The 141,765-nt window shown below is 45.2% G+C and overlaps 5 protein-coding genes and 1 long non-coding RNA gene across 13 annotated transcripts; 2 read left to right on the forward strand and 4 right to left on the reverse strand.

Moving 5' to 3' along the window:
* Window positions 1–4,420: 4,420 nt before the first annotated feature.
* Window positions 4,421–28,442, reverse strand: PGM1 (phosphoglucomutase 1). Of its 2 annotated transcripts, none has more exons than XM_079314460.1 (11): window positions 28,136–28,442; window positions 16,273–16,435; window positions 15,314–15,460; window positions 14,276–14,401; window positions 13,571–13,761; window positions 12,383–12,537; window positions 10,815–10,930; window positions 7,717–7,852; window positions 5,956–6,139; window positions 5,565–5,699; window positions 4,421–4,656 (listed from the first exon to the last, which is right to left on the reverse strand). In XM_079314460.1, the coding sequence occupies exons 1-11, from the start codon at window positions 28,379–28,381 to the stop codon at window positions 4,567–4,569; spliced, it is 1,689 nt and encodes a 562-aa protein (XP_079170586.1). In that variant the 5' UTR covers window positions 28,382–28,442; the 3' UTR covers window positions 4,421–4,566. The 2 variants fall into 2 exon arrangements, with proteins under 2 accessions (XP_079170586.1, XP_079170585.1); XM_079314459.1 differs by lacking the exon at window positions 28,136–28,442 and adding an exon at window positions 19,927–20,308.
* Window positions 28,443–29,541: 1,099 nt separating this feature from the next.
* Window positions 29,542–47,975, reverse strand: EFCAB7 (EF-hand calcium binding domain 7). 4 transcript variants are annotated; one of them, XM_079314456.1, is made up of 15 exons: window positions 47,389–47,564; window positions 47,202–47,305; window positions 45,264–45,433; window positions 42,561–42,772; window positions 42,101–42,187; window positions 41,480–41,669; window positions 40,708–40,829; window positions 37,750–37,891; window positions 37,179–37,288; window positions 36,464–36,621; window positions 36,135–36,268; window positions 34,610–34,758; window positions 32,784–32,993; window positions 31,474–31,581; window positions 29,542–30,430 (listed from the first exon to the last, which is right to left on the reverse strand). In XM_079314456.1, the coding sequence occupies exons 3-15, from the start codon at window positions 45,430–45,432 to the stop codon at window positions 30,356–30,358; spliced, it is 1,866 nt and encodes a 621-aa protein (XP_079170582.1). In that variant the 5' UTR covers window position 45,433; window positions 47,202–47,305; window positions 47,389–47,564; the 3' UTR covers window positions 29,542–30,355. The 4 variants fall into 4 exon arrangements, with proteins under 4 accessions (XP_079170582.1, XP_079170580.1, XP_079170579.1 ...); XM_079314454.1 differs by lacking the exon at window positions 47,202–47,305 and having other exon boundaries at window positions 47,389–47,975; XM_079314453.1 differs by lacking the exon at window positions 47,202–47,305 and having other exon boundaries at window positions 47,406–47,950.
* Window positions 47,652–72,250, forward strand: ITGB3BP (integrin subunit beta 3 binding protein). 4 transcript variants are annotated; one of them, XM_079314473.1, is made up of 8 exons: window positions 47,652–47,749; window positions 51,447–51,489; window positions 54,176–54,311; window positions 56,476–56,548; window positions 57,280–57,358; window positions 58,075–58,168; window positions 59,251–59,310; window positions 72,133–72,250. In XM_079314473.1, exons 1-8 carry the CDS (start codon window positions 47,745–47,747, stop codon window positions 72,189–72,191), a joined length of 549 nt encoding a protein of 182 aa, XP_079170599.1. In that variant the 5' UTR covers window positions 47,652–47,744; the 3' UTR covers window positions 72,192–72,250. The 4 variants fall into 4 exon arrangements, with proteins under 4 accessions (XP_079170599.1, XP_079170600.1, XP_079170601.1 ...); XM_079314474.1 differs by having other exon boundaries at window positions 56,479–56,548; window positions 72,133–72,246; XM_079314475.1 differs by lacking the exon at window positions 72,133–72,250 and adding an exon at window positions 65,902–67,080.
* Window positions 69,052–84,037, reverse strand: ALG6 (ALG6 alpha-1,3-glucosyltransferase). The gene is made up of 14 exons (XM_079314466.1): window positions 83,855–84,037; window positions 80,944–81,028; window positions 79,109–79,198; window positions 78,370–78,458; window positions 76,656–76,738; window positions 75,995–76,059; window positions 73,941–74,126; window positions 73,598–73,733; window positions 71,597–71,682; window positions 71,146–71,230; window positions 70,501–70,571; window positions 70,152–70,220; window positions 69,644–69,842; window positions 69,052–69,498 (listed from the first exon to the last, which is right to left on the reverse strand). Exons 1-14 carry the CDS (start codon window positions 83,934–83,936, stop codon window positions 69,304–69,306), a joined length of 1,521 nt encoding a protein of 506 aa, XP_079170592.1. The 5' UTR covers window positions 83,937–84,037; the 3' UTR covers window positions 69,052–69,303.
* Window positions 84,038–92,018: 7,981 nt separating this feature from the next.
* On the forward strand, window positions 92,019–93,080 carry LOC306805946. The gene is made up of 3 exons (XR_013775341.1): window positions 92,019–92,481; window positions 92,581–92,734; window positions 92,952–93,080. It is a non-coding gene; the product is annotated as an uncharacterized lncRNA (long non-coding RNA).
* A 407-nt stretch (window positions 93,081–93,487) lies between these two features.
* FOXD3 (forkhead box D3) lies at window positions 93,488–95,319 on the reverse strand. The gene has a single exon (XM_079314328.1). It carries the CDS (start codon window positions 95,175–95,177, stop codon window positions 93,975–93,977), a length of 1,203 nt encoding a protein of 400 aa, XP_079170454.1. The 5' UTR covers window positions 95,178–95,319; the 3' UTR covers window positions 93,488–93,974.
* Between the last annotated feature and the right edge of the window lie 46,446 nt (window positions 95,320–141,765).

Below are 141,765 nucleotides of genomic sequence, written 5' to 3' on the forward strand. Positions count from 1 at the left end.
AGCCGCCCCAGCGCTCCCTGCTGGAGCTGACCATCCCCGAGGGTCTCCCAGCCCACCCGGGAGGTTTGTGGCGTTCTGGAGGGACTCACAGGGCTGGGAACTCTGTGCCAGAAACAACACGAGCGCTCTGCTCCTGAACTCGCTCAGCTCTCCCCTGTCCCGGGAGCGCGGCACAAACACGGAGCCAGAGGATTCAAAGCTTTGCACACTCCCTCGCCCCGACACGGGGCTGCCTTGGCCTTTTATTCCCCCCAAAACTCACCTTTTTTCTCCTTCCTTTGTGCTCAGGATGCGAGGATGGACTGGAAATAGCAGAGGAAGGACTGTGGGGATTCCCCAGCAGCCCTGGGGCACCCAGAGGGGCACCTGCAGGGAGCAGGGCATGGAAGGTCCTTCCAGTGGCTTTCACAGAGGAGGGGAGGGAGCTGAATCGATGGAAAGTCTTTCTAAGCCATGTTATAATAGCAAATAAAGCCATGAAGTGCAGCCAAACTCCTCCAGTGTTCAGCTCGTCATGGCTGCTTCTAGAAAGGTCAAAATTATGGTAAATTAAAAGTGCCACAGGTAGGATTTTCACCAGCCTTTGCCTTGCTGTGATAAAAGGGACCTTAAAGCTCATCCAGCTCCATGGCAGGGACACCTTCCACTGTCCCAGGCTGCTCCCAGCCCCATCCAGCCTGGCCTTGGGCACTGCCAGGGATCCAGGGGCAGCCACAGCTTCTCTGGGCACCCTGTGCCAGGGCCTGCCACCCTCACAGCAATGAATTCCTCCCCACTATCCCATCCAGCCCTGCTCTCTGGCAGTGGGAAGCCATTCCCTGTGTCCTGTCCCTCCACCCCTTCTCCCTGTCCAGCTCTCTGAGGTCTCCCTGGATCCTTCCCCAGGTGAACCCCCCCAGGTCTGTCAGAGCAGCCCTGGCAGCATCTGATCTCCATCATCACTGAGATCCATCCCAACAGCTGCAGCCTTGGCTGCTCTCACACGCTGTCACACGAGGAGCCTGGATGCATTTCAGACCTGGACCTCACCAGAATTCCTCATCTTAATTAAAACTTAATTAGTTGCCTGGAATCAAGCTGTACGTGTGGAGCTGAGTTCAGCCCAGAGGAGAGTGGGAGTTCACAGAGCTGAAGTGCAGGTGGGTGCTGGAGCAGCAGGGTCAGCCCTGGCCTGTGAGGCCATTTCCCAGAATGGGGAATAGGGCTCTGATCCCTGTGGATTCTGGCTCATAATCACAGCCTGTGAAAGCAAAGGCAGTAAAACCAAATCCTCCTCTGCTTTGGAGATTTTATCCCTTTCACTCTCCATACATTCCACCCCACTGCTCCCACCTCCACCCCAGCACCACATCCTGATCCTGTCCCACCCTTACCACTCCCCCCTGACCTGGTCCTTCACCTGCACTCTGGCCCAGCCTGGTCCTGCTTTTTTCTGCTCCCAGCTCAGCATTCCTGGGATCTTCCCAGAGCCTCTCACAGCTGAGGAATGGGAGGGAATACCAAGGGAAAGGATGAGACAAACTCTTCTGTTGGTGGTAAAAAAGCAGAAACACTGGAATGTGCTGATGGTCCCACACCTCTGGTCAGTGCCTGAAAACTGAGGGAACAAATGGGATTTGATTTGATTTAATAATTGTTTTAGTTCATCTGCTGCCACTTTCTTCACCTGAGCCTGGGCACAGCTCAGGTAAAGAACACTTTTTTTCCAGTGGTGCCTGGAAATTTTGCCCAAAATTGTATGTGCTGAAGGTCTGGGGATTAGATTTTGGATTTTATCACATGGAATGGCCCCACCAATAATAGCACTGTGCAGTGTTTCCCTGAACTGTTTTAGGTAGTCTCAAACCTGTGGTTTGTGCCAATATTTCTGTGTGAGAGCCCATCCTTAGGGACCAGCTGGGCAGCCTGTGCACTCACCAGGGCTGCAGAACCACAGGAATTGTGGCTGAATCCCAGAATTATTGATGAAGTCACAACAGAGTGAGGTGTGGCAAGACCCTGCCTTGGCTGGAGGTGGCCCAGAGACTCTTTACCAATGCTGCAATCTAGAGAGAGACAATCCATCTCCAGGGTGGGAAATCCTCCAGAAAAGCAGGATTTCAGAGCTTCTGTGCCTCAGGAACAGGGGTTCAACCATCCCCCTTGTGCTGGGAGTCACCCTGGACACTGATTCCTGCCAGATCAACTCCTGGCCATGGCTCCTCTGCATGACCAGCCAGGCTGGGACAAGGAATTCCTGAGCCCAGTTTGGGGCTGGGCTGTCCTGCTCTTCCCAGGGAGTTCTTGGGATGTGTTTCCATCTCTGTGCAGTGCAAACTACACCCAGAAATGAGATCCTGCCTTACGTAAAGGTTCCAATGCTACATCTGAGACATCTGGATCTCATTGGGCTCCTCTGGGACAGGAGTGCTGAGCTTTGGCCTGGAGAGAGGCAGAGAAAGAGCAGGAGTCATTTGTCATTCAAGTCTCCATCTGCAGAGGGGCTGAGTCTCTGCAAACCCCTCTGTGGCCATGGCTTTGGCAAAGGCACCAAATGCTGCAGGATTGCCCGTGCTCCCCGTGTCCCTGACCTGGAAGGATCCTCCAGGACCCAGCCCAGGGGTAAAAGTGGATTTCCTGAGAAAATCACTGGAGTCTCCCATACCTGGAGCTGCACCAGCCATCCTGAGGCACAGCCACTTTCCCTGCATGTGCTGTGCAGTCAGGGCTGTGCTGGCACAAGAGCTGCATCCTGCCCAGTGACCCAGCAGGCAAATCCAGCCAGGCTTCCCCAAGAGGGATCTCTGGCCAGAAGCCACAGAACCACACAAGCACTGAGGCTGGAAAAGCCCTCTCAGACCATGGACTGCTCCCCAGCACTGCAAATCCCACCACTAAACCACATCCCCAAGTGCCACATCCACGTGTGACCTTTCAATCCCTCCAGGGATGGGGACTCACCACTGCCCTGGGCAGCTGTGCCAGGGCTGGACAACCCTTTTTCTGTCCAAATATCCAACCTACACCTCCCATGTGCAATTTCCTCTTGTTGAGTCACCAGTAGCAGAGAGGAGTCCAATCCCCACCTGGCTCCAGGGTCCTGCCAGGGAGCTGTAAGAACATTTCCCCATGGCACAAAGCTCCAAATCCCATGTGCCAGAGAGACAAGGGCTGCACAGGCACAAATTGTCACAGGGAGAACAGTTTGGGCTCAACTTTGCAGCTCCTGTAGGTGTGCTGGGAAGGAGCAGCTGGAGGAACTGAGCTCAGGTAAAGCCATGAGAGCACAGGAAACTTTGCCTCTATTCTGAAGGTGCTGAAAGAAGCTGGGAGCCCCAGGAGAGGAGAGCTGTGTGTCACCATCGAGCTGTTAGCACCAGGATGGGCAGGGAGCAGCTTTTAGCAGAGCTTGACTGAAAAACACTCACAGATCCATTAGGAGGAACCCAGGACTGACCTGCTTTAACAAGAGGCCAACCATAAACTCTGGGGTCACTTCTCCACACAATGCTTGAAAGGCAAATTAGAGCAGCCAAATTGCTTTTCCCCCACTAATCCCAGCTTCCTGGTTTAGTGCTCTGCAGGCAGCCCTGAGGGAAACCTCTGGAACAATCCTGCCCAGGGAAGCACTGGGCAGTCACAGGACACTGTGGAAAGCACAGCTCTGCCAGCCTCAGGCACAGGCTTTTTCTGGCTCCTACCTCAGCTTGTAGAAAGGTTTGCATCTGGTTTTTGAGGAGTTTTATCACCCCACAGCACAGCAGCTCCCCCAGCAGAACTGCCAGTGCAGATGGAGCAGCAGAGACCCCTCACCTGTGCACAGGTGACACAAAAAGCCTTTTGTCAGCACATCCAGTTTCCCTTGGTTGGGAGGAGGGTGGGATGTTCCACAGTCCTGGATAACAGAGCTGCTCCCTCAGGCCTGCCCAGGGACCCAGCCTAAGTTTCTGCCCTGGGCAGAAGGTGAGAAGGGACATGGGGGTTGCAGGATTTGGGTGACAATGGCAAGCAAACCAAGAGGGGACAGAACCTAAACTCATCCCTCTGATGTGAGTACTTCCAGGAAAAGAGCAGGAAGGTGCAGCTGCACAGCCCTAACATCAAGCCAAGCTACAGCTGTCTCCACAGTGACCCTCTCTGTGCCCTTGGATAAGATATTGCACATTAATGCCTGCAAATCTGATTATTCCAAGGCTCTGACTGTCCACATTCAAGCAAACAAGCTCATCCAAACTAGGATCAAGTATTTGTGCTTCTTTCCCAGGAAAGTTTCCAAGATAGTAAAAAAAGCCTGTGAATGATTGAAGAATTTAGTGTTTCTGTTATTCCTAGAATCTTTTGTTTAAGGAAAAGCCAGGAGTCCCCAAAGGTTGTGTAAGGAGCATCACACCCAACCCACCAGCAGTGCTGGGAACAAAGAGGCAACAAAGGGGACAAGAGGTGCTGAGGGCTGGGGTTTATTGGCTATCCTTAGCAGCAAAACAGTGTTCTTAAATACAGGGAGAGAATCACTATTCCTCTTTCAGTGACAATTTGACCCAGGGAGGGGCTGTGCCTGCCCCAGTGCAGCTCCAGCACAGGCTGGCTCTATGTGATGACGGTGGGCCCCGAGCGGCCGGTCCTCTCGTGGAGCTGGGAAAGTTTCAGTGCAATGGAAATGAGAGGAGCCAGCATCACCTGCAGGGAGAAAGAGAGGGCTCAGAACTGCACAGCAGCACATGCAGCCTTGCCACACTGCATCTCCCAGCATGCAGGTCAGCCCTGGCCAAAGGCTGCTTTAGGCTCACAGCCTGAGCTCTGGGACCAGTGACAGGGATGCAGGGATGCTCAGAGAGAATCCCAAATTCCAGTGGTGCTGCTGCCACCCTCCCTGTGCTGTGTCCCAAAATCCATGTCAGCACAGGACAGGTAAATCCTAAGTTACCCTTGCTCTCAGAGTGGGATATTTTCAGTCTTTTTGTGAATTATGGCACAGTAAGTTAGGCACAAAGAGTCCAGAGAGTATTTGCTGGGGAACAGAGAATATCCTGAGTTGGAAGGATCCCCAAGGATCATGGAATTCAACTGCTGACCCTGCACTGAACCCCAACAATCCTCCCCTGTCCCTGGGAGCATTGTCCAAACACTCCTGGAACTCTGGCTTGGGGCTGTGCCTGTTCCCTGGGGAGCCTGTTCAGTGTCCAACCATTTTCTGTGTGAAAAACTCCTTCCTGATATCCAGGTTAAACATAAATACAAGAGGAGGACTCTTTTCCTCCAGTGCCTACAAGAGCTCAGCAGCATTTTTAAATGATGTTGTAGAACATTTACTGAACTTGGTACAGAGCAGGGCAGCCTCACCTTAGCTACAGCTGCACCCTGGGATCCCATTGGTTCTTTTTAAAGCAGGCACAGAAAAACTGTGCAGTGGCAGAGGCAGCTGTGAGGGATTCCCAGGAATACTCACACCACACTGCGCTTTTTTTTAATAATCCTACTTATACTAGGATGAAAGACACCAAAATTCCCAGCACCTCCACACAGTTCCAAGCAAAGCAGGGCTAAGACAGAGCTCAGCTCTGGCAGCCCTGAGGTGCAGCACCCACCTGTGGGTCTTGGTTGATCTTCTGAGCATCCTTCTCGTAGCTGTCGATGTAGAGGCGCACGGTGGCCCCGGCGCTGCCGGTGCCGCTCAGCCGGAAGATGATGCGGGAGCCGTCGGAGAAGATGAGCCTCAAGCCCTGCCCAACACAGGAGGGAAAAGCCTCTCAGCTCTGGGCTCCTGGGTAGCCAAGGTGTTTTCCATGATTCCTGCACCATCCCTTCTCTTTAGGGAGCCACAGAAAGCTCCTGTGTTAAGCTCTTCCCACTCCTAAAGGGATTAATATCTGTCCTAACCCACTGGAGAACTTGAAACAACAACCAGGGACTGATGACAGCATTCCCAGCCCTTCATGGAAACAGGAGATGGGAGAGCCCTCCCAGCTCTGTGCCCACCTGGTTCCTGGAGACACTGCCATCCACAGGGTCGTTGTACTCGAAGTTGTCAGCTTTCTCCACCGTGTAGGACTTGTCCCCACTCGACAGCTGCTTCCCCACGAAGGAGCGGTCGAACATCACCGACTCCAAATCCTTCATCATTTTATTGGCAGCATCTGCATCCACCTCCTCATAGTCATACCTGCAGCCAGCACACACACAGGGTCAGGGAGAGGAGGATGCAGTGAGTTGTGATGGTTTGGGGTGCCCTTCTCCAGCTCTGGGGTGTTCTCTGCTCCCAGCCTGGAGGGGGACACAGGCAAACCAGGCACACACAAGCACCAGGACACTGCCCAGAGAAGCAAAGTCCAGGTTGGACAGGGTTTGGAGCAACCTGGGACAGTGGAAAACGTCCCTGCTCATGGCAGGGGGTGGGACTGGATGGTTTTAAGGTCTCCCCCAACCCAACCCAGTGTGGGATTCTGTGAGAAGAGAGGAGGATCTGTGTGCAGCACTACAGGCACATCCACACAGATCCTTGGGATACAGCACAGCTTCTCACAGGCATTTGGTGCCAGGAGATGAAAGCACCAAGTGCTGTCTCACAGTGAGTATCACAGACTGAGGGCCAGGGCCAGTATCCAACTGGCTGCCAAGAATTTCCTGCAGTTCTGCCCACAGCTCCCTCATGCTTACTGTGAACACCCTCAGTGCATCCCCACAGCAGTGACTGCACCAGGAAAACATCCAGTGCCAGCTTTGATTCCCTGCCTGGGTAGGAGAGGCAGCAGAGAGTGGCTGGAGCCCACTGCAGGATCCCAGATCCCTGTTCCTGCTGCCTGCAGGATTTGTGCTGCTCTGTTTGCTTCTGACCCTGTGCTCTGACACAACCCTCGAGTGCTAAAAGGCTCCTTTTTATCCTAGACTTTGGCATTTTCCCCCAGGTTTCCATGCCTCAGATGTCTGCTGGCTTTGCAGTGAGCAGGGGACAGGGAAGAAAAAAAAAAAAAAAACAACAAAGGAAAGGCAATTTCTTCCACTTGGCAATTTGAGATGGAATTTTCATGTAGACCTTCAAGCTGAAAGATTTTTGATTAATGGTTTCACAGTGTTCCCACCTCTGCTTGTGTGCAGACTGGTTCCCATTCCTTCCATACCCATATTCCATATCTACTGCAGCTGCACACCACAAAGGGTGAATCCCCTTTTCATGGTACCCCAAGTGCTCAGGGAGTTTTAAATTACTGCAGTTCAAATAGCAATGGCATGACAAAACAGCCCCAAGGTGACACAGCAGTGCCATCAGGGCTCTGCTCTGACCCAGGACAGGGAATGGTGATCCTGGAAAGGCTGAGCTGGGACAGACTGGGCAGAGCAAAAGGAATAAAATAGGAATTTATTGAAAGGATTCACCTTGGGCAGTGCAAGAGCCTGGCCAGGGCTGCACCCAAATCAAATCCAGGATGGATCCTGCTTATCATTTTTACACTTTTATAAGTTTGGGTTCATACTGGGGTCAATTATCCACGCACAGCCCCAGGCTATGAAGTCTCAGCCCCTGGTTTGCCCCTTCCCTTCACTGCTGTTTATGATTTTTGGGTTCCAGCTGTCCTTGATTCTCCAGCTGGGAAGGAATTGTTTTGTCACTCCCCTGTGAAAAGAACTCACTAACACCTAACATGAACTTTCAGAGTTCCACACCAAGCAGCAGAGAATCTAAAAAACATCAAAGCTAAAAGCCAAGGCATCAAAGGGAGGTGTGAGGAGCACTTTGCCCACCTGGTGAAGAAGTTCCTGCCATACTTCTGCCAGTGGTCCTTCATGATGTCCTCCACGCTCTGCTTGCGGGCGGCCAGGATGGAGAGCCAGGCCAGCACTGCCCACAGCCCGTCCTTCTCTCGGATGTGGTCAGAGCCTGGGGAGCCACAGCACACAAATCCCCACTCCTCTCACACCACAGCCCCACCTCAGCTCCTCTCCCCATCCCCTGGCACAGCTCACAAGGGGGAAGCATTTCCAGAGCTCCATCCCTGTTAAAATGGGTCAGGATCTCATCTGCTGCAGCTCCAGCCCAAATGAAAGGCTTGGCATCTTTTAACACACACACACTCATTGTTCACACATCCTTAACTCTGTTCTCAAGGAAGGAATGGGGAATGCACAGTAAAAAAGGCTTCAAATAAAAAACAAAAGGCAAATGTAAAGGAGTAACTTGGGAAGAACATCAATTCCTCAGCAGCTGTTGTGACCTGTCTGCCAAGGAGCACCCTGGGATCAGCTCCTGGCCAGCACCAAGGGGAAGGTCAGATCTCCTGGGGAACCCAACCCCAACAACCCCAAAATCACCCCAGAATGGGAGAGAGCAGCAGGGCAGGGAGCACCAGCCATGGGGCTGGCAACAGCAGGGCAAGGCGAGGCTCCATCCACCTGCAGAGACCAGGAGAGACTCCAGCCTGCTCTCACTGGGGGCTGGAAAAGCCCCTCTGGGCTAAAGGAGGATCCACAGAACCCCAGAATGGCTCAGCTTGGAAGGGAACACACTGGGCTGTCTGGTCCAAGCTCCCTGCTCAGGCAGGGCCATCCCTGGGCCCAGGACTCTATCCAGATGTTTGACTGTCTCCAGTGAGGGACACTGCACACCTCCCTGGGCTTTCTGTCCCACACATTCAGGAAGTTCTTCCTCGTGTTCTGGTGGAATTTCCTGGGCCTCAGTTTGTGCCTGTTGCCTCTCATTGTGGATTCCCCCAAAGCTGGCACTGCAAGGAGAGCATGAAGCAGCCAGGGCCAGCCCAGCCTTGCCCTGGAAGCACAGCACTGACCCCTTGGGAAACCTGAGAGGTGCTGGACCTTACACAGCCCCCAAATTTAATGGGATCAGATGGCCCAGAACACTCCCAGCCCCCCTCTGTGCCTCTGGCACACCAGTTTCATCCTGTAGCCCACAGATGCAATGTTTTCTCCTTCCCACTCTAGAAAACCTCCAAACAGGTATTAAAGAAATCCCAGGACACTGCAGAGCTGCCATGCCAGCTCCTGAAGGAGTGCCAGGCTGGGAATCCTCTGGGAAGGGCTGGGGGCAGGGCAGGGGTTACTTGGTGCTTTGCACAAATCCCACTGTTGTGGAGGTGGCCATAAATTATCCCCACAGTCCCTCAGGGCAGGGAGAGTGGGCAGAGGTGATGCAGAGGAATGCTAAATAAACACCAGTCCCATGTGATGTATCAACTTATTGCTGGAATAAAATACCCAGGGAAGCAAGCAGGAATTCTGTCATGTCACATTACTCTAATTGCTGCTGGACTCCAGTCCCACTGCCTCACAGTTTGTTTCAATTTTTACTGGGTCTTTTGGCTGCTCCTTCACCTCTCTCCCCTTCAACACCCCCATCCTGTCCAGCTCTAAACAACTCCTCATTAACTTCCTATCAACCAACCCTCCTCACCTTTCTTCATTCCTTTTTCCTTCCTAAGTGCATTTGCATTGTAGAGCAGTCCAACACTCCTGGGCCCTTTCCCAATCTGCTCCCCCAAACTGCTCCAGCTCCCTCCCACCACTGGGATGTGCTGCTGCCTGGCCAGAATCCCAAACCTCTCTCTCAGCCCCTGCTGCCACTGGGATCACTTTGGTTTGGGAGACAGTCCCTTCCCTGCTGGGGGATGGAGAGAAACTCAGCTTGGTGCTCATACAAAGGTGGAAACAGTTTTGGGGAGCTGCTCATTTGAGACCATCTCCCATCAACAGCTCCAGGAATTTGGTTTATTTATCTCCTGAAGCACCAGTGCCCTCTCATTAGACAAGGATATAAACTCAGCACATGCTGAAATCACTCAGGGCAGAACTCCAGAATCATTCTTTACTCATTATTTACTTCAAGTTTTCTCTACAGACATACCAGGTTCTCTGAAAATCACCTTTCCTTCCCAACCCCCAGCCAAATCCCAGTCCCACATATCACAGTAATATCTGACTGCAAAATTACTGTCTCTGGAGACTGCTCAGCCCCACAGCAAGCTGCTCTCCCCCAGAGCTGTGATCCCATTTCCTCAGCCCCAGCAAAGCTGGGCTAATCCTTTCCTGTCAAGCTGTGCATCCCAGCTCCTCAAAGCACTTCACTCCAGGTATTTGGGGGTTTAAGGCACCCACACACCAGCTAAAAGGTTTTTCTGGAGTGGTGGAATGAAAACACACAAGGTTTGAGTGAGAAATTCCCTCAGGACCTTGTGCCTTGCATATCCCACCAGAGATCCTTAGAGAACAGGAAAAACATCTCAGGGAGAATTCAGATAAAACTCAGCCTTTGTGCAGGAATCAGCTGCTGATTCAATGCCCTGCACACCCCCAGTAAATTCCTTGTGATGTTCACTTTGTTTCTCAGTAACTCAGTAACTCACTTAGACTGTTCAAAGGCAAGTGTTAATTTAAACTTTATAAATCATACCTTGTTTTCAGAACAGGAAAATGAGGGTCCTATTAAGCTCAGAGATTTAATAGTGACCTGAAACCTTCCCTAATAAAACTCCATGCTCCAAATCGTATTTCTTTCCAGAAATGAAAACATTGAGAAGGTTTTCCTGGCCACCAAGGGTTGAAAAATACATTTAGCATTGCATTAAATCCCCACAGACTCAGTGACCAGGCTACTAAAGAGGCCCCAAACTTCCTGCCTATCTCCACGTGCCTTCCTGGAGAACTGGAGGAGAAGGAGCTCCTGCCTCACAAAATCTTTAGCATTGTGTTCATCTCCACATTAATTCCTCTAAGGCTTTTTTTATATTTTAATATTTTATAATGAAAGATAAAATCCCAAGCTCTAAAAATAAACAACTAAGAGGAGGAACAGCACCTGATCGTGGGTGATTTTGGGAATGCTGACTTACCAGTCCCAAAGCTTTCCTCTCCACACAGAGACAGTTTGTTTGCATCCATCAGGTTTCCAAAGAACTTCCAGCCTGTTGGAGTCTCATACAAAGCAATCTTTGTAGCCTGGGCCACCCTGCCAAGGTAAGAAGCCAAGTCACATCCCTGGATTCTGAAATGGGATCAGCAGCTCCCCTGGGGGGCCACTGAAGGCACTGGAGGGAAGGGATTTACATTCCCCATTTCAAAGAGAGGCTTCTGCCTTTCTTAGCAGACACCTGTCCTTCAAACCAGGACAATCACTCAAATTTGGAAGCTTTCTCCAAGACCTCAAGTCAAAAGCAGTGTTCCCTTGTGGGCCAGTGACAGAAAGCTCCAAACTGCCAGGCTTTAGGATTCCAACATGTCACATCCCAGGTGGGGCTGAATCCATTGAACCTCACTGCTGCTCTGGCAGTGCTGTGTGCTCAGCAGACACAGGGACAGACTCAGTGACATCCCGGGGGAGGAAAGGGGCATTCCCTGGCTGGGCAGGGCTCCCTGCCTGTGCCCTCCCCAGGGCTGGTACCTGGGCAGGGCTCTGTGCCCTCCCCAGGCTGGGCAGGGCTCCCTGCCTGTGCCCTCCCCAGGGCTGGTACCTGGGCAGGGCTCTGTGCCCTCCCCAGGCTGGGCAGGGCTCTCTGCCTGTGCCCTCCCCAGGCTGTACCTGCCCAGTGCTCCTTTCCCTTCCCTCCAGGTGTACCTGCCCAGATCTCCCTTTCCCCTCCCCAGGTGTTCCTGCCCAGCTCTCCCTGCTCCCCCTGTACCTGCCCAGGTGTCCCTGCTCCCCTGTACCTGTCCAGAGCCCCGCTGGTGGGCATGCTGTACCTGCCCAGGTGTCCCCTCCCCCTGTACCTGCCCAGGTGTCCCCTCACCTGTCCAGGGCCCCGCTGGTGGGCATGCTGTACCTGCCCAGCTCTCCCTGCTCCCCTGTACCTGCCCAGGTGTCCCCTGTACCTGCCCAGGTGTCCCCTCCCCCTGTACCTGTCCAGGGCCCCGCTGGTGGGCATGCTGTACCTGCCCAGGTGTCCCCTGTACCTGCCCAGGTGTCCCCTCACCTGTCCAGGGCCCCGCTGGTGGGCATGCTGTACCTGCCCAGGTGTCCCCTGTACCTGCCCAGGTGTCCCCTGTACCTGTCCAGGGCCCCGCTGGTGGGCATGCTGTACCTGCCCAGGTGTCCCCTCCCCCTGTACCTGTCCAGGGCCCCGCTGGTGGGCATGCTGTACCTGCCCAGGTGTCCCCTGTACCTGCCCAGGTGTCCCCTCACCTGTCCAGGGCCCCGCTGGTGGGCATGATGTACCTGCCCAGGTGTCCCCTCACCTGTCCAGGGCCCCGCTGGTGGGCATGCTGTACCTGCCCAGGTGTCCCCTCACCTGTCCAGGGCCCCGCTGGTGGGCATGCTGTACCTGCCCAGGTGTCCCCTGTACCTGCCCAGGTGTCCCCTGTACCTGCCCAGGTGTCCCCTCCCCCTGTACCTGCCCAGGGCCCCGCTGGTGGGCATGCTGTACCTGCCCAGGTGTCCCCTGTACCTGCCCAGGTGTCCCCTCACCTGTCCAGGGCCCCGCTGGTGGGCATGCTGCGCGCGAAGCCGCGCACGCCGCTCTGTTGGAAGTAGGGGATGCTCAGGATGTTGGCGGCGATCACGGCCACCGAGTCCGAGGGGTTGACAAAGAATCCATGCTTGCCCAAAATCATGTTCCTGTCCTGGGGGACACAACAGGTGTTGGAAGGATAAGGACTGACAGCAAGGTGTCACAGGTGTGTGTGTGTGACAGAAAGATGTCTGCAGGTGGAGTTTGAAAAGGGATATGAATGAAAGAAAGTTTTGATATAGAAAAAAAAGAATTGCTGAGCCAGTTTTAGTGGATAATTAGAAGGTAAAGGTTGAGTGAGTTGGAAGGGGTTTTTATAGCTCAGAGCAAAGGATAAATGTCAACAAAATTCAAAACAAAATCTTAAACAAAAGATGTAAATCTACCTCAAACAAAAGATGTAAATTTAAGTAAAACAAAAGATGTATTTCTACCTCAAACAAAAGATGTAAATTTAAGTAAAACAAAAGATGTAAATCTACCTCAAACAAAAGATGTAAATTTAAGTAAAACAAAAGATGTAAATCTACCTCCAACAAAAGATGCAAATCTACCTTGAACAAAAGATGTAAAGCAAAAAGATTTTCACAGAACAGAAAGCCGATGTTGCAAGTAGAAAAAAAGAGATCAGAATGTTTCACTGCAAGAAAACTGAAAAACAACTTCTAGCTTAAACTGTGACATAGTAACTTTTTGTGGTTGGAGAATAGTAACATGGGTATGGTAATGTTAGTAGTTAAGATAGGCTATAGGTAATTGTAAAAGTATTGATTGGTTGTCATGTATTAGAATGTTCAGCAAAGAAAAGTAAATAATGCATTGTAACTTCTCAGCCCCCTGCTCAGCCCAGGGCCCAGCCCACAAACCCAACAATTCCCAGAGAATTTCTGAAATAAACACAGAGCTTTGCAGAAGTTACACACTCTGTAGTGTTTCACCTTCCTGCTGATTTTTTAAAAGTTATTTAAATACAGTTTGGGCTTATTGACACAGTATCCAATTATTTCTGAGGTAGAAAACTGTAGCAAGTTGTTCACTTATGATTACAGAGGATTTCACTCATGATTACAGAGGAGAGAGGGAGAGAAAAAGTGTCCCCAGAGTTGGTTAGAAGGTTAAAAGGGAATTCTGAGCAGTTCTTTTACCCCATCTCCATCAAAGGCAGCTCCAAAGTCATACTCTCCTGTCTTCATGGTCTGCACCAGGTCAGCAGCATAGGTCAGGTTGGGGTCAGGGTGGTGGCCCCCAAAATCCTCCAGGGGGGTGCAGTTCACAGCTGAATTTGCTGGGGCTCCCAGCTCCTCACACAGGATCTTCTTCACATAAGGGCCCACAACTGTCTCAGCAGAACAGAGAGAAGGAGATGGGTGAGACCTCAGGCACAACCACCATGGCACCACCCACATCAGGCTGCTCAGTTTGGGTCACTTTAGGTGCTTTGTGGTTTAGGAGCTCACATCAAAATCCTCCCCATCCCTGCAAGTGTCCCAGGCCAAGCTGGACAGAGCCTGGGGCAAGCTGGGCTAGTGGAAAGTATCCCTGCCCATGGCAGGAGTGGAACTGGATGAGCTTTAAGGTCCCTCCCAAACCATTTCAGGATTCATGAAACATTTCACAGAATCTAGAATGATTTGAAGGAACCTTCAAGATGAGCTCATTCCAACCCCTATAAGACAACACTTGACAAAACCACAAGACATAAAAAGTTTGCTCCCAAAGAGACAAATCAATATGCTACAAACCAAACCCCAAACTTGCAATATAAATTCTAGAGAACACCTTCCTGTGTGAAGCAGGTGGCAAATCCCCAAGGACACCTGAGGCCACCCCCCAAGCCCAGCCCCTTTTACCCCCGTGCATGGCATCGATGCGAATCTTGAGCTGGTTCTTCCCTGACAGCAGCTCCTTCAAGGCACTGAAGTCAAAGATACTCCTCAGCATGTTGGCATAGGCTTCCACAGAGTCCACAATTTCCACTGGAAAACAGAAGGGATCAACCCTGCCAGCCTGGAATTGTGATTACCAAGCCCTGTTGCTGTGCTCAGGGTCCTCAGAGCGAACAAAAGCACAAAAGCCCTTGAACAACCCAAAGAATTAAAATAGGAATAAATTTATTTACTGGCTTTCACTGCTAATCAGCTCACAATGGACCAACAAAATCCCTAAGGCAAACTCTGTTCCCAGTAAAGGCTTTCTTCAAGAGGGTTCAATCATGCTTCAATTAAATTTAAAAGTATGTATATCTTTAATTTCCACCAAAGTCAATGGGAAATGTGAGCTTAATAGTTCAAAAAGTTGCACCTTTGCAGCCAACATAAAAACAAAATACAGCATAAAAATTCTACTACAAAGAAATGGGGACTGAGAGAAACACCAATTTTTAGTATCTTTTAAGTTATCTCTTTGTTAATTACAAGCATCAGGAGATGGTAAAAAACTACTTGCAGTATTTTTAAAAAGTCTTTTTAAAATTTATTTTCATATTTCACTGCTGACTGACAAAAGTCACACGTGAAATGCAACAGTTTTTTCACTCACAGGGATAACTTTTATATGTGAAACCATGGAAAAATATCAGTTGAAAGATTCAACTCTGTAATTTTTAATTAGGAAAATGCACTGTAACTGCATTTTTCTGTTGTCAAGTACATGTTTGCCTTGCAGAATAAACAGCCTTTGATTTTAGGGAAGTTTGATGGATCAAGATTTTGCTACTGAAGTAGAAACTTCTGTAGGACAGAAAATTCTATAAATCAAAATCAACAAATAAATAAATGCCAGGAGCAATGTCCTCATTGGGATTATGGAACAAATGAGGAGGAGAGGTCAGAATGGCAACAGAAACACCACAATTCCTCACCTGGCCAAGAGGAAAAACATTTATTTACCTGTAAATGGCTTAAATTTGTTCTCCAAGTCAAACTGCTGCTTCCCAATGGTGCCCAAATCCACCTGGAGGTCTGGGCAGATTGCATATTCCTCAATTTTCTTGCTGATCTGGAAAATTTTATCAGTGATGGCTTCAGGAGCAGGACCTGTAAAATGAAATGGGCAAGGGGAAGGTGTTACAGAATCCAGCAAGGGGAGGGAATTTCAGGAATAAAACAAAGAGCTGGGCTGGGAGAGGAACAGCAGGGAATGAGGGGAGCAGAGCATCACCTGCTCCATTAGGGCACTGATTCCTGGGATATGGACAGGAGTTTGGATTCTGGCGTGGACACAATAAATAAATTAATAAATTAATAAATGATAGTAGTGTTGGAACCCTGGCCACTGAGAATTTTGTGATTTCTGTGCTGACAGGCACTGACCCCCAGGAGAACACTGCATTTGACCTGAGGCTGTGGAGAAAGTTTCCAAAATTGAATGATAGAACTGGGATTATGGGTGTGTAGTTTAAATAATAGTGTGTAATATCACATGGTGAAAAACTTAGATTTAAAGGGTTTAGAATATAGTAATATATATAAAGCAAGATAGAGGTTTTAGGGCAGAGGTTTCTTCACATTGTTTATGGATTTGGGTGTTATTTTTTCATTGCATAGAAAAGTTTGTATTGCAGATCAGGGGTGGTTGGTTATTAGGCTATAAGTAAAAATAATTTAGATGGCATTTCTTAATTGGATAATTTATCCTTAAAAGGCCTCGTAGAGAGAGACACACAACTCCATTTTTAGCTTGTTAGCTTGAAGTGCTGCAGAACTCACTGTTTGTAACAGAGATAAGAACGAACAAACACGAGTGCAAACAAGCAATAAACAAGCAATAGATGCATTTAGTCCTGAGCCTGGCAGAAAAGGACGAAGCTCGACAGGAACAGCAATAAAAGCAAAGCCCAGGTGCTGACCTCCGTTGGCGATGTTGAACTTGATGCCGAAGTCCCCGCTGGGCCCGCCCGGGTTGTGGCTGGCCGTGAGGATGATGCCGCCGATGGCTTTGATCTTGCGGATGATGCAGGACACGGCGGGCGTGGACAGGATCCCGTTCTGCCCAACCACCAAGCGCCCGATCTGAGGGGAGGGGCAGAGCACAGCCTGTCAGGCCAATCCCACACCCAAACCCAAACCCAGAGTGCCGACAAAGAGCTTCACAGCACGTGTGCATTAGGGGCAGAAGTGAGCCAGGACACAGACTCTCATCTAACAACGTGAAAAGGCTCCTGGTTTATTCTTCCTTACAGCTTTGCCACCCTGACTCACTACAGCAAGGGTCCAGCTGCAGGCTCTGGCTGCTGGCTGTTTCCTGCTGGACTCTGCATGCAAATGTTGGTTTGCAGACTCTGAACACAGCCTTCACCTGGCTCAGCTGTGACTGCAAACTCCAACTCCATCAGACCCACACTGACCTCACATCTTCTACTGCAGCAACTCCCTTTCCTTGTTTCATTCTTCTCTGCATCTCTCTGGATTGTTCCCTCACATCACATCTTTTACTGCAGCAACTCCCTTTCCTTGTTTCGTTCTTTGCATCTCTCTGGATTGTTCTTTCTTCCTCCCAGCTCCTCTACCTCCTCAAGGGTCTCTTCCTCAAGGGTCCTCTCTGAGCAGCCAACCTTTTATCACATTTATCTTTATTAGTCACAAGCCATTAAGGGCAAGGCCGTTTCTCCTCTTTGGTAATTAGTACAACTGTGATTTATCAGGTGAAATCTCTTCTTCTACACCTCCAGAGCACAGCCCTGTTCCTGCCAAAGCTCCCCATGGTGCACTGACCCCCTGTATAGCATTTTACTCCATCAGTGCTGCACATGGATGTACTGAAGGGCTGAGCTCTCCACAGGCATTAAACCACAAAAAACCAGCATTGCCTCTGGCTGTGGTCTCCAAATTTGCCTTCAAAACACACACTGGGGCAGAGAGAAGCCAAAAGAACACAGAACTTGAACATCCTGGGAGCAGCTGCAGATCATTCCTCAGAGCAGGCAGCTCACCTCCTTCCCATCAATTCAGGGATATCACTGAGACTGGATCCAGAACAGTGTGCTGAACAGCACACCAACATCAGAATCCAGGCAATAACCCAGGAGGTGGATAATTCCCTGGAAGAACACACTCCTTCCACAGCCCCCAAATGAGGTGACAGGATTTAAAACCACACCAGACTGCTCTGCAGCAGCTGAGGGGGTCAGACCCAGAACAGACTGGGAAAAGAGGAGGGATTTCATTCAATCAGGAGCTGAGGCAGGAATCAAGAGGAGCATTGCCAGGCTGTGGTGGGTGCTGAGCCAAGGGCACAGCATGGCTGTGATTCCTGGCCCCTGGCACTGCCAGGTGCTAAGCCCCAGCCTCGCTGCCCATCAGTTATTGCACTGTCCATCTGTCACAGCCCAGAGCTGCACCTCTAGCACAGAGCAGCAGAAATGTGAAAAAGCACTTTACAAACCCAAAGTGAGGCCCTGCCTTCAGCTACCCACACCAGCTCACACTGGAGCCCTGACTGTGCCCATGCACTGATCACTCATTTATTGCACTCCTCACATTTCCCATGCACTGATCACTCATTTATTACAGCTCATGTTTCCCATGCACTGATCAATCATTTATTGCACTTCTCACATTTCCCATGCACTGATCACTCATTTATTGCACACCTCACGTTTCCCATGCACCAATCACTCATTTATTGCCTCCACAGGGCTGGCTTTTCCCCCACTCTCAGACACACCTTGTCTTGTGCTTTATTCTGGCCTCCAAACCTTGCTCAGTTTCTCTGAGAATTCACAGGAGCTGCAAGAAGCTCCTCTCCAACACTTGCCCTCCTGCTCCCCAGTTTCCCTCTGAGGGTCATGTTCTGCAGCACCCCTGTGCATCAGTGCCCCAGAAATGCTGCAGAGGAAGGAAAACCAAGATATTTTCCCTGCCAAAGCAGGGAGCAGCTGCAGGAGAGCTGGATGAACACATCAATCCCCTGTCCTTGCCCACCTGAACTGCTGCTTTTCCCCACAGCAAGGAAGGAGAGGAAGAAACACTCATCTCCACGGGAGCTGCTCTGTGATTTGGCTGCTCCTTGGCTTCCAGAGGTTTTCTGGCCATTCAATTCCCCACTCAGCCAATGCTAAGTCTTTGTGGTAAGCACTGGGAAGGTTGCTCAGTGTAACAATGTGCTGAACCATTTACACTTAATCCTTCTGGAGTCTGTGGAATTCCTTATGAGCAAAACCTCAGGCTGCAATGCTGGAGAAACACCTTTCATGGAATTGTCAAAACAGACCCACTTTTGGGTTACAGCACTTCAAAACCATTCAGGCAATAATTCCACCTTGGTTTTACTGAAAGCCCCATTGGGATGCACACAGGGACCTCCTGCAGCCCCTCCTCCCCCAGGAACACTGGGAACAGCTTTTCCAGCCATGGAATTTGGTGGCTGCAGCTCCAGGGTGTCCCCAGCCCATCCCTTTCTGTGCAGGAGATGCAGCACAAGCCACCAGGAGCACAACACTGACAAGCACCAGCCAGACTGAGGAGAAAAATCCATGGAAAATATCCAAACCACCCCCTAAATCCCTAAATTTAGGCAGACCTGGGCCCAGTGCTGGAGAGAAAAGTCTGAGCTGGTGAAGAAGAGCCTGATCTCCCCCTCCCCAGCAGATCTCTCCTGGTGTCAGGCACTCCAAGCCTGGCTCTGTGCACATTTTCCAGCTCTTCTCCTCTGCCCATATACTGATTTCAAAGGAAAACATTATTTTTCAATGCCCGAAGATTCCCTTCCCCAAGATAGAAAATAAATCAATTTTTAAAATAAATGAATAAAATTCTCTCACCCTATTTTCCCATTCACTACTAATTACACTGTCCTAGTCTGGTTTTTTGTCAAACAAATTCCTAAAATCCAGGTCCCTTTGCACAAAGTTTGCTCTGCACTAAGAGATCCAGGACAGACAGCAGAGCCTTTTCTTCTTAAAAAGCAGAATTAAATAAAGACAAAAGCCTCTTGCATGAACCATGATCTACCACAAACACACAAACCTCTTGCTCTGCTTCCAAAACAGAGAATTCCAACACAACTGAGCTCCCTATAAAGGCTGTCACTCACTTGCTGACTCTCATATCAATTTTCAAAGGCTCTCTGAGCATTTATCCCACAGCCACAATTTACACCTGGTGAGAAATGCAAAACATGGTTGTTTCTTCTCCTTTGCCACTCCGGTGGCTCTCCCTGCCACTGCATTTCTGAACAATATCAGGGGTTTATATTCTCATGAAGAGTGAAAAATCCACATGTGCCAACAGCTTGGGGCATGTCAAAGCACAAAACAAGAACACACAAACCCCAGGCAGAATTTATTTTCCTTTCTCCACGTGTATTCTCTGCCCAACTGCAACACTTAGAGTGAAGAAACATTAACTTCTGTACTCCCCACCTGATCTGCCTTAAAAACATCACTATTAGCAGTTGAATAAAACCTTTGGGGAAATCAAATCTCCCAGTGCCTAATTCCTGATGGATTTCTGCATTTCTCAGCCACACCCCACAGGAATTCAGCCCTTCAACATTTACCAACCCCGTTGGCAGCAGCCATTTGGACAATCACTTCCACTGCCGACTTATTGAGGTACCTCCCATCACCTCCAACCACCAGAGAGGCTCCTTGGCGATCTCTTAGGTCTATGGAAAAAAATATACTCTGGATAAAATTCTGCAAATAGTTCAGCTTGGATTCAAAGTAGGAGGTTTTCCTCCGCAAGCCGCTGGTTCCCGGTCTCTGGTCGCTGTAAGGAGCTGTTGGCACCGTCAGCAGAGGCAGGGGAGAGTCTTCCATCTCCTTTTTGCACACAGATGCATTTAAAAAGTCAAATATGCCAAAAATTAACCCCCAGCTTTGACAGAGCAAAGCCCCACCTATGAGACAGGAGTTCAGGGGAGCTGCTGGACACCCCAGAATAGCTCCTTGCACCTTCTGTAACCGGAGCCGTGTCCTCGCGCTTGCGGCGGGGATCAGTGTCAGGGAGAAGGCACAATTCCACACTGCTGTCCCTCACTGCAGGGCTGGCAAAGGATTCCTGTCCTCTCTGTCACCTCCTGGTTGCCCCAGGCACTGCTCCCAGCCATCCCATGGAGCCCAGCAGTGTCAATCCGGGTGGATCTCCCTCGGGCAGGGAGGTGGGAGCAGCTCAGCCCCGTTGGGATGTGCTGCTCCCACGTTTTTCCCAGATCTGCAGGGCAGTGCCAGGCCCAGCCTCACTCTGGAGGCAAACTTCCAGCAGGATCCTGCTGCAGCTATTTTGCAAAGTCTGGTGAGTTAAAGGTCACTCTTAAAATGGAAGGGAACAGATCTGTTACCTCCCGTTTGCTCATGCGACTCCTGCCCTGACAACCTGACTTCCCACAGCTCCCTCAAACTCAGGGAGAATTTCCAGCAGGAACAGCTGGTCAGCCTTTGGCTGGGAAACCTCATCAGCCTCAGCTGAACACCCCCAGCAAGTCTCACCCAGATTAAAACCACAAAAAACTAACAAATGTTTGAGAAAACTGCATCTAGTAATGCTGTTCATTGTGAGACAGCTCAAAACACCAAGAAAAGAAATTCTCAGCAAGGAACTGCTGTGAAGCCACATCTCCCCAAGCATGGGGAAGGTAAATGAAGGAAGGAAAAGTTGTGGACTCCCCATCCCTGGAAGTGTCCAAGGCCAGGTTGGGGCTTGGAGCAGCCTGGGATAGTGAGAGATGTCCCTGCACATGGCAGGGGATGGGATAGGATGGGCTTTAGGGCCCCTTCCCACCCAAACCATTCCATGATCCTAAAATTTCCTCCAAGCCTCTCTAACAACACTCAGAGTTCTCTGCCTGAGCTGCTGGAAACAATTTGTAGATATTACTGGAGCAGTTAAAGAACAGGCACTTGGCAATGATTCTGTTTGTCCCACTATTTAAAGCAGGAAAAAGGAGATGTGTGCACCCAGCTGAATTGAGACAGCTCTAAAGGTGCTCAGGGACTGTGGTGCTGATTCTGTCATTGCACCAATAATTGAAATACTTCCTTCCAAAGGAGATCACAGAGCCATAAAGGTTGGAAAAACCCTCTGGGATAATCCAGATAAACCCATAACCCTACCAAAGCCACCACTGACCATGTCCCCAAGATCCTGATTTATCCAGCAGCACATTAAAATGGAGTTGGATAATTTGTGTCAACCAACACATCTGTTATCCCAACAGTGAGACTGCCTGGGATGCACAGCAGAGCTGGTTTGTGTTTTATCCACCCACACTATTCCAGCATCTTGCAACTCTCTTTATTCCCATACAAAGGCCCAGGTTTCCCTCTAGTGGCCCAGAACCCAAAATCCAGCTCCCAAAATTACACCTGGCAGGAAAAGGCCTTTCCCTTCTTGCTGCCCTGGGAAATGCCATGGCATTAAGTGACAGGAGGAGGGCACAGGACAGCCACCAGCTCCTGTGACTGCACGTGGGATGCACTTGGATTTACTGGCAGGGAAAATCCTATGGAGGGTTGGAATTTGTGTGTAATTCAGTGATGTGGAGTAGAGGAATCAAACTAAATTAAGCAGGGGAGGAGGGTCATTCATGCAATCTTTATGTGCATAAAATGAAGCATGTTCTATTAAATGAAATCTAAAATACAGTATAAAAGGCACAGGGAGAAGGACAGCTACACCAACCCCACTCCTGGGGTGCTCATCTGCTCCCAGGATTTTCCTGGAACATCTGCACCACAGTTTGGGACAAACTAAACCACCAGTAACTGGCCAGCCAAGACTGGTCAGGGGCTGGGGATCACACAGAGGATTCAGAGGTGCAGAATGTCACCAAAGGAGGGTGCTGAGCACCTTTGCACTGGGGCAGGGACTGGGGAAAGGTCATTTGATCTGTGATCTGGGAGGCTGTGCTGGGGTGATGATCATTACAACATCACAACTGCATCAGTGACACCCAGGTCTCCTCCTGGAATCTGATCTAAACTGGTTTTGGAATCTTTTTCTCCAGTTAAGCCCTGCCAGTGCATAATTAGCCTTGCAGCTGGAAGTGCTTCTCTACAATCTGCTGGATATCTCCCTTGCTGGCACAGCAAACAAAGGGTTCATAATCCTCTTCCTGGCAACTCCTCACTTTAAAAATCCTTTGGCATTAGGTTCTGAGTGCCCTCTCTGCTACAGCAGCCAGTCCCAATGCTCTGAGCTTTTCCCTGTGGTCCTGTTTCCTGGATCTCTAATTCCCCATGGCAGGTGAGGGAATCTCCCTCTCTCAACAGCCAACCTGGCACAGACAGGGATATTTCCTAAGCCAGGTCTCCTTTTGCTCACACAAGAGCAGTACAAACTATAAACTAATTTTGGACTTTAATGATAGAAAGAGAACCAAGATTGTTCTGAGAGGACTTAAAGTCATCAAACATTGCAGAGTCAGAGCTCTTCCCATGGTTTAATTTCATGGTTCCTACTCATTCCCTCTCCCTGAGAGAGCTGTGTCATGGTTTTTCTGGGAGATGGAGTTTTCTTCACCTGGAGTCTTCCCCAAGCCTGGAACAAGGGGTAGGGTTAGAGCCAGACTATCCTAGTTCCTCACCCTGACTTCCTCAGCCTTCCCTCAAACTACAATTTTATATTTAGGCATTCAGGCAAGAAAAATAATAGTGGGGGGAACCCACCAGGGAAAGGCCAAACTGAGCAGCAATTCCCTGTTCCCATCCCCTGCTGTACCCAAGGTCCAGGGTGCCTTCTCCTCCTCTTCTCCTTTCATTCCTCTCCCAGCTCTTTGTCCCCATTCAGAGGGCAGATAAAGCCAATGTCCCCTCTGTGGGGCTGTGTTTAGCTGCAAGTTTCCTTTTCCAGCTTTGCAGGAATTTTTAACAGCAAGCAGCTGGTGACAGGCATCTCCTTCTGCTCCTTTTCTGTGGTCAGTCGAGAAGATACTCAGCCTGCAACTCGGGCAACAAATGGAATAAAACCATTTTACACTTCATCTGTGGCTCTCCTTTAAGGCAGAATCCCATCCCTTTAAATGCTGCCAGCCTGTCCCTGCACATTGGCCATAAGAGGGTGCCAAGAGCCCTGGAAAACCCCACAGATCAGCTGCCAAAACCTGGCACAGAGGATGACTCTGGTGCAGGCAGCCACTGCTGGGAATGGCATTTGGTAATGCCAGGACAAATGGAGCCCAAGGAAAATAAATAGACTGCAAGTGTGATATTGGTCATATAAGGAGTGCTGCTCCCACTGCAAAATGCTTTGTTTCTATTAAGAATTAATTAAAAATCTGAGTCTGGAAGTCGTTTCCCAGAGGGGAAAAAAATTATATTTGGCAGCATCTCAACATCACAAGTGCACTCACATATGAATCACTCTAGAATGAAGTGATTGTTCTGTTCCCACCACAGCTGAAAAGAAAAGTTGGGTGGCAGTGACAGGGGCTGAATGAATCCCCAGCTCCAGCTCTGTCCCACTGGAGGGGCTGAGCCTTCCCTTCCAGTTAAGCACACAGCAGCCACCAGGATTGTGAAACTTTCTGTTCAATGGTCACCCCCTCAAAGCATGCCCAAATCTGCATTTTATCTCTGCTGGCCTGCACCAGGGAAAGGGGAGGGATTCCTGCAGGATTTCCTCAATGCTCCAGGATTTCTGCCACCAGCCTGCTGAGTTAGAGCCCCTGGCCCTGAGTGCTCTTGGAAATCTGCACCTGAACCAAAAAAACACCTTCCACTACCCCAGGTGGCTCCAAGCTCTCTCCAACCTTGCCTTGGACACTTCCAGGGATCCACAGCTCCCCTGGCAAACCTGTGCCAGGGTCCCAGCACCCTCACAGGGAGGAATTTCTTCCCTACAGAAGGAGCTCAGCCATTCCTGCTGGAATCTCCCACCCCCAGACCAGATCCTGTCTGAGGGATGCTGCCCCAGCTCAGGACTTGTGCTCCCAGTGAGGCTTTATTTCCTTTCACTTACAATAAATTTCTTTTAAAATCAAGAAATGTTGGTTTTGATCCTGCCAACTGTGTTTGCCCTCTACACCACATCTGCTGTTTATTTTGTAACTCTGCAACTTGTACTATGTACTATAAGTGTACATGTTACACTTTTATTACTTCAGAATTCTTTGAACTTACTGATATCTAAGCTCTATTTATTTCTAAAATAGGTTTCAGCTCCTCATCTGAAGCATTAATCAATATTTTGGCCAGCTCAGGATCATGTCAGGGTGCATTTCTCAATCTGGTGAGCCCAAATTTGGAATAACACATGGATAGAGCTCTCCAGCCCAGCTCCCTATCCCAAACTTTGCCCTGACAAAGGGAGGCATTTCTGCCCTGCCAGCCCAGCTCCAGCTGAGGTGTGTGCTCATGCACAGTCATTGTCCCAGGAGATTACAGCTAAATCCCTGGTAGGATGAATTTCAACTCTGCCTGCTGGATTTGCAGAGATTAACAGCAAAGCACCTTAGCTCTTGCTCTGAGCTGGAGTTTCATGAGTGCAGAGTTTAAAATTCCAAAGGGGCACTGAAACTGGACAACCTGACCACTTAATCACCTTCCTCTGCAAACTGACATAAGCCAATTAACTTTACAGGCAAAAAGAGTCTAAGCTGGTGTAAAACTGGCTGTGAGAGCTGCTGTCTTCTAAAATCCAAATCATCTGCAGCCAGGAAATACCTACAAGTGGTATTTATTTCCTCACTTTAGATATCACATCTCAATTTTCCCTTCTGCCTCTGAGAAAAACAGCAACATAAGAAAATCAGAAACTGAGGATTTTCCTACTGGCCTGGAGGATCCAGCATCACCACGTGTAACCCTGGTACACAGGGGTTGTTTTTTGGAAGAATTTTCTTTATGAGCACTTAATTTTGATGATTTTAATCCCAGGAGGTTTCAGTCAAAGGGAAGATTTCAGTGGGAACTGGTCTGGGAGCTGTGGCAGAACAGCACAAATCAAAATGGAGCTACCAAAGGAGAGCAGTGACAAATAAATGCAACAGGTTTGAACATTTGGCTTCCCTGAGTAACTGAGGTGAGAAAAAAGTTAAAGCAGCCAAGGCAGGAACCCAAACTTCCTGGGGGAGAGGGCAGCATTTCTAACAAAAGCCCTGTTTGTCCTGCAGCTACTAAACAAAAGCAGGCTCTATTTAACATGCAAGGCACAGCCTGGCACTCAAAACACCTTCCAGCAACGTGCCTGAGTGTGGCAACTTTGCACTTAGAGAAATGTTCAGCTAGGAAGGAACCAAGGGCACAGGAAATTTGGGGAACAGCAGGTGACAATGTCACTGAATCAGCCTTGTGCTGCCTGTATGACCACACCTGGATTTAGAGTTTCTGTCATTTTGGATATAGAATTATTGAACAGCCACAATTCTGCTGATCAGTGATGCTCCAACAGGACCTGTGAAGAATTGATTTGTGGTATTAAACTCACCATGTGGGAATAATATCAAAGAAAAACTGGCACACAGAGCAAAACAAAGCTGGTAGGGTATATTGGATGCCATCTGGAAATGGCAAACAACTTCAGTTTACTTACAGAAATGCAAACTTTAAAAGAAGATAAACACCCCTTAATCTCATAACTACAAACTGAGTAGTTGCTACTCAAAAATAAATATTTAGTTGCATATTAACCATTCCAGGTGGAGACAAAATTCAAGCTAATTTTAGCATCCTTCCCTTTTATGGTGTAAAACTAAAGATCATTGGTTGTGGTCCTCGGGTCTGAGGACATTTAACCAGATTTCACCACCACGTGATTTTAAAGCATTCATCCAACACCTTTTAATCCTCAGCACCTGAAATGCACTTTTCCAGCAGTTTTCTTTAGTATTACTCAGCTTTTCTCAGCATGAGGCCACTGAGATTTCTCCCCAGATCTGGCTGCTGGAATCAGGAGATGTTTGAGTTCCAGCACCTGGACAAACCCACAGCTGCAGGAACAAGTTTCCATGTGCTGGTCCCTGTTCTGCAGGGCACTTTCTTACCATGAATGAAGTTGTCCATCCTTCTCTTTGAAGGGCAGGGAATTTCCAGTCATTTCATATTTACTATGAATAAAAGAGGGTTTTAAGAGACTTACTTAACTACACTGTGGAAACCACCAGGGAACTGATATTTGCAATTACTCAACCAACCAAACATTCCTTGAGCACTCCAAAACAAGGCAAACATATCAATTTTTTTTTTTAAACCAGTGCTTTGCATAAGAAACTCTCTGGTTTTAGTCACTTCATTTCTTGGTACCAGAGAATTTTGTTACTATTGAGTTTAGCAATGCAGTTCCTGCTCTTATTTAGGCCAGAGCTGCTCAAATGTAGCAAATATCTGTAATCAAGTTTCCCATGGCTTTGTCCTCTGTAGCTCACCCCACTGTACCTCTGGTTATTTATCCAGGCTTCACCTGCAGCTCATTTATTAACCCACACATTATTCCACACGTTTCCTTCCTCCACCTGCTGTTTTTTCCTGCCTTTTCCGAACACTTTCTGATTTTACAACCAATTCTGCCCCAGCATTCGGAATCCACGTGGACAAAATGCTCCAGGGCAAATTCCTGCGGGCAAGGGCAGCCCTTGGGACCCGCAGCTGCAGCTCTGGCAGCGAGCTCAGCCCTGCTGGTACGTGAGTGAGTGCACGATCCAGGGGAGGATCCCAGCCTTTCCCGGCCCTCCATGCTTCCCAAAACACCTCATCAGACCCCAGCACGGCTCTTCCCCAGGCCTCTGCTTCTGGGATGGAGCTGAAGTGTAAATGATGGAGAAGTCGCTGCCTGGAATGCTGCCACATCCTGCCAGGCCCAGGGTGCACATCCAAAAACCTGCACAAACTCACTTTTCGTCCCAGGGAATGAGTTTCCCACTCTGCTTATTCACAGGATCCACAGGGATCCTGTCTGTGTGTGCACTCTGGCAGGAATGCTGCATATTCCAACTCCAATCCCCTCCCAGAACAAATAAATAAATAAACCAGTGCCTGCTGCTTTTCCATGAGGGAAGGCTGCTCTATCCATCTCTTCCAGAGGTGCATGCAGCATCCAGGGATGCTGGGCTATGGGATCAAAGTTGAGCAGCTGCCACACATCACAAAAGACAAATTGCTACATGACTTTGAAAGAATCCAAACCAGTTCTTTGCTTCTTTATGCCCTAAGAAGGCAGCAATCCTAAATTATTATCTTTTGCCTGAGCAGTCAGTATTTACAGGCATTGGGGTTAGGGTTAGGGAATTTGAAATGGGTCACTCTGAGGTTAAGCAGCACCCTCAGCCCCTCTTTGTAATGAGGAAGAATGTTTGCTGCTGTTGGTGTCCCAGGAGAAGGGGATAGTTTTCATTTGGAAAAGAGTAAATGTAGGGGAAATCTTCCCTTTGCAAACTTGACTTCAGCACATCACATTCCCTGCTGGAGTTCCCTCGGGCCACCGAGTGACAGGAGCGGGACGAGGCACGGAGGAATCCCCCAGCAGTGAGATGCATTCCAGGCTGTGGAAGGGAACGCTGCTCCCTCCCTGCACGCCGCGCCGCTGGAAAACTCAACAGCCAGAATGGAGAAGAAGGAATCAGAGCAAAGCCGTGTTCGCTCCCATACCTCCACCCTGGCCAGTGTCCACTGACTCCGCAGGCGGGGAGAGGCTGCCGGGGGGTTTTGCTGCCTGTCCCACGCCAGCCCGTGTCACTCACCGCGTTAGCTGCACGCCGCGGGCACCGAGCGCCAGCGATTTCCGCCGGCGCAGCGGGCGGGAGGGCGGGCAGCGCATCCCGGAGCGCTCGGCGCTTACCCCGTTAGCGGCGGCGATGCGGACGATGAGCTGGATGGCGTCTCTCATGTAGAAGCGGCCGTCTCCCCCCACCACCAGCGTGGCTTCCTGGCGCTCGGCGGGCGGCACGGTGGCCAGAATGCTCTGGATGAAGTTCTCGGTGTAGTTGGCATTTTTCTGGAATACCGTCACCCGCTTGCGCAGCCCGCTGGTGCCCGGCTTCTGGTCGCCGTAGGGCTTGGTCTGCACGGTCACGATCCGCACCATGGCCGGCGCCGGGAGAGTTCCGGGAGCCGGGGGGAACCGCGGCCGCCCCGCCGCCGCCGCCCCGCGCCCGCCCCTTAAAGGCGCCCGCGCCCGGGGCGCTGCTCCGTGTGCTGCCCTGTCCTGTTCTATCCTCTCCTCCCCATTTCTATGCCAGCTTTTTGATTCCTTGCCAAGGAGGCACTCACCAGGTCGACAGAGTTTCAGTAGGCTTGCAAATGTTTTTGAATTTGATTTCTGATTTTCATCAGGCTTTGGTTTTGGATGGGAAGACTGGCAACAGGCATCGACACAAAAAATACGGAACTGCTGCTGCATTTGGGAAAAATGCGTGTGTGGATGATGAAGTTTCAGGCACAATTACATCCTTCCTGTGTTCCTGATCTTATTAATCGTGATTCCATACAGATGCATCAATTGCACACATGGAAGGAAAAGACTCTTCTCAATGAGTCACTTCCATGCCTCTTCATTGACTCCTCCATCTGCACCCCCAAAATTTCCACGTTCCCACCAAGCAGACATCCCCTAAACTACTTTTTTTTTTTAATGCATACTAGCTCACCAAACTATGTTCTCTGTTAAAATTACTTTTTTTGCTTGAAAATTCAATCACAGGGGAGTGAATACCCAGCTATTTTTCATCTAGCTTACAACTGAACACAAAAGAGATTTAGCATTAATTTTTAAAAGCATGTGAAGCACCAACAACATTTTTTCTCCACCCTGGCCCAGAAATGGGGACAGGGAAGGCCAGCATTAGAAAAGCCTTGAAGAAGCTGAATAATGCACTGCTCACTTTGTAGTATCTATTCCACACAGTGTCTCATTATTCCCCAACTCCTTTTTAGACAAGGAGCTGAGAATTTCTGTTTTACCCACACCTTGCCTGAGGCAGCATTTACAGGGCTCAGTCAGAGCTAAAAACCACCAAATATTTTTGGGGCTTCAACTTCTTTTAGACAGAAAATGGAAATGATATCTGTGATACTTGCTAAGGAAAAAACATGGAAAACTCAAAGCTCACCAGGAATCCTGCCTGAGTGTGTAAATCAGAGCCCAGCTCTCATTTTGTCACTGACATTTACTTGCCCAGTGTAAGATTACAGCAGAGTAACAGCAGAGAGCAGGAGTTGGGGCAGATAAAAATAACTTTGCACCACTACTTGCTGTCCTCATATATGAGGTCACACACATTTAATGGCTATTTTAAACTCAAACACTTTTTAAGCATCCAGAGGCCAGGGTCATCATTTTTTTTTTCCACATTAGCAGATATTCAGAGGAACTAGAAAAAGATAATAAGCTGAATATATTTGGTACCTCAAAGATGATTGTCATTGCTGTTGCAGCCTAAACTTGGCACACTTCAGTCTTGTTGTTTCAGCTGCCCTGGGAATAATTAATTGCTGTTAACAGTCAAGAGCCCAAGACAAACCTTCATATTTCTCAAAAGATGTTATTTCCTTATTGCATATGAAAAGGCAGATTTTATTTTATATAAAAGAGTATAAAATCAGGCAGAAATTACAGAATAAGGGTAAGATGAGGATTATCAGCAAATGACCCAAAAAAAGGGAAAGAAACAAATCCTTTATCAAATGATAAAATAAAGTGAGCCTCATTTCTTTTTACTTATCACATCAAAACCACAGGAATGTTTAATCAGGAACCCATTCAGAAAGTTTTTCCTCAGGGAAGCACTTCCAGCCTGTGATGGAATTACAATCCATGGTAGGAAAAATAAGAGCATACTTAGGGAAACAATCCTTTCTAAAGCACAATTATATTACAACTGGCAGCTGGATTACTGAAAAGCACTAATTTTTATTGTGCCTCAGTGGTTTCATGCCCAAATCATCAAGAAACAGAAATGCATGCCAGTTTTCTGAGAGGAACAAGACTATAAATTGTCTAAAAGCTGCCCAAAGCTAATCCTGCCTGAGTCTGGCTGCTCCCAGCCCTGCACTGGGAGGTTTAACACACAAGGGAGTGCACACAGCTGTAAATCCATTCTTCCTGCTCATTCAGGGCCATCACATGCTGAGAGACCTGGCACAAGAGAAAGCAGAGGTGAAAGAGAGTTCTCTTCATTGGAGAACTGCTACTCAACATGCTGTGTAAGCAAAATTTCTGTACTTGTGTCACTGAACAATGAACATTCACCATCTACACTGACAGATATTCAAAAATTCCCCTTGAATTGAACAGCAAAATATCCCTAAGGACTGAGCCTACAGTTTATAGTGCATGAAGCCTAAATTCAAATTCAAAAGCACCTTACAGGATGAGGCAGTGGATATCTGAAGTGTCAGCAGCAATTTCAATGGGCCCCAGCCCTGCCTGTGTCATGGGACTGCTCTGTTTGCAACAGGCTTGAATGAATCCAGCCTGGAAAGCTGGGAAATATAAAATAGCTTGGATGCCTCTGCTTTTAAACAAAGAGGGTGTACTTTTAGAAAAATAAAACCAGGGGGTTATTTGTAAATAAATGGAAAAACAAACCAAAACCACATCATCTGCATTTGTAATGAATTCCATCACATTCCACCCCTCAGAACCTTCATTTGGAATTGTCACTAAAGCCTGCCCAGCCCTGCAGCAGGGCTCAGCAATCAAATTGTCTCATGGTTAACATGATCCCTAAATAAGGTTTAACAAAAGTTAGCCACCAGCAAATCCCAGTGTGCACAAGGTCTGCAATACATTTATTTCTCTTTCTGATTAGTGCATGCTTGGTCTGTTCTCATAGGCATCAATAGGTGGGATTAAAAATTGCTAAGTGAAAAAAAAAAAATTAATACAGCCTTAGAAAAAGAGTATTAAATATATTAGTGAATGGTGCATGTATAGAAAGGACAAGTGAAACAGGCTCATGTATGAAAAACTGGATTATGGATTTTCATAGCAAACTGCACAGGAAAACAGGGATAAATCAAGTACATGAAATATCAAAAAGTGCATCTGATCTGTTCTGGTCAGAAGATGCCAGTGTCCACACACTCATTATCATGATATAAATGGCCTTCAAAAAGAAAATATAAAGATGTCACCTGCTTTTCTCTAAAGCTGGCTAAGCAATAAAAAATCCTTACCATCATGGATTTTGGAGCCACTTCCACAGCAAAAACCATCAGTCCCCTATTGTTCAGGCAGTTCTTACTCTGCTCATTGTTGACATGAATTATCACTTTGTTTTCAGACTGCAGGTGAAAAAACATGAAGGAACCATTAAAACTTTAGTGGTTAAGTGTCTGTTCTTTGAGTAACAACTGCACACTCCTTGGATTCCCTGTGTATTTCTGGTTTAGTGATGGAAATACTTTAAGGATACTCTGAAGAGTAACAGTTTCAAATGTACCTTAGCACCACAGTCATGGTCAAAAGAAATTTAAGACTCCTTGTAACAACACAAGGACTTGTGAAGATACAACTTGGCTTTGTTACATCCTCACAGCTTGTCCAGATCCCCCCCAGTGGAGCTTCCCAAGCATTCCCACCCAGCTTGGTGAGACCTGCAAACCAAACCCAAGTGGTATAAAACAGATCTGGAGCAGGGAGCATCCAGTTGTCTCAGTGCAGCTCTGATCTCCCTCTTTGACATATCCCCAAACATATAAATAACTCTGGAATATCCACCCTAAAGGGCGAAGTGCAAAGCCAAATCCAGAGTTCCAGGAGCCTCAAATCCAGTCCAAATTTAGTCCCCCAAAGTCACCCCCTAGTGCATTTAAAAATACACTTCTTGCTGTGATCTTTTAAGATTTAAAGTTTAATATCTTACTGTGCTGTGCTCATTTACTCACAGTTCCTGGTATAAAGGAGACTGAGAATATTCATTGTCATCTATGGAAAAAGGTTTAACTTTTTCCACCAACCACTTCTACTTGGATTTACAATTTTCAGCTTGAATTACTAATAAAGCACACCTGGAAGAATAATCAGGTAAAAACTCATCCATAACAAACTCCTAAAAACCATTGCTCTTTGACACTGAAAATACTCAGTAGTGTAAATTCTGCCATCTTTGCTCTTGCTCAAATTACATTTCCAGCTGTTAGTGTTTGTTTCCTCATATGATGATGATATTGTGTCAAAATATTGAAAAATTGGGATGTGAACACAAAAATACTCAGTTTCTATATGGTAGTTAGAACTGCTTTATAACAATCTTCAATATAAGCTTCATTATAACAATCTGCCCCTCTCAAGAACACTGACCCAGCTTCTTCTGAAGTCACAAGGAGCACATCAGGCAGTGATTTTTTTTAAAGAAACAGACACAAAAACCTGATTTTAGGAAAAGCAATTCTCAGATATGACCCAAGGAAGGAGGAAGAACAAAACCAGTCATTAACACAATATGGAAGTTCACAAAGCCCAATATGGGAGTTCCAGGCCATACCTTATTTTCAATGACAGAAGTGATTCTGCTGCCTGATCTGTAGGTGTAGATGAAGATGTTCTCAGAGCCATCCAGCACTTTGGCCTCTCCTTTATTCAGCACAGACCTGCAGACAGCCCTGCTGAGCTGGGAGCCCCCTGCCTCCAGAGAAATGGCTTTAATTCTGGGTTTGCACCTCTCTGCACACACATCAATGACAAAGGGGCAGGCCTGCAGTGAAGAAGATGAATTTCAGCATCACTAGAGCTGTAGTTTTTCCCCTCAGCTCCTAAGTATTTTCATATTTGAACTAAAATGAACCAGATATAAATATTTCCCAGAATATTAAATATTAGGAACTGTGAGCTGTGGCAATCTTTTGCACCAAATGAAAGCCCAGGACAAATTGCCTTTTTCATGCCATTCCCAGCACACCTGACATAGCTCAACACAGCAAACCCTTGCTTGGACAGCAAAATGTCCAGGAATTCAGATTAAATCTAAATGTATTCCAGGGTCTGAAATAAACCTTTCACACTGTAGCTGTTTGTGCCACTCCACACAGATTTAACACCTCTGCAATGTTGCATTGAGCACTCTGGGAGTACCTTGGCTGCATTTTACTCCTGGTGTAACAACCAGGGGTTTGTATTTTCTTAGACTCAGTCACAGCACTTCAGTTCCTTTCTAAAGGCTGCTGGAATCCACTAGGATTTCTCAAGTTCTGTCTCAGTGCTCCCAAAACATCCATCTTAACAAAGAATTAAAGAGTTAAGTGAGACACAAGAGTTGGCTGGAGATTTTTAATTAATTCCTGAAGCATTTGAGAGCTGTGCTGTCCTTTGGAAAGCAAAGGCTGGAGCCAGAAACCACAGCTGGAACAAAACACCTTCCTGAAATTCCTCACTGGAGAAAAACCTCCCCAAAATGCTCTTTCTTGGAGGAGAGCTCTCTCTTGTGGCTGAAATGCAGAAAAACAGCCTTGAGGGGCTCTGCCAACCACAAGTCAGAGGAAAAGGAGCTCATCCTTAAATCCCTCAGCACCATCCCAAAATTTTCACTGATCTGTCACATACTGACTATTTTTAGTGTTTATATATTTTATACACTGATTGCATTGACCTGTTGAACAAAGTTAAATAATATTATCAGACTGTGATCCTAAAAATCTGCTTTTCCTGGGAATTAAATGATTTTATTATCTGTAGATTTAATGCTCTAATTTTGCATAATTTCTCTTCATAAAAAAAGAGATCCTCTTTTTTAGAAAGAATTATTAACATCAGAAATATGTAATATGCATTTCAGAATACAAAAATGAATAATTAAAAAATCTGTAAGTGCACAGAAATAACAGAGAAATAATCCTTGGTCCTGAAAAGTAAATAATGTGTGACCAAAACTCAAAAATTTTAATGAAGCATTAAAATTTTACACTGAACCTCCTTAGACATCATTGTGAAAGGCAACAATAACAGAAATGGTTATGTCTGGAAACTAGGAATTCTGGGATATGTGGAAATAAATTATCTTTATCCACCTTTATTGTGGTTTGGGCCAAGGAGAAAAAGTTCTGTTTTTTTAAATTTGCTGACAGTTTACCATCCTTCTTTTCTATCACTCCCCACCAACAGAGTGCAGGGATTCTTTTAACAGATACAATCCAAAATTCCTTCCTCTACAATCCCATAAAATCCTGGCTTTCTCTAAAGCAAAGGAAAATTTATTTTTTTCAAAATTCCAAGTGCTATGCTAAGAATCAGGACAATGAGAGTGGCAGTGGGTCCCTGCCCTCCTGCAGACACAGACACAGCAGTTCAAGGTGCAGGGATTTTTGCCTCTCCTACCTCTGTCATTTCTAAGGCTTTGTTGTAGCCCAGGGACAACAAAGTGACCCAAAGGTCCCAAGGATCCCCATCCTGGTCATTGGCTTCCATGAGATTCAAATCCAGAAATCCTTGTCTTGTTAGTTCATTCTTCTTCATCTCAAAATTTTCTGTTTCAAAGGAATAAAAATAGCATTTCAAAATCTGTTCTCTCTGCAAACACTTTTATCCTTCCAAAGCAAAAATCCCCCTCCTGTTAAAAAGGTTGGAAGGATGGAGCCAACTTAGAGCTTCAGAATCTCCAATATAATTTGGGAAAGAATGTCCTTGAGCAGACATGAGCTGTTTGCAGAGCTCCACTGTAGATTTGGGATAATGACCACAAACACCAAAAAAGGGGCAGATTTCAAGATAAAAAGAGTTCATATTGATTTTTTTTTTCCCCCCTAAAATTTTGTGGTTGAGCTTTGCAGAATGGGGTAGTTTAGGAATGGGAAATGAAAGCCAGCTGGAGGCAGCACCTTTAAATGCTTCAGGTCTTTGACACAGCAGTGATTTACTCAGTTCCTAAAAAGCAATAAAATTCCAGTAATCCTAACACCCCTCTCCAGAGAGAATATCATAGATCCACCACTCTAATGTCAGCAAACACATAATTGAAATGTCCTCGTGTCAGGGACTTTTAAAAATGGTTTTCTCATCATCATAACAATGCTAAATCTTTACTATATATTATTAAAAAGGGATTACCAATTTAATAAATCTATCCAAGGGTACAGATGCTGTAATAAATGGCTTGAACTTTGGTGTCAAGATTGATGATATTCGTGTGAACCCTTCCACTGATTGATGACCTGGTGAAACATTCCCCAGCTTCTCTTTCCTCTCTTATTTATTCACACATTTCCACCCCTCCTACCTGTATCACCCTGACAAAGCCATCAAGTGTTTCATCTCTGGATGTGCTTTTCCACAGAGGAGAAATTCAGTTCAAGAAATGTACTTTTGTAGGAGTTTTCCATCAGTTTGGAAAAATTCTGATACCTCAGAGATAATTAATAGGGCTTGTCAGATTTAAAGTATTTTGGCCATTGTGCCACAGCCTCCAAAAGAATTATGTCAAACATGACATGGATATCATAAAAGGAGACACTGAAAATCCACAACTCTGGATGCCAATTTATAGCACCAGATCCACACTTTGTGATATAAAAAAAGCAGCACCAGCCCAATCTGCACAAAGGAGATGGATTAAACAAATACCTGTGAATGTTTCCTTCCCTATATGATCCAGGATTACAAATCCTGTAGGTTTTGGCAGCTACAAACCAATTAGGAAGGGGAAGAATTTTCTCAGCAGAAGGTCAGTGGCACACACAGCAGAATGAAGCAAAGCAAAGGACAGGAGACTGGAAAAAAAGAAGAAGAAAGGAGGAAGAGAACAATATCTACACATGTTCTTGGAATTGGTACAGAACAGTCAGTTCTATCCATCTTGGAAGTTAATTGATAGCTTTAATTAGCTGTAGCACAGTAATGAACTTACCCTTACACACAGCCCAGGCTTCCTGATCACACTTCTCCCCACTAGTCCTCAGCTCAAAGAAATTGTATTCCTCCAGACTCAGGAGGCCATTCCCATCCAAATCAATTGTTTCAAATATCTCCAATAAAGCAGCTCTGAGGGAGGAAAAAAGCCAAATTATTTCCAAAGGTTTCCATTTCCTTTTACTGTCTCATCATATTGCCAAGAACTGCTCAGTCAGTCTGAGATTATTCTGTACAAAACAGAAACTTTGGGAACATCCAGATTTTAAAAACCACATTTTAGCTGGAAAAGAGATTTTTATTCCCATGTTTGAGAATAAAACTCACCTGAATTCTTTGGTGAGAGCCAGCTCTCCATCTTCATCCCTCCACACCAGTTTGGCTTCTCCAGAAATTTGGGTTTTTACCTTCCTCAGCCTGCAGCCAGTTGTGAAAGGGAGCAGCCAGTAAACCCCAGCTCCAAGTTCCCCTCTCCAGCCAAACACCTGCTCTTCAAGGAAGGCAGAAATTTGTAAGAACTTTTCAAATGATGCCTTTCTTTTTTGCCAGTAATGCAAAAGTGATTAATTACTTGAAAACACTGGGAATTCTGGGTTCTCTCCTTAAAAAAATTTGCTGTGTGATGCTACTTTAAAGATAAAAAATAGTGAATCTCTTAGAATAAAAGGAGAGAAGAGAGGAGAGAGGAAGAGAGAAGAAGAGAGAAGGAGAAGAGAGGAGAAAATTAGAAAGAAGAAAGATGAGGAAAGAAGTGGAAAATAATATAATGTTCTCTTATTTCTGCACCAGGAAAAAATATTCTGTGCACTATGAAGTTCAAATGGCCAGGAGAAAGAAAATTAAAGGAAATTTAAACAAATTTTGCTTTGGGAATTTTGTGTTTGAAGGTGCAGAAATACAACTGAGTTTTTAGAGAGTAGCTGTAAATACACCCAGCAGTTCAGCAATTCTGGGTACTGCTGGAATTCCTTCCAAACACATGGAATTAACACACACACTAAAAAGAACAATTAAAATAGGAATACACCAAAAAATCTCTAACCTCTTTGTTTTGGAGTTCAGTAAAGCTCACAAGCTGTAGATTCTCTTGGGTTTCATTTTCCTTCAGAATAAACAAAGCTGTATCCACAGACAACCAGTGACAAGATTTTCCTAAAAAGAAAAATATCCCCCCATAAATGCTTAATAATGACCCAAAATTGTTTTTCTTTGCATCTCAAAATAGATATTCCCATGGTATTTATTGATCCCTGCTGACAATAAATGCTATTGAGATTTTCTTCCTGTTTAGGCCAAGCAGATAAATTGTTCCTTGTGATAGAATTAATAATTATCTGTAAGACAATCATTAAGGGTCAAGAATATCAAGGAATGGTTACACACCACATAAATTTGTTAAAAAAAAAAAAACAAAAAAACAAAAAAACAAAAAGCCAGTCCAGGTGACTTTTAAACAATTTTGGGTTTTAAAGGTTCCTGTTTTATGGGTTTAAAAAGGGAATATTCTACTTGGGGAAAAAACTAATTCCAATGCAGCAACTGGATGAAGCCTTGAGGTAAATCTGCAAGCCACTAATGTTTTAAAGAATAAAATGAAATAGGAAGACACTCACTTTCTGCCTGGGGAATGTGGAAAGGTCTGATGGTGACACACAGTGCAGATTTTTGGGGTAGGTGCAGCCTGTACTTGTGACTGATGATTTCTCCATCTTCCTCCAGGTAGAAGCAGCCTCTGCACTGTGCATGTTGCCATTCCTGCAAAACAAGCAAATATTCAGTGTTTTCTTCATTTTGGATAAAAAGTGCCTGCTCTGAAATGTTCATTAATTTGATTATTTAATAAACTCTGCATAAAATACACCATGAGATACTGCATCAATATACTTTGATTTTTAAAAAATCCCAAATAGTCCTTTTTGTGAAGTTGCTTCACTTGTGAAAATACCTGAAAAGCACAGAGATTGCCCCAAAGTTTCTAGAGTTGAAAATTAAATTGGAACTGCCACAAAGATTCTGATAATTATATTTACAAACAGCTGAGAGCATGGAGTAATTTAAATACAAATATTATACAATTTGCAACTCCCTTTCTGCTGTTCTTTGGTGGTATAGAATTTTTTTTTAATGAAGATTTTGCTAAAAAAGTTCTAAAAGATTTGAAAAGACAAAGGTTAATTAAGTTATTTAAAATAAAGTGAGATGTCCAATCCCTGGAAGGCATTTCTATCCAAATCCCTCCCCTCCTATAATTTCCCATAATCTTTTCATTGTGGGCACAACCTGCTGGAAAAGTTTTTAGGGATAATCTTTATGGAAGTGCAGCTATTTCTGAACCATGGAGCCAGAGATCATCCCCTGGCCAACTTTTATAAAGCAGAATAAACCTAATTAATAAATCCATCCAATAATTTTATACTCATCTTTATCCATGAAACTGGATTTGTGGTGACAGGATAAGGAAAAAGGGGACAAATCATAAAAAGATAATTAGGAAAAAACTGATCAGAGACAAAATATTCCTGGGATTTACTGGTTGAATTTGGAGGAACAGCTGGGGCTGTGTCAGTCAAAAAGTGGAAAATGGGAGCTGGGATTAACATAAATCAGTGACAGCATTCCAACATGGACTTCAGCCTCCTGGAATATTTCCACTGCTATTCCTAAACTGTTTATTCCAACACTGCCATAACTCCTGATTTCATCTGAAAGGAAATTTTTAAAATTGATTTTTTTTCTTAAAACTTAACTGGTTGTTTGCTCCCAGCTTGACACCTGCCAAAACTTATCCTTTCATTTTAGGAAATCAAATCCTGTTATTCTGGCAGAGAGCATAAGGTGGTGCTAGAAGTCCTAAATTCCCAACAAATATGGAAAATGGGGAAGTTAAAAGAGGATTTTCTGATTGGGTTTCTCTCTGTCACTTCAAAGCAGAACAGAAGTTGTTAATAGCTGAAGTGGGAAATGTTTGTGTTAGAAATGTTAATTGGAAAGAAATGTTAGGCACTTGCTGCTGTTGGTCACTGCTACTGAAATTTAAGTTAATATTGAAAATATCCACACATGGATGCATAATTCCTAATAAAAAGCAATGATTGAGAGGAATTTGCTAAGGATTTTTAATTTTAGATATTTCACCATGTTCTGCCTTTCACTGCTTTCCTCTATAAGAAATATAAAGTTGGTGTTGCTCCAACATCCTAAGGGCAATATTTTCTTACTTATACAAAAAGACAAGTGAAAAAATAAAATAAAATTCTTGGATATAAGATGAATAAAAAGAATTTTTAGGTGGTGGATTCTGATTCACACCACAAATAAATCCCTGGGTATTTATTCATTGATTCTGGCAGAGCTAGCATTGTGCAAAATGAAATTTTAAAAAAATTAATGGTTCTCTTTACTTACAGCTTTCCATGTTTATGATTGATTTCAGTTTTTGGAGATGCCAAGCAACACTAATCATTAAAGAAAAAAAAAAATCAGTTTTTACTGGCTTGTAGAAAGAAAAAATAAATCCAATCTTGGGGAAGTGTGTGCTGGTTTTCTACACCCCACATGATGTTTGAACAAGGTGAGACTGCAGGTTAAATTGCATGGAGGTCCAGCTACCTAAACAGACTGCACAAAAATCCCTGGGAGATGATGTCTTGAAATTTGAATATAGAACAAATGTCACTGTATAGCAATGGGGAAGATATAAAGGACTTCAGAGTTCAATAACAAATCCAGAGTTGTTATTTGAAACAAAAATGCAGCTCCTGAGGACAATCACTTCAGTTTTCCAGCAGCAGTTACACTGTGTGGTCAGAACCATTTTTTCTCTTTTATACAGGAGTCTCCAGGTGCACATTTTTAATGTATCCCAGCAGTTCCCAGTTAATGTTTTATATTTCTACAGCTATTATTTTCTGTTGAAAGAAAACTAGTAAAGGTTCAGTCAAGAAAGGGAAAACAAAGGGAAAAAGATCAATATTAACACTCTACAAATATTGACTTAGCAAAGTGACTTTGTTGTCTTTCTTCCCCCAGGAATTTATATTGAATGAGTGATTTATTTAAAAGAAAATACTGATAGAACATATTAGTCTAACTAAAAATCAATATTTTCAGGTTACAGCATCTATTTACCAAGCAATGCCCAAGACACTGAATATGCTCACAAATCTGTTATTTATTTCCAATTACCTTTCATGCAAAGGTTTATGATACACAATCTTTCAGACTACTTAAGCATTTAAAGTTCTCACCAACCTAATAAATTATTCAATTTTAAATTTCTCAGGAAGTCATTAACTGTTTTCTCCAACAGTGGTTTCATTTATAAAAAACACATTTTGTTCTATTAAACCTTCACACCTGAAAAATTATTTCCAATAACTTGTTGTCAGCAAAACCAACAGTATATAAAAATGTTAATAATAATATGTATCAAGAAAGCTCTCAGTGGTTTATAGCTGCCCTTGACAAACTGTTAATAAAACATAAGACACCATTTTTCTCTGATTTTTAGCTTCTTTAAAATGCAATAACACAGGTGCCTGGAGGAAAACACCATCATTTCAGTGTGATACCTTCATTGTGTCAGGCTCAATAATTAGCTTTGTGTTGCTGCTGCTGCTGGCACCCACAGTGACAGAGGTGGAAGCTTTGCTGCTTTGAGCTGATGAAGGTCTTGAAGGAGCTTTGCTGTCAGCTATAAACAGAGATATTTAATTACAATTACATTATTTCAACCCTGTCCTAGTGCTATTTATCATAAACCTTGCATTTAGAACCAAAAAGGAAACTGGATGACAAGAACTCAATCAGAGAATTTCCCTGCATAAATGTTGTGTCATTTTTGCACCTCTTTGATTTGAAATTTGGAACAGCACAAACTACATTCCAGAATTTCATACTTGGTTCCTCTGCTGTTTGCTCCCTGTGGAGTTTTTCCAGTTTGGGAAGGTTTGGAAGGTCAGGAAGGACATTAAATTGTCCACAACTCATTAATTGTGCTTGAAAAGCAGCTTCAATAATTGAAACAAGCACAGAGCTTATTGAGAAATGTTTGGGGTTTCATTTCTGCTCTAGGAGAGAAATAAAAAAAAATGCCTATATTGCAACACACCTGAGCATTCATTTTCTCTCTTCCCTCTGGACTGTGTCACATGAAAATCAACAAAATCCACATCTAGGAATTTGAGAGTTTCAAAGATACAGCCATTTCAACTTGCCACAGTAGAAATTCATCAATAAAATCTTCACTAATCTGAGCAAAATTAAACAAAAACTCAACTGCTCATCGAGCCAGAGCTTCACCTCCACCAGAAAGAAAACATAAAATATCAGAATTATAAATACCTTTAGGTAGTTTGTGATCAGTTTTCCTGGAGACCCTTGGGGATGGTTTGGACACTGGCAGTGAGATCCTTTCAGAGCAATTTTCAGTTTGATTGCCAAAGTGCTGCTGCCTCAGTCGAGGGTCAGTTTCCAGCCTGTCCCTTGCAGCTTTGCAGCACTGCTCACTGGTGGTCAGGTAGAGCTCACAGAACTGGAGATTAAAACAAGAATATTTCACTTACCAAGTGACATTCTTCACAAGGTTTTAAGGAGGAAAATGTAGCATCAGCAAGGAAAGCACAGCTCAGCAGATTGGATGCATTTTCCCTTCAAGCCAAATACAATTTTAATTTTCATTAATCAGAACAACCAGTCAAGTATCAGTAAAATGCAGCCATGATTCAACAAGGAGGTAAAAATATTGAACAAAAATTAAGTGTGACTTTCAACTCTTCCTTTCTAGATACTGGAAAACTGATTTTTAACATAGGATTCTTACTAGTTTTCCTTCTCTGAAACCATATTTATGTACAAATCTTCCTGGGCTGTTTATTCAGTCCAAAATGTAGAATCCTGGGGTAAGGCCATCACCAATGCTCATATTGTCAATAACACAAGAACAAATATCACTGCTGGCCATACCTTGTTGTAGTCAAGTTTGCCACTGCAGTTAAAATCTGCTTGGTTAGTAATGCTGGTCACTTCCTCCCAGGTCATTTTATCACCTCTCTGCAAAAAAAAACCAAACAAAACAGCTCAGTTTGGCTTCCTAATCAACAATCCTGTTCACCAACAGCACAAATTGTATAAATAAAGGAAGAATCTTTTAATATTCTTTCACAGAATCTTATCTTGAAATAGATTGCAACAGATTTTTATTTGAATCATGAAAACAGAGGTCAAAACCATTAAAAATTATATCTTTACAATGCTACTAAATATCAAAGAGATCTATTGTATCAGTTTATGTAATTGTGTGGTGTCTTCAGGAAATCCACCATGAAAATCTTCCATAAAATGGGGAATCTCAGCTCTCAGTACCACCTGATTTCCAAACCTCTACTAATTAAAGATGGATAATTAAATTTCTAGTGATACTTACTGTGGTAAGAATTTTACAAAGTTCATCATGTAAAATATATCCAGCCTTATCTCTGTCTATTTTTCCAAATGCTTCCAGCAGTTCATTTTTAGTAGCTGGCTTTTCTTTTTTTAAAATAGCACAAAAATCATCAAAATTCAGTGAAGTTGTTTGTGAAGTCCAGTATTTGTTAATGGTCTTCTGAGAAGGATTTCTTCCAGCCTGTTGAAGCACTGAACAATAAAACACAATATTAAATATATATTCCAACTGTTAGAAAAGGAGTTTTCTCCAACATCCTTGAGTCACTTTCCATGTTCAGATTTTTTTAAAGCCAAATCACTGCAAAAGTGGGTCTGAAGGACAATTTGGGTTATGATCTTAATCAAAATATCCATGAACTCAAAGACAGTCTCAAGTGTGAAATTCAGGCTATATAAAATATCTTAATATCAAGAATATATTTTTAAGTCTGGACATTATTAGCTCCTATTTCTACAAGACCAACATCACCTTTGTACTTCTTTTGCCAAGAACTGAGATCTAGAGCAGAATTTATCTGAGACAATATTTTATGTCACTCCTGTACATTTGAATGTATAAATTCAAATTATACAACATGAATTTTAAAGGAAAAATGATACCACCATGCAGCCAGTGCCATGCTGTTACATCTGGCATTCTCCAACATGAATTTGCTGGATCAATTTGCCTCTTCAAGGTCTTTACTGAAAACATCCTTTCAGTATTCAGTGTGATGAAGGTATTATGTGAAATGGAAATTAAATCCAAATGCACAGTCTATCTGAAATGAGAGGGCTTTAATATGTTCCCAAATAATCTTTTAGGGAAGCACAGGAGATCCTTCATCTCTACCTGGGCTGGCATTTGATTTGGAGCCAGCTGAGCAGTGCCCAGGCCTGTGCTGGGAGCTGCTGAGGAACATCTGTGAAATGAGGTGGTGGCACGGTGACAATGCTCAGTGGGACCTGTGTCACCAGCAAACCAAACAAACAAACAAAGCAGGCACCTCTGCTGTTAATCCCTGCCTCAGTGCCAAGCACTAAATAAAGATTTGTGCCCTGCCACCTCTGCTGGAGGAGCCAGAACACAGCAGGGCTCACATCTTTAGCTGAGCCACTCCTGGGCACAGAGCAGTGGTTTGGGGATTTCAGTGTCAAGGACAGCCAGGGAAGGAAGGGCAGGGACTCTGTGGATAGGAGAGATCCCTGGAATGTCAGGGCAGCACATTATTATATCTGAAAGACATCCTTCAAATATACAATCCTTCATTTTATATCTCCAGGGAGATCAGTAATTGCCATTCCCTTCATGTCTCTCAATTTGTATTTGTGAAAGTTCAACCTTTTATTTATATTTCTTTATCTTCTGGTTCTGCTAAATCCCTCCAGTAATATTACAACAGACAGGAAATTAAGCCACCATTTGGGGGATAAGCAAAACTCCTACAAATAAAATTTCACAGGGCCAATCTCTCAGTGAGCACTTTAGTTTGAAAGCAAAACTTTGTGAAACAAGAGATGCTTAAACATTGGCACCACTCGTTTGAGAAAAATGCCAAAATTGATTTAAGATGAAATGCAAGTGTTTAACTCCCAATGCTTACAAATTCTAAAATAAATTCTTAAATATCTCTGAAAGGATTGAGAGCCTAAACTGGCCTGTCCAAGTTGACCTTGAAAGCAAAATGGCCAAACCCTTGCTGTGTAGCCAAGTGGCATATGGATAGAGCTGAAAGCCAAAGTATTTATTAGAGATGACATTTGTTGTCACCACCCCCCTGTTAAAATCCAGATTATCCCAAACTATCATTAGGATGCCATAGAGGCCCTTTCATTGCAGCTGGGAAAGCTTGGAGAGCACCAAGTCACAAGCTGTAGGAATGTGCTTGTTGATAGGTAGAATTTCATGTTCTAATGTAGGGAAAGAAGCTACAACCAGTGCACTCAGCTTTAACAGTGGTTTCCATGAAAAAATCTTTTTTAAAAAGAACAAAAATGCTCTAAGGAAAAAAAAAAAAAAAACACAAACACCCAAACAGAGCACACAATCCCACAACTCTGAGAAACTGCAAAGTTGGAATTGTATTTGTCTGAGAAATTTTACCTGGTGTAGTGAAACCTCCTCCAAAACTGAGGTTATTTATCACTCAGTCTTACCTTACCTTGCCTGGTCACTAAGGTATATTATTAAGAAATCAACTTTCATTTTTCAGGTAAATTTTTCTCACTCTCCTTTGAAATTCCTGAAGTTTTCAAAACAAAACCCCACAGCTTTCAGTTTCTACCATCAGTCTTATTTAGTGAAGCTGAAGCAGAGAATTTTTTATTTTTTCTGTTGTTGTTAATTGCTGACAACACCACCACCACTTAGATATAAATATAGTCTGGACAAAAAAAAAAAATTAAAAACAGAACTTTAGATTCCAGTCTGTGAAAGTGTAATTCAGGAGGAGTTGAGATAAGGACTAAGAATTCTTATGGAACACCAATTCTGGTGGTTTTCTGTGCCAGAACTGAGATCTTTCCTACTGGAGATTTATAAATAAAATAATCTACAATAAAATGCCTCTGTCTGGCATTCCCACTTCCACCAGGCATCCAAAACTACTCTCAATCCTTTAAACCACTTGCTGAGTTTATGCACAGGGATGCTCCCACTGCAATCACCCCATGTAAGAGGGAAAAGTGATCCAATCATTACCTAAACTGAGTTGTTCTTTTGATTTAATATTTTCTAAGCTGCTTTTGAAGACAGTCAGATAAGCTGCTCTGCAGTTCATGTAAAAAATGGCTTCTTCTGCATGCTGGGACTTCTTCCCTTGGGAATTTTCTGAGTGTGTGGCTTTCTGATTCCCAGGAGTGCTGGCCATCCTGTGAGGGAGGAAATTCCAGTTAGAATTTGTAATTGTCTTAAAAATGCCTCTGTCCTCTAAAATACAGACTAGCCCCAATTATCCAAAAATCATCCAGAAATATCCTTTTTTTGCTCTAAATCTGAGATGGGAATAATTATCTACACTTGTAGGTAAGCACCATGAGATCCACAAACAGAAAGAGTTTGAGCTCTACTTATTTACAGTTTATCCTTCATTGGCAGTAAAAAGTTCAATTTCACTGTATTTTTTATAGTTGCAGACTTTTGATATTACAAGTATCAAAGACATATTATCCAGTCTTGATACTTGAAAGCACAAAACCACATTTTCATGTTATCTGTGAAACAAAGCTTTGCCATGCATGTTTTCTCTTTTTACTCTTAACAAAACACATGGATAATAATAAAATTGGGCAAAATTGGAACATTTAATCTCAGCAATGTCAGGTTAAGCACAGAATTCTATTCCTTAGAGTTACCTAAATATAAGTAATAGAAATAAATGTGCATAACACTTCAAAAATAAGTTTGAGCAGCTCAGGTTTTCTAAGTCCAAGGCCCACACACATATAAAAGAATGGAAAAAAAAAAAAAAAAACAGAAACACTTTTTTTTTCTCAATTATTAAAACAACTCAAAGCAGTAACTGATGCTGTTTGCTCAGCAATGGTCAGCAAACTCTGACAGCAGCTTTCTGCTTCCACCAGGGGTGATTAAGGTTTCTAGAAGGCCATCAGAGAGGGACACTAAATCCTGTTGTGCTGTTGCTTTAACAGCCTCTTGTATTATTTAACCCAAGGTTGACTTCAGGAAATATATTCCAGCATAAAAAATGGAATATCTCAAGTTCAGCAACAAGACAACCCCATCCCAGGGTCCCCTTCAGCACTCATTGGATTTTTACTCAGGAGGCCTCAATCACTGGCACCTTGTTGAGTTATACAGGTCTTTTACACTTGGGAAAGGCAGATAATGATTGCTTATCAAGGATGAAGTACCCAATTTGTAACACTCTGACACTTTAATATTGCACAGGCACCAGAAGGACCCCACAGGGACCCCCTGGCACAGCCTGGCTCCTGCAAACGGGTGTCACTATAATTAAGCACATACAGAATGGAACTGGGGGGGGGGAAAGGCAAGGAGGAGAAGAAGAAGAAATGTTAATTTTCCAGTAACCAGTTTAGAAAATGTGAACTCCTGTTTGTACTCCTTGGGCTTCCCATTACTGAGAGATTTCTTGTGTGGGCTGGGAAGTGCTGCCAATCCATCGCTGGGAAATGCAGTGAGCAATGGCTCAGTGACAGCACTGCCAGCAGCCCCTGCCTCGGCTGGGCCATTTCCACTGGATAAATGGCACTTCAGAAAAACAGACAGAGGGGAGCAACCCAGCCCAGGCTTCCAAATAGGGAGAGAGCAGGTTTAGATTAGGGATTGGGAAGGAATTCCTCCCTGTGAGGGTGCACAGGTGCCCAGAGAAGCTGTGGCTGCCTCTGGATCCCTGCAGTGCCCAAGGCCAGGCTGGGCACTGGGGTTTGGAGAAGGTGTTCTTGCCCATGGGTGGAACCGGATGAGTTTTAAGGTCCCTTCCAACTCAAACCAGTGTTGTATTCTCAGCCCAAAGTACTGCGTGCCATGTCCAGCCCTTCCTTGGACACCTCCCCAGCAGCCCCTTGCAATGTCTAATCACCCTTTCTGTGAATAAATTCCTCCTGATGCCCAAAGTCAGTCCCTCCATGGCAACACTGACCTTCATGTCCGTACAGCCACACAGAACCCACGTTCCCACAGGGAAGCTCTGCCCTGCTCCGGCCTCGTCCATCCGAAACCAGAAAACTTTTCCCTCATGGATCTCATCGCCTCCCTCCCTAGTGGGAACAGAGAGCTTCAAGAGCTAAAATTGCCGCCCACCGTTAAAAATAAAAATCAAATAAAAATAAAAAAAATATACAAACCCCTTCCCTCAGCCCTGAGGGGAACAGCCCTCCCTGGCGATCTCTGCGGGACTCCTGAGGCGCCCCAAACCCGCCGCCCGAACATCTCCGGCCCCGGCCCGGCTCCTACCGCGCTCAGCGAGCGGGACGCGCCGAGCCCACAGCGACAGCGGTCCCGGTCTCAGTCCCGGGGTCTCGGTATCGGTATCTCGGTCTCGGTGTCTCTGTCCCGGTCTCGGGGATCCCAGTTCTCGGTTCTGGCGGTCTCGGTCTCAGACCGGCCCGGGCCGCCCTCGGCGCCGTTTCCAGCCGGCGGCGTTTGGCGGGCGCACGGCGGGAGCTCCGAAGGGGAGGCGGCGGGAGCGGCTCCGGGATGTCGTAGGTGTCTGGGGAGCGGGGCAGCGCTGCTCTCCCTCTTCTCCTTGTCCTTTCTTCTCCCTCTCCCCTTCCTCTTCTCCCTCTTTCCTCTTTTTCCCCCTCTCCCTCCCCCTGTTCTCCTCCCTCTCTCCCCACGGCAGCGGCTGGGTTCCGCGGCACGCCGTGAGGGGAGCGCTTCTCCCGGCGCGTTCCGTGAGGGGAAAAGTGCGCTCGGAGCGGGCCCGGGGAGGGGAGGAGCGGCTGGGAGGGGCGGGATTTGTTTGGAAATGGAACCAGAGCGGGAAATGCCGCCGGTGGTGGCTCCCTGCGGGCGGGGCTGGTTGGGCGCTGCTGCTGTGGGTGAAAATTGTTATTCTGCATTTCTGAGGGGCCGGGGGCGGCTCTGCGCAGTGACAGGGCGAGGAGCAGTGGTCGTGCACTAAAACACAACGAGTTCTACCTCAAAATCGACAATCTTGTACTCTGAGGGTGGCAGAGCTCGGGAGCAGAGTCTGTCCCCTGCTCGGGGTGACCCTGCCTTGGCGGTCCCGGTTATTCTAATTCCATATCTACACACCATGGATAACAGCCGTGAGCGTGTGGGAGAGGGTAAGAAGAAAGATGACAAGATGGTTCAGCTTGGAAGGGACCACAGTGGGTCATCCCCTGCTCATGGCACAGGCTGGCAGCCAGACAGGTCTGGAATATCTCCAGTGAGGGAAACTCCACACTCTGCACAATCAGTGCTCAGACACTGCACAGGAAAGAAATTCTGTCTCATATCCAGGTGAAACCTCCTGGGCATCATTGTCTGCCCATCACATCTTGTCCCATACCTGGGCACAGATCTGTTCCATCCTCTGACCCTTCTCTTGGCCACCACTAAGGAGATTGGCAAGAAAAAACAGGTTTTGATATGAATTTGTGAAAATGTGGCAAGGTTCACTCTGCTGCTCGCTACACAGATGGAAAATGGGATTAGAATCAATTTGGAATGATTTACACAGAGCCCAGGGATGCAAAAGGGTCACAGGGACAAGGATATGGATACAAAAATACAGGTGCAAAACAGTTTAGCAGCACTTAATCACTGGCTGATTTAATATTTATAAAGTGATTCAACAGGATTTACTACAATTACAGCAGTGACTAAATTATAGATTCACACACACACACTCAGGTGCAGAGATGTGGGAAGGAATTGCAGGCCTGTGGAGATCAGGGCATGACACCCCCTCCCGTGCCCATCTTCATTTTGTCTCCACTGGGAATAAATCCTGCTCATTTTTCTCCTATATTTTGCAATTTATCAAGCAGTAAGTGATTAATCAAGTCATGAAAGTCTGGAGCTGCTCATTGTGGGCTTCTGGAGATCAATAAAGAAAGTTTTGGGGTTTTTTTTTAACCTGATATATTAGGCACAAAATAATCACTGCAGGTTGTACAGCTGACTGTAAACATGTGCCATCATACTCTGCATGGTTAAGAAAACAAATTAAGTCTTGTCAGGCTAATTCAGGGGTAGGAAACTCAGGTTAAATAATCTCACTACATGTGTCTCATCTTTCTGTCTCCTTTTCATGTTCCACTCTGACATTTGGTTCTACACCATAATGTCAAAGTGAGCCATATAAGAAAAAAAAAAAAAAAACAAACCAAACTAAAAGTGGTGCTCTTCATGTTGTTTCCTAAAACACTTGAGGAATTTTGTTTACATGTATTTTTTTTTTTTCCCCACATTCTTCTATTGGAAGATCTGAGAGAGGCCAGTTCAGCCAGCAGGGTTTTCATGTGAAGTGTTGGGATGAATTTGGTTTCAGTGCTCTGTGTGCAGAGTTGGAGCACCAATTTTAAATCATTTTGATTTAACTTCTCACATTATGACATTGAAAAGACAATCAGTTAAAACAAGCCCCCAGGCAAGCCAGGCTGTTGGCTGACACAAGGCAAGGTTGGTCTCCTAAAGGTAAAATTCCATTTTCCAGTAAAATATTCCAGCTCTTTCCAACACTGAAGAGCTTGGAATGAGGCTCCATCTCTGCTCCCACAGTTCAGGGTGCTTGCAGAGAGAAATTTGGGTTCTGTGCTGCTCTCTTGCTACACACAATATTTGACAGACTTCAGAGAACATGGCCTAGATCAGTGCACAACTTTCCCCCTAATAAATGCTCTCAGTGTTTATAATTTAGCAGGATTTTCATGCAGTTTTTCATTTATTTCATCCTACAGCTGTGATCCTGATCCTGCTCTCCTTTGGCTTTCAGCTCCTTTTGACATCTGTCATAAAAACTTCCATCAGAGCATGCCTTAGTGTAGCATGCAAATGCATTGGCCCCCAGAGCATCCTTGCAGGCTGGATACATTAATAAATGGAATATTTCTCTGCTGCCCTGAGCTGGGAGCTGTAATGGAGTCGGGATTCCTTGAGCTGCGTGGGCTTCTCTTTAAAAAAAGAAATACATTGTAAAGAATTCCATCAAACTGTTACAGCTTGGGCTGCCCTTTGGCCAGAATTTCAGAGGCTTTTTAAAATTTAAATGTTACCTGTTTACTTGGCTTTTTTAGGATAGGGTATTTCTTTTCCCCTTTTAGTAATAGAGATAGCTGTAAAACAGTTTTCATATAAAACCCTTGCCTGAGTTACATATCAAAGATGTGTTTCCATTCTATTTTCCCAATCCTTTAATTTACAGTTTTGGAATAGCAACATAAATTTGAAAAGGATATGTTTGGAATGAGGTCATCTAAATTCCTTACAAGGCAAAACATTCTTTTTCCAAAATGAAAACTGCACTAAGTTCTTGAAATATGATGTATATTCCAAACCTTGTTTAATTCAATGTAATATATTTGTTTCTTGGGAGCTGTTCTTACAAAGATTTTTTTTTTTTCCTCCTCGTTTTTACATCATGCTTTAAACTATTGTTAAGATTTAGGAACGTGCTTAAAAAGTTTCAGTTGTCTCTGGGAAAAATAGTCTTAATTTATGTTGACCTTTCTTTCCTTGGAGCATTTCGCCTGCATTCAATAAAATTTTGATGACTGCTCTTTAGCAGACAGCTGTACCATATAAAGTATTATAAATATTCAGCTTTCCTCTTCCAGTGTTGCCATTAACAGCTGGGCATCCAGTTCAGAGGAGCAGATTTTGCAGAGAGAGCTTGGCATGTTCCTGAATCAGGAGAGGGAAGAAGGGAAGCAAACAGTTTCTTATGGTTTGGGGACCTGTAAAGACATAGAGCATCTGTTCCCCAGTTAAGTCATAGTCTGGTAGCACTGAATCATGTTAAGAGCTAAAATGATGGGGAAAAACTGCTTTTTTCACCTTGCCTGTACCTGTGACTTAAATGTCTTAAACATTATTTCCACTAATGGCAAAATAATTCCAAGCCTTGCTCAGAAGGTATGTAAATGGAAATGCTTTTGGGGAGGGAGGTTGTTGTTTATAGTCTTGGCGAAAAGATAAATACTCAGCATGATTTCACTTCAGTGGTTTTATCTCTGGTATAGAATGGAGAATCAGATTTTCTTAGGCAAACACTTTATCCTTCTAAACAAGCAACATTCTTGGTGCAGGGGATGGATTTGCTTTGGATGCCATCAGTAAATGTGAAACCAAAAAAGGAAATTGTCTTTAACATTATCAATTATAGACCTTCCTAACAGAAGTCTTTGTGTCTACATGACCATAAAACCTTTCCATGTTTTTCTCTTGCAGGGTTAAGAGAGCATTAAATTGGGACTCTGTTAAAAAAGATGATGTAAGTATTTTTTGGTGTCTGGAGCCATCTGGGCTGTATAAATATATATGTATATATATATCCATATGCAAAAATAAATGTGGATATAAACAATCTATTTCATTTTAGCTGCCTTTATGTTGTTACAGATTGGATGTTGTCTGGGCAAATCTTAAAGCACAAAATTACTGCTGCAAATATTAGTATAAAATTGATTGTATTTCATTTGTCACAGAACTGCCTGGCGTTAAGTAATGTACATCTTTTCATGAATCACTTGAAAAATGTTCATATTGTTATTGCCATCACTATTTACCCAAGAGCTGAATGACTTAAGATCCTTGGTGAAATCATTTATTAGAAATTAGCTCCATTATCCTGGGAAGCAAATGTTCTGCCATGTAATTGTACATGTGACAATATGGAATTATGATAATGCTGCAATCTGCATATTAGAAACAGCAAAATTGAAATGAAAACATTAAAGGCATTTTCATGTCAGGGCTGTAATTACCTCCCTCAGCTAATCTGGCATAATGAAACAATAAACTCCTAAAGCTGCCATCAATTTCACCACAGTTATCACAATAAAAATAAAATTGTACTGGTGCTGGTTTTTGTTGTAAATGCAGCTCCAGCATCCTCCCAGCCACCAGCATGTCGTGACATATGTCACTTTATTATCTCCCACAGTGGTTTTTGCTGCAGCCAGCAGTGCTCAGGAGCTGGGGAGGATGGCAGGGTGGAAAGGAAGGAAAATTTTGGGAAAGTACAGAAAGAAAGAGCTGGTCAGCAAATGAGCTCCCAATAAATCTCCAAGCCTGTGTTGTTTGGAAGAAGATTTTGTATATGCAGCACTTATTTGGAGGCCTCACTGGTATTGAACAAGGTAGAAATTGGCCATTTAAAAAAATTCTAGATACTTATTTTTTGAAAATTTCAACAGAGGTGGTGAAATACCACAGAGGCACTAAAAAAAAAAAAAAATCATTAGCAGTTTAATTAGCTTAGTGTACCATTACCCAACTTGTTCTGCTCAGAATGCAGCTGTGACTGTAATTTTGCATCTGTTTTTTGGGCTGGTGTAGATTTTTGTAGATGAGTGGTCCAGCTGAAGTTCCATGGGATGCTTTTCCTGCCCCAAATCCAGCCCTTCCCATGAGATAAAAAGAGTCACTGGATGCTGACCTGCAGTTCTTGGGCAGCAAAAAGCTGAAGAAAAACCCCCCTGAATGATAGAAATTGTAGTGGGGGCTGTGATGTGGCTTTGCACTGATTTTTAGTTCACACCATGTCTTCAATAGATGCATGTCAAAGATTTATATTAAATAACTTTACAGGAGGAAAGAAGGAACAGAAAGTAGTAAACTCATGGTTTGGGTGAAATATATGTTTAATATTTGCTGTTTCTGTCATTCCTTCTCTGTTTTTATCAAGAGTTCTTCATTCCATGCATCAAAATATTCATGAACTAACCAGATCAGGAATGAGTGTTTTTAGATTTTTGGAATCTTAGCATGGTATTGTTAAAAAATTGCATAACTGGAGTATAATTATTCTTCCTGGAAGAGAAAATCTTACTGACAAATAAAACTAAGTGCTGAAGGAATTTTATTTAAAATAACCTTATTCATACCCAGAAATGGGTGAGGTGCTTTTTCAAGCAGGTAAAATAGTGTGGAATGTTTGGAGATTCTCCTTGTTGAAGAGGAGATTTGATGACATGATGACATGACATTAACCCCTAAATTGGCATTGATACTTCAATTAATATTTCATTTAAAGATGACTGGAAACATTTCTTCAATCTGCTTGAATGTGGCAAGACAGAGTGAGGATTTCCATCAGGTGTGATTTAAATGCTGCTGGACTTCAACAAGTGTATAAATGAGAGGTGTGAAATTATTTAAGGTATTTGACACTAAAACAAGGCAGAGACAAGTGGGCAGCAAATTCAATCTTTTAAAATCTGCTCTAAGTCCCAGAACTGATGACCAGCAGTAGCACATATGGGTTGTAAAGTAAAAGTTTGAGGTTTTTTTTTTTAAATTTCTGTGCAGAAAATCCCAGTTTCTCATCCTTGCAATTCAGCATCCATGCTAGAGTGTGTCCCAGACAATCCCAGTTTGTATTCCAGCACTGCAGCCTTGTTCTCCTGAAAATTTCTCTGCACAAATCCTTTAACATCATGAAATAATTCCTCTTACATCATTAAACATATTGAACCCCTGAACCACAGAAAAAATTTTGGATTTAAGGGACACACTTTGGAATTTTTCAATTCACACTTGTTTAAAAAAAAAAAAAATTTAAATAACTTTTTATACAATAAAATCTAAAAATATTTGTGTCTTAAATTCTCATTACTGGAACAAAAATAATAACTTGGTTTGGCTGCTTTAAAAAAAACCCCATCAAGTTGGCCATGCCAGAATACCTAAATCCCTGGAAAACACATCTTTTTTCTTTATGGAACCTGGGAGACAAAGTGTTTGAAAGGATTTTTTACCTTTTAGAGTCAATTTTATTGAGGAGTGATGGAGAAGCTTGATGAGCACAAAGTCACCCCACCACAACATTTAACATGGACTTTGCATAATGGGAATACATGAAGGAATTACTTAGGCAAACCTTAAGTAGTAAAAATTCAGACAGCTTTTGTGAATATTCATCTGAATATTTTCTTTTTCTATTTTTCTCATTTCAGCTACCTGATGCAACCCCCCAGAAAGCCAAAAGGAGCAATCTCTCCTACTCCCCAACCACAGGCACCTGCCAGATGAGCCCCTTCTCCTCTCCCAGCAGCCACAGGGCAGAGAATGGCAGGAATGCCCCAGCAGAGGGTGAGCTGGACATCCCATCCCCCCAACTACAACTTTTCCTGGCTTTGGGATGGGTTTAGGGACTTCTCTCCCATCTGCTAGATTTGATTTCTTTTTTATTTCAAAGAATCCCCTCTGGAAAAGCCAATGTTGGGTCTTAAAGCTTGAATTTTTTCAGTGTAAATCTTGGGGGTTTATAAAACAACTGAGTGAGACAATTTTTAATTAACACTGAATGTCATCAGCTCTCAGAAATTACACCTTTGTAAGATTATTATTCTATTATGTCCAGTTCTCTTTATTAGTTACACAGTCACAGTTTTTGACTCTGACTGCTCAAGAAGCAGATTTTCAGTGTCTGAGCTGCTTTTATGGCTGTATAAAAATATTGTGGTTGTGGCCTCTTTAAGTGTTGAGGAACCCTCAGGTCACCTGGTTATAAAAATAAACTTATTTATTTTAAAAGGAAGGATACAGAGGGACCTTTTGTCATCTTTCCTTATAGAACTTTTATTTCCTTGCAGTACAACTGTAGAAAACATGGTTAAGTCTATAATAATAATAATAATAATAATAATAATAATAATAATAATAATAATAATAATAATAATAATAATGTCACTTCCCTTGTTAGCATATTCCTTGTTCAGTTATTCTAGTTATTAAGAAAAAAATCCCTCTGTGTTTTTGAATTTGTCTGGCTTTAGTTTTCAGCCACTGGTTCTTGTTGGGTTACAGAATTTTTTTATGCCCCAGAAGTTTTGGAATTTATGTACACTAATTGAGGCCTCACCAACATTCATGAATTATGATGAGTAAAAATATTCTGAGCAAGGTGGAAAAATTAATCTGGGTGTCTGCAGATTTTAGCTTTTGCACCATGTCCTCTCCTGATGGATCTGCAAAAGTAGAGCTTCCCTCCAGGATTTTACATTTTATCCTAATTCTTTTCCCTGCTGCCAGTCTTTTTTTTTTTTTTTGCTGTGTTCATATAGCTATTAAATGATGGTGTGTAATTATTAAATCCCAGGTTCCAGGTTGTCCATTTAAACCCACAATTTCTAAAACTCCACAGTACGAGTATGACCTGTCTGATAATTGATGACTGATTTAAGTCCAAGTTCTATTGACTACTTAGATTTAAAATGAAATCTTTGAGGATCTTAACTTTCAGCTACTGTTTTAAACTTTCATAGCACTTTGTCACCCTGAAGTGTTTCTAAATGTTTTACAAAATATTAAAAGTTAATTTATCCTTGAGTGCTGAGACTTGTATGTAATAATTTAGATCTAACAAGAAGAAATCAAAGTGTTTCATGCTGAGGGTGGTCTCTTTTTTTTTTTTTTAGTCTGATGGCAGGGAGGAGATTTATTACAGTGAAATGTGGAAAGCTCCTCATTCCACAGGGTCTGTCTGGGATCTGTACATTTGTTAAGCTCATGGTAAATTCCAAATCTTTCACTTAAAGGTGAATTTATAAAATCTCCACATTTTGTTTTGTCTTCAGCTTCAGCCACAATTAAATCATTTCTCATAGTCAGATGTGACTTTTTTATTGCTGGAACAAGAATTGATAGACAAGCTAAAATCTTAATCTGGTTTTGTTCTGATCTGATTCCTGTGGGAATTGGATAAATCATGTAAATTCAGAGTGGCTTTGTGGTCAGAGGTCACATTTATCCTGCCCCATCCATCATATGCCAGACTGGAATATGATATTGTCAGTAGAGCACATTTGGAGCCTTGGGAAGCAATTCCCAGCATCTTTGTGGGTGTTTAGAAAATGGACTTGGGGCCAGGCAGTTTTTATAAAGGGAAATAGGAATTTCAAAGCTCAGTCATTCCAGCATTTTCAGGATAATGCTCTGTGTTCATCTGCAGTTAATAGGATAAAAATCTCCTGGAAGAACACAGTAAATATCTGCCAGGCTGATTCTGCCTTTCAGATATTAATGCTGTAATCCCAAAGCTTCCAGAAACTGAGGGGAGGCCAAATTCCAAAAGTGCAAATCACAAATAATTTAGTGTGCTTCATCCCAAACTCTGCTTTCCAAGTGAGCTTTGGGGTTTTTCCTCTTCCCAAAAAATCTTTCAGCACTCTGGGTTCACACCAACACCTCATTCAAATACTCCACATCTGATTTTTATCTTTATTGTGTCTCTTCTTCCTTGTGCCTCTCCTAGGAGATGGGAATGAGCAGAGTGATTCCAAGAGTGGATTGTCCAGGAGAGGGCAGCCTCAAACAGAGCACGATGTGTGAGTGGATTCAGTTTGAAGTTTCTTATGGTGCAGGGCTGTGATTGCATCTTTTTCACCACCAGAAAATCATTGTGATGTTTATTCACCTAAATATTATGTTAGAAGTTGTAGCTCTTTCTTTTCATTATTGCACTTGAACTCATAATTTTGATTCCTGGGGTTTTTTGCCACTACTGGATGTTTTCCCACATCATTAGGCTGAAATTCCTTCAGTGTCTTCCAAGTGATGGAGCTGGACAGAATTGTTTGGATGACACTGAAACAGCTGCAAATCAAATAATAGCATTATACTGGTGTAAAACTGTAAATTGATTAATTGGGGAGGTTTTTGTGATTCACTGAGTCCCTTGGTCAACACATCCAGCCTCATTTCTTAGTGACAGGAACCCGGAATTACAGAACAATTGGAGTAACCAGAGGTCTCATTGACATGGAAATGTTTGCATTCAATAATTCAGAATGTTTTTAAAAGGTTTGCAGGAGACCAGCAGTGACATTCAAATCAAAAAGTGTCTAAACCAACACCTACACTTAATATTCATGAGAACTTCCATACACTTAATTTTACAGCTGGAAAAGACATTGTCCAGTACACTGATGTAAATCCTCACAGCTGAACTGGATCCATCCCTATTCCAGTGAGAAAAAACTCTGGGAAACATTGCAAACATGGATTTTCAGAGAGTGGGGACATGGATAATTGGAATTGTTTTACCTTTTTCACACAGGTTCCTGCAACTGCACTCCCAAGTGAGAAATTCCTTGCCCAGAATTCTGAAACTGAGAGCAAATCTGACAAGCCTGAAGGTCTGGTTTACATTGATTTGTCCTTTAAGCTACTTCTAATATAGGGTTTGAAAGCAAAATTAGCATTTTATATGCAGCATTTGAGTTTGAAGGGGTAGGGAAACAAATAAAAGACTTGAAACCAGGTAAGTTGGACTTGGAAATCCAGAAAATGCAAAAAAACACTCAAAACTCACTGACATTTTTAAACTAGAAGAGTTGCTTTTCCATGTCCTCCATTTTTAATTTGTACACAAATAAAATCAATCTGAAGTAGTTCTCAATTATTATTTATAACTCAAAATATGAATTAAGTGCATAGATTTTTATGTCTTTGAAGATGAAAGATCCTTTTGTGTTGAAGTGATTGTACCATTTAATTTACCACTAAAGTATCATTATTTAATAGTCACATATATGTTAAAATGCAAATCACTGCTCTCTTTAATTCTCATTTTGTTTTCTGACTAAATTTAGCACAAGGTTCATTGTTGTACATCAATAGCTGAGAAATAATTCAGTGTACTCAGAGTGCTGTGTTGATTTATTTCATGTGGACAAGGTTTTATTTTAAAAAAGAAGAAAAAACAACTGCACTAATTGAAAATATTTTAATTGCAATGTTTATTTACAAAAGGAAGAATTTAGAGCTTATGCACAATTTGTAAATTGTTTTTGGAACATGGAGTTGATATTGGGAATGGGATTTAAGAATGATTTTAATTGTTATTTTCCAGGCTTTGGAGGGCAGTAGAGAGCTGGAAAATATCCTGGAAGCCTCAGACTCGTCCTGTGTGCTGAGTGCTGAACTGCAGAAAACCCAAGCTCTGGGTGAGGAGGGGGTGCAAAACATTTATCCCTTTGGAACATTTACCAGGGATCACTGCAGATGTTCCCTCTGGTGCTCCCCAGGACTCAGGAAAAATGCACCTCAAGTGTCCCCGTGCACCCGAGCAGGGACATAAAAGCCAGGAACAGTGGGGAGGGAAAACCTGGAAAAGCAACAGCTTTTCTAATGGAAATGGTCAGTAAATAGTTAGATACTTAGTGGGTGCTTAGGGGGGGATTAGGATAAACGTTTGCACTTGGATGGCTTGGCCTTTCTTCTCCCCTTCCGAGGAAGTTGGTTTGTTTGTTTGTTTGCCTGTCGGCAGGATTAGGCTAAATCTAAATTTCCAGGCTTTAAAAATCTCTATTCATGTGTCCTGGACATTCCAGATGCTCCTTGTGTTGGGTTAAGGGCACTTCACAGCTGGCACATCTGGAACACTTTTCCAAAGGAGCCCAGAAAGCAAACCTGCAATGCCTGGGCTGCTGCTTTTTGCAGCTGGGAACAGGTGGAGAGTAAAGCCACAGGTAGCAGAGAAATTTTCCTCCCAAACAGTGCAATTGATGCATCACATGCTGATGTTTGAATTCTCATTTCTTCCCTGGTTTGTGTGCCAAAGCTCATTCCATTTTCCTTGTGCATGGGCATGCCCTGCTCTGTTCCCTTCTGAGACAGGATGGAGTTACCTGGGAGCAGTCTGGGTTCCCATGGGGTGGGACAGACAGACACACAGACAGACAGACAGCCCAAAGGACAGTCAGACCTCCTGCTGCCACTCCTGTGTCCCCTCTTTCCCTCAGCTCCTTGGGAAAGAAACGTCCTTCCCCCATTTCTGAATTAGGAACCACCTCAGCACAGAAGAAAAAAAATGGAACAAAATGTGGGATGAGGCTTGGACACACAACTTGTCAGAATTATCTGAATTTTGGAATTTTTGGTTAATTTTTTTGATCACAGTTACATAGGCAAGAGGGTTTTTTTTTTTCCTTGAAATGCTTTGAAAGTGAAGGAGGCAGCAGAGGTATTATTTTCTTTGAAAGCTCTGGGGCAACATTTGTTGATTCTGGATTTATTTCTTCACCAGTGAGTCAAGCAGAAAAACTGCAGCTGTTGAAAGCAAACCATGGAGAAGTCCCTGCCCGAGGTAAGAAACTCTCCATAACTCCTGTGTAACAGATGCTTTGATTCCTTTTGCTTGGTTTCTTCTCAGTTCTTTTCACTTGAAATAAGTTGGGTAACATTTAGGATGTAAAAGCCATGATAATCAAATGGTTTTCTTCTGAATAGTCTGCAAATATAAATTGAATATTTGCTGCTATTTTCGTTGTATTGGGTATTTCCCCTTGAGACTGCAAGGTGAAGGAATCATTCATTCAGAAGGAATCATTCAGAAGATTTTCCATACTTTTTCTATATCCCAATTATCCTTGTTCTTCCTCATCACTGTGTTTTCATATCACAATCTTGCAGCAAAACCTTTTCCTCTCTGTGTTTTTGGGGGATATTTCACCCACTCCAGGGGGCTGTGAAACCCCAGCTCTGAGGTTTCTTCATAACTAGTGCTGTGAAAATACTTGAAGCTGGTGGCATTTCATCCCCAGCTGCCTTGGTGGGAAGGAAGGGACACACACAGGACAGTTTAATTCCCTCACACTCAGTAAAATCAACAACCATCCCCCAGGGATATTGTGATATTTCTGTTACCTTCACACTTCATGTCTGAAAGCAGAGCAAACCCAAAATCAGGAGCAGTGCTGGCATCTCTGCTGTGGGGAATTCTCTTAAAGGACAGAAAATTGATGAAGCTGAGATTTGCTGGGCTGCAGCAGATTAGCTGCAAATGAAAAGGAGTGCCAGCCCTTGGGAAGGAGTTGGGCTGATGTGTGCAGGTGTGATTTACAGCTCCCTGTGTCCTCCTGCTGCAGCTCCTGCCTGGCTCCCTTTGTGCTCTGCCCAGCACACTCACACTGAGAGTTCCATCTTCACCCCACAAACCAGCCCCTAGCCCCAAACACACAGCCAGGCTGCTTAGGGCACAGATACTTTGGGAGGGTGGGGTGGAAAAGGGAATTCTGAGTTTAAGCTGACTGATTTTGATGGAGTTCCAATGTCAGCTTTGCTTTCACAAAGAATAAATTCAATTTTGCAGTCTTGAAAATGCAGCAGCAGGAGAGGCAGAGGAGTTTGTGATCAAAGAGAAGCATCTGGAGATGTTTTCCTTTGCCTTTTAGTTTCAGATGTGGGTTTTTCATAATTATTTTTAATTAGTTATGGCAAAGCTTAAAACTTATGACTGTTCTGTGGCTTGGTCCAGATGGAATGTCACATTATCATCACATGGTGAGGCATGAAATTTATTTACTTTACATAAACAACCTCCTCTTAAAACAACTTCATACAAAACATTCCTGGCTCAATGGGCACCTTTGTGCAGAGCTCAGTTTATCATTTTGGGTGAGCAGCATGGAAAAAGGGCAGCATTGTTTGCCCATGACTTGAATTTGCAGTAAACAAAATGTTTTTGAATAGAAAGTAAGCAAATTGTAAAACAACTGCCAAGAGATGAATTGAGTCAGTGTCTGGGAGTCCAAAATGTGCTGAGAATGGGTGTGTAGGTTGGGATGTGCACATTTTAAAGGAAAGTTTCATAGTTTTGGAGATTCCAGGAGTGAAGGTTCTAAAAGGGGAAGCTGCTCCTGCTGGCTGCTCCAAAGGACAGGGACACTTTGCCTCCCCAAAACCCTGACACAAACCATGGCTGCTGCCCATGAGAGCATTCCAGAGATCAAATACTTGCAGTGGTGAGGAAAACACTTTCCAGGCTGTGATGAAATAAAAAACACTTCCTTTTCTGTGGGGCTGTTCATCCTGCCAAGCCCAGGGGCAAATCTGATCCTCTGAGTTCTGAGCATTCCCAGCTTTCATGGTGGGGTGAATACAAGGGGCTGAGCTTTGTGCTCTTGGGACAGTAGGGGAGGCTTTGCAAGAGACTGGATCAGGGTTAACTGGGTGGATTTTATTCCATCACTGATGAAAGCAAAGCTGGAGAAATCAGCAACCAAAACTCCTGAGCTTCCACCTGCCAGTCCAGTTTGGATGACAGCAGTTATGGTGAAATATAAATCCCATTTCACAACCACTGAAAAATACAAACACCTCCTTGATAATCAGAGCTCCTCCTTGAACCAGGTAAAAATACAGAATTCCACATTTATCCCATTTTGTGTCAGTTTGAGTTCAGAATTTGGGTGTCCTGAGGATAAAGCACTTGTCTCTGGTGGTTGCTGGGGATTTATTTTCACATTCTCCTAAGTGTAACAATTTATTGACCTTTAGATGCACTTGGATGTCTGTCCCACCTTTCCTTCCTCCTCCTTGGAGATCTTCTGAGGAAAAGGGGAATACAGCAGTGAATTTGTCCAACTGTAAAACTCTAACCTAAAACCCACATTTATTTTCCTCAGGCCAGCTTTGTATTCACTTACAGGAAAGAAATGCCATTATCTCTTAGCTGAGAAAAGTGAGTCTGGGAATGGCTGAACAAAAATTGCAGTGCTGGAGGGATCTGCCCTTGTTCATCTGCCCTTCCCTGTGGGAGAATATCCCTGTTTGAGCTCCTGAGGCTTTCCTGCCATCACACCTGGGCTGATCTCAGTTCCTCACTGGGTGGGGAGTGTGGTTTGCCCAGTTTGTGTCCTGGCATGAAAAGCCAAAAATTGGAATTCATGTCTCCTCCTTGTGTTGCTTTGAGTTTGTGACCCTGTGAGTCCCTCCCAGTGGGGGAGAGGGAGCAGATCCCACCCAGCCCAGTCCCCACAAGCTGCATTTCCCAGCAGAGCTGAGGAATCCTGTCCTGCTCCAGCAGCTCCCCCTGCTCCTTCCCAGCAGGATTTGACACCCAGCTGGGGCTGGAGGGCTCTGGGTGCAGCAGCACGAGGAGGTTTGGGATGGAGGGAAGGAAGGAGAAGGGGCAGCTCCAAGGCTGAGCAGTGATGGAACACCCTGGGCTATGCAGATGAAATATTAAGCCATTAAGTGCAGTGGCAGATACAGAAATGCACATGAGACATATGACTGCAGGCCCAGACAAGTACACAGAGAACTGTCAACCTGCATTGGAGATTTAGGTGTCAGCCCCATTTATTCACAGATCTCAGCCTGGTTTTTACACTCCATTTTCCTACGTGCCTTTTTAGAGATGCAACAGCTATGAATTTTTAATTCTGGTGGATCTAGTTTATAGAGTATTAAGCTTAATGAAAAATTCAAAAGAATTGTAGTTCTTGTAACATGTAGCAGCTCCTACATGAGAGTAAATACTGCTTTCTCCCATGAATATAATTATTTTAAATAAAAAAGAAAAGAAACATTAGTTTGGACTCACTTAGTAGCAATTATATGTTTAAGAGGTGTAAATAACTTGCTATCCAGACATTACAAATATCCAGGTGCTCTGTATGTGCTGATGACAACAAAATTGAAAAGAAAGACTGTAATAATTCTGACTGGTTTTCTCTGCAGAAGATATTGATTATTTGTGTGTGGTGAGAGATTTGGAAAATTCAATTAAAGGAGTTGTGCAAAGGTTTCATAAATTTCCCCAGTACAGCGTGTACACAGACATTGCTGTGTATTAAATCAATGCAGCACTTCACAATATATTTTCTTTGAAACATAAAAATAAATAACATTTAAACAGTTCTGCTTACTACAGAAACAAATTTTATTTTCTGTGAAGCATTTAGTCATGTGCTATCACTGACTCATACACATTTGCCAGCTGTAACAAATTTTATAGACGTTTTCTCCAGAGACATAGCTCATATACTATGAATTTTTAAATGAGCAAATGGTGAAGAAGGGATGTCAGCAATATAAAAATTGATCAGTTAAAAGATAAAAGCATAAGTAAAGAGATTTGTATGGTAGTCTTAATAGGTTTTATTAAATAAAAATACTATAAAAAGACAGTAATGAATAGACTGAAGGTTTTAACTGTGGTTGAGGTGGAGAAAAATTATTCTGGCACATTTAGTAGAAGATTGGTTTTATATCACCTGACAGGTGAACGTTTTTTCTCTCCCTGCTTTTTAGATCTGTAAATGTTTTAGAGCAGTCAGAGTTGGGAGAGGATGGTGGGGGGAACTTGGAGGGGAAAAGCAACTTGTGAAGATGGAGCCCTTTTAGTGCCTGTGTGGGGCAGGGCAGGGACAGAGCTCTGGGGGCTGCAGCCACTGCTGCCCCTGGCAGCCTGAAACTGCAGCAGAGCAGAGGAACAGGCTGGGGCAGCAGCAGCACCCCTTGTGCCACAGCCCAGGCACCTTCTGCTCCCTGCCTGAGCCTTTCCCAGCTGCTCTGGTCACTCCATCCCCACCCTGGGGTGAGCTGAACTTCTCTTTGGTTTGGTGGAGCTGAACTTACTCAGGAGCTCTGCATGGAAAAATCCTGAGAGAGAGAGAGAAGGGTGGTTGGGGTTTTAAGAAGATCTCACTCAGAGGTGAGGCAGGGCTGGATGGGATTTTGGAAGGAATTCCCTGGCAGGGTGGGCAGGCCCTGGCACAGGTGCCCAGAGCAGCTGTGGCTGTCCCTGGATCCCAGCAGTGCCCAGGGCAGGCTGGACATTGGAGCACCTGGGACAGTGGAAGGTGTCCCTGGGGTGGCACTGGATGGGCTTTAGGGTCCCTTCCAACCCAAACCATTCCATGATTCTTTGGGTTTTTTTGTTGGTTTTTTATTTTTTTTTTTTTTTTTTTTTGTGAATCTGGGCAGCTTCTGTTTTTCAGGAGAGCTCAGAGTGCTGGGCAGGGCTCAGCACAGGGGTCTTGACATGTTTGGGTTCATTACTCACCTTACACCTTACAGACCAATGCTGCAGTCCTTGGTTAAAGGGAAATCAGTCCTGGCCTTTATGGAATTGCATTCAGCACAACTAAACCAGCTTGTAATCAGATCTTTTCCCTGTTATTTGCTTTGCAAGATTGGACAGTTTCCTGTTGTGAGCAATTGTGGGGTTTTTTGTTGATAATTTATGTAAACCAATGATGTTTATTAGGAGTAAAGCTAGAAAGTGAAACCTGAGGCCAAGGATTGGATTCCTTTTTCTGGAGTAACCAATAACCTGGCTTGGGGCAGAGTCTGGGGTTGTGGCTCAGCTCCATGGGCAATGTTGGTGTGCAATCCATGGGCAGTGTTGGTGTTCTGTCCATGGGCAGTGTTGGTGTGCTGTCCATGGCAGTGTTGGTGTGCTGTCCATGGCAGTGTTGGTGTGCAGGGCAGTGTTGGTGTCCATGGCAGTGTTGGTGTGCAATCCATGGCAGTGGTGGTGTGCTGTCCATGGCAGTGTTGGTGTTCTGTCCATGGCAGTGTTGGTGTGCTGTCCATGGCAGTGTTGGTGTGCAGGGCAGTGTTGGTGTGCTGTCCATGGCAGTGTTGGTGTCCATGGCAGTGTTGGTGTGCAGGGCAGTGTTGGTGTGCTGTCCATGGCAGTGTTGGTGTCCATGGCAGTGTTGGTGTGCTGTCCATGGCAGTGTTGGTGTCCATGGCAGTGTTGGTGTGCAGTTCAGGGCAGTGTTGGTGTGCTGTCCATGGCAGTGTTGGTGTGCAGTTCAGGGCAGTGTTGGTGTGCTGTCCATGGCAGTGTTGGTGTCCATGGCAGTGTTGGTGTGCTGTCCATGGCAGTGTTGGTGTGCAGGGCAGTGTTGGTGTGCAGGGCAGTGTTGGTGTGCAGGGCAGTGTTGGTATGCAGGGCAGTGTTGGTGTGCTGTCCATGGCAGTGTTGGTGTACTGTCCATGGCAGTGTTGGTGTGCAGTTCAGGGCAGTGTTGGTGTACTGTCCATGGCAGTGTTGGTGTGCAGTCCATGGCAGTGTTGGTGTGCAGGGCAGTGTTGGTGTGCAGTTCAGGGCAGTGTTGGTGTCCATGGCAGTGTTGGTGTGCTGTCCATGGCAGTGTGACATCCCCCTGCAGTCACACTCTGCCAGCTGGGAGAGCTGAGGAGCCCCTGCCCCACAGCCCCTGGGTTTGCTGCCCTGCCCAGCTGGGTTTGTTGCAGCTCAGAGGCTCCAGGCTGTTGAAACCCCCTTTGTATTTCCAATCTCATTCTGAATCCTCCCTTCAGCCCTGCCCTCTGGGGAATCACCCCAGGGCCAGCAGCCCTTGGGTGCTGGAGCAGAGCTCATGTGCTGCAGGGACATTTGGCAGCCTTGGCACTCCCAGGCACCTGCTCCCAGACCTTCCCCACATGTTCTCATTCCCTGAGTTCCTCTGCCCTGCACCCTTTTCCTTTGCCTGTCCCAGCCACCTGCTCAGCCTCACCCCCTGTGGGCTCAGGTGTGGCTGGCTGGGGTGGCTCTGGGTGACCCAGGGATGGCTCTGGATCATCCAGGGATGGTTGTTCCTCTGCTGCAATCCCTGACTGAGCTCTCCTGCCACAGCCCTTGGGGATTCTTATTTATTCTTTTATTATTGATAGCAAAAAGCAGCACCAGCTTCTGATCCTGGTAGCACATTCTGTTCTGCTTTGTCATCACTGCCAGTGATGTAGCACAGGTGCAGCCACTCACCAGGACAAGCTCTGAAATCCCTGCTGAGGCACTGTGTGTGAAGGTTAAAGAGGTGCTGGGTTCTTTAACCACCACAACTTATTTAACTCATGTTTGAGGCAGGACTGGCACAAATTCTGTCATCACTCCACCGTTGTTTATCAATGCCAGGTTTCTGTGTTTTCCTCCCTCACAGGCACATCCAGGCTGCTCCTGACCTCACTCCCTGACAGAGGGAAGGAGCCCCTGGGCCTGCTCCTGGCCTTGCCCAGCACTGAGGCACAGCCAGAGTCAGCAGGACCAGGGTCCTTCTCTTGAACCATGTGCAGGGAGCTCTGGGGTGTCCTGAGGCTGCAGGGGAATCAGGGGAATCAGTGGTTTCTGTGCACCTGGGATTTGTTCCTGGTTTGTTGAGCACCATGACAGAGAAACTGGAGAAACTCTGCTCCCCCACTAAAACATCCTGTGCTGTTTCTCAACTTGTTGCTGCTTTGGCTGCTTGTCTCTGTTGCAGTATTTCTCCTCACCAGTTTGTTCCTCCTCTGGTTACTTGTCCTTGTCCCTTAAGACATCCCAAAATGTTCCTGCAGCTCTGGGCAGAGGGGCTGGTGCCCTGCCTTGCCTTAGGCTCTGTGTGTGTGTTACTGGACATCACATCCAGAACTCCAAACAGATCTCATCAATGATGTCTAATTGCTATTTATTTTAGTCATTCCTCATCTCCCCACAGGCATTATGTGAAAAATGCATTCCACATCAACCCAAACTTCTCCATCTGCTGGACTGGACTTAAAAGGAGCGAAGAGCTGAGTGTAAACCAATCTCCCCAGCAAATCCCAGCTGGGGAGCACTGGCTGGCTGGGCAGGTGCACGTCCAGATAACATTTCTGGCATCTATTTCAACTTAACAATGTGCACAAGCAGATAATCTCAATGTAAATAATCCACCCTGGGTGCTCTGCAGCCCTGTGCCCATGGGCCTGGTGCTGGCTGGAAATTAGCTGTGGCTTCTGGAGGGCTCCTCCAGTGCTGCTCTGAGGCTGAGGGAGCTCTGCAGTGCCAGGAATTCTTTATTCCCACCCTGCATGTGTTTTAGTTGTTTGCAAACACTTTCCCTGGTGGTGCTGCCATGGTTGGGGACAGATTTGTCACCCACATGAGGGTTCCTCTAAAGTCAACCCCAGCCCCAGGATGAAAAGACCTCAGCCTCCAACCCAACATTAACACCCAGGGCTCTGGTGTTAATTGTTCTGGTCTTTGCTTTTAGGTCAACATTTGAGTTTGGATTTGGCATTTAATGCAGTAGGAGCAGAAATGTTTTATATAAACCAACTTTTTTAATAAACCAGCTGCTTTTCTCTTTCCTTCTCCTCAGCCTCACCCCTCTGCACCTCAAATCCTTGCAAATTAGGCTGAAAAAGTGCAGTAAAATGATTTGTAGTTATCAAAGTCCACTACAAACACTTACACTCGAATGTTCTTTCTACCACTGCAAAATCCCATCCTCAAATAAACTGATTTTTACAACTGAAATTCTGAGCACCAGCATGATAAATGTGTTCAGGGTGTGGCTGAACATGCAAATGCTCAAGCTTTGGGAGTTTTGAATTAATAAAAATGGTTTTGCACTTTTGCCTGTGCAGTCTGACTGGGAAGAAGGTTAGGAATTCCCTGGTTTGAGGGAATTGTGTCAGTTATTCTCATTTCCCCCTGGTCTCTCAGGCTTTCAGCTGGGGGCTGTGTGTGTGTAAGGTGCCCTCAACCAGCCAGAGTTTCTATAACCTGGCTGTAACCTCTGCAGCTGGAAATTAAATAATTATTGACAGGGAAGAGTGTGGAACCAACTGTGCTGTCCCAAATGGAGCAGTTCTGGGCAGTCCTGGGAGAACAGCACTGAACTTGTACAGGAAGCAGCAGCCAAGGTGCAGAGGGGCAGCAGTGAGGCACAGCAGAACCTCCCCTGACAGTGATTAAATGGGGCATTTTTAGGGAGATGAGCACCGAGCTGCTGCTGCCCAGCCCAGCCTTGGAGCTCTGCCTCTGACCTCCTGCTGTACCAGGCTTTTGCCTCTGAAGCAGCTGGGGCTGTAAAGAACCATTTCCAGTTCCACACAAGGTGGATCGGGTGACTCTCACTTTATCACCCCCCGAGGCCACCTCAAGGACAAAGCAAAGGGATACACCCAAAACTAATGTTTGGGTATGGGGGAAGGCTGGGCCTGGGCCCTGCTGGACTCGGGTTTAATGAGAGACCCTGGGCTCCCTCTGCTTCCACCCACCTCCATTTTCCTGCCTGCCCTTCCTCAGGCTGGCAAGGATCAGGCTGCTGGGTTTGGGATTTCACAGCCCCTGGAGACAAAGATTCCTGTTTTTACCCCTGAGTGCCATCAGCCTACACTTGCAGGAAGGCCGTGCTGTGGGCAGAGCTCCTGCATGCCACAGCTTAGAGTCACACCCGCAGAAAATCCTGAATCCTTGTGAAAAGATGCAAGTTCTGTTATTTTATAGGGAACTGTTACACTGTAGGGAAACTGAACTGTGCTCACCCCCAAATTCCTTCTATTCCTACTCCAGAGCCCCTTTCCCAGTCCCTCTGAGCTGCCAGGGGGGCAGTGTTGCCTGGGGGTGTTTTTTCCACAACAAATAAGCCTGGAAAAAGTGCACAAATACACGGAGCTGTGGGGATCCAGTGCCAGGGCTCAGAATTGGCCCAGCTGGAAGGTCCAGAACAGCTGATTCACACACTGAGGCTGAGGGCAGTGACAGCCTGGAATGTGACAGGGGAAGCCTTTAAACAAGGGGGAACTTCTTTTACATTTATATATAGATACAGGAAAAAAAGGGCAGACTGACTCCTAATTAAACTATACGACCCTAAATTGCTTTATGATTTATTTTCTTCCTCCATGCTTTGTTATGTTTATAATTACTCAATCAATTTGTATTCTCTGAATTATTGGCTTTGGAAGCTGAGCTGTGCCCAGGGAGAAATTGCAGAGTGGAGTTCAGTTTACATCTGCAAATTGCTGTGCAATTTAATAAGGGGTTTGGGTATTTTCAAACTGCACTGCAGCACCTCAGCTTTTATTGCAGTACAACCAAAAGTTTTGGCTTTTCAGTCCTATTAAAGAGAGTTGCAGCAGTTTTGGAGCCACACCAGAGCTGCTGATCTCCAGCAAAGGGGGACAGTGACTGGTGCTACAAACAGGTTTGTGTCATGAAGCAATTCAGCACCACAACTTCAGTGCTGCCAGGCACCAGTTTCTACTTTACCTGCACTGTTTCCTTGTGTTCTTTATGCTGGAAAAGGAGAAAACTTCATGCTGCTTTTGCTAATACAGTATCTTAGCATTAATTCAAAATTTGGTCCTTTATTAGGCATTTTAGGTTTACAAATGGTAACAAAAGTATAACACTTCCAAAAAAACCGAATCAAATCCCATTCCCAATGCTCTTCAAAATATTTCTCCTTTAAAACAGTCTTTGATTGTTTTGTGTTTAAATAAGCAAAAGGTTTTTCCTGGCTTTCCTTGAGTTGTGTCCATCACACACAGGCTCCTCTGCACACACACTCTCAGTCCTGCAGCTCCAGCTTCATTAACTGATTTTCTTCTGCCCTCTATTCTTGGAGTCCCAGAGTATGACAACATTGAAATAGAGCAGGAAGAGCAGGAAGTGCAGGCAGGACACCAGGGCCACGGCCACGGGGAACAGATCAGGCAGGCGCTGGGGGGGAGGCAGCGCAGCACTGAGCACTGACAGGACTCCCATCAGGGACAGGGACAGCAGGAACTGCAAGACAAGGAGTCAGGGACACTCAGGCAGCCCAGCTGCCACCCCACTGCTGCCTGCTCTGTGCTCTTGCACGGCACAAACAGGAGACAGCCCCGCTCCACTGGGCCTGCAAGCAAGAGCTAAAGCAATGAAATTTGCTTACCAGGCTCCTGACAATCCTGGGGAAGGACTTGAAGCAGGACACATAACCCCTGAGGGAAAGGGAGAAGGCCTTGAGCTGCAGGTCCTCTGCAGAGGTTTTCTCCAGGATGGAGAAGGAGGCCAGGCACACGGCCAGGAAGGCGGGCGTGGTCACGGCGAAGGGCAGCAGCAGCTCGTCCTTCAGCAGCAGCGGCAGCAGGCTGGGCGGGGCAGGGCGGGGCAGGGGGAAAGAGCAGAACACTTATCCTCACTAGAACATGCCTTTGCGTTGGAAAAGAGCTTAAAGCTCATCCTGTTTCAACCCTGACACCTCCCACTGTCCCAGTGGCACTGCCAGGGACCCAGGGGCAGCCACAGCAGTGCCAGGGCCTGCCCACCCTCCCAGGAACAATTCCTTCCCAACATCCATCCAGCCCTGCCCTCTGGCACTGGGAAGCCTTTCCCTGTGTCTGTCCCTCCATCCCTTTATCCCAAGGCTCTCTCCAGCTCTCTAACAGTTTCCAACTCACCTGAAAGTTGACACCAGTAGGAACCACGTGGCCATGAAGGGGATTTCATTTATGATTAAGCAAACTGGGCTAGAATGAGAAGAAAAAGGGATATCAGCTATCCCCTAATCAAACAGCACTCCCAGTCCATGTAGGATACCCATGGCCAGCAGTGCTGTGACTGTCCCCACAGCCACCCCTGAAAGCACAGACCAGCCTGGCTGTGCTTGCACACCTTCATTTACAAGTGATTTAGAAAAGCAAATGTGCAGAGTTGTGAGAATCTCATATATTTGTACATGAAAGCAGCATGCAATTAGAAGATGAGGAAAAGATCAAATTTTATCCACAGAAAAATGAATTTACTTACACTGACACGAGAAGAATAGATTTTTCATGGACTTGAAAGGAGAACAGGAAAAATGACAAGGCACAGCTGACCTTAGGAGAGAAGCAGAGATGTGTCAGCCTGTGACTGCAAAGCTCTGCTCTGGTGTCTGCAGGTGCAGCCTCTGTGTGGGGGCAACACTGAATGAGCTGAGTTTGCTAATTAACAACTGCCTTTCCATGGCAATGTGCTTCAATTCAATAATGTGACTAAGAGAAGGCAAACATTTTGGAGAATAGAGTGATTTTATTTTCAAACCACTCATGAACCCCCAATGTCCATTTGGGAATTTTTAAAGGAATTTTGCAGCCAGTGAAGAAAGAAAAACTGGCACTTTGGAAGCCAAACAAAAAGAGGAGAAATCCCATTTCTATGAGGTTTCAATGTGTGTGGAATCTTTCAAAGGCTCTTCAGAGGAAGATAATAAAAATATAGAGTTAAATAAAGAAAGATGAGCTTAGGGAACAAGTCTGGGTTTAAAGGACAGGTCAGAGTCCTGGATTTGAGGAAGTAAAACACTTTTTAACCAATTCCTTTTGATCCCACCCTCTGTGTCCTGCACTGCTGGTTGCCCTCCAGTGCTTGTGGTGGATACAAAGCAAGGAGCAGTGGAAAGCAAACACTCACCAAGGCAAATTTAAAGCCTCGAAGGGAAGGCTGGACAGTGAGCTTGATACAGGCAGGGAGCAGGCTCAGGAATGTCACAGCAAAACTAAAGCATTGGGGAAGAAAAACAGTTTAATACCTGAGTGACTACAGCCATTAACACTTCACTCTGCAGAGCCAGTCCTGAATTCTTCACTGAGTCAAGGAGAACTGGGAGCTCTGACTTCTAAGAGCATTCAAAGATATTTGAATTCTTTAAATTTTCAAATTTTAACTCAGTTTTAAGCAAGCAGATTAAATTGCTACATAAACAAGCGGGGATTTTTTCGGTCATAAATATTCCCAGTATTTCTCCCTCATGACTTGGCAGAAAAATACAGTATAGGAAAGAACACAATTTGAGAAAATTTACTCCTCTTGCAAAAAATATTGCAGATAGAAAACTACCTAAGGCACTCCAGTTATTTCTTACCTGAGTTTTAGCTGAGTCCGAGGGGATATTACATTCTTTATCTTTATAAGGACACTTAGACTGCACCAAATATTGGCTACTTTATCCTGGAAGGAAATAAAAAGGTGATCAGTGATAATTATATATAATTACACTCATGTTTGTGGGAACAGTGGGGCTTGGGAGGTGGGGATTGTTGGGTTTCTACCATGAGAGTGCAAATAACACTTGCAGGTGTACATCACATTCTCAGATGTACTGGGGATGATTCTACTCTTCAAAAATGGAAAGTTTCAAGAGACCAAATTAAATCATGCTCTGGAATAGTTTTTCAGCACAGGAGACAACAACTTAACCCATGAGAGGAGACACTTTGTGGAGTTGGGGCTGTGGAAGTGTCCCTGAGCAAACCCTGGCCCAGTGAATCCTTCCTCACTGTACCTGCCCGTGCTCGCTCCCTGCTAGCACTGACAGAGTTAACCCCCAATAAATCAAGAAGTCTAAAGACATTAGCACTTGTGCTAGGATCACTTTCAAAATTAAATTTGTAACTGCAGCTCTCTCTCCTGCTGGTGAAACTCATCCCCAGACAGCTGCTGGAGGCACAGCTGTGTAGACACAACTCCCAGCAGCAACTGAGCCCCGTCGGTCCCGCTGGCAGCGCCGGAATCTGCCGGGGATTGCAGGGAGCACCAGCAACCTCCTCCTCCTCAGAGCCAGGCTGATCTTCCAGCACCAGCAAGTGTTCCCAGGCTGCAAATGGGAACTGGCACACCCTGGGCTGCAAATGGGAGCTGCACAGAACCTGTCACACCCCAGGCCAAGTTACTGAGCGCTGCTTGCGTGGACAAATTCTCATTTTATCTCCATCAGCATCCAGCAAGTCACTGCCCTGAGCAGCTCAGAAAATATTTGGGCTAATATTAGACTAAAATCCTCCAGCTCTTTCAGACTCATTGGTTATTGTCATTTAAAGATTTTGTTTTTAAACTTGGTATTGAATAAAAGGTGTGGTGAGTAAAATTATTCCTTTATAGATTCCAAGTAATTCTCAAGGAAAAGGATCACTGGGTTATTTGAGGGTGTATTTTTTTTTTTTTTTTTGAGAGGTTGTTTGGTGTTTCTTGGGGTTTTTTAAATAAACTAGCAGAGAATACACTAAGAACACCTCCACTGCCTTTGGTACATCAGCACTAACTTTGTGTGGGGGGGGAAAAAGTGCCAGTTGTGATATTATTTACATCTAAAAAAGAGCAAAAAAATAATTAAGATTAATCAAGCTATGCGAGAATTTGCTTTAATCCCTGTAACAACCTGGAAATTCAAAACTTCATTTTCTGGGTTAAGCCTGAAATTGAGAATTTGCAGTAAAAAGTGTAATATTGACTCCTGCCCCAATAAAAACAGCAGCAATCCCCTGTGACATAATAACCCCTTTCTTTTTATCCCAAATTCCTGTGGCCATTCAGTAAATGAGGGACTGAGTGACTGGATTAAGGTTCAGCACCTTCAGCATGGGCATGTTCACAGCCTGAGCAAAACCAAAAGCAGAAGTGGCCTAAAACTTTTGGAAAATATTGTGGAAACTGCACAAGATGAGTCAAAAAGGAAGTTCTAGGCTGCATCTAAATCATCACTTAAAAGTAATTTTTAAAAAATGAATCCCATTGAAAAGGGGAGCAGAACCCAAAAGACTGAAGCCATTGACTTTCAAGGTTACATCTTCTGACACTGTCATTTACTATGGAATCTATTTCAATGGAAAAATGTATGGATTGAAGTATGGGTTTGATGATGGGATAAGTGTTGTCTCCTGGTATAATATCCTGGAAGATGCCAGCTGAGCTGGGGTTAAACACTGGATTAAATAACTGGCAAGAAAGGACTGCTGAAGAAGCCGTCTCGAGTTACTCGCCCTGCGCTGTGTCTCCCCCATGAAATCCTAAAGGTCAGGCTGAAGGTTTCTCCAGGGATCTAAGAATACAGGACAGGGCAGTGGGTGGGAGAAGAAAACATGCATGCCTCAAACAAGCCTCTGTCAATGGGAAAGAGTCTTCTGAGTACTTGCATGATTTGTTCCACGTCGGTGCCAAACGGGAGCCAGCAGGCAGCGAAGGACACCAGCACTGTCCCTGCCAGTTTGGCCAAGAGCACCAACCTGCAACAGGACAGCACATCAGCACAGAACCCTGCAGAGCTGGGCACAAACAGCAGCACTGCCCATCCTGCAGCACTGCAGCACTGCAGCACAGACACAGCACCCCCACAGAAAGGGACCAGCAATGCCCATGTGCAGGTAAGGACAATCCCACTGCCCAGGCCAGGCTGGTTCCTGAGGGAGATAAAACACTCAAAACTCACTTACCCCTTTCCTTTCAGTCCCTTCTTGAAGCACTTCCCAAGTAAATAGCAAAAAAAGGGCAGGGAATGGTAGAGCTCCATTTGCTTATAATTTAAGGCCAAGCAAAAGGCCACAGAGCCCAGGAGGTCCCAGTCATGGGACAAACAAAGGACAGCCCACAAGGCCAAGCCAAGGCTCACTGAGTTGTATATGGTTTTTTATGTCAAGGACAAGATACACATCTCACTTCTGGAAGCAGCAATTAATGCCCTGAGGGGAAGCAGAAATAGCTTGAAAAATGAGTTTTACCAAGTTTTAACAACACATTGCCAGTTGTGACTATGTTGCCCCCAGAGATAAAAAAATTACTTCCACTGAAAGTGTAATTCTTGTACTTAAAAAGTTTGGTTCAGAGCTTGCCCAGGAAAATCAGAAGGCAAATTGTGTGTGTGTTAATTACACATGTAACTAACATGTGTTCAGCCAACCCAGCTTTTAGTGGCAGTGACAGGTCTCTGCAACAAGCAACATTTTCTCCTTGATATTTCCATGAGTAATGATAAAGCTCTCACAGGCTTCCCCTTCCAGCTCCCACAAGACACATGCAGAATATTCAAATATGTCAGTGTTTAAATTATGTATAATTTAGTTCAAGGACTTCTGAGAGGTTTGTGATTCTCTTACACAAACAAGGCACACACCCTCATCCATGACCATTCTAATCCTGAGCTGCTGATCCTGCTCAGACAATGAGTAGTAGTTGCTAAAAACAATGTTACTTTGAAAAGATCTTCCCAGGCTCAGGAGATTTTGAAGAGACTAAATGACAGTTACTATAAAACTGCCACAAAGTATTAGCTGTGGTTTTTTACTTTTTTTTTTTTTTAATTTGAGAAACCAGTAAACACAGAATGGTTTGAATTTGAAGGGACCTTAAAGCCCATCCAGTGGCACCCCTACCATGGCAGGGTCACCTTCCACTGTCCCAGGGTGCTCCAGCCCTGCCCTGGGCACTGCCAGGGATCCAGGGGCAGCCACAGCTGCTCTGGGCACCCTGTGCCAGGGCCTGCCCACCCTGCCAGGGAGGAATTTCTCCCTAATATCCAATCCAAACCCACCCTCTGGCAGTGGGAAGCCATTCTCTCCTGTCCTGTCACTCCATCCCTTGTAAACAGTCCCTTGTATTTCTTGTATTGTCAGAAATGTCACAATATTTTGTTTTCCCTCTGTCAACCTAAGCAGCTGTGACAACAGATCCAGCTTGCCCACGGAGCTCTCAGCCCACTCACATTTCCCACTCCACATCACCAGGAGTATTTGACACCTCATTGATTTCACATCAGCAAACTCTCACTGAGAGCCCTGATCCTGCAGAGGTGCAGCAGCTCAGGGAAACCAATCTCTGACCTGCTGGAGCTGCTCAGAGGGTGGCACTGGTCATGTCAGAGTGGCAGGGCTGGCACAGAAATCTGCAGGAAATCCCTGCCTGCACAGCAGCTGCTGCACCTCCAGCACGGGCTGAACTGACAGCACTGGCCTGTTCCTGTCCAAAACCAGAACAAAACCAGGACTGTTATTAACAAAAACCCCCAGTGCAGGTGTCCACCAGCACTAGGGAGCAGCCAGGCCTGAACTCACCTCCCTGAGCTGTGCAGCCAAGGCAGAAGGGGAGGTTTGACAGAGCTGAACAATGACACAGCTCCAGCTGCCACTGCTCTGCCATCCCTGGAAGATCTAAGGGGATTCCCTCTGCACACACAAATCACAGGAGCACAACCCATCCCTCTCCTCCCTGTCACATCCCCACTGATGCTGCCTGCAGGGAAGTGACTGACAGGGAGATGAGCTGGAGGCATGGCAAGAATGATATTCATGTTGGGATTGATTTGTGCCAATATCAATAATTTTTATCTCCAATATGTTTCAGACTTGCAGGTTCCTTTGATATCTCTGTTTGGAGTGGGAAGAACCCCCCCCAGATAACTTTGTACACAAAAGTCACCCTGTGCTCAGCTAACAAGTGCTAAGGAGCAGCTCCTCCACAAACAGGAATTCATTTCCATGCAGAACAAGGATACTGGAAGTGCCCATGGTCAATAAGGATGAGGCCTGGGTAAAGCAGGATGCAGAGAGCACTGGAAACCTGGCAAGAAGGATCAAAAAAGAGAGGGGAAAAATAATTAGTCCAAAATTAGACATTAGACATTCTCCAGTACAAAAATGTGCCCTCCATGGTGCATCCTACACATAGGAATCTTATTCTCTACAAGTAATCAGGTGTCAGGAATATTGTGAGGAATAAAAAAAGGATAAAGATTTGCCATAAATTAGAAAATATTGAATATTGCCTGCCCTTTATAATAGCTCAAAGATCACCTACACCCATCTTAAGTCACTCCAAAAATCAGGAGACTTTTTATTCCAAAATCTACTGTAAGGATTTTCAAGACAAAGCAGTTCCCAAATCCCTCCTGCCTCACCACAAATATTTTTTTTTTAATACTCAAGTCATAAATTCCTGGGAAAATCTTGTTATTAAAAGCATTAAAATAATTGTTGTAAAATAAAGGTTTTTAAAGTATTTTTAAGTGAAAAGGTTGTAACATGAGCTATAGTGGTTGTTACCAGTTTTACATGGAAGCCATCAGGGTATTCTATGTGTTAATTAACTCAGGGTTACATTTCTACTCTGTTCTAACAGTGTTTCCTCTGTTTAATTTACTCACACCAGGTACTTGCCTTTTTTTTAGCAGATGTTTCTTTCAAGGAAAAACAATATAATACAACTGCAGGGATATAAACCAGCAAATCAGCAACAAACACTGAAAAATAAAGATTAACTTTCCATTAGAATCCTCTCACAAGGAGGAGGCAAGGAAAAAACACAGGCAAATAAACATCAAAACATCAGAAATAAACTGGGCAGTTCCACTTCAAAGGACAAAAAGAACCAGATCTACAGAATTTGATCTTGTTAATGTTTCTAAGGCTCATTTCTGATGTCCCAAAGCTGCTGCTTCCACGTGTTCAGCTGTCCTGGCTCCTGGCACAGCCTCAGTCACTCTCTAGTTCCTCACATGCCACAGGCAGGGCAGGCATTCAGGAATGGCCCCAAGAAACCAGCCCTGCCTGCAGCCAGGTTGTGGGACAGGACAGAGCTGGGGGCAAGGGAGAAACTCCAGATTATCCCAGTCCCTGAGGGAATTACCAGTGATGGGGATAAAGAAACTGAAAGCAGGGATTTGGCTTTGACCACCTGCCTACAGCAAGGATTTGGGAGAGGAAAACACCTGGCCAGGGTATTCCAGCAGGTGAATTCTTCTTGAGTTGTCTTAAAAACTCAAGGAAAATTCAGATTATTTCTACAAACCACTTTCAGCAAATGTGCAGTGGCTTCAAGAGGGAAAGGAGAAGTTTAAATATTTCAGTTATCCAGGGTTGAATTGTTTTGCCAGCTTAAGCCACAACTAAACAAATATACCCAAGGTGTTAGCAAAACAAATACACTGGTGCTTAAAATAAAGCTGCCATTGACCACCCTGAATTAATTTAATGCACTCATCTAATGGCCCTTGTTAAAAAGTGTTTATCAGCTCTCCAGATCCATCAGTGTTGTGTCAAGTGAGTTGATTTCAAAATTAATAAAGACCATTTCAAGGGTAATTAAATACTAGTGATTTTTATTTTTTTTCAATTCAATCAATTACCAGAGAGCAGACTGAGAGGTTTGTGAAGTACAGAAAAGCTACTGATGAACAACAAATTCTGCTGGTGCAATCAGAAAGCATTTTGTTTTAGAAAAAGCTAAAGACATTTCAAATGAAAGAAAATAGAAACAAGAAACAAGAGTTCATTTCCACATTTCTGTCTTACTGCTACAGCTACTAAATTATGGTACAAAACAACCTCTGCATTTGTTTGCAGTTCAAAATAATCAAATGGTGTAAGACAAATTTAGTATACTTGTAGCAAAATTAATTTTTACTTTTTTGTTTACCATCATAGTATCAAATATCTCTGCTTTTGAGAACAGCTCCTAATGAAGATCTCTGACACCTCCAGAGGTTAAATCAGCAAACAAGTAAACAGTAAATGCCAAGCTACATGTAAAATAATTTTACAATAAGAACCAAGTTAAGGTAAAAATGAAAAGACTGTTTATCAGAATGGAAGGGAAAACAAGAATATTTTCAAAACTTAAAAGTGGGTCTATGCTATAAAGGGTAGTTCTGTTTAGAGTTTTTAATTGGGTTGAAAACTTGTTTCTATATTTTCTATTTTTCAGCTTCCCAAATGATGGCAGAAGAGGAAATAATGCAGGAATTTGGCTCAGAAGCAAACCTGCAAAGCCACCCAATTAAATGTACAGCCAGAGAAGCTGCATATGAAACATGCTGAATTAGTAAGCAAGACAAATGTGCAGGAAGATCCCAAGGAAATATAATCCTCCTACCTGTTGTACGCATAAATAACTTATGGGGCTGACTCTCATAGCCCCGAGATGTGTGCAGAGCAACCCAATCAGGATTTATTAACTTTGCACTGTAAAACAAAGTACAGACACATCAAAATGCAGACAGTTCTCATTTCCCTTTACACTCCTTGCAGCAATAAAGATGACATGCACAGGAGCAGATTCCAAGAATTAAGATGAATGAGAAGAAATATTTCAGAGAGCAATAGTGATCAATGAAAGCTTTTCCTCACCACTAGATCAGTTTACACTATAAACTGTTTCACAATTAAAAAAAATAACCTTTGGAAACAGTAAAAATGGAATACAATATTTATTAGGACAAGATAACCACCTCCAGTCTGGTTCCAGGGACTTTAAAAAAAAACAATTGTAAATACCTTGCATGCTTAAGTATTAAATATAAACCATTTACAGTTCACATAGATGCCCCACATAGCTGTGCCTGTGCACTTTAACCTACATTCTTATTCCATAAGTCTCATTCCAACAGCAGCAAAGCCCTTGTGGAAAAAGTATTCCAATAACAGAATTCTATTTACATGATCTCCACTCATCAAATGTCACTTGGGCTCTGCACACACCAGAGCTTTCCCAGGCAATGTCCCCTGGTCCTACAGCACTTCTCCCTGGGCATCCCACATCCAGCAGTGGTCTGTAGGAAAGCTGAATATCCACAAAGAAAACTGTAACACAAGATTTAAAACACTGAACTTACATGTAAGCACACACAAAACTGTGATAGGCAGTGAGAGGTGGGTAATCCAGGCCCCAGTACAGCAGGTTGTTGTCACTTGTATTGAAGTACCTAAAAAAATTAAAATTCAATTTAAAGATGACATTTCCAGCTTGGTTTTGGCCCAAAGAAAAGGGTGAATATTAAATCTAAAACAGAAGGTGGCAACATCTATGCCTGCTTAATTTTAATTCACATTAAGAAAGTCTCAAGCAACAAAATAACAACAAAGGTGATGCAGAGTTCACACATTTGTAGTTGCAAAACAAGTTGCTAAAGCTCATTTCAGTGGAGAGGGAGCTCCTGGCTCTACCTCCAAACCCAGGTGGACCCCGTGAAAGGAAGGGAAGGATTTTCCCTTTTGGGATTATGTTATGTCAGGATTTCTGTGGCTGCAGTTAAAATAAAGTCACCTCTTCCAAAGGGGATCAGAGGGATTTGTGCAAGGAAAAGTTCCCCAGTGAGGAGCAGCCCCTTCCCATCTGCCAGTGCATCACTGCCTGGCTGCTCCCACTGCCACAGGGCAGGCTCCTGGCTTTTCCACTTCCTCTCTTCAAATGCAGCCAATTTTTGACATTTATTATAGTAAATGATATTTCTTGAATTCTTTATGAGCTGCCTGAAGTGTCTTCTGAGCTGATGATAAATGACAATTCTTTGAGTTGCATCTTTGCCTCTTATCCTACAATTGAAGATTGCTCCTGCCAAGGCAGTGCAGATTCTTCATGCAGAATGTCACAGTTTGCAACTTTCAGGGAACTTGCCAGTTTGGGGGGCTTATTTTCATTTTACCTTCCATAAAGTTTTCAATTAAAAAAAAACCAAAAAACAATACTTATATATACAGTAATATTTAGTAAGGAAGCTTATAGACTTTTAATTAGCAGTAGAATAAGAAAGGATGTTCCTAAAGCAGCCTTTAGTAAATAATGTCAAGACTTTAAAGAATAACATAAACCAGAAATATTTAAAGTCTAGAATGCATTCCCTAGCACATCAGCCAAGATGTGCTGTTCCAAACATCCACTTTGCTGTACTAAGAGACTCAATTCCCAGAGCAGACCCAACCCAAAAAACCTTCCAATTATACATATAAAATTCACAAATTATAAAACCAGAGAGCAAATACAAGGCCAAGGTGCCCACCTGGCAGCCCCTCAGCTGAACCAGCCTGCAGCAGTGTCTGGTCTGGCCCCTGGCAATGCCTGGCCATAGTGGCTGCCATAACTCCTGGTTTTAAGGAGATACAGTTCAGGGTAACAGAGTGGATCAAAGCTGCCAAAGCCATTATTATGTAACAGCTCTTACCCCAACTCTGGCACAGTCAGGGTTTGCAGAAAAAAAAAAGGACAAAAATGATAGTACAGGATGATCTGAGGTCACTATACAGAGCCATCTGTAGAGTTCACATGTAATTTGCAGGACACAAGTGAATTAATTTTCTATTTTGCCAGATTAGTCTGTTCCCCCACAGACAGCCAGGGGAAAATTACACCATACACACACACACCCCACCTCTGTCCTTGCTGGAAAATGAGCTGCAATTCCAACACATTCCAACTGGAATTGTAGCACACATATCAACTAAATTTCTACTCTAAAATGTATTAGGAATAATGCAAAAACAAATAAAATATTTAAAATAATTCTCCTCCTGTTTTATGTGATCTGTGCAAATGAATATCTCTACCCTTAAATCTAGAATCCAGAATTCCCACAGGTAAAAATCTCATGGATCATGGGAGCAAACAGTGAACTCAGAGGTGTAAAACACAAGCAGGATTTCCTCCCATTCTCCCTTTGTTAGCCCCACCTACCACTGCCTGATGGGTAAGTTGTAGGTGATTTCTTGCCAGTGCCTCTGAGCCTCATAGTCTCCATACATGGGTGGTTTTCCTGCCCCTAAAAAGAGAGGACACAGAATTTAGGACATCATTTGGTTTATATTTGCTTTCTCCCAGTTATGTATTGCATATTAATTTCTAATTTTATTCTCCTTTCCTCTATATTGAGAGCAAATAGAGATCTCATCATGCAGTCTAACAGAGAGGGAGAAAAAAAAAAAAAAAAGTTATGTGTTCTTTTGGCTTTCTGGAGATTTCTGCAATGAGCATTTATCAAGATACTCTGCTGTGAAGAACTGCTTCCTCATCTGACAAAAAAAATCATTTCCAAGTGCAGATGAAAAATGTGGTACTTTCCCTGAACTAGGAAAATGCACATAATGGACATGTTACAGTGATTCTGTGGGAACTGCTGCACACCCTTGGTGTGTGATAATTGTCAATATTCTCACTTGTGTTTCATGTCATGGTACCTTACTATTAATATCATTATAATATTATTATTTGCCTTTTTCATGGAAAAAAAAGCTTTATCAATGCAAATACTTCAGATATCAAATACTGCCCTCCATGGAGCCTAACTGTGATAATGGCAGCATGTAAAGCACCTTCCCAGAGTTTATTTCCTTCTATTAACCTGATCACTGAGAACAGAAACTGGACTGATTGTGCTCCCAGTGAAATATTGACATGAGCCAGACAGAGATTTAAGAGGTTCTTTAAAAGACAGGAAAGCCATCTCTGGTTTTAGCCATGATCTATGTTTGTGGAATCCCAGGAGCTCAGCAATGTGCAATTTATTCCCAGAAAGTGGAAAGGACCTCTTAGCTCTGCTAATTTCTTCCTGGGTGGTGGAGAAAGAAGATTATCTCCACTCTCACACACTCAGCCTAAAGTTTCCCAAATAAGTGAGGTCACTGGAGTTTCATCAGTGTCACTTCTGTAGCTGTAAGTCCAGTGGAGCAAAGAATCTGCCACTGGATTATTGCAATGCAAAATAGGTATTACCCAAATTCTAGAGTGTGTGTGTGTGTATTAATTTCTCAATCTTTAGGGGAAAGAAGGAATGAAAAAAATTAATTGGCTTCAGAATGATCAAAAGATCTTCATCCAAAGGTTTGATTATTAAAAGCCAAGATCAAGTAGTTTGAGAATGCACATTTAGCTTCCATGTACAGAAAGCATCAAGCACACAGACAAACTGAGTTAAAAGAATTAATAAAACTGGAATATTTCCTTTTAAAAGGCTCACAAATATCTTAAAAGTAGTGATCTTACTCAGTTTTCTTGCTAACCTGGGAACAGACTTTTTAAGGGTTTGAAACTGCCTCTCAACACTTGGATTTAGCAGGAGTTTGGCAATGCATTAAAAAAATTATGCATTAACCTCTGAAATCATTTTTTCCTCAATAATTCTCCACAACCAGGTCATCATTAATGGTAACTTTTCAAAATCAGGTATTAGTTTCTGTTTTTTCATTTAATTCCAGAGGCAGATCTAAAAGCAAGCTGAGGGCAAGGAACTGGGTGGGAATGAGACAGAGATCCAAGGGTGCACAGTAAATGAGGGTGGAATTAAAAGTTTATCATATCTGCAGGAAATCAAAGAGAAAAAAATAATCCCACTGGATTTATGTGTTTGAGAGCTCTAATACTGGGGTTTGTCTTTTTACAGCCAGCCAGTGCTCCAAGTTAAGCTGTAATATTTTGCTGGACTGGATCAGATTCAGCTTTTCCTATTCCAAAAGCAGTTATATCAGCACTGTGGAGGAAAGATTTTAAAATTGTTATTTTAGCTCAGGCTTTATTTTAGATTCTCTTACACAGTCTTGATTGGTTTGAAATCAACTCACAAAAATCTAGTTAGCAACAGAATTCTAAATAAATCCTCTTGCACTGCAAGAGAAATTCAGTGTATGCCTGAAGACAGGGTGCTTCATGCCTGGAGATGGGTAAAAACCTCAGTTACCTACAGATCCCTCAGAAATGGCATTTTGAGAAAGCAAACTCAAACCAAAACAATTGGAAATGCAGCTCAGCTTCAAGCAAATTCCTCAAGTAAATGAAACCCAGAATTAACAGTTCAAAACCACCAAAATGCTTCTGAGCAGCTCAAGCTACTCAGGGGATGAGGCTCTTCACTGCCTCAAAAAAAAAAAAAACAGAGTAAAATTCAACTTGTGATTCTTTGGGCTGATGAGGATTGAAAGTATCAGCTCATTTTTTATCCTTTTTTTACATTTGCAGAGAGGAAGCCTTGTGCAAGTTTATTCCAAGAGTGGGAATGGAACTGGGAGGCTTGGAAAGGAACTTGCTAATTCTTTGCAAGCCTTCTGACACAAGGAGGAGAAAAACTCATCCATTACCAGAAGGTAGCTCTGGCTCCAGCTGTAAACAAGCTTAAGGAGGTACAGCTACAAGGCAGAGTCATTGTTCACTCCATGTCACCTCTGCACTGTCTTCATTAGCACCAGGATTAGCTAAATATAAGCTAAATAAAAATATAAATAATAAGGGTATATCTGCTACAGAATTTTAAAGACAGTATGAGGCAAATGTACAAGTGGACTGCATTGTTCTGCAAATAAAGGCACAGGGGAAAACAGCCAGATCTTGATCCTAAAACATTAATGATCATCAGCACCACCCAAAAAAAAAAAAAGTTATGGTGGTTCTTTCCAGTGTTTTGTTCCAAACTGTGATGTTAATCATGGCACACTTCAAAAAATAAGAAATCAAGAGGAACTAAAACATGACACCAGTTGAAACAACACATCACTGCCTATTTATGATTTTCTATAAAGAGCAGTACAATCAATAAGCAATAAATAACACTGAATTTGGCAGGAGCCCCAGGAGCCCTGGCCCTGAGGCTGTGCCTTACCTGAGTAGGAGCCCAGGGACACAGCCCAGCGCACGGTGAGTGCCAGCAGCACCGTGACTGTCATCAGGCTCCACTTCTCCATGCCTGGGGACACTGCAGGGACCTGGGGACACACAGGGACACTGCTGCAGCACAGCCAGCTCCCTGCCTCTGCCAGGACTGCCAAACAACCCCTGCAGTCACAACTCGCTGTGTTATCAACAAGCACAGGGGTTAAAAAGTTAAAATATCCCAGTATTATCTTCCCTCTGTTAAGAGCACCACGGCCAGATTATGCAAAGTGCACATCTGGTATAGGCACCACTGCTGGTTTGAACAAAATAAAAGTCATTTATTAGTAAGTGTCAGGAGATATTCTCCATCCTTCTACCCCCAAAAAGTAACAAGGCTGATATTCCACCAAGCTTCACCACACTAAGTACCCAGTAAAGGTAAGAAATATTGACAAGTCTGTCAAATTGACTCAAACTCAGAAATCAAGAATCAGGAAAATTATTATGTTGCCCTATGGAAAAAAACAAACAAAAAAAAATCAAACCACTAGCTACAGAATATACAAACTTCAACCCAAATAATCAAAATAATTTTAGTCTGAACTAGGGAAAAAAGTGAGGAAGAAACTGTTCCAGTCTTGAAGGATACAACTGCCACAGACTTTCCTTGAAGAAAAGGCATCATTTAATTTAAGTGAGTTTAATACACTTGCTAGTGACCAAAAACAAAAATCCCATACAGCAGAAGCACTGAGCTGCTGTTTTAGTAACAGACAAGCAGCATCTAAGGCATGTTTAGGTTATTCTTCTCCAACTCCACCCATATTTATTTACTATTCACAGAAAGGTGTGACCCAACACCACCACCAAGGGGAAAAAAGAAGTTAATTAATAATATAAATCTGTGGCAGCAGATCTCCATCTATAGGTAGAAAGGTGAACACTGATGTTTGCATGTTTTCACCTGTGCCTAAGCCACAGGGGAGGCACTTTTACCTAAATAAAAGATTTATCTGTCCTTCTTTTCTATCTCACCACAACACTAATTAATTATACCTTCCTAATTATTACATAGCACCAGCCTCACCTAGAGACTTCTCCATCTCTGTTCCACTCATTTACTTTTGCATTCCCTACGTTTGGAATAACAATTGTTTTCTCAGATGTTGTGTTTCTTTCTCTGCTTTTAAAACTAACTCTTAAAACAATCTTCCCTACTTATTTTCCACCTTTAATAATTATCCCATACTACCGATAATAAAAATCTTTGCTTTTATTGGATTTTAAAGCAGAAAACTCTTAATTCTGGGTATCCTGTGGGTAACAGTGTTAGACAAGGAATAGTTTTGAGGGGATGATAAAGCCAGTTTGGCCAATCCCAAACTTTTCACCTTCCTCTGGATGTGCAACACCTGAGGGTCTCTCAAGATTCCACCTGTAAGTGTGAGGTGAAAATCACAGCTAAAAAAACCACCCAAAAAACCGCTAACCTTTCACTTCCTATGGTGAAGATCCATATAAATAACACCAATACAAACCACCCACTGCTGGCCCAAGGAAGCTGACAGAACTCAGCACAGATCTGAACACAATTTGTTTTAAGAGGTGCCAGCACACATTCCAACAGCCAAAAAATCGCATGCATTGAATGAAGAACTTAACTTGTTGCAGCAATACCTGTCCACAACCCTAATCCTTGTCAGGAGACGCCTTTATTCCTCACATCACCCCCACTCCCACACCCCGCTCTGCGCTCAGAGCCCTGCGAGCCCACCCGAGCTGTGCCGGCCACCAGCGGGCCCTGCTGCCCCTCCACCCGCTCTCCCTCAGCCCATTTCTCCCTCAGCTCCCTCACCCTGTTCTCCCTCAGCCTCTCAGCCCATTCTCCCTCACCCTTCTCTCCTTCGGCCCATTTCTCCCTCAGCCCCCTCACCCTCCTCAAACCCTTCAGCTCATTATCCCTCAGCCTTCTCAGGCCCCTCACTCTGCTCTCCCTCACCCTTCTCAGCCTCCTCAGCCCATTCCCCCTCACCCTTCTCAGCCTGTTCTTTCTCAGCCTCTCATCTCCCTCAGACTCTGATCTCCCTCACTCTGCTCCCCCTCACCCTTCTCAGCCCCCTCAGCCCGTTCTTCCTCAGCCCCACAGTCCTCAGCGCCCTTAACCGGCTCACCCCTCATCCCCCTCACCTCCCAGCCCCGCTCGCTGCCCCCGGCTCCCTCATCCCCCTCACCTCCCCAGCCCCGTTCGCTGCCCCCGGCTCCCTCATCCCCCTCACCTCCCCAGCCCCGCTCGCTGCCCCCGGTTCCCTCATCCCCCTCACCTCCCCAGCCCCGCTCGCTGCCCCCGGTTCCCTCATCCCCCTCACCTCCCCAGCCCCGCTCGCTGCCCCCGGCTCCCTCAGCCCGTCCCGCCCGCGGCTCTCACCGCGCTCGGGCCGGCGCGCGCGCTTCCGCCTGCGCGGCGCCTTCCGGGCGGGCTGTGCGCGTGCGCGGGGCGGGCGGCGGGAGCGCTGAGGGACGCTCCGCCATGAATGGCGCCGGGAGCGCTCCGGGGGAACCTCAGAGCGCTGTCCAGCGCCTAACGCGGCTCCGGGAGAGCTGGAGAGGGACTGGGGACAAGTGACGGGGGAAGGGGGAATGGTTCCCGCTGCCAGAGGGCAGGGATGGATGGGATATTGGCAGGGAATTCTTGGCTGTGAGGGTGAGCAGGCCCTGGCTGCCCCTGCATCCCTAAAAGTCTCCAAGGTCAGGTTAGACGGGGCTTGGAGCACGCTGGGCTGCTGAAAGGTGTCCTTGCCATGGCACTGGATGGGCTTTGAGGTCCCTTCCAACCTAAAGCAGTCATATACTAATGTTTTTCTACCATGCCAGCTCGCTGGGGAGCACTCCTCAGCCTTTACAACTTAGAGGCGATTCTGGGCACCGAGTGGTAGATAAAGCTCCTAACCCAGTCCCAGGCTGGGTCAGGGACCACGGTGGGGTCAGCTGGTGGCATCTCCCTGCTCAGGCAGGGCCACCCCTGAGCACAGGCACAGGGTTGTGTGGTTGAGTATCTCCAGAGAGGAAAAGTCCAAAATCTCTCTCTGATACACCACAGGCCTCACTTTTAAACCTTTCATTCTTATCCCTTTTTGTTCTCTTGAAGGTCTTGGCAAAGTACAGAGCATCACAAAAATCAGAGAATCCCAGGATGGTCTGGTTGAAAGAGACCCCAAAGATCATCTCATTCCATGCCCTGCCATGAGCAGGGACACCTTCCACTATCCCAGGCTGCTCCAAACCCCACCAACCTGGTCACACTGAGGTCAGGACATGAAACTGAATAAAAAACTGATTATTCTTAAAACTAGCACTACATACTGAGGGTTTCATGGCCACACCTGCCAGGTGAGCTGGCAGCAGTGCTCTCCTTGGACTGGAATCCCAGGGCTGAAGGTTGGGATGGATTTAAACACAGCTGCTACAAACAGCAAATGTGGTCAAGAGATGTCTGATCACTTAGAATAGAAACATTAAAGTAAACAGATTACTGGAAAACAAAGTGATTTATATTTTTTTCGGACGTGTAGATTATTTTTTAAATATATAAGCACTATAAATATAATATTGTGTAACAGCAGAGATGACTTTTCTTCCTTGATGTATTTCCAATTCAGGATGCTGATTTCCACTATCCATTTTTGAGGGAAAATACTCGTCCCTCTTACACCTGCCATAATTTCAGCCACTCATGGTGTTGCCTCATGTGGGAGAGTGTGAAGGGACTAAAGTTGCCTTAAACAAATAAAGATAAAAATCACACCTGTGACAATCTGCTGGCTTGTCAAGTGTTTGGAGCCACAATCCTGTAGGAAAGGGCAGATTATAGCCATCAAATTTTATATAGTTTGCCTAATATGATATACTCAATAATTTATATTTCTGCTAGGTAAATTATGTCTATATCATGATTTTGACAGGATGTCTGGAAATGACAAGTCTGTAAAATAAGGACAATCCTACAAATTCATCAATTACAAACTAACTTGGACTTTCACCTCCTGAACCCACAGTGGCTGGAGCTGCTTTATGGCACCAAAACACGGCCATGCAAAGTGAATTCCCTGCCTAAACCCGGGGCAGAGTCACCAGGGGAGATTCCTATTTCAGTGCCTCTCTCCTCTCCCTCTACTCTTCCCGTTTTAGGGTTTTCCATGCCCAGAATTCCCCAAACAGCAAGGCTGGGGAGCTCTGATAACTCAGCCACCTGCGGGAAAAAAAAAAAAAAAAAAAAAAAAAAAAAAAAAAAAAAAAAAAAAAAAGGAGTTTTTGAATTTTTTTTCCTTGGAGATTATTCCTAATTCTATGCTGGAGCTGGGATGGACGAGCAGGAGCCCACACGGCCTCACATTCAAGTGCATTATTTCAATTAGCCGAGCGCTCTTTGTTGCAAGGTGAAATCATTCACTCCCCGGGCAAGCTTTTTTATTGAATGCTTTCTAAATACTCGCATCGGGCGCGTCGCCTGGAATTGAGTCTCTGTCACTTGTGTTTCTGCGGTGACTTTGACCAGATCAATGACTGGAAAAGGCATTCAGGACACATTGATACCGCGGGGTAGGAGGCGAGCGGGGTTTGGTGCTCGGGAGTAAAGAGAAGCCGATAATGAGCAGATAAACAGCTTTTCTTAACCCTTGGCGTTCTCGGGAGGCTTCGGAGCTCAGCTGCCTCCTCTCCTCCACCCCGGCTCTACGCCTTGATGGCAGCCGAGCGGTGGCAAGGCAAAAATCTGGCTGGTATTCCATAAATTTGGAGTAAATGCGGCCAGAATAATGCGAAAGTCTCCTAGGGCGGGCGAGGGGGGAAGAACCTGCGGCCATAAAAAGTTCCAGCTCATCCCGGATTTCGTTTCTGAGCGGAGCCGTGGTGCCGGAGCGAGCGGGGGAACAAACTCTGCAGGCGTTTGCAATTGCAGATTCCCGATGTGCAGATTCCCAGATTATCCCGATTATTACTCCCAGGATATCGCCCGGGCGCTGCCAGCCCGGCTCCGAGCCCGCAGGAGCCTCGGCTCTTTCGTATCCTCCTTTGCCGAGCAAAACCTGAGCCCGCAGGGAGATGGATTTATTTTTATTTTTCCCCATTAAATATTGGCACTTAATTAAGAAATTACAAATTATTGAGGGTTTGGGGTTTTCTCTTGAATCCCTTCTCTGGGCGCTGGAGGATACGGAGTTTTTTCCTCTATCCCAGCCCGGGGGATGCTCCGAGTTCTCGGTAAAGCAGAGTTGGACATTCCATCCTTTCCTGGAAAGGAGAGGTTGGGCTGTTTTCGAGTGTCCCGGCTTTTCCCATTTCGCTGAACCTCAAGAAAACCGGGATGTTATCGCACCTGGAGTTCAAGGACTCTCTCTCTCACATTTTGCCGTCTTAATAAACTCGCGCCGTTCCTGCTTCCTCAGCTTGCTTACCAAATCCCGGATTAATAAAGTTTACTTAGTTATTTAAATAGATTAAATGTCACATTTTAAATGGAAGGGGAAGGTTCTACCTTCCTGACCTATTTTTCATTTCTGATTTAGAAAAAGGCAAGATTAGCATGGATATTGCATTTTCAAGGACCTCGCCACTATTAAATAGACTGTTAAGTGCATTTTATGGCTGAAGAGTCTGTTCCCAGTTCAGTCTGGAAGACGTGCTAAGTTCATCTCTACCTGCTACATTGAACATTCACTGACTAAAATACTTCCTGTGCATGTAATACCTATGCTCTGTATCTTTTAAGTACATAACGCTTGATGTTTTAGGGCTGGTAACGCGTAATTCAATAAAAACCCCGGAACTGAAGTGTTGCCTGTCAACAAAACTGTGTGGCGAGTGTTTGCCCAGTTGCGGCGGTGGCCGGCTCGGGGAGGAGGTGGCGAGGAAGGGTCTGGGGAGGGGTGGCACGGATGCTCCGGGCGGAGGTTGCAGTGATTCAGTCGCCGCCCCGGGGGATGCCCGAGCTGCCCGGACTGTCCGCACGGTAACTGTCCAGAGCGCGGAGCTCACACTGATTCCTCAGTCGCTGCCTTTCAACACCAATAAAATGCCCCGGGAATAACCAGGCTGTTTTTCCGCTGCCCCAGAGCAGGAGGGGACAGGCCCGGAGCGCACCTCGGACATGAGGGAGAGAGCACAAAACTGCCCGAGGTGCCCCGAGAGCCAAAATCCCATCGAATTCCCCCATCCACCGGGAATTGCCCCCCGACCCGCACACGCCTGGGGGAGGGAAAATCCTCTCTTTCCCTAAAGCAATCCTTGCTGGCTCTCTCCCGGAATGGGAGAACCCCGAGGACCCAGCGAAAATGAGGATTGGCTCATCCCAAAGCGAAATGTTTGCCCTCCCTCCTTTGTGTCCGGCCCCGAGCCGGCTCGGGCGGTGCGGGTTAAATCCCCCGGTACCGCCGGTGCTGATCCGAGCCCCGAACCCCCGAGGAAACCGGAGCCGTCCTCAAAAGCTGCCCGTGTCCCAAATGGGGCTGAAGTCGCCGGTGGATGATTTCCTGCGGCCACCGAGAAGGAAAGGTCTCCGCTGGACATCGCTCCCCAGCCCCTCCGGAGCTAAACCCGGCCTCAGTTCTGCCCTCCCGCAGCTCCGGAGCGGGGTCTCCGATCGCCACCCCCCTCCGGGGACACTGCTGGGGCTCGGCTGGGGGCAGGCGGGGGGATACCCGAACGCTGGGGCTGCTTACTGAGATAAAAACACACGCGCGATAAATACGCGTTTATAAATAAGCGCAAAAGGTTTTTTCCTGCCTTTTCCAACGCTCGCTGCAGCCTTTCAATACCCATTAGCCCTAAACTTTCAGCCCCGCTCTGTGCAAGAGGAGAAACCGGTGATGCTATAAATAGGAGCCGATAGCGCGGAGAGGAGGGAAAAGGGGGCGCAACTCCCGCAGCCGCGGAACGAAAACGAGAGGGTTCCCCGGGAGCCCCGCATCAGCTGAGGAAATGGCCCTGATGAGCCCCATCTCCTCCCTTTTCCAACCAGCGCGATGGTTTAGAGGATTAGGGCCAGATCCTATCGCCAGATCCTGTTATAAATTCCTTCCCCGGCGGAGGGAGCGGCGGGGCCGTAATTGGAATAAATAAGGAGCGGGGTCGGGGAGGGTGCAGGGGGTGGTGGTTCTGGATAAACTCTCGGGGCTGCGGGAGGGTCATTTTCCCGGTGTTTCGGATCTAGTTACTTCCAACACACCCCAGGGACCGACGTGACACGACTTATACTAATGGGCATCTGTCACCGGCCGTGTCAAGTTTTGCCATATGCGGCGGACAAGTTTGTGGAAGGGAAAACGAGGGAAAGAACAAGGGAAAGAGTTTCTGTTGTCTGGCTGTGGCCCGTGGCTGAGGGAACTTCGCCGGGATATGCCGCTCTCGGCTGTCCCCGGCCCGGCTGCAAACCCTCCCCTATTTGGGGGCCGAATTTGACACCCCCTGGACCCCCGATCCCCGCCGGTAGCTTTGCGGGACCCGCCGGAACGCTGCAAGAGCGCGCCCGGGTCGGTGTCGTCCCGGGCGGCTGCGGGCGCTGGGGGTGCTCCCGATCCCCCGAATTGCTGCCGGATTCCGGGGGGACTCCCGGCCCCGGGAGCGTTCCGGGCCCCGGAGGTGCTCCCGACCCCGCGGGCCGGGAGGGTGATCGCGGTCCCCGCGGATGCTCCGAGGGTGTTCCCTGATCCGGGGATGCTCTCGGTCCTGGGGGTGCTCCCGGCCCCGGGGGGCGCGCCCGTTCCCCGCGGGTGCAGCGGGAGCTGCCGCGCCCCCCGCAGGTCCCGGTGCGCCACTGCAGCCCCGCGGCCACCGGGAGCCCCCACCCGCCCGCCCGGCCCCGCTGCCGCTCCGGGCCCCGCAGAACCCCGCAGCCCGCGGCTCCCGCGGGGAGCTGGCGGCAGGGTAAGGGGCTCATCCCGGGGTTCTTCCCGAGCTCCGCACCTTCCCGGTGCTGACCGGCCCCGGGAGCCGCCGCCGCCCCTTTCCCCGGGAAAGGCTTCTCCTGCGGGCCGCTGTTCTCGGTGATGGAGGGGAAAGCGGGACAGAGAAAGAGAGGCCGGAGGTTACGGAGGGAGAAGCGGTTCCCGGAGGGAGGCAGCGGGCAGGAAAGTTGCCGGTGCCGCCGCCGCCGGCGCGCAGATGCCGAGCCGAGGCATTGCTGCTATGTGGGGAAATATGAGCGAGTAATTTTATAAGTAACAAAGGCTGGGGAATGGAATGAGCCCCTGTTATCCGGTGTCCTCTGGAAGCCCTGGATCAGCAGCTTCTTGAGCCTCGCAGCGACACCGGGCAGAGGCTCCTTTCTTTTTTCCCAGGGGATCGGCTAAATATAGCTACCCCCTCGATCGCACGAATCACCCACCATTTGCTGTTTGTGTAAAACCGATTAGCCAGACACAACTGTGAAAGAACTCGTTCCTCCGACACCGCCACGCACCGCCGCATTCCGCTCCGCGGGGTTCCGCGGGGCCGTGGGTGCCCGTGGAGGGCCCCGCGTGTCCCCGCTCCCTCCAGGTTCTCCCTGTCCCCCGGCAGATGATTAGCGAGTCCTTATTTATAAAGTTCAAACGATCTCATCACCGGGGCTGCTCGGGTTTATTTTGGTCTATGTATGCGGAGGTATAAATATTTACTTAGGAAGAAATAATATTTACTGCTTACCAGGAAAGCAAGGACACTTTTATTTATATATTTATTTTAAATCCACGGCTGCCACAGGGTTGTCGGAGGGGAAATAAGCGCCTGGTTCAGCTCCTCCTGCAGCCGAGCCTGCCGCATCCCGCATCCCTCCTGCATTTTACGCCGCCGATTTTCCTAACAAAGACAACGAATTATTTCAGCTGGAAAGCAAAATCCACGACAGTTTTCCAAGGTGACAAAAATTCAAGTTTGTAAGAGGGAGGTAATAAAGCACCGAACATTGTCAGTGCACGGGAGACACCGAGATCTCACCAGACTCAACATCCCGACGCGCCGCTTTAAATATTATAACGCTACATATTAATTTTTTTTTTAAATTTTGACAGTGCCTTTAGCCCCGAAAATACATATATATATATGTGTACGTATATTATTTTCCATTTTTTCAGCTGCCATAAAATCTGAGTTATTGGGAATTAACCGGGAAAGGCCGATCCCTTCCCGCGGGAAGAACCACTGCTTTAAACCTGATTATTTCCCTGATCTAAATGAAAGATTCGCGCTTGGACACCGCACGGACACGGCCTGAATATATACATATATTTTTTTCTCTTCTCAAATAAATAGTAAACATGGATTAAGTCGACCCAATGTCTTTTATTTAAAATAATTTCTCTTTTAATTAGCCCCGACCGCAAACCCAAAAAAGCGTACCTATTCCGGCCGGGAATGCCGCAGCGCCGGGATGTAGCTTCGAAATCAGGCCGAGAAAAATTAATATATTTAGGGAAACATCACGGCGCGCTCGCGGGAATCTCGGATCTGCCGGGGAAGGTTGGATTTGGAAGGAATCGGGGTGATGCCGGCCGCGCATCGGAGCCGAGCGCATCCCGAACCGCGGAACCCGAGAACCGTCTCCAACCTCCGCGGCCGCGCAGCCCGTACTGCGGCTGGGGGTCACAAAGACACCGCTCACACAGAGACGGGCAGAGCATTTTAAAAATTTATTTACAAAGTTGTGTACAACACGAAGGGATAACATTTAGAATACATATATTCATTCATATATAAACAGACTTCTATAATAGAATGACAGCGTTTTTCTTTCCTTTTTTTTTTTTCTCTGTCCAAAATTCTCTTTTTTCCCCCTGTTCATTCGTTTAATATTTAAAATTTCCCCCGCTTATTTCTTTTTTTATACATTTTATTTTTCCCTCGTTTGTTCGTTTATTTCAGATAAAACCGCTCGGAGCGCCGGAACCTTCAAAAAAAGTGAAAGTTCGCAGCTCCTAATCGCGACCGTCATTTTCGCCTCTTTAGAAAAATAAAAACCCCGAAAGCAACGTCAGTGATTTTTGATACAAATATGTACAAGCGGCGGCGGCCGGTGCCCGCTGCTGCTCCGAGCCCGGGCGGCCGCGGAGCCCCGAGGGGGCGGCCGGAGCTCCCCGGGGAGCAGCTCCAGCCCGGGGCTACTGCGCCGGCCACTTGGCCTGCACGGCGGCGGCGGGGGCTGCGGGCTGCAGGAACTGCCCCGCGATGATGTTGGTAGGCACGCTGAGGATGGGGGCGATGGCCGCCGTGGTCCTGGCCAGCGCCAGCGGCTGGTGGGCCATGAGAGCCGACTGCACGGTGACCGGCGGCCGCAGGAAAGTCTGTGCGCTGGCGGCCGAGCTGGCGGCGGGGACGCCGATGATGTTCTCGATGCTGAAGGACGGGCGGCTGCTGGGCTCCGATTTGACGATGGAGCCGGCGGCGCCCAGGCTGTTGAGCTGCAGCTGGAGGCTGGGGCTGAGCTGGGAGTTGAAGGCTTTGCGGCTGAGCTCGCTGGACGGCAGCAGCGGCACGGCGGGCGGCAGCATGGGCCCCACCGGGGGGATGTAGGGGTACTGCAGCGCGGCCGCGGCCGCCGCGGGGTGCGTGTAGGCGCCGGGGTGCAGCCCGTAGGGGCGGCCGTAGGGTCCGGCCAGGCCGTAGGCGCCGAAGCCCTGCATCATGAGCGCCGTCTGGTCCCGCAGGTGCTCCTGCTGGTGCCGCTTGAAGCGCTTCCTGCGGCGGAGGAAGCTGCCGTTGTCGAACATGTCCTCGGACTGCGGGTCCAGCGTCCAGTAGTTGCCCTTGCCCGGGTTGCCGGGCTCCCGGGGGATTTTGACGAAGCAGTCGTTGAGGGAGAGGTTGTGGCGGATGCTGTTCTGCCATGCGGGGAACTTCTCCCGGTAGTAAGGGAAGCGGTTGCTGATGAACTCGCAGATGCCGCTGAGCGTCAGCTTCTTCTGCGGGCTCTGCAGGATGGCCATGGTGATGAGGGCGATGTACGAGTAGGGCGGCTTCACCAGGCTGCTCTTGGGCTTGCTCTGCCCCGCTGCCCCGCCGCCGCCGCTCGCCCCCTCCTCGCCGCCCCCCTTGCCGCCCTCGGCCGCGCCGCCGGGGGCCGTCCCGGCCGGGCTCCCGCTGCCGCTGCTGCCGCTCTCCGCGCCCGCCTCCGCGGGCAGCGCCAGCTCCGCCGCCTCGTCCAGCGGCAGGCGCGGCAGGGCGGCGGGGCTGCCGGCCTCGCCATCGCTGTCCTTGCCCGGCCCGTCGTCGCCCTCGCCCACCACGTCGATATCCACATCCTCGGCCGCCGGGACGGCGGGGCCGGACATGTCGCTGGCGCTGCCGCCGCCCGACAGGGTCATCCCCGCTCGGCGGACGGGGCGCGGCGGCGGCGGCGGAGGGGCCTCCCGCCCGCACCGGGCTCCCCCCGCGCCCCGCTCCCGCCGCTGCTCCGACCGGCCCCGGGGGCTACACCCGAGCGGCCCGGCTGCGCCCCGCGGCGCCGTCCCCGCGGGGCATGGGGCGGCTTCTCTCCCGTCCGCGGGGCTGCGCTGGCCGCCCGGTCACCTCCCGCCGCCGGGCATCGGGGCTCAGGATCCCGCCCGCCGCGATGCGCGCCCGAGGGCGCCGCGCATGGGGCCGCTCCGCGGGCCGCCGCCGCTCCACCGCTCCTCTCCGCGGCCGCGCCGCGCACCGCTGCGCCGCCCTCCGCGCCGGCTTGCTTGTTGGGTTTTTTTTTTTGGTTTGTTTTTTTTTTCCTTTTCTCTCTTTCTTCCTTTTGTCCGGCTTTTTTTTTTTTTTTTTTGGCCGCTGTTTTTTTCCCCCCCTCGGCGGAGGGAGGGGACGGAGCTGCCGGCGGCCGGGCGGGGCGGGGGCAGGAGGCCGGGGGTCGCGGGGCCTCGCTCGCCACTTTGGCAGCGCGGCGGTCCCGACTGCCTGATAGATTACTTTCCCGTTAAAGATATACTCGGAGGCGGCTCCACGTGACCGCCTGACGTCAGGCGCCCCGCTGTGAAGTCATGCAAAACTCGAGTTGTTTCATGGACTGTCAACAAAGAGCGGCGGCGGCTCCGCTCCGCCCGCCCCGACGGGCCCCGACGGCCCCGGCACCGTCCGGCCCCCGCGGAAATGTGGCCGCACCGGCGCTCGCCGCTGCCGCTCCTGCTGCGCCCAGCCCGGAGCCGCCGCTCTCGGGGCGCTCGGCAGCCCAGGCTCAGCGGATGCGCAGCCGCAAGACCGCTTAAAAGCACCAAGTTTGGGCTTTGAAACCATTTTTCAGTGGGTTTCTATTTTTTTTTAATTTTTTTTTTTTTTTTTCTGGCGGCAGTAGCATCAGCTGGGAACGGAAGATCAGAGAATAGCTATTGATTAATCTATTAGGTTCGTTGCAGGGAGAAATAAAAAAGACGTAAGATAACAAAGGGAAACTATAAATAAAGAACCTTTTAGCCGGTTACTTTTTTCTTCCCTTGTATTTTTTTCTTTGCTTTTTTTTTTTTTTTTTTCCTTTTTTTTTTTTTTGCTTTTTTTTTTTGTTTTTTTTTTTTTTTTTTGTTTGTTTTTGTTTTTTCCTTTCCAGAGGTGTTAACGACTTAATCATTGCGGGCTTTAGCATATGAAAAAATAGGAAATGAGGGAGTGTGTGTGAATGTGAGGACCGTATTGCCGCGGCCCCAGGTAAGCCCCGGCCCGGGGAGAGGCGCCCGGCGGGGCGGGAGGGGGCCCGGCCGCCCACCCCTGTCCCGGTGCGGAACCCCCGCCTGGTTCCCGGGGTTTGGCTTTTTAACCCGTCCCGCCGCTCTGGTACCTCCCGCACGTGTTGTCCGATTTCGGTAAATGCAATTAAATTTAGAAAATGCCCCAGGAGCCAACGATTTCCTATGAGCGGCGCTGGTTTAGGGAAAGCAATTCCCCTCCTTCCTTCGAAATCCATCGGGGCTCGGACGGGTCGCTGTCCCGGTCTCTCGCAGAGCCTCTGCCGGGGATGCGGGAACCTTCCCGCGGGGCGCGGAGCCGCTTTCCCCCCGCGCTCCGTTTTTCCGCGTGTCCCGCAGCATCTCCGCGGCCCGTGACCTCCGCACCCGCGCAGCGCCCGCTGTCACTGAGTCACCGACCCACACTCTCACACTCGTGACATCGCTTTATGTGTCACCCTGCGCACCCCAAATGCTCTCCCAGGAAAAAAAAAAAAAAAAAAAAAAAAAAAAAGAGGTAAAACCCCAACACCGCAGCCGCTTGTTCCATTTGTTGCGCTTTTCTTCGGCACAATAAAAGTCAAATTAATTGATTCATACTATTAATTACGGTGCTTAGCGTGAAAAGAAACGTTTCCCCTCGATTAGGGCTCCATTGTGCTAGTGCCGTGTTCCATCAGGGCTGCCGGCTGAGCGGGCGGCCCCGCTCCGCGCCCCTCCGCGCCCCTCCGCGGGCGCTGCTGCGGCTCCCAGGCCTCCACCTGCCCAAGTTTAGGGCAGCATTTCGAAGCCCATCCCTCTGGACACTATTAAAGAGCCTTACTGGGTAGAAAAAAAAGCTTTTCTAAAAATCAGGAAAGTTTTCCCCCAAATAACCTGTGAGCCCCCGAAATCGTGCAAGTTCAGATGCTGCGTCCTGCAAAGCGATAAAACAATTAAAGCAACTCCTGTGGAGGTGGAAACCCACAATAATGGCACGGCCAGAAATAGAAAGTGGGCGCCCATATAGACAGATAGATTTAGCAACAGGAGAAAAACAAACTGTATCGTTTCGGATCGATACGGAGTCAAATAGAGACACGGCAGCGCAACGGGAAAAGGGAGGATGGAATAAGTTATGATAGAGAGGGAGAAATTAATTACAACTCAATTTGATTCTAATATGGGAAAGCAAGATCCTGGCTGCGAAGCGAGTTAAAAATAAATCCGGAGGTTGAGCCTCGGGGGTGGGGGGGGATTGTGGAGGAAAGAAAAGACAGGGCTGGGGCAATTTCTGCTTCTGTAATCGTTTTAAAGGAAGGAGAAACCAAAGGTGTCCCCTTTCAGCTCCTTAAGCCTATTACTTTCACTAATGAGTTATATAAATCGTTGACCTGACCTGGATTAAACCAGCATTGTCGTTCGGTACGAACGTGCGGGGTAAAGGGGCTCGCAGGAAAGGGGCTGCGGGTGAGAAATCCCTGTAAAATAAACACATCCAAAGGAGGGGACACGACAGGGACGCACGGACATCCCCCGACGGCTGGGACCGGGGTCGGGGCCGAAACAAGGCGAGCAGCGGGGCCTGGACCCCCCTTCAGCGGGACTTTTCGCTGAAGATGTAGATTATTAAACATATATAATTTTCCCCTCTATTTTTAGGCCTCTATCTGCACGTGTTTGATATCTTTTTTTTTTCTTTTTCTTTATTTCTTTCTTCTTTATCCTTTTTTTTTTTTTTTTTTTTTTTTTTTTTTTTTTTTTTTTTTAATTGTAATATATCGCCCGTAAACCCGACAGACCTCAGTGTAAAACGAAATTGGTGATGTTTCCAAAACGGTTTCGGATTTATTTGTATTGGAAATGTATAAACATCCATTCTGTAAAAGGCAACACGTTTAATTAACGATGAGAGAGCAGTTAGGGGCAGAAAGCTAGTAAAATTGTGTGATAAATTTATGGCATTGTTAGCGTGCTTTTAATTATGGCTATTATGTTAATTATTTCACATTAGCATGGAGTTATCAGCAGCATGTCAGATTTAATCAAAACGAGCCTTTCTCTCGAAAACTGTGCTTTTCATTCGCCGCGAGGAGAACGGGGGGTCCCGAGCCGAAGCCGCTTCCCCCCTTCTTTATTTATTTAAAAATAAATAAATGAAGGCTTTAAAAAAGAGACTTCCCAGTGAAAAGAGTGGCTGGACGTGATCCGGGCTGGTGCAGGCGGCAGATCCCTTTAGGCTACAGCGAGCAGCGCAGGGAGGCTGAGGAGAGAAGCGACGCTCTTGTTTTTTAGGAATTCACCATTTTCACCCCCTCCGGAGAAGGCATTTTATCATTTTGGATCATTCTGTCAAACAATATGATGTTGCTCATTTTTATCTGTCCCGTTTTACAAAGCCCCCGTTCACACTGCTGGCCAGGACAACGCGCCTCAGTACAAAAGAATAAAAGAGACAAGCCGGGAGGATATGGGATCGCTGCGCGGATCAAAAAGGAGGAAAGAGGAGGAGGTGTGTGCGAGTGTGAGTGTGTGTGAGTGTGTGCGTGTGTGCGCGGTGGGGCTCGCAGCGGCCCGGGGCCGGCTCCGTGCCCGGCTCTGCCCCGCAGCTCCGCGGCCGCGGTTCCCGCACACGCTCCGCAGCCCCCGGAGCCACCCCCCGCTCACCCGGGGAGGCGACCCACCGCTTCCCCGAAGGCTTTCGGAGCTTCCGTGCAGAAATAAAAAGAATTAAACACAGAGAAATACAAAGGAAAAAAAAAATTAACAACCGGCGGTGTGTGGCAGCGAGGAAAGCGGCGGAGTTTTTGGGGGGCTCCGTCCGGCCCCCGCCGCGCCCGCGGAGAGCCGCAGCCGCCGCTCCGCGCAGCCCCGCGCAGCCCGCCCGGCTCTGCCCGAGCCCCCTCCTCCGGCCGGCCCCTCTCCCCCTTCCCCACGGGAGCGGGGGGCTGCGACCACGGCAGCTGCTGGCTTATTTTTAGAGCATTTCCATTCCTCCGGTTAATTTTAGATCGATCCATTATTTAGCCCCAGTTCGCCTTTAGGGAAACCCAAGCTGGGGGCGGCCGGCGCTCCGCGGCCGCGGGACTTTCCCTCGTGCGAGGGAAAGCAACTTTGGGGACCCCCCGCTCCCACCCTCGGCGCTGCCAGAGGGACCGGGGACCGCGCCCCGCGGATCCTGCGCCTCCCCCGGCTGGCCCGCGTGTCCCCGCGCTGTTTGCGCGCTGCTTCTCCCCGCTGAGATTGGGCGCTCAGGTTTTCCACCTTCTGCAGCCTTTTCTCCTTTTGGGAGACACCCCCAAATACCCACCCTCCCCGAGCGGGGCAGGGGTGCGGGGCTGCCCCGCGGGCTCGGCTCCGCTCTCCGCCCGGCCCTGGGGGACCGCGGGTGGGCGGGGGGAATCACGGACCCCCCGTCCTGCCCCTCGGTGTGTGTGCGGTTCATACGCGGGGATTTGTGTGCCCCCCCCGGGCAGCCCCCGCCGTCGGGGCCGGGGAGCGGCTCAGCTCAGCCCCGCACCGTGTCCATCCTCCCACCGCCCTGCAGCTTCTCCCTGCTCCGCATCTAAACGCCAGCCAAACGCCGAGTTCGTGCAGAGCCGCGAATCGCCTTGAATTTGGGGCTGGTTTTCGTGAAGGTGGGTCCTGGCGCTGGTCATTGCCTGCTCTGCCCCTTCCCTCCCCCGGAGCTGGCAGGGTGCAGGTGGAGGAGCGCCCAGCGGTGCTGGCTCAGCTCGGCTCGGTTCGGACACAGGCAGGAAAACATCCCGGGCAGCTGGCAAAACCAAGCAGCAGAGCTCAGGTGTCCCAAGGTATCCTCTTGGGACTCACAAAATAAAATCTAAAGGGTCAGAAGAGTGGAGCCTAGTACAGGGTAGAGATTTAGGTACTTTACAAAGCAAGGAGAGAGCAAAATTAATCAAATAACTTAAAATACAGAATTATTATTAGGCAAATGAGGCTGTGTGAGCAGAGGAGCCCTGCTGCCTTTTGGGCAAGAGGGCTGCAAAGTTAGCTGAGACCTGATTTGAAAAACAAAAAACAAAAAACACCCAAACATTTGGCAGTCGTTCAATCAAAATTCGTTTGTTCTTCAGATTCTCATTTTGCAAATCCCTGCTTAAAACAAATGGATATTTATTCCCAATTTTGGCTGCAGGCACCTGCACCCACTCTGCAGTCCCACGCAGCCCTGGCATCCAGCAGTGCTGATTCCTGGAAAGGCCCTGCTCGTGTTCCCAACCATCTCCAAAAAATGCCTAAACCCATCCACTAAACACCCTGACACATCCCTGCCCCTGGAGGAGGCTCCTGTACTGTGAGGCTTAATAAATACACAGGAGCAAAAATCAGAGGGAAAAAAAAAAATATTTTAGGTTTGATTTATTTGAGTTCCTGGAGGGAAGGGATGGGTGGGAAGGGGTGACCCTGGCCGGGGTGCTGCGGGGGGAGGCACAGAGCAGCCCCCAGCCCTGCTGCACGCACTGCAGCAATATTGGGGTGAGGCACAGACACCCCCAGCTCATCCCCCAGGGAATGGCTGGTCTGGAAAGGGATGTGCTTAGGCTGCTCCTTCAAAACCTGGGGATTCCTCCATTTATGCATGGAGAGGGCACTCTGGAGAGAAGGTTTTATGTGAAAATGAGGAAATTTTAGGTGAAAATACCCCCTATTTGTATGAACAAATCAACAGTGCAGAGTATTTTATCTGTGTGACCCAAAGGGACGGTGCAAGCGGCGCTGGTTTGGCAGCAAATATGGGGACACGCCCTCAGAAGGGAGGGATGGAACACAAAAAGAAGGGACACGACTCAAAAGGAGGATCCACAGAGAGGCAGCAGTGGCAGCTCCTTCCACACCTCTGTCCCTGTGTGTTTTTACAGAGACTTCGCAGGTAGGCAGGAGGTGTGAGGCACACTCAGCAGGGCTGTTTTCTCAGTTATTGCCCTGGCCAGCGAGATGCTAATGAAGAGGCTGAGAGGATTTCCAGGGCTGTGAGTGAATCCCTTTGCTGAAAACGGGGAGCTCTCCACGGGCTGGCCCAGCGTGAAGCAAACTCAACTCACAGTCACTCCCCTGAGATTCCCCACATCGTGGGGCTGATCCACCATTGCATTTTATGCCTCAGCACAGCCAGGACATTGATGGGAGCCAGCTCCCCCTCCACCTGCTCCCCTGCTTCCCAGGGCTTCGTTTGTTTGTTTTTAGCAGGATAGTTTTGTGAGCTGCTCCTCTGGCTCCTGTACAACACCCTGGATTCCCTTTATTAAGCACGACAAGACAGGCAGTGAGTTATGGCGCTTGTTAATAAAATTACTCTGCTAATATTTTTCCCCAACACATGGAATATTATGGATGGATCAGGGATGGGGCCCATGCATCACCCCAGCTCCACGTGCACCATCCAAATGGGGCCTTGGTGGAGTGTAAGTGGTGCACAGGCCTTTTATGGGCCTTCTGCAGAATGGTGAATTTTACCCAAAATGCAGGTTAAAACCCATGTTAGGTATTAATGTAATCAGGTCCATAATCTCTCTATCAAAAACTCCCCAAGCACCTCTTCACCTGCTAAACCAGGTAGCTCCTTATCTGGAGAGTGCTGTAACACATTCTAGGGGACTTCTTGCTTGTTTTTGGTAAAGCAAATGGGAATTGCTCAGCCCCTGCAAGTCCTGGCTTAGGGCAGAGCATGGGGAGTCACCAAAGGGCAACCCTGACCTGCCAGTCCAACATTCTCCTCCTCCACCTTCAAACACAGAATTAAATCATCACAATTTTTCAATGAAAACTTGGTGACCTCCACAGACTCCTTGCAAACAGAAGCGCCAATCCTGGTTTATTTTTTCCCTCAAAAAATCTACTATTTAAGACCGAAAAATAACTATTTTTAAGTTTTTGGGGCAACACACTTCCAAGAGAGCTGCAGCTTCTTTCCCCTGCAAAGCTTCATTCATCAGGGCATTTCTGTGAATTCCATTTAGATCCTTCACCTTATTAGAGGTATTTTATTCAACATTTTATTAAAGTCTTTTAATGCCTTCCAGGGCATGTTGTAAAACCCTACTGATTTCAGAAGCTTCTGGATGAGCTTTTTCAGCACTTCCATGTTGAGAGCACACATTGGCAGCTTAGCTCCTGTCTAGGACAGGACAGATAAAATCAGAGAGGGTTTTAACTTTGACCAAAATCATTAAAGGTTGATATTTCCAATTCAAAGGGGAGGATGTGAAGAATAAGTTTGTATTCCCTGAAACACATCAATATTATTATTATTTTTGGATTTCCTGCTTTTGCCCAGGTAAGAAAAATTTCCAAGAGGAATTCCAGCTAAGGAGGTGATGAAACATGTTAAGCTGGTCAGGCAGAATTTGCAGTCTGTGAATAAAGCTTATTTAGGAACTCTTGTTAAAATATTCCATGAGAGAAGAGTTCAACAGCCATTTTTAAATGGAGTCTGAGCAACTGGGCAGAGAGAAAATGTCTGTGGGACCATGAAACATTTATCTGTCCAGAAGGAGACAGGGAAAAAAAAAAAAAAAAGCCAGGAATGATCTATCATAAGGAAGGAAATCTGCACCTCAGCATTTGCCAAAATGTCTTAATTGCTTTGTAAACTCATCTAAATAAATAAAAGGTGGAGGTCTGTGTCTGCTCTCTGCTAAGGAGCAGCAAGTGCTGCCTGGGGATAAAATTCTTGATCTTGCCCAGTTTGGGAGTGCCTGTCCTGGGCAGGAGGTCAGGATGCTGTCCCAGGGATGGAGCAGGTCCTGGGGGTGGGGAGTGATCCCACCCTTGGCCACTGACAGGAGACACTTGGTGTCTTTTAGCTCTGCTGGAAATCACCCATTGTGGCTCCTCTTTTTTTTTTTTTTTGCTGCCCTTTGCATTTTTCCTGGTGAAAATGCCTCTGTGATATTCACTTTGAGATCTTGCACACCCTGGTTTTGAGAGGGCTCCTTCTGGCTCCTTGCCTTTACCCAAAACTTTCAATTTGTGGCTTTCCTCCTCAAAACCCACACGAGATGATTGCTCAGGGCACATTCTCGTGGTTCTTGTGACAAAGGTGATTGTCCCCCTCTGCTCCTCGGTGGTGAGACCCCACCTCCAGCTCTGGGTCCCACCAGGATGTGGAGCAGGATAAAGCCCAGAGGAGGCCATGGAGCCAAGTTGGGAGAGCTGGGGGTGTTCACTCCAGGCTCCAGGGAGATTTTAGAGCCCCTTCCAGTGCCTGAAGGTGCATAGCATTTAAACCACATAAATTAATGAGACTTAAATTTGTGCTTCAGGTTAACAATATTCTAACACTGAGCTAGAGCTTCATTTTCCACATAGGTCTTGTTCAAATTTGTAAGGTAAATTTTCATCTTCATATATATGAAATATCTCCCTTCCTGCCTTTCTCCTGATGGATTTTACCATTTTATTTTCATTTCTTAATGAACCTGGACCTAGAGCAATGGTCATTCCTGAGTGGCCTCAGGCTGGAAATGGGGCTGGTGGGAGTTTAACAAACACTGCTCATGGAGAGAGGATGACCAGAGGAGGCTCATGGCTGAGATTTTGTCACACTATCCTGCTGCTTTGGATTTTATTAATTAATTAATTAGACTTCTAATAACAGCCCAGCCCTGCACTCCTTTTGCATGCAAAAAAATGGGATTTTCTCACAAAGCTGTGCCTGGATCCTGAACAACTTCACTCCTGGTGCTGTTTCCATTGCAGTAATTATTTGCAGGATTTTTTCCCTGAGTTGGGAAGGATTTTTCAGGCTGTCATTCTGGGAAGGACATATGTCCAGCATAGCTACAGCTAACATGTCCTGCATGATTTACATGTTTCTTATGTGTGTGAAATGTAATATACTTACATGTTTTGGAGTCATGTATTTAGATATGATCTCACATAAGTTTGGCACATAAATATGTTCTTCTCATATAGCACTGACATACTTATTTTCACTTAGGACTGCTTTCATTCCAGGACTTCTTTCTGTGCTTGGTAGGGTCAAGCAGCCTTGTTGTTGGCTCAGCTGGATCATTATTAGATCCAAATTTTCCCTTCAAATTTCAGTCATCTGAAATAAAACCATGCAAGCAACATAACCATTGTGTTTATGTTAAATATTAATGTTAGATACAGATCCAGTGGTGCAAGGATTGATGCCTGTCAGTATGGGATTTGATAATTTCTGGGAACTGGAATGATGTTTTATTTTCTATCTGCCCATGGCACTTCAGTGACAGATCTCTGGGGTTTTATTCCTTCAAAGAACAACGTGGAATAGGCTGAGCTGCAGCTCCTGCCCAGGTGAATGACACCTCCCTTCAAAAACAACTTTGTGCAACTTGCTGCCAGAATTACCTGGACAGAAATCTCTTTAAATTTGTGCTTATTTCACTTTGCTCATATGATTTCCTGAAGCTGAGGAAGAAGGGGGAGAAAGAGGAGTGTCCTGATTCTGAGGAAGGTATAAATCTGAAAATGGAGAACTTAAAAAAAAAAAAAAAATTCAAAAGGAGAAATTAAATAAATGCTAATATAGGAGTAAAAACCCCCAATATCTGACAGGACAGCAGCATTTTAATGGCATAACTCATGAATAATTTTGCTGAAAGCTCTTTGTGCTCGCTGCCCTTTGGTACCTGACTCTGCTTCTGTGCTGCAATGCTTGTTCCTGGTTTCTTCTGCTAAAGTTTATAAAGCCAACTTTAAAAAAAAAAAAAAGGAGGAGTATTTCCACAATTATCCCCTCACCAATCTACTGCAGCAAATTACCCCCCAGCCCCATGCCTTGGTGCTTAACCTGAACCAGATGAGAGAGCTTCATATTTAGTTTAATAAACTGTAATTTCTGACAAAGGTAACTGTCACCTTCTGTTTCATTCTGCACGTTTATTTTTCAAGCACCAGAGCTGACCTCCGAACTCAATCTGCACTTGCCTATTGATGCATAAATATCTGTAATATCACAGTAAATTAAATTCAGTTTTAAAGGGTTTCTATTTAACAATCTGTCAGAACTTTCACAGCGTTTGATTTCTAGTTTCCTCTGTCCACTGACAGGTTTATCTCGGTATGGCTTGATTAATGAAACCTTTTATTTGCAGTAAGCACACCTATTATTACCATAATCTCTTAATGCTTGCTTAGGCAACATTGTACTCTGACAGCAGGGCTCCAAAAACTTCCAGCCCCTTCAGTGTTCAGCAGAACAGGCAGGATTTGGGGTTGGAGAAGGGATGGCACTGCCCTGCCTTCTACTCTTGGGGGTGTTTGCAAAATCAAGCAGTTTCCCTGTTTAGAAGATTTGGAAATGTTATTTTCATGGAATAAACTTGCTTTATTAGAAAGAATTTTCACCTAAAATTAAGACATCCACATTTAATTTTAATTAGTGTTTCCTAGGAAAGAAAGGGATGTTCCCAAGATGAGTTCTTATGGATGATTTGTTGAATTTAGGGAAAGAATCTATAGGATAACCTGGAGAAGTTTGTACAGGTTGGATATCAGAGTTGTTGACTCTAATTCCTGGTTTTCTTAGGAAAATCCATGGAAAATCCCTTCATATTACTGTGCTGTAATCCCATCTCACTGGTGGTTGTGGGTAATGGAATAAATAAATTTACACCACATGAAGGGCAGAATAAAACTGCTCCAGATTAGAGACAGTCAGGCCAAAATATTCCAAATTTCTTTCCTTCCTGCACAGAAGGAAGTTAATTCCTGATCCCCCCTCACTTCCAGCAGGCAGAGTTGCTGCTGCAGGGTTTGGATGAGATGAGGTGCCTTGGTACCCTGAGCAGGACAGAACAAGGAAGGAACCAGCAAGTCACAACTGTGGGCTAGGAAAATATGTGATTTTTGTCCCTGAGAGATCCTTATGTTTAGACAACTTAAGGAGAACTGCAAATTTCTCTGGGAAATTCCCTGAGGATTTTCTCTTTGCAGGTAAGGATGATCTTGCAGCCCCACAGAGAGCAAAGGGAGCTCTGACACCAAATTCATCACAGCCATGGTTCACTGGGAGTTGGATTCCATTCCTATTCTAACACTGGGTTTTGGCTTTTTCCAAACTCTTCACAGGGAATTCTTTCTTATAAGCTGATTGTCACACTCTGTCAGATTCTGAAAATAACAACCCCACCTCCCAGCTTGAGCACCTAAAATGAGACTGAATAATTTAAGTGGACTCTGACATCTCCAACTTTCCATGGATACACTTTGATTTTAGTTCTCCAGGATTTCTCTTCTGGTTGAAATCAGGGACAAAGTTGCCAGCAAAGACTAGATTGCTTTCATGCCAGTGTAGGGTTTGCATGGGGAAAATGTCACTCCAAAGAGTCACAAATCCCTCTTGTGCAGAAATATCAAAAATTGCCATGTCAGCACTATTAAAAAGGAGAATAATTCCAGAGGTGATTTGTGTACTTGTTTCTTCAGCATGAAAACATTTCAAGAGATTTATTGTATTAAGATATTAATCAGCATCAAGGAACATTTTCAGTGCTGCAGTAAGAGCCAGAGAGGCACTGACATTCCTCAATAAACAACTCAAAAAAGACAATTATATTTGTCTGTACAAAAGCACATGTGACACTCTGCACCTAGAAACCTGCTCTCAGAATATTTTCATGGCATAAAAACTTGAAGAGATTCTTTAGAAGCAAATTGTATATTTTCAATCAATAAATGCAATATGGTTCCATGGCCCTGCACCCAGTGTGTGTTTCTGCAGCTCCAGGAGAGACACTTCCAATACACAACTGCCTGTCATAAAAGTGTTTATTTGCTCACAAGTGCAGATTCTGCTCCTGCAACCCTGCTGCTGGAATTATTATAATTCTCCAACACGTTTCAGACTTTTTTTTGGGTTGTTTCACACTCTGCTTTTTAACCTTCAACAACAAATATTGTTGTATCATGAAGACAGCAAATCCAAACAATTACATATGTAGTCCAAAGGCATACACAAGAAAATCAATATTTGACATCTTTGCAACTCCCTCCTTGGAGCAGCGCTCAATAGCTCTTATTCATTATACACTTATATCTCTTTCAGATTCGCCTTTGTCACCAGAAACCCATTTTTTTTTCTCCTTTGACTTCCACATAACTTCTTTGCCCTGTACTTTTACAGATGCCTTCTGGCTATAAATACTAATGAAATCTCTTTGCTTAATTCAATTTTGCTGGTACACTTACAGTTATGACCTAACTTTCCCACGAGAGAGACTGATTGAACATTCCAATACCTTATGGATGGGAGCAAACACTCCACAGAACTGGACTGACAATTTCCATAATTATAGAATTCACAGCCTAATGACCTTAAAAAACAATAAAAAGATCTCTTGTTAATTCCATTTCTGTTACTGACATTCAAGATATTTCATTTTTCACAGGACAACAAATTTACTTTTTATTTTCAAAAGAGCAGTCTATCCTTTTACCCTAGATTAAATTTTCTGAATATTGAAGGATTTCATTGAATATTTAGCATTTCTTTGTCTTTTAAAAGTTAGAATATTTATGATCCTTAGAATGCTCCTGACTGATTTATAGCAATCAATTATAAGAGTGCGTTTTGAAATAGCCCTTTTAAAAATGAAGAATAGAATAATTAAAAAGATCAGAAGTCCTCCCTTGCATATAATTATTTCATTATTTCATTACAGTGCAGAAATTGTTTTTGCTGACTGTGAACAATTTTAATTGAGCAAAAGCTGTATTAATATACGATAGCAAGCAGTTCTTCCTAAGAAATAAGAGCACTAATTGCCTAAATTTTTATTCAGCACAGTGAGCCTTAAAAGCCACATTGTAATATAAACCTAATCACTGCCTACAGAGGATCCTTTTGCCATGGTGGAGACATTCCCAAAGCACAACCTTGCTGTGCAGTTAATTTATGCCTTCAACAGGTTTATTGCTGCATGGAAGGTTTATTTGGGTGCTGATTTGTGGCAGGCTGAGAGCAGAGAGCTCTGTGCCAGCCCAGGCAGGGCAGTGCCACCCAGGGCCACCTTGTCCCCATGTTTTGGTGGGGACACCACCCCAGTGTTGCCTATTCTGCTTTGGCTCCTCACTCCCCATCTGGATCCCCTCTCCAGCTGCTCCAGGGCTTCCCTCTGAGCAATGAGGAGGAAGAGAAACACCACCAGAGAGAGATTAAAAGTGGGAGCCTGACTTTGATGTCTGGAATCACCATGGGAGTGAGGTCTGCTCTCACTGTAAGGATTTGGGGAGTTTGAGTTCTTGCTGAAAGCTCTGGGCTGTACACACCCCACCCTGGGTAGGCATCCCTGCTTTTCCATCCTGCTGTTGATCTCTGTGTTGGAAATACTTCACCATCCCTGATGCCACCTTGTTTCAGGGGTCTGGACTCTCTCTGCCACCTGCTGAAAAGCAGCCCCTTGCTGGCTGGGCTGGAGCTCCTTTTGGCCCCATGAGATGTGACAAAGGATTGTCAGCTTTGCAAGCACACATCAGTACCTTGGCCACAATGGTCCTTCCTGGTGATTCCCACAAGGAACCTGCAGAAGGGAGGGATTGGGCTGTCCCCAGTAATGGGGGCACTGACAGGGACTCTATAGGGGCATGGCTATAGGGGCAAGGGCACCCACCAGCTGTTCTTTGCTCCCAAACCCTCCCCACCCTCTGGGATGTGATATTCCCATGTGCCAGGCACAGGCAAACAGTTCTTGTGTTCAGCTGCCAAGCAGAGCTCAACATCCCTACTGATACAGACCAAGAAACTCTGGTGAGGTTGGCTCAGAGTCCTTTAACTTCATCAGAGACAATTTTTTGGAAGGAAGCAAAGTCTTTTCAATAAATAATAACACCTTAGCTGGTGAGGTGCTGGCAGATGGCTCATGATAACTTCTGCCTAAGGTCTCTGAGCTCAACAAGAGGAGTCTGCAAGTCCATGTCAGAGGCAGTGCAGTGCCTGGAAGTGCAGACATGGAGTTATCAGGAAATAATTGCTGCAGGGGGGGTCTGGAGTTTGTCTGACATCCAAGTTTCTCCTGTCACGACGTAGTTGCTTCCGGGGTGCTGGGGGAAGTCGCCAGTGGGGCTGCTGGTGGTTTGTGAATAAAGCTCTTTGTCAGTGCTCAGCTCTGACCCCCCTCCTCTCAAAGCCTGGTTGAAGCCCATCCAAAGAAGCAAAGTGGAAATGAAAGATAAAATTCTGGTCCAACGCAGCAGCATTAATATAGTGTCTAAATGGGAGAGAAAAGATTTATAATTACCTCAAAGCGAGGCTGGAATTTTTCTCCTAAGCTCGCTGCTTTCCAGTCCCACTGTGAAGCCTTAAATGCAGTTTTGGTGCCAAATTAACACTGTAGTGTTCAAGTAAGAGCAGTGGAAGTAGCAGTCCCAAAAACAGCCAGCAGCACTCCAGCACAGCCACATTAAGGATTGCCTGGCAGCAGATGTGATGTATCCCTCTGCTATTCCATAGTGGCAGCCCTCAGGTACATAGTCATAATTCCTGCGAGAGGCAGGCTCTGGAGATGACAGACTGAATAGTTACAATCTATCATGAAAAATTTTCAAGGATGAGTTAATGATTTTGTGCAATTTCCAGACCAGTTAGCTGAAGCCTGCAAGCTGGAGTTTCCCTGGGCTGCAGCTCACCAGGAGCAAGTAACTGTTTTCTCCTTGTGCCTCAGTTTCCACTTCTATAAAATAAGTGACCTTTTCTGTGAAATGCTTTAAATCTATTTCAGAAAAATTCTGTATAGGAAATACTCCAGTGGAGGAAAATGGGCTATAATGAACCCAACTTTTCTTGCAATAAAATCAGGATTAAAATTAGTGCTAGGTTAACACTTTTGTTTTTCCTGAGCTGTTGCATCCCATGTTTTGCTGAAGGAGGTGCACAGGACAGGACACAGAATGTGTCTTTCTTTGCCAGGTACTTTGGTGTCTGATATCTGTGCAGATGGAGGTGGGAATTATTGAAAACTCCTTTTTTATGTGCTTGTTCCTAGCTGGAGCCTGCTGTTGAGTGCATGGATTTTGTGCATGTGTCAAAGTCTTGCACCTTTCCAGGTGAGCTCTGCCCTATGGTGAACAGCAAATATCAACTCCACAAATCCCTGCACTGGCCTAATTTCTTTGCCTGTCTCCACTGAGTTGGTTTCAAAGAATTCCAGAATCCCAGAAAGGTTTGTGTTGGAAAGGACCTTAAATCCCATCTTGTTTCACCCCTGCCATGGTCAGGGACACCTTCCACTGTCCCAGGGTGCTCCAATCCCTATCCAACCTGGCCTTGGATATTTCCAGGGATGGGGCATCCACCTTTGCAGAGGTCTGAAGCTTACTTTTCCAGCCTGTAAGAACCTGATGACAGGCCGGCCTTCCAGATGTTGGCTGGAAAGCTAAAAAATTGGGAAAGATGCTCAGTGACTCCACAGTTCATCCTTCCAGGCAAGGCTGGTCCTCTCTGTGCTCTGGGGCTCGGGCAAGGAGAGGAGGTTCCAGCTGTGTCCAGACACATTTTTGCAGCACTGGCCTTTGGCTCACAGCTCTGTCCTTTGAAAAGTTTGGCACTTTCACTCTTGGTGCCTCCTCAGTGCCCCGAGTGATCAGTAAGAGGTCGGTTCTCCCGCAGTCCCGGGACAGCTGTGCTGGCAGCGTGGGATACAAAGGATTTACACTGCCATCTGTGTCCTTTGTGCCTGCTCACGGCATTTTCCCCTGTGCCCGGCAAGGGGAGAAGGTTATTTGTCTTGAGAACATTTTCTCCTTCTCTCTCTTTTGTATTGCACCAGTGTCAACAAGCAATTTGCACCATAATTCATTCTTGCTCGGGCCCTGATTGTCCCTCCCCGGGTGATTCCCAGAGCTCCATCGAGGCTGCGGCTCCGAGGGCATCCCGAGGTATTCCAGGCGAGTGGGAATAGGGAGAGCTCCGAGCAAACACTTCGGGGCAATTCAAGGTGTTGTTCCCTCCAGGACAGCTGCTACTGCCCAGTTCCCAGCCCTCCCATGGAGCCTGGCTGAGAAAAGGCAGCTCTGAAAAGATGTGGGATTGGAAGTGGACACCATTCTCTGTGCTGCTCCAGCCAGGCAGTCATCAGCACCCCAAAAAGATAAATTAAGGCTAAACTAATTTAGCTATACACAGACTGTACAATCATTAATAAAACACCCAACACAAACCCCCCCTCTTTTGCCAGGGTGACATGAGACTTAATTAATTAGCACTTTCAGGTGCTTGGATAGTCCATTGGTGGGAAATCATAACTTATTCATTTTCCCCTCCAGGTGGCCAGAAAAGAGTTAGCATTTCATTCTCATGGAAGCAACAGAGGCATCTTCATTGCATACAAAATTTTCTAAGGGAGAGAAGACCTAGCACAGGCTCTCACCTTCTGGAAGTGATTCTGATGGCAGGAACTATTTAAAGGGGGAGAAAAGCATGCTCGTGGGTAAAGGAATCTATGGGGCAAAACCCAGAGCAGGGTAGGAAGGCTGGATGACAATCTAAAAAAGTTTCTACAAGGACAAGAGAACTTTTGTCATGGCCTTTTCAACCTGTATCCATCAGGGAAGATGACAGAGAGGTGCAAGAAGATGCTTGGTGAATTCAGAGTGAAAAATGGAGCAGGCTTTTTAAATGTGGGGAGTAATTTAATTCACCTTCCTCTCTTTGATGCCCGAGAAACTGTAGGAGTGTTTAAACCTCAGGAATTCCCAGGGGGATTTGGTGACTCCTCCTGAGCTCCCTGTGCAGTTGTTGTGTGCTGCAAAGTCATTTCTGCACCCACTGCCTTGCCAGCCCCACACACACACAGACACACGCTGCACCTCTGATGGCAAAAGCTAGACTGTATAGCTTAAAAAGGCTCCCAAAAATCCACTTTTCTTTTATAATAATATTTCCACAGGCCAAGCAATTGATGGCTGGACTAGGGGAATACATACATCTTTGCTTCCAAGTAATGGGCTGCAGATTTGCAAGACTAAATCCTTTTAAAAGCCCAGAATCACATCCACTCAGTCTGTAAAAGAAAAAGAAGTCTAATTTGATAACATTATACATAAAGCATTTTCTTGACTTAGATATATTTTAAGCATGCCAGTTATATAATACAGAACAAGCAGGGGGAAAGGACTTGATCACATTCAGATGATACTAAATTATCTCATGACACAGGCTGTATCTTTTTTACAACAGAAAATGGAAACAACTGTGTCCTTGACCTTCAAAAAGGAATTGACTTCCCTAGCTTAACTATTCAAACAAACAACTGTGTACTCTCTTCAATTCCTGTGATAATTTTGATTTACTGTAAATGACTGAATTTAATGAACTAAATTATGCTATTTAAATGCATTTTGTGAATGGTATTGTAGTTTGTTACTAAGCATTATGTCTATGCTAAAGTGTGCTGTAAATGATATGATATGGAACATATGTGCTGTATTCATAATTTAACTGTTGCTATGGAGTGCCTTCTTCAATAGGCTCCTTTGAAAAACGAGTTCTTTATTTACCTGGTGAAATGAAGGTGATTTCTCAGCAAACCTCTAGGTCTCACTGACCTTGACAGAATTACAGTGCTAATATTTTCACATGGATGAACTGTTCTTCAATAATTTTTCCCAAATAGATGGCACAAATAGGTTTTCTGTTAATGCCGTGACAGACTGCGTGTTTTCTAATCTCACTTTTCTTTTTGTTTGAACAAATGTTTATTACAGCTCTTGCAAAATGACTCCCATCCTCATTAGTGATAACAGGTTTGAATTCAGAGCTGGATCTCAGGGTCTTGGATGTGATTCCCAGAAATGCCTTGAGCCTGATGCTGCAGAGGCAGCCAGTGCCCAGCTCCATTTCCAGCCATGCCATGCAACCTGTGTTTTGTTCCTGCTGCTGCAACCCTCTGAATATTTGGATTTCTCTGTTCTTCAGGCCGCAAATTTGACTCTGCTTTGTTGATATTGGGGGTGGATTTTTTGCACTTAAAGCCAGGTTCATCAGAGCTAAATCCTGAAACTCTGTTCATTCTCTTTAGCCAGACACCTTTTATCCTTTAAAGCCTGTGTGCCAGTCAGGCACACATAAATACAATTAAGGTTTACAAATTAAGGGTGTTATATGTAAAATGATATATAAAAATAATTATATTGTTTTCAGAAAATGATGGGAAGTTGAGTAAAACCTCTAGAATTTCAATGGCTACTTTCAAACTTGGAGCCTCATTTCAGATTTTTTTTTCTTTCTTCTTCTTTCCGAAGAGAAAATGTCAATAATTTCGAGAGCAAATAACAATGCAAGAAAATTCTGGCAACAGCAGGGAAGGATTTTTACAATATCTCGGAACATATCAGTCTTAATTCAATGTGCATTTCATGGGTCAAATAAGGACACTCTTGATGAAACATTGAGCCATATATAACACCAGCTTTTAACTAATTTGAACATCCACAATAAATTATGGCTGCATTTCATAACTGTTCATCAACCATCAGCTCTCAAGGAGAACAGCTGAGTTCTCTGAATGTGGAATCTCTTGGAAAACCTGGCTGGTTTTAACTGTGTGAAATGTGTTATCATTGCAAACAAATGCAGCAAACATTGTGAGAGGTTTGTTTTTTATTTTAATAGCCTTATTCCCACCAGGGCATAGCACTGGTGGCATTTTCAGATGTGCAAAGGCTCCTCCTGGAGGTCAGTTGTGTTGTCTGATGCCCTGCTCCACACTCAGGTGGGACCAGCCTTGGTTCCTGCCTGTGCCAGAAAATACGAAACAAACTGCTAAAAATACAAACACATGTAGCATGGTTAAAAAACTTGATGAAAAGCTCATTCCAAAAAGTTTCTAACATAATAGAAGTGCATCTACTGGTTTGGATATGTCTGTAGAGGGAGTAAAACTTGAGGGTGGCTTTATATTTTTGCTTTCTCTTAAAAAAATAAAGATCTGCTGAAGAAAGATGCACAAATAGCAAGAGGACAATGCTTCCCAAAACCTCACTGAAGCAGCATCTCCTGGTGCTGGGGATTTGGGCACATAGCCAGCGTGTCCAGGAGGGTGAAAAAGGTTTGGGTTTCATCAAGTGCAGTGCCAGGAGCAGGATGGGACCCCTGCCCACCTTCCCAGCTCCGTGAGAGGAGCTCCTCCTTTAGCACTTGTATTTTGGGTTCATCAGCTGCGATCCCAAATGATGTGCAGAGAGGCGATAATGCCTCCCGAGGCAGGAATGGGCATGGCAGAGCAGCCTGCCCCGGGTCCCTGCTCTGCTTTGTGCACCATAACTGTGGGAGAAGGAGCTATTTTTCTGCAAGTGGCTATCGGATACTTCCCGTGCTGCATATCAACAACCAGATCTTGACCCAGAAATGTCAGTCCCCGCTCAGAGCAGACAAGGAAGCATAATTAGAGATGCTCTGGCAACGTATTTTAGCACTGACGGTGACAATGTTTAAATTTTTAATCAGGCATGTAACATAAAAAGCACATAACATGAAATGTGAAAAGAAAATTGGCAAATACCAACGTGCTGTTTGACACTTTATTTCAGTGAAGGAAGTGAACATCAATAAACATTATTTATCATAAATGACAGAGAGGAAGGCGTGTTTCTAATAAAAACCTTCCCATTGCAAGGGGTGAATCTCATAAAAGCACCCTGATAGCACTGTAAAAGCCATGCTGGGCCAGCCCACGAAAGGAAACACAGAAATATTTATTGGGAAACTGTGATGTACACCCAGATGTTTTCCCTCATGACAGATGGTTTTGGGGGGCAAAGAGATGCCTCCAGGGTGCAGGGATTTCCATCCAGATGTGGCACAGCTCTGAGCCCTGCAGCAGGGGACACAAATGTACCTGCACGTGTGACACAGCAAATGGCCCCAGGTTTGAGGGTTGAGCCTTCAGGAAGTGCATCCCAGGGCAAGTTTTGGTCTGAGCTGGAAAACACTGAGCCAGGTATTTCTAGCTGGAAATTAGAGACAAACTGAAGAGGTGAAGTGGGCTGGGTCCAATGTACTGACCCAAGGTGTGACCCCCTCACCCCAAAACTCTTTCTGTTTTAGCAATGCCTTTTAACTTCTTTGTAAACACTGTTGGCATTTTCTCCTGCCTGATCCCCATCCTTCCCACCATCCCTACTGCATGTGGGCTCTGCTGAGTGAGCCCTGTGGTGATCTGAGCCTGGACATGAACTGAGCTTGCTTCACAGGGTAGATGAATGCACCCAGAAATTACTTGAGGGAAGTGCCAATCCAAGTATGCCAAAGTTAGAAAAAGCCTGATTTAGGGCTATTCTGGTCACTTGAATTTGTCTCTGTCATATGCCTGAATAGAAAGTCAGTCTCCAACTGCATGATTCCAGCTGCTACCACAGAAAAGTACAAATTTCAAGAAAACAACCCCTCTGTGCAGTGTACACTGAGGCAGAGTGTGGCTGCCTGAAGCCCATGTGAACACATATTCACATTCTGATAATTTCTGGGTGTCCAAGCTTTTCTCTGCTGTCTTTACAGTTTTCCCTTTCCTTCTGTTTGAAAATCCCCTTCTTTTCCAGCCCTATTCCCCAACATTTGCCTCCCTGATATCCAAACTCCTGCCTTTTCCTCCTCCTTACTGCCAGGTCTGGCTCATCTCAGGGTTGTGTTTCCATGGTCTCTGCTGCTGTTCTGGAAGAGCTGGGAGCTGGGCAGCCCTGCTCCAGTCCCAAAACTCTGGGCTGCTCTTCTCTTGCTTGCTCCAGTGGGATCATGATTGCCTGGTTGATGTGAGCTGTGAGGAGCAATGTGCTGTGTGCAGAAGACAATGTGCTATGTGCAGTTTTCAGAGACGAACTCTAAAACTACTTCTTTATAAATTTCATCAAATCTAGACAGAGTCAAGAGTTCATTCCCAAAAGCAACAGAAGCCTCCCAGCCAAATTTTAAGCACAAACCATACTCAAGTTAGATCTCCTCAATGAGATTGTTGTGAGATTCTTTTTAATGTGGGCATAAGAAAATAATTTTGCCTTTTCTTTAGGAAAGATGTGAATTTTTTTTTTTTTTTTTTTTTTTTTTTTTCCTTTTTTTTCTTCTGAAATGCAGCAAGAGAATCCATCTTAAGGCAGACAGTCATCATGGGATGTTTCATCTAAAATGGGTAAAGGCTGGCAAAGATTTGGGCCACTGAAAGCTGATTTATACAATGGGGAATGTCAGAGAAGCAGAACTGTAGGCACTGCTCTGCCCCACTTCTCATGGAATTCATAATAATACTTTTCATGGGAGCCTGGGTTAACTCCTGGGTGATCACAAGCCCGTGTGTTGCTAATAATAGCAACATTGGCTACAATATCTCCACATTTACTGAGGTTCCTATTGCAGTTTTGTGCCTCTGTTTTGTTCTGCTTGTCCTCTTTTGCTTCCCATTCCCGTCATGCTGTTACACTAATATTTTCCATCTTGGTTCCAAGGGCTGCCACCATTAGCTGCTGCACCACTTGAACATTTGTGTCTCTCCATCAGATTTGTGAGGAGGCTGCTATGGCATGGCCAGCTCTCATGGCACTGTTTCCTGAGAGCAGATGGTGACAGCTCAGTGCTGTCACCCGAGGCAGCTGGGGTGAGTTCCCTCTCTTGGAAGCATGGGCTGTGACCATGGCATGGCTGGAACTGATCAAAAAGTCTGGGGAATTCGGGCAAAGAAAGAAGTAATTGTGATTTTTATCTAAAGATATGTAGTTTTGATTTATTTCAAATTGAGGCAACTGATAAAATGCTGCTGTCAGCCCTCTGCACTCAGCAGGAGAAGCTGTTTCTATTATCTAAAAGCATCACTGCATCACCCCAAATCACACTGTGCTTGATAGTTATGACAAAGGGAAAATTTGAGTCATGGAAGGAGAGTTTGCTACTGGACTGTTAGTCCTGCTTAAACTTCATGGAGTTGGTCAAGCACAAGACAGCTTTTGCTGGACCAAAATCACAACTAAACCCCAGGAATTAATGTTTATCCCAGCTTTCTATCGATTTTGGGGGCACTGGACTTCAGATTCTTACATTTGGGCTTCACAGATCCTTACATTTGACTTCATGGGGGTTTAGATACTAAAGGATTTGGGTCTTAACCTCTGCTCTAGTTTCCCAGCTGAAAGACAGTAGTAATATTTCTCTGCCATACAGCAGTCTCTCAGTGAGTAATTATTTCATATTTGTAGAGTACTTTGGGAAGAATGTGCTCCATATTGCTGATATTATTAACTTCTGGAGCCCAAGATGGAACAGTGAAGTGCCTCTGTACTGTGCAGACCTGATAATCTTTAAATGTAAGGAATATTTAGAAGTTTTGACAGGAGAAACTCTCAGCAACAAAAAGAAATCCTTTCACCCAGGAAGTATTTGGGGAAATAATGTAGAAGCAACAGTACACAGTCCAATCTCTTGTTGCAAAGTCAGTGTGTTTCCAGCCCACATCAAAGCTCTGTTTATTTATCCTGTCAGATGATTTTGTGAGAGTTGAAGGGGGCTGGAACACATTGGGGTGTCAGAGTCAGCTCACAGAAAGGACTTACTGAGGCAGCAGACATGCAAGTAGAGGTCAGGGTCAGCATGGAGAGGGCACAGGGTCTGGTGAGTGGATGAGAGATGCAGAATAACAAATAAATATATTGTAGAACAGACATCCAGCCATGTCCTGGGCTGCATCAAAGGAAATGTGATCAGCAGGTCAAGAGAGGTGATTCTTCCTCTCTCTGCTCTGGTGAGCCCCCCTCTGGTGCACTGAGTCCAGCTTTGGGGTCCCCAATGTAGGAGGGATGGGGACTTCTTGAAATGAGTGCAGGGAAGGCCATGGAGCTGCTCCAAGGGCTGAGTGCCTCTGCTCTGGGGCCAGACTGGGAGAGCTGGGAGTGTTCACCTGGAGAAGGGAAGGATCAGGAAGACCTGACAGCCCCTTCCAGTGGCTAAAGGGGCTCCAGGAGAGTTGGAGAGGGACTTGGGACAAAGGATGGAGAGACAGGACACAGGGAATGGCTTCACACTGCCAGAGGGTAGGGATAGATGGGATATTGGGAAGCAATTCTGGAGGGGGTTTGGAGCAGCCTGGGAGAGTGGAAATTGTGCCCTGGATTATGGGGGCTTCATTCTGCTCCCCATTCCTGTCTTCCAATGCAAGGGGCTGGGTGTCTGCAGAACAACTGGCCATGAACAGCTGGGGGAAAGAAGACATTGAGTACCCCAACCTCTTCCTCAGCCTTTGTAACATTGTCTTTTTCCCATTCCTGATGGGAAGCCGTTGGGTACTGAGGTACTTAATATAAAATTTTGGATTTTACTTTTTGCATTGGAAATTGTGACCTGGCTCACTTTGAGGCATTCAAAATGAAGAGTGGGGTTTTTTCCCTTTTCTTGTTTTCATGTAATTTTTGATAATTTCCTCTTGCCTTGTGCTATTTTAAGATGTTTAACTTAGTAGCTCCAGAAGAACCATTCACAAATAGTGTTGATCTGTGTTTTGAAAGTTTAACATACACTATCCAATGAACATTTACATACACCACTGAAATCCGGCATTGGGGAAATTAAAACAACAAAACTTGATTGCATATCATGATTTCATATTTTGCAGATGTTAATATTTAATCATATGCAGAGCCATTTAGCTTAAGTGCATTAATGTAACTCATTTAAAAGAGGCCAGTAATTGTCCTATTAACTCCCAGCCTGGATGTTATCCATGCTGCCCTGCTGGTAAGGCCAGAGGGAGAGTCTCCTATTGGCACCCACAGAGATTGCTCTGATCTGTTGAAAATCCTGTTAAAATCTAATTACTTAGGAGAATAGGCCAGGGAATATCTAATGAGCTCCAGGAAACCCACTGAAAGAAATTCTCTTTTAATACAGACTGAAACATCTTCTGTGTTTCAATTACAGTGGTACCACATGAACATAATTACACTTGTATAGAATAGGACTCGTCTTTGTTGTTTTAATTACATATCACTAGATTTTTCTTGGTCATGGAGAAAAATAATTTGATTCCTCATAAAGGTTAAATGTTGATGAAAAGCTCAGTGTTAAAATAAATGTAATCTTTGTTTATGATAATTTCTTCTTTGTTTTGTGAGGAAATGTTAGTCAAAGCGGGTCACTGAGGGAAGCTGACTGACCAAACACACACTGGGGAAGCCCAGGGAAGGTGGAGATGTTGTACTGATGAGAAAGATTTCAGAGAAGGTCACTCACTTTGCCAGCATGAAATTTGGCCTTACTTTTGTTATGGTAATTGAAGCTGTTGACATTAAGCTCACAATAAAATCTCATAGCAGCAGCAGCACGACAGACTCCTGGTACCAACAGGGGGGACTATTTGCAATTTCTTCCGCTTGCAACCTCTTAATTTTTTTAATTTGAAAATTCCAGTGCTAATGTGACCAAAATTATCTCTGATGGCTTTTTGTAGTGACACAAATGGCTCTGTTTCTGTCCAAACCACTGGAACAGGCTCCCCAGCGAATGGGCACAACCCCAAGGCTTCCAGAGCTCAAGGAGTGTTTGGACAATGCTCTCAGGGTGGGATTGTTGGGGTGTCTGTGCAGGGATGGGGTTTGGGCTCGATGATCCTCATGGATCCCTTCCAACTTTGGATATTCTGTGGTTCTATGGTTCTAATCCATGGGTCTGCATGGCCTCACTTGTTGGGGAATGAAGAACACGGGACTGTTTGTGGGTTTGGCTCCTTTGTTGTGGCCACCAACAACCCTGGAACCAGAGCAGCTGATCCAGACAGCCTGGAGCATTCTGCTGCTGCTGTAGCTGGGATTTCGTGGAGAATCCACAGAATTTAACGGGGTTAAACCCTGAGGAGACCGTGAGGGCGCTGAGGAGGCCATGTCTGCCTGCCTGCAGGAACAAGCTGGGCAGCAAGGAATATTCCCCATGTTATTTCTGCCTCAGCACATGGCCACACTAGTCCCAGAGCAGGGATGGCAAAGAAGCCAGAGCAGGAGTAGGTACAGGATAAACCCTTCACCATCCGCGGCCCCGCAGCCCTCACGCGCTGTGAGGGGGGAAGTGGAGAGGCGGGAAAATGGAGGCGGGAAAGCAGAAAGGCAAGAAAACGCTTCCTTCACACACAATCTCAGGCTGCCATCGGTGTGTTATGAGAAATCCTCCATGAGAAGGTGATTCTCACACAGCCTGGCTGCCCTGAGGGGAGGAGAAAGGCTGAGAGAAGCTGAGGAGAAGCAGGCGCCATGTCGTGAGGGTTCGTGAGGAGACAAGCGGCCATGGCTGTTCCAGGTAGGTTTGCCTGTCCTGCACTGGGCAGTGCTGAATAAAGGAATCATAGAAATTGATGGTTGGGAAGGGACCGTCAAGGATCATTTAGCCCAATTTCTGAACTAATTTCTGAATTTCTGAATTTTACAGACACCCCAACAATCCCATCCTGTGTCTGAGAGCAATGTCCAAATGCTCCTGGAGCTCTGGCAGCCTTGGAGCTGTGCCCATTCCCTGGGCAAATTCCAAAGCCAAATTCCAGCCCAAAATCCCAAATTGCAGCCCAAAATCCCTAAAAAAATCTCAAGATTCCCTGGGGAGGCTGTTCAGTGCTCCACCACCCTGAGGGAAGAACTTTCTCCTGATATCCAGCCTAAACCTCCCTGACACCACTTCAGGCCATTCCCTGGTGTCCTGTCCCTGGTCACACAGCACAGATCCGTGTTTTCTCTCCTCTCCCCCTCACAAGAAGCTGCAAGCGCCATGATCTCCCCTCAGTGCTGAACTGCCCAAGTGCCCTCAGCCTCTCCTCACACGGCTCCCCCTCACGGCCCTTCGCCATCTTGGTTCCCCTCCTCTGGACATCTTGAATGGTTTAATGTCTTTCCAGTGGAGTCTGGCTGGATGTGCAGGTTGGTGCAGTTGAGCTCCTGTTGAGCTGGGAGATGCTTTGATGTTCCAATATGGGGGCTGACTGTGTGGTCCCACAGAGTGAGGGGTGTGAGGGGGGATTCTCCTCCTCAGAAGTGGCACGAAGCTACAAACAGAAGTAATACAGACTAACACCTGCTGTTCATCACTTCAAACTCCCCACACAGAGTTTTAACTATTGCAGTCAGTTTGAGGGCTGTGGAATAACTTAAAAAAACATAGAGGAGGCTGCTATGAGCAGGAGCAGCTATCTGGAGCTATTTTGACTTCTCAGAAAGCTGGACTAAAGATTCCAAAATGAGAGATCCACTTGCAAAACCTTAATTCTGTTTTTCTTCTTTCAGGTTGTTTCAGGTTGAGCACAACCTGTGCTGCTGTTTTTGCTTCAGACATCACCCCAATATCTTCCTCTCTGAATGCCAGCCCAAGGAAAGCTGACACAGGTAGTGTACACAATTCCTATCAGATTCATATCTGATATGGAGGTCTGTGTTTTAATTTCCTTAATTTTTTAGTAACTGAAAACATTTTACAAGTGTGACTGTCTTAGTTGCAAAAATAATTTAATACTCCTACACAGATAAAGAAATGGAAAACACTATCAAACTCCATTCTGGATGATTCCAATAAGATTTCTAATGAAGACAAAGTAGCCTTTATTTTCTTAAGATGTTGGGGGTTGAACATGAAAGGTCAGAGAATAAGTTGCAGAGCCACAGGTTTATATATCTGAGCTTTTAAAAAAGGTTTTCTTTGAAATTTAAGTGATAAATCTTTGCCCAACACATTGTAAACATATTTACTGTGTTCCTTCCAGCTATCAAATACAGTTGAGTGGGAATGCATCCATTATATTTGGTGTTAATGGAAGTGAGGTATTCAGTGCTTCATTTGACTGCATCCAGGAGAAAAATGTGCTTCCTCAAGCTGAACTCCCACTCATCTGCCTGGAATTTGAAGGCCAGGTGCCTTATAAGTCCCATATAAAATCTATCTGTAGTATTTCTCACTGCACCCATTTGAATACTTTTTATACTATTAAGATGCACATTTGGCAGGGAGGAGGAAATGAACTCTGGGAAAAATATTAAGATTTGGCTGAACTGTAAACTCTGTATCAGGAATTGGTCCAAATTTTGATTTTGTCCTTTTTAAACCACAAAACCAGACCTAGATTTTCAAATTCTGAGGCTCAGCTTGGTGTGGAATTGCAGAGTTCTCAAAAATCCTACCCAGGCCCTCAGGGTGGAAAACCCTTGGAGGCAACCCTGGCACAGCATGAGTTAGAGTGAGAGCTGAAGAACCAGAGGAGCTCCCAGGCACTGCAGTCGCATTCACTGAGTGATTGTAGTTTAAACTTCTGCAGTCACTTTCCTGAGTCTCATCCTTAAAAGGTGTCAGATAAAAAAGGTTATTCTACCTACAGAATGAGCTAAGGAGTTTGGAGACTGCAGAGACGAGGGGAAAGATGAAACTCATAGACACAAGGGGGGGAAAAAAAAAGGTCAAAAGTGGAAAGGAGGAAAGAAAATGACTACTGTGAAAGATGGAAAAAATCCCTGGAAATGTTCCCACCCCCACCCAGCATCCTGGCTCCAGCTCTGTGTCAAGTCATTTCTTTGGAGAAAGAGCCAGCCCGAGTACATTGCTGCTCAAGCCCGAGTGAGTGCATTATAAAAATGGAGAGTAGCATGTAAATCATTCATGGGGACGGGGAAATAAATAACCCTTTATGCCCATATAAATACTTATCAGATGTTCATAAGGGGGATTTACATGGAGTTTTATTCAGTACTGTCAGCCATTCCTCTGTCTTCCATCATTCCTGCCGTGAAGACAATTCAGAATATGGTGGTGGAGAGAGCAGCCTCTCCACCAGCGGATCCGCAGCACATCATGAGGGAAGCTCTGAACTTGCCCTCAGTGCTGCTGTTATTTTTATTATGGCTCTCAGCCGAGTGAGATCATTCTTCCTGGTTTGCCTCCCAACAAATAATGGGAAGCAGTATGTTTAGTCAGTGGATTGATTCAGTGATCTATTAGTCTAATCCTGACTCTGCCAATCATCTACTGGGTGACTGCAGGCGAATCACGTCACTTCTTTTGTGCCTCTGTTTCCTCTCTGACCTCCTGCCTGTCTTGTTTATTTGGTCTGTAAGTTATTGAGGGCAAGGGCTGCCTCTTGCTGTTTGTGTGGAGTGACCATGTCTGGTGCTCTGGGACCTCTGCAAGGCTCCATCTCCAAGTGGTGCTGCATGTAAATAACAACATCCAGCTCCTCCTCTGGAGGTCACAGAAAGAGAAGCAGTTGGCTGTTGTATAAACTGGTGGCAAACTAGATGAACATAAGGAAAAAGAGCCTCTGCCATGAGCTTTTTATTGCTGGTGCTAAACAGGCACACAGCAGAAAGGTGTTCTCTGCTCCACAGATTATGGTGTGAGGCCACTATGACCACCACAAGCTGCTCTATGAGCACCAGGATTCATGACTTAGGGACACTTCCTGAACATCAGGGACTGAGCCATCCACAGCCACGAGGCAGATCCATGTTCTATGGCAAATGGAAAGTGACTTGCTTGGTCCAAAATTAGCCCAAATTATGTGGTGTTTAATGCATCTGCTGTGGGCAAGGAACTCCTGTGGGCCAGGTGGAAAACTGTGGCAGCCCAGCCTTGGGTTGGCCCTCAAGTTATAGCAATAATTCCTAGAAGGACTGGGTTGAAAATTGTTTTGGGTTTTGGAAACTCTGTGGATTGGTAAGATCCACACCTGGACTACACCAGAGATGTTTGCCACCAGTGGCAATTCTGCCTTTCCCCAAGGGTCCCTTTAACCATTATTTTAGTTTTGAAGCCCCTCTTCTAGGTTCAGGAGTGACACCAGCACAAGGTAAGTTTTGGTTGTACTTGGCATTCTCTCAGTGGACTATTCCTCATGGGCACTGTCAAAAACTTGATTTTTTTTATATGGCTTTTTTTTTGATAGGCTTGATGCTTTTTCTGAGCTATTTCAAACACCAGATTCTGGAAATCTCTGAAATTGTCTCTGTTCTGTTTTGGTGGAGATCAGCAATGGAGATGGGCTGTGAATCCCACACTAGAATCTGGGATTGTCTTTGCCTGACTGATTCCTTTCTAGTCCCTGGAAAAGGCAGTCTAAAATATGAAAAGAAGGGAATGACCCTGCCTGTTTTTCCATAGCTTTTATTATGAAGCTTTTAAAATTATTTTTTCATTATGTTGCTATGTTTATGTAATTCAGCCTCATTTTCCAGAGACTAATATTAATTCTTAACAATAACCTAATAGTCAAGGTTTTGGGTTTTTTTTTTTTTTTTGATCATCCAATTCAGTTAACATTTACTTGCAATTCTGAAAACAAAATTTGACCCATCATGAACAAAAACATAACAAGTTCTATCCCTTTGTTAAAAATGAAATAAGAAACTTTAAATGATAGATGTTGTTTGATAACTTCCTGATGGGATGATTTATTAAAATTGGAGCCAGTGATGTTCAGAGGTAAAGGAATCTTCTGAAATCATAGGCTGTAAGTAAATTATAGAGCAATAATCTGGGTAATGTTATAAACCTGCTGAATAGGAATTTATGGAAGCAGATCCTACTAATTTTAATAGCAGTAACAAGCATAAATCCCTGTGCAAGAAAATTAAACTAAGCTCTCCAATTTTAATTATTGGTGATGTCACTTTTTCATTTGTCATGTGTCCTTCTTGGTAAGGGAGCCTCAGTCCAACTCTCAGGCAGACTGGTGAGCAAAGATTTGTGAGAGCACCAATGCATTTCCTTTTCTGAAAACCACTCCAAATTGCATGTGTTTGTTTTATTATCCACCCTCTGTGAGTCCTGCCCAGAGCCTGTATTTGTAATATTAAAAAATTCTGCAAAATGAGACTGTGGCTGTGGTGAACTGCCCCACCAATTGCCACAGTAATTGCCACGAGGCACCACCAGCTCACAAAGGTGCTGTTTTCACACTGGACTGAGGAAAAAAAGGACCAATCCAGATTGTAAACCTTGGCTAGTTCTGTATTTCTAGGAAATAATGTAGGGAAACATCTTCAGCTGATATAAATCAGAAATATCCCGTGGAAAAACTTTAGTCAGCTAATTAATTCACTTGAATTTTATGGTGTTACACTTATTTCTGCCAGACAAAAGTCTGCCCCATCACTTTTGCCATTGCCAAAGACTGACAATAGTTAAAAATTGACACATTTTATTGCATGTATGTATATACAAATATGTGTACTGCATGTTCTGTAAAGGAAACATAGAGTCAAACACTTGGAAAGAACTGGTTAGAAAGTTAAAGCCAATTTAAGCCTGAAAGCCAAATATTGATTAAATGTTAAAAAGTAAGATAAATAACTTAAATTAATTATATGTCCATATGCATATATGTGTATTTTGTTTCTTGATGTGTTCCCTTATAATACTTTTGCCGAATATCTGAGATAATTATTGCCTTTCTCTGAAATCTGTGTATTTTCATGTTTTGCAGAAAGACAAATCAGATAGAAACATAAACATAAAATACACTGTTTAAGTGTAAAAAAATAAGTACCTGGAATCAAAAATACTAAGATCATTGTTCTGAAATTAGAAGAGATTGATCAAAGTAAAAGTAAAAACTGTGACTAAGGGCTATGAAAATATAAAGGGATTGACATATGTGGTAATAGGGCAATTAAATCCTGAGCTTTTTCACTGTGATGATTTTATAGCATCTTCTTACTGTTGCCAGTTTGGAAGCTGCCAGCAAATATTTTCTTAATTGCAAAAGGAGACAATATGTGTCCCACTGTTTCATTCATAACATTTGATTAAGTTAAAGAGGCTGCACTTCTATTTGGGAGAACAAAGATTTGGTGATGGAAATAGCAAAGACACATTGTGCATTTGAAAAAAGATCCCAGGAACAAATGATTAACCAGAAATTTTACAGGAAAAAAAAAAAAAAGTCTACTTGTCTTGACAGAATAGCCTGATCCTGTAATAAACCCTCCCAAAGTCAACAGTTCATAAAGTCTTTTGTTCTAGTAAAAGGGTCTTTAATTTTTAACACAAACTCACACTTTGGTATGCATGAGCTTAAGTAAAATTAGAAGACATGTATATAATAGGATTTAATGGATTATCATCTGCATTTTCCAAAGATGTCAGCTTCTCTCGGCTCTGATGGAGTAGCACTTAATGTAAATTTAATTTGAAGTGATGTATGGAGGGCTTGAGGTGGTACTCTGTGATTCCCTAACTGCCTGGAGAGGCTCTGTGGGTAGCATCTGGATTTGGCTGCTCCACATGCCCAGCAGCATCTACTAACTAGGATTAATGAGGTGGCCTGTTCACCAGTGATCCAAAGGAGGTATGCTACATTTACTCCCAACAATATGAATAGGAGGGCCAGTTTCCTTTGGGGGCACACTGTTTGATGAAACTTAATGATGGTCTCCATATTAGGTGTAATAAATATACTGTATAGAAAGCACTTTTGCTTTGTCAGATTTAAATGTTATTTAATCATAAAATGGTGTTTGGCTTAGCGGGGCTGAGTTAAAGCTCATAATGGCCTCAGATGACATCTTTAAAGCTAATATTTTGCCTAAGTTGGGAAATAAAGTACCAACTCAAAAGATCTAGTATTTACCTTTGAGAGAATTAAATTTTTTTTTTGTTTTCAGTTTGGGGAAGAGAGAGAGGAAATCTCTGCTCGCTTGCAAAGTTGTGAGACTGTCTTTAAAAATATTTTTGCTTTTACCTCAATGTGTTTGTGTAGAAATCAACAGCTATTAACTTTTAGGCAAAACTTCTCTGTGTGGTCTCAGCCTCATTTACACATCAGAATTGTATTTTGCCTTTGTGTCTAACTGAGCATTGAATGAATTCTCAGCTAATTTCAAATTCCCTTTGTCATCATGGTTTTCAGCCAAAAGTCTATAATAAATGGTCAGAAGATGAGCTGAGACTGAATGAATAGTGAGTGGTATTCATCAGCCAAACATAGAGTCCAGATCCAATTATATGTATTCATTAAGTGATAATGATATCATGGTCTTTAACTAGGAAGAAAAGAGTGTAATTGAATAATAACAGTTGTACAATCCCAGCGGAACACACTTTCCATCCCAGCACAGCGACCCTCGGGGATGATGCAGAATTGATGGAATTCTATTACTCTTTGATAGATTTATTATGAAGGGCTGAGTGGACTTGCTACTCCACTTTGTCACTCACACTAATCAGTATCGTAAGGCCCCGAGCGTGCAGGCTTTTGTATCCCTTTGACAAAGACAAGGTTAGGGGAGGATGACAGACACCCAGACCTTTACAAACCCATACTGCAAGATGAAATGGGCCAGCTGAGCTCTGAGCTGGGACAGAATTTTAATTTGTTTATCAATGGCTCACATGTGCAACACCATAAGGATATTTGTCAGAGGAGTAACACTGAAGCTAAACTCTTTTGTTTGGCAAGTGGAGCTTGGAAAAATATTTATTGAACTGTAAAAAACAGGGTAAATGAAAGGAAGGTGAAAAGTCTAAATGGAGTGGAAAATAACTTGCATTACTGTGCATAAAGTATGAGGAGGATGGGTATCTTTGTCTATTTTTGTTTATTTCTGTTGAAGGAAATTTGCTCACAAACTACAGTCTGGTCTCTCGTTGATTTAGATTCTGGGGGGGGGACTCAGACAAAACACAAGTGGGCAAAATGAATTCCAAGCGTTGCTTTTTATTGCTGTTTATTTATAAGAATCTTCCAGCTCAGGTAGATGGATTGCTCTCCTGCTTTTTCACTATTAAAAAACCAGCAAAGTAAATAAAATACCTTGGCCTTAAAAGCTGGAACTTGTAAATACAGTCTTGGATTTATAAAAACAATCTTGTATGTGTTCAAGCGTGGCTGTTTCTCCTATCCATCGTTCCCATTCAAATGCAGGCAATGGGCTCTGTCAGCATGGTCAGTAGCTATCAGAGCCCTCTGCATTCAGGGAAACAGACAATTTGTTGTGCTTCTGATCCCAACAGGAGCTGCAACCAACATTGGCATAAACAAGGCAGTGCATTGGAGCCTGCTGCCAGGGTTTGTTTTTTGTCAGTGTTGTTGAATGATAGATATTTCCATCCTTTTCTTCTCTCTGAATTGCTTTCCCTTGGCTTTTTTTAGCGTGGCATTCTGCATTCTAAGAGGCACTTGACAATTCAGTGTCTGGGCTCCCTGTCCATAAAAACAAGTAAGTTGAGTGGGGCTGTGTCCTGTGTGGAATTGCCAGTGCCTATTTCCCTGGTTGGGCTTTGTGTCAGAGGCAGCACAGCCAGCTGTGACCACAGCAATTGCCTGAGCTGGCATTTACTGTGGGCAATGAGGAGCAGGGATACCAGTGACCAGAGCACAAAACATTTAGGACACCCTTAGTTTCCCACATTTGGTGCTGTGCATTCTCTCTGTAGGACTCTTCTCCCTGAGAAGCTCTTTTTTCCCTCCCCAGCCAGAGGCACAATTGTAGGGATGTGTCTGTGGAGCTTGGTGGCCCTGCTGGGTACATCTCAACAGCCAGCTCAAGGTGCATCTGCAGCCTGGGAGGAGCTGCCCACGCTGGGTGTTCCCTTGCCAACAAAATCAGTGAAGGGAACATGACCCAGCTCTGACCATATGCAGCAATCCCAGCACAGAGCTGCTGGCTGGCTGGTGCTTGGGTCCAGTGCCCAGGCACAAGCCTGACACCCCATCAGCACAGCTACTGAGTGTTTTATGCTTTGTCTCTCTTCTTCCCTCTGTATAAGTAATTCTGAGGCCAGGCACTGGATCCTTGCTCTCTTCCAGGACCTGCCACATCCATAAACTCTCTGCTTACTGGGGTTCACTGAATTTATTTGGTTAAGGTGCCGGGGAGTGAGTGAATATTTCAGAACTGAAAATGACTGTGCTACAAATCAGACCCCCGTGACAACAGCCCTTCCCTTGCACAGTGCAGCCTTGTGTCTGCTTTTGGGTTGGATGGTGACAGCTTTCCCGTACAGGCACTTTTTTTACTTCTTCATCTTGCACAGTCATGGGCACGATGAACAGATGGCAGCGTCTTGCATCTGTTTTGCAAGAGGAAGCCCTGAAAATTCTGTAAATGGAGCACAAGAAGGGTAATCCTTTTCAGTGCCAAGTGTTGTGGTGACAGCAGGGAATCTCACAAGCCTTTGCTGCCTCTCCCAGGGGCTGCCACAACTGCCTGGGAGCAGCCACGTCCTGCCCGGCTCTGCTCTGCTGCCCTTGCTCATCTGGTGACGATCAACAGATGCAGCCAGGGCCAGGGGGTGTGACCAGCACCCTCCCTAGGGACGGTCCCCGCAGGGCAGATGGCACCAGCAGCCTTCTGCTGCCTGCCCAGGTGACCCCTCGGTGTTTGCCACCCTGCACCGGCTCAGATGGGCACAGGCACGGGCGGGCCAAGGAGCACGAGTGAGCAGGGAACGTGCTGGAGCTGGGCAGGAGTGCACAGCGTCCTTCACTCCCAGCCCTTCAGCACGGGGACAAGAGCAGATCCAGCTGAGAGCTGGATCACTGTGCAGGTCACAGCACGGCTCACTGTGCTGCCAGGAGGAGGCCATGGATCGGGTCTCGTGGCATTTACACCCCCTGAGCTCAGTGGAGCTCCCCTGATACTCTCTGCTGGAGCTGGAGGCAGAATCAGCCCCATGATTTTCAGAGGTTTCAATCCTGGCAGAATTCACCTCTGGATACAGATGTGCTCAGCAAAGAGACCAACAGGGCTCATTCAGCTGGATGTTCTTTCACAGCAGATATCAAAATAATTATTTCTTTTGATCAGATATTTTGTTATGGATGACACCAAGCTCCTTGATGGATCCATGTTCCTAGGAGAGTCCAGCTATAGGGAGCAAATCTGTTCCTTTGGGATCTCCACAGTGCTGTTGTGTAAGAGCCCCAGCCCTGCTGGCATGGCTGGCATGGCTCCTTGTACTGCAGCTGAGTGAGGTGGATATCTGCAGTTCTGCCAGCAAAATGGTGTGGAACCTGTTCCTGTGCTTGTCCTGGGATTTACTTCCCACAAGACAGTACAGTGTACACTAGCTGACTTATCTGTGAACCATGGAAACATTTTGAAAAGGTAAAGCAGACAGTACACTGAAGAATCATTTGTCACAAGTAATTGCAGGCAGTCAGAAAGAGCAGGGAGAGTATATGAATCATGACGTAAAAACAGTGAAGGGCAGGCATTTAGTCTGCTCTGTGGCTATAAGTGCAGAGACACAGGTTAGTCCTGGCATGATATACAAATGTTATGTGCAGAGGGACAAGTACAATGAATAAAGAATCCCCGTTTTCTCATTATCTCATGCAGCAGAGAGGTTTTTTACTTCACACATAACTCATAACTTTTAGTAGGCAGGAGATGGCTACATTGAATTAGTGGGAACATTTTGTTTCCTGAATTTAAATATTCTCCCTGTGACAATTTATTTCTAGTGTAAAATCTTGGTAGGATGCAGAGAGACAGGGAAATTAGCCCAAGCAGCCATTTCAGCTGGTCAGGGCTGGGGCAGGGCAGCACAGACCCACCACCACCAGAACCTGGCAGCTTGAGTGTGGCAATCCTGACAGACCATCAGGGAAAAATATTGATCAGGTTTGGCAATTTCCTGGGCTATAAACAGGGGAAGAGCTCTAAATAATCAGAAAAAAAATAATGTAAAGAGTTAGAAACAAACAAGACAACTTTTTTTTTTTTTTTTTTTTTACACTTTTGCTTCACAAATGGTTGTTTCCATTCTGAAATATTAAAAATAACAAAATCCATGCAACTTAAATAAGGAGAGAGGTGTATTTGATCTAGAGGGAAAGCTATCATTGGAAAGGGAACAGCTGAGTGAGTAATCATGTAGAACCCTATTGCTTATGAATTTGTTATAAAGGTAGACAGGAGTGGGAACTTCTTAGGTCTGCTTCAGGAATTTATTATTTATGGGCAAACACATGCATGATACATAATAACTTTTAGTCATTCTGTAATTCTCTCCACTCAGACATCTCAAAATTATCTGTAAATGCAGGTAGAGTTATTAGCTGCTTTTCAGAGGCTGAGCAGCAGCTGTCCATGGGGAATGGCTGGGTTGAGGTGCAAATGTGGGACCTCAGAGCTCCAGTGCAGAACTGGACAAACATCTGTGAGTGTGGAGTAAATTGATTTCCAATTTTGCATCAAGGTAACTCAAGGGGTTGACACTTCTGGTTCACTGTCCAATTTGGATTTAATCAGAGTTATCATCATTATTTCTCCCTCATAAAAAGGTGACAGACAATTTTCAGCCTAAAATATCCGCATAATCATGTGAATAACAAAAAAATATTTTAAAGTATCCACAGCTTATCAAAAATAAATGGTATTGAGTAGTGGAATAAGAAATGAATGGCTGAGCTTGATCATGGAGCAGTCCATCAGCTTTCCCCTTTCTGCTGACAGCCACTTGTCCTGGTGATTCCTGTAAATGAGCAGGCCAAGCTGAAAGTTCTCATTTTCAAGTGAAAATGGGAGGGGAAAAAGTTCCCAGAAAGTTGAAATATCCTAGTTTGACATTTTCAGAGCAAAAAGTAGAAATTTCAAATGTTAAAATTACTTTTCATTTCAAATATTCAAATTCTGTATTATATTTGAATGTTGTTAAGAGATAAAAAGGTCAAATTCTAAAAGGCCATGTTAGAATTATTGTTTCAATTTTGCACTGAAACTATTTCCCATGTTGTACAAATTTTCCTTCATTGCAAATTTCAGGTTGATCGTAACAAAGACAAATGTTCAAACTTCAAAATCTTCTGCTCAGCTCTTCTCTCTCTTGCCTCAGAATGGTTCTCATGTGAGAGAAGCCCAGTGGAATCAACCAGCAATTTTTATGAACCAAAAAATGTTCTTAAACTAAACCATGAATTTTTGGAATTCACAAATAGAATCGATGAATTAGAATTTTCTGTTGATGGATAAAATAATAAATAAATCCTAAGGTCCAACAAGCCAGACAGCAAACCAAACAATCCCCATTTTTACTCAAGTTTTTTTTTTTTTTTCTTTATAGATGCATTTGTGTGTGTTTATTTTCTTGCTTTACTCTAATAACCAGGCTTCCATTACAGATGTCAGTCCCTACAGTTTTACCTCCTTTCCATTTTGTCTGGAATTGGCTGTCATCTCCCTGTCCTCTCTTATGAAATGTGGATTTTCCTGGCTCTGATCTTTGCTGTAATTGGGTTATTGTCTGGTTATTTTTGTCTTGGCTTACTGTGGTGGGGCAAATCTGCAAAAGACCCTAACTCTGAACTTTGGTGGAACTGAAATCTCACCTTCATCTGGGGCTGCATTCAGCACAAAATTCTGTAATCCATTATTTTTTTCCCCTTCTCCTCCATGCTGTGTTTCTCCTTTGTCAAGCACTTGCAGCACTTTGAAGTGAAGGATCAAGCTCCAGATCTTACTGTTTTACAAGGGAAAAGAGATTTGGAATGTCAGGTCTTTTTCAGCCTTAACAATAACATCACTGCCAGCAACTCTATAACAAGGACTGTTATACTCCCACTCCTACTTAGTGGCAGAAATTGGGCTGCTTTATGTTCCTGCTCAGACATTTCCATTCATCTCTGCCTTGCTTTTAATGGCCCAATCTGTAGCACTCTCGTTAGTCAGTGTTTACATTCATGGTCCATTTGGGTGGAACGATTTCTCACCTGAGAGCTGCACAGCCACTCTTCAGCTCGGGCTTTGTGCACTGAGCACATTTTGGGCTGAATTTGGCTGTGGGTGGCCTCGTGTTTGAGGATTTGGGTGGGTCTGAGGGTTGGGTGCTGTTGTGGCAGCCCCAGGCTGGCTGGCACAGGATGAGGGACAGGCAGGTCCTGCAGCTCAGCGCTGTTATTGTACCCTGCTGGTGGAAGGGTCCCTGTCACCTGAGTGTGCTCTGAGTTCACTTTTCCATCCAGCATTCTCTCCCTTCAGAGAGAATTCCCTGGGTAATCTAGACACATAAATAAAGGTTATTCTGGGTGTCAGATCATCCTGTTTATTCAGGATTCTAGGAAAAGGTTGGGAAGATAGGCAGAAGAAAAACAGGATGAAAAAAGACTTTCTGAGTTTATTATAATGTATCAAGTGGGGCATAATCTCAGTTGGTTTGGGCATGGTGCTAATAATGAAAGGCTATGGGATCAATCCCTGCATGGGTCGTTCACTGAAGAGCTGGATTCAAAATCCTTGTGGGTTCCTTCCAGCTCAGAATTTTCCCTGAATCTTCTCCTGAGGCTGCCAAACACTCCTTCCTTTCCATCTTTAGAGTTTTCCAGCCTTGGATGAAACTGAAGAAACAAGTTACTATTTTTATTGCCAACAAATAACCCATCAGAGGTGATTTTTGAAGACAATGAACACAGTGATTTACCCATCAAAGGGTATCTGAATCAGACACCTGCAACATGCAGGTGTAACTAAAAATTGAGCAACTGAGACCATTTCATTTCAGTTAAAATCTTAGTGAGCAACAGCTAATTCCAAATTATTTGGGTTTAGATTTTATTTGATGTTATTCATTTTTGGAGGGGGTAATTTGGCTGTTTTTTTTAATTGAAGTTGGTTTAAATTGTGCATGTCATCTGCTGATTTAATTTAGATTTAATAAGCATTATTATAGAATAATTAGATACCAAAGAATTATTTAAGAATGTTTTTAAATTTAACAGTGGTACTACACACTGATAAACACACACTTAATAATCAATTGATCTTTAATCACACAGCATTTTTATGAAACTTTCATTAAGTATGATTCAGATATAATTTAAACTGAATCAAAGAGATATTCAGATATCTATTACTGTAGAACAGCAATTTATCTTGCCAATATGTTCTGGGGAACAGAGAGGCTTTGCTACATCTATGATCAGCATTTCACATGTTTAATTTTCTGCTCAACATCTCCTTAAAGTGGCTTTGTAATGCAAATAAATTATAATAACAGTATTACATTTTTCAATGAAGGGTTTGGATACCAAATATCAACTTGTAAACTGCCTGTGGCTCCAAATCTGAAGTCCATGAACAAATCCCAGCTTCAGTTAACTTCAAGCACAGGCCCAGTTTTTAGGGAGTTGTTGATGTATTTGTGAGGGGCAGATTGAAGGTACAGAGCAGAATTTCTCAGGCAGCCAAAGGGTTACAAAGGCAATCAAGGAGATCTGGAAACTGAGAATGTTATTATAGGCTGAGAAAGAACCTGCTCTTAGCCTACTGTTCTCTCATCCCTGGCAGATTTGTAAATCCATGCACAGGTCCCTTGCACCAAGCCCTGTTGTCACCTTGGGGCAGGTGCAGCATCTTCCTGTGAGGTTTTTATGCAGCATGAACCTCCCCAAGCCAGACAGGTGTAAATGTCTAACTGTGTGTGCTTGTCCCTCTCATGTAACAGAACCCAGAAACATCAGTGTTTGTGTTAGGATCTCTTGGCACAGGTTCAAGGCACTGAGATGTTTTTAAGAATCCCTGGATTTGATTTCCTGTGAGTTTAAGGATCAGAGGGGCTGCTCCAAACAGAGCAGGTCTGGGCTGTGGTCGCTTCTTCCTCAGCAGGTTCAGCTCTCAGCCCTCAGCTCAGAGCACAACTGCTGCTGTAATGAGTCATTAACCAGCTCAGTCAGAACCTGCCACTAAAACTCATTAGGCTGATCAAATCATCAGCCAGGTCTGCACTAGCCAGTGGCTACCTGGACAGTTGTGTGGGCTGCTCCAAGGGCCCAGATCTCCAGTGGGTGCTGTGGGAGCAGGGTGGTCCTGTGCCAAGTCACCCATCTCACAGCATCCTTCCTCCTCACTTCTGCCCAACACAGAGCAAACATCCTGATCTCAGGGTGTCACACAGGCTGCTTGGTGTTTACCCTGCTCATACACTGCTGCTGAAGGCTCCTTTATCCCAACCCAAACTGGGCTGTGCTTGGAGTGAAGGGATAACTCCTGTCAGACATTATGAAGAGGGAATATTAGAGACAACAGAGTATTTGTTGTTCTGAAGCTGGGAGGGTCGCTGAACTGCAGCAAGGGAAATTTGGAAGGTTTTAGCCTGTTTTGTAAATGAATTTATACATGAAAAATGGTGACATTTATAAGCTGTTGGAGAGGGCCCTAAAATAAAGAGAAAAGAGGTCAAAAATATGAAGACCAGTCTGAAAAGAGATCAGGAGGCAAGATATGAATAGCAAACCCCTCCCTGAAATGCAGGGAAGTAATACAAAACAGGCAAGAACATTCCCATTGGTGGATTGCTTTTGCTCTGACCCTTCTCAGAACATTTCATTTTGTTCTGCTGCTTCACAAAACTCTGTTGTCACACAACCAAAAAAGGAAAGATCTCTAAAGCAAAACCTTGCAGCTCAAGGTGAAGTTGTGCCTTCAGAGGGGTCCCTCTGGCTCACCAAGACCCCTCAGGTTCATGTGGAAAACCAGTACAGGCTCAACAAGAGCATCAGTGGATGTTCAAGAAGCTGACACTCCATATACAGGATTTGGCCTGACATTCAGTTTTTGCAGAATCACTTTTCAGGAGGGAATTAATGAAATTTCACAGAAATCTAGATATTGTTATCAGTTATTTATTATAATAGTTTTATATTTTTTTTAACTTAAACAATAGCATTTCAGATGGAACTGGCAACCTGACTGGGATTGGAGAAGGGGCACTTCTGAGTCAGGGTAGTCAGTACCTTCCTTTCTGTAGCTCTCATGCCCTGATGTCCTGTAGAAATGCAAATAAACACTGTACAGGTGGCATGTGAGAGCTTGAAGTGTGAAAACCTGGGGGACTGCCTTTTGCTTCTGCTTTAGACAGCCCTGGCATCTTGGCTGGGACTGGATTATTACTTTCACTCTTGCTGCATTCTTGTTGAGGTCTCAGTGAAATACATTTTTCACTTTCCCTTCGGAATAGCTGACACTATTGTGGTATCACAGTATGCTGCTAAATAGCTGATTCCTGCTCTCTGTGTGGGGTGGTACTTCTCAGGAATCCCAAATAAATCTTCAAATAGACAATGCTGCCTAATGGCAAATTAACATTAGGAATACAGATCTGGAGAGTCCATGAACAATATCATAAAATGTCAATAATATGCTTGAGATCCTTTAAAGTGTAAAACAAATCCTTTCAAAGGGGAGTCACTCTCTGGCACATGGACTGGCTGTGGACAGAATCCATATCCCACAGTATTGTGTTGTACTCAAGTGGATCCTATTTCCTCTGAGATTTGAGTGTGGTCTAAATGGCAACTTTCTGTAGTTTCCAAAACCTATAACAATTTCTTCTCCCACTTTATTTTAACAACTCCAGTACATCATGCTCTGTTGTGACTGGGAGTGTTACAGCTGTGGGGTTTGTAAGCACAGCAAAATTTTCTTCACTGCTGGTTAGCACAGATGGAAGCAGGAGCAATCCAGAGCATGTCAAAAATCCCTCTTTCTCTTGCATGGATAAGCTTAATAAGGCAAACTTGTTGTTGAGGGAAGGCACTCAACTGATTCCAGAAACAATTAGAAATTCCATCAAACAAATAAGCCTTGGTGATTTCAGTTACTTGGGTGATCCACCTGATTCATCTGCTAAAAAAAACATTTCCCTTCGTTATAGACTTGTTATTATCTCACTGTGTTGGAATAAAAGCTTGCAGAAAAACACTTATTTTTATTCATTCTCAGTGTTACAATAGATGCTCATTACTCCAGTAGGAGTCTTAGGAGATGTGGATCAGGGTTGTGAAAATCAACACAGAATTTGGATGCCCAGATGCAGAAGTCCAAAGAAGACCCTGATTTTTATCACAAAGTGCCAAGCTCTTTTTCTGAAAAGTAAATTTTAATGGTGAATGGTGATACTGTGATTTGGCTGTTAGCCAAACTGGCTACTTCTTTTTATTCTTCTCTAAAATAAGTTTTCCAAGCTCTTTATGGGTTACTTGTGTGATCAGTGCACAAAGCAGAAAGAGAAATTTGGAGTCATTTTTGCTTTGTGATCACAGAAGTCACCCTGGCTGTATATTCTGTAGTTAGATCATATCTGCAATCTTAGATAAGATGATAGATTCATGTAGTTAATTTTTATTGTAGTTTAATTTTTGCTAAATATAGATAGTATTAATATATATAAGACAAAGGAAGGGCAAATGAAAATCCTGTTATCTGGCCAACAGATTTCTGCTGCCATCTCTATGAGTATTGCTTGAGAAACCAGAGACCTAAAATGATATTACACAGCCATAATTCAACTTTAATCTGCTTTAAAGAAACAAGCCACTTGATTTTATATTGCAGGAAAATTACCCCCAACCCTACATTCAAAGGATATTGTGGTGACAGAGTCCTGCAGAAAAAAAAAAAATAAAAGGGGAGAGATAATGATTTTAATTATGTTATCTCTTAGTGCTGTGTTGTAATACAAAAATGGAGCTAAATTGGAGTTGTTTGAAGCAAACTTAATTCTGGTATTCCTGAATGGTAGTGCTGGAGTTGATTATTTAAAAGCTGATTTTATTATCTGATTGACCTGTTAAATAGGCAAACTGGGTCTGCCTGGAGAAATCTTGGATGGAACACTGTATAACCACATTTTGTTTGCCCTGGTACCTTTGGGTTCACAACAGTGACATGGAATTTGAGTTCATGAACATGAGTCAAACTTTGCCACTGGATTTCACAGATTCTTTCTGCAATCAGAGGAATTGTGACATTTAAGAAGTCTGGATTCCCTCATGTTTCAGACTATGGTCAGTCTTTTTCCAAGTTTTCTCATTCCAGTCCTGACCACTTCTCTATTTTAGGTTTTCTTCCTGAATCAGTCTCTCCAAAACATTTCTTGCTTCTAATCCACTACTCCCTCCTTCCCTGCTCTGCATTGTCCCAGCTCTTTATCCTTATGTGGAAATTCCCTCTAATTCCATCCCAGTTTCTCTCTAAACCTCATTATCTCAGCTAATAAAGCTTCTCATTCCCCACGTGTTTCTTCCAGTGCTGCATTCCCTGGGCCAATCCTTTCTACCAGCTCTTCAAGATTTCACCATCTCTCTGCACTGCTCCACGGTGCCCCTCTCTGCCAGCCACAGCTTCTGTCTCCTGGGTGTGTCCCTGCTTTGGCTGCCTGGGTGCTGGGAAGCAAATAACTGATGGTGGTGGAAACTTCTTGGAACTGACTTCGTGAAACTGGATTTCAGCTCTTGGGGGTGTCTTTTTATTTCTATGTTTTAGCGTTGGCCTGGCATCAAGTATTTAACGTTTCTGACCACTAAACATAGTTCAGGAAAGGGTAAAAACGCCACCGGTGGGGAGAAGGTTTGGAGGAGATGCCTCCCCCGGGCCGGAGCTGTGATCTGGGCGCTAACCAGGAGGTGGGGATGTTCCATGGCAGGATGGAGCAGGGAATCCGCGCAGGGACCCTGCTCGGTGCTGCTGCTGCTGCGGCTTCATCGAGGGACAGGGAGGGGGGAAACAGAGGGCAGAGTGGGCAGCAAGGCGAGACAATCCCCAGTCTGTCCACACTTTTTTCCCCCATCCTTTTTTTTTTCTTTCTTTCTTTCCGGTTTCTGCCTTAAAACTTTGCTTTGCCGGGCAATGGATAATTAAGTAATTTTGTAGCTTTGTAAAAGTTTCTGTAAAAAGAGACGCTGAGGTCTGTAGGAGTCGGCAGTGCCACCAGGAGCAGGGTTTCTCGAGGCTTGAGGGCTTCTGTCACCGTTGCAATGGTGCTGAGCCTTTCTGGAGAGCCACATCCATAACTATGGGTTCAAAGAGTGCATTGGATTCTCACCTGGATCTGTAATGAGGGTACAAATCAAAAAAGAAGAAATTTAGGGTAGAAATTAGAAGGAAATTTTTTACTGAGAGAGTAGGACAGGTTGCCCAGTGGAAGTCTCATCTCTGACAGTGTTCAAAGCTAGGCTGGATAAAAAACCTTGAGCAACCTGGGAAGTGTCCCCACTCATGGCAGGGGGGTTGGGACTATGATATTTAAGGTCCATCCCAACCCCTTAAAATTCTATGATTCCATGGATTTGTGGATCAAATCATGGCTGAGCACCCTCATGGGCCAACTCTGAACAGCTCAGCAGGGTTTGTGGGTGGGTGAGCTGGAGAGGGAGGGCTGGGTGAGCTGGAGAGGGAGGGCTGGGTGAGCTGGGGACGCAGCCTGCCCCGGTGGAGGTTCCATCCTGCCCTGGTGGAGGTTCCATCCTGCCCTGGAGCAGGTTCCATCCTGCCCCGGTGGAGGCTCCATCCTGCCCTGGTGGAGGCTCCATCCTGCCCGGGTGGAGGTTCTATCCTGCCCCAGTGGAGGTTCCATCCTGCCCCGGTGGAGGTTCCATCCTGCCCCGGTGCAGGTTCCATCCTGCCCTGGTGGAGGCTCCATCCTGCCCTGGTGGAGGCTCCATCCTGCCCTGGTGGAGGTTCCATCCTGCCGCGGTGGAGGTTCCATCCTGCCCCGGTGGAGGTTCCATCCTGCCCCGGTGGAGGTTCCATCCTGCCCTGGTGGAGGTTCCATCCTGCCCTGGAGCAGGTTCCATCCTGCCCCGGTGGAGGCTCCATCCTGCCCTGGTGGAGGCTCCATCCTGCCCCGGTGGAGGTTCTATCCTGCCCCAGTGGAGGTTCCATCCTGCCCCGGTGGAGGTTCCATCCTGCCCCGGTGGAGGTTCCATCCTGCCCCGGTGGAGGTTCCATCCTGCCCCGGTGCAGGCTCCATCCTGCCCTGGTGGAGGCTCCATCCTGCCCTGGAGCAGGTTCCATCCTGCCCTGCTGGAGGTTCCATCCTGCCCCGGTGGAGGTTCCATCCTGCCCCGGTGGAGGTTCCATCCTGCCCCGGTGGAGGTTCCATCCTGCCCCGGTGGAGGTTCCATCCTGCCCCGGTGGAGGTTCCATCCTGCCCCGGTGGAGGTTCCATCCTGCCCTATTGGAGGTTCCATCCTGCCCTATTGGAGGTTCCATCCTGCCCCGGTGCAGGTTCCATCCTGCCCCGGTGGAGGTTCCATCCTGCCCCGGTGGAGGTTCCATCCTGCCCTGCTGCAGGTTCCATCCTGCCCCGGTGCAGGTTCCATCCTGCCCCGGTGGAGGTTCCATCCTGCCCTGGAGCAGGTTCCATCCTGCCCCGGTGGAGGTTCCATCCTGCCCCGGTGGAGGTTCCATCCTGCTCTAGTGGAGGTTCCATCCTGCCCCGGTGGAGGTTCCATCCTGCCCCGGTGGAGGTTCCATCCTGCCCTGGAGCAATGATAAAATATGCAGGAGGTGGCTGCTTGTCCAGGGCTGTGCTCCATGGGGACAGAGTGATTGGAACCTTCTGACAGCAACCAGAATGCCAAGTGCTCCCTCACTCCTTGGGCTTCTTTACCAACCAGATCCATTAAACCAAATAGAACCCAATTCCAAAGCAGCTCACCCCCAGTAACAATTCAGAGAACACACGGGATGAAAAAATAATGTAGCTAAAAAGTCATAAAAATGAAGCCTATTTGATTAGATCCAAACCAGTGGTATCAACTGATTTTGCTCATTTAACCTGTCTCCTGATCACAGTACAGCCATCATTTAGCTGCAGGGTGGATGTGTTCATACTGAACTATTAATCTGTTTCAAAATGCCATAACATTTCCATGAAGAACTTCCTAATTTTTTTTTCAGAAATTAAATGTCTGTTTAAAGTTCATTCCCTCCTGCTGCAACTAATTGAAATGAGATTTGGTTTATCTTTATGACATGAAAATGAGATTGAGTTTCATAATAATAACAATAATGATAACTCTATAGATTTTAGGACTAGCAGTTAATAATTATAGTAATATGTGGAGATTAGAAAAGAGTAATACAGCACAAACAGTCCATTGTTATTTGTTGAGATATGGGATTAGGTATCACTTCATACCATTTTTCTGATTTTGTATCTGTTTTCAGTTCTCATTGAATTTTAGACAAGTGCATTAATTAATTTCACCCCAGTATCTGATAGTTTAAGTAACCTTTTGTGAACTTGTGCTCAATCTATGCCTTTCTAAATATGGATTTTTTAAAAGGTAAAACTCTTGAAAAGGAAAAAGCTGAGGAATATAAACATTAATCAGCCATCTGTCACCTCCCCTCTCCTAGGGGTAAATGATCAAGAATTGGCCTTGTGGGTGACTGGAGCAATCTGAAGGTGAGGCTGAAGTCCATCATTCCCAGCAGGTGCACTGGGGTGGGGAAGGGACAGAAAGGATCCATGCCTTGCCTGGACTCTGCATGCCAGGGGAATCCTGGGGGCACTTCCCACTTCTCCTGAGGAAACATTTCTAACCCAAAATCT

The sequence above is a fragment of the Erithacus rubecula genome, assembly GCF_903797595.1.
Source record: "Erithacus rubecula genome assembly, chromosome: 10".
Taxonomy (NCBI): domain Eukaryota; kingdom Metazoa; phylum Chordata; class Aves; order Passeriformes; family Muscicapidae; genus Erithacus; species Erithacus rubecula.

Bases quoted from the DNA above. Each gene is read 5' to 3' on its own strand.
- PGM1 (XM_079314459.1), bottom strand. From the start codon at position 20,184: ATGGAAGACTCTCCCCTGCCTCTGCTGACGGTGCCAACAGCTCCTTAC. The intron at 15,461-16,272 runs GTCAGCACCTGG...TTCATTTTACAG, and splicing joins GTTCAACATCGCCAACGGAG to GTCCTGCTCCTGAAGCCATC. The intron at 13,762-14,275 runs GTAAAAGGGGCT...CTGCTGAGACAG, and splicing joins CATCGATGCCATGCACGGGG to TTGTGGGCCCTTATGTGAAG.
- ITGB3BP (XM_079314473.1), top strand. The intron at 51,490-54,175 runs GTAAGTATTTTT...TTCTCATTTCAG, and splicing joins ACTCTGTTAAAAAAGATGAT to CTACCTGATGCAACCCCCCA. The intron at 59,311-72,132 runs GTAAGAAACTCT...TTGTAACTGCAG, and splicing joins TGGAGAAGTCCCTGCCCGAG to CTCTCTCTCCTGCTGGTGAA.
- EFCAB7 (XM_079314454.1), bottom strand. From the start codon at position 47,477: ATGTTCGGGCGGCGGGTTTGGGGCGCCTCAGGAGTCCCGCAGAGATCG. The intron at 42,188-42,560 runs GTAAGTATCACT...TTTTTTTTGCAG, and splicing joins TTTGTAAAATTCTTACCACA to AGAGGTGATAAAATGACCTG. The intron at 41,670-42,100 runs GTATGGCCAGCA...TTTAATCTCCAG, and splicing joins GCAAACTTGACTACAACAAG to TTCTGTGAGCTCTACCTGAC.
- ALG6 (XM_079314466.1), bottom strand. From the start codon at position 83,936: ATGGAGAAGTGGAGCCTGATGACAGTCACGGTGCTGCTGGCACTCACC. The intron at 81,029-83,854 runs GTAAGGCACAGC...CTCTCTTTTTAG, and splicing joins GTCCCTGGGCTCCTACTCAG to GGGCAGGAAAACCACCCATG. The intron at 74,127-75,994 runs GTATCCTTGTTC...ATAAAAAACCAT, and splicing joins ATTGACCATGGGCACTTCCA to ATACAACTCAGTGAGCCTTG.
- FOXD3 (XM_079314328.1), bottom strand. From the start codon at position 95,177: ATGACCCTGTCGGGCGGCGGCAGCGCCAGCGACATGTCCGGCCCCGCC.